Source organism: Hyperolius riggenbachi, chromosome 9, assembly GCF_040937935.1.
Source record: "Hyperolius riggenbachi isolate aHypRig1 chromosome 9, aHypRig1.pri, whole genome shotgun sequence".
In the NCBI taxonomy this organism is placed as follows: domain Eukaryota; kingdom Metazoa; phylum Chordata; class Amphibia; order Anura; family Hyperoliidae; genus Hyperolius; species Hyperolius riggenbachi.
The window spans coordinates 30837192-30959087 of record NC_090654.1 but is presented as its reverse complement, the minus strand read 5'-3'; the positions used below and the strand labels follow the sequence as shown (position 1 = coordinate 30959087).

At 47.4% G+C, this 121896-nt stretch overlaps 1 protein-coding gene across 14 annotated transcripts; it reads left to right on the top strand.

Annotated features, from left to right (window-relative positions):
- Positions 1-22706: 22706 nt before the first annotated feature.
- On the top strand, positions 22707-96694 carry TPM3 (tropomyosin 3). Of its 14 annotated transcripts, none has more exons than XM_068252330.1 (11): positions 22708-22907; positions 24164-24289; positions 46438-46571; positions 60096-60213; positions 62160-62230; positions 64094-64169; positions 67299-67361; positions 69314-69383; positions 69709-69787; positions 90452-90486; positions 95318-95408. In XM_068252330.1, exons 1-10 carry the CDS (start codon positions 22794-22796, stop codon positions 90468-90470), a joined length of 870 nt encoding a protein of 289 aa, XP_068108431.1. In that variant the 5' UTR covers positions 22708-22793; the 3' UTR covers positions 90471-90486; positions 95318-95408. The 14 variants fall into 14 exon arrangements, with proteins under 14 accessions (XP_068108437.1, XP_068108431.1, XP_068108436.1 ...); XM_068252329.1 differs by lacking the exon at positions 64094-64169 and adding an exon at positions 63697-63772 and having other exon boundaries at positions 22710-22907; XM_068252334.1 differs by lacking the exons at positions 64094-64169; positions 90452-90486 and adding an exon at positions 63697-63772 and having other exon boundaries at positions 22710-22907.
- Positions 96695-121896: the final 25202 nt, after the last annotated feature.

Here is a 121896-nt window from a genome sequence, read left to right as displayed (position 1 = left end):
ATATTCTGCAGATTATCCCATTACTGACCTCTCTAAAGATCTGCAGAACATTGCTCTGCCCCTCCCCTCCTGACAGATGCATATTGTATATATTCTGCAGATTATCCCATTACTGGCCTCTCTAGAGATCTGCAGAACATTGCTCTGCCCCTCCCCTCCTGACAGATACATATTGTAAATATTCTGCAGATTATCCCATTACTGGCCTCTCTAGAGATCTGCAGAACATTGCTCTGCCCCTCCCCTCCTGACAGATACATATTGTATATATTCTGCAGATTATCCCATTACTGGCCTCTCTAGAGATCTGCAGAACATTGCTCTGCCCCAGCTACCACCTGACAGATACATATTGTATATATTCTGCAGATTATCCCATTACTGACCTCTCTAGAGATCTGCAGAACATTGCTCTGCCCCTCCCCTCCTGACAGATACATATTGTATATATTCTGCAGATTATCCCATTACTGGCCTCTCTAGAGATCTGCAGAACATTGCTCTGCCCCAGCTACCCCGATAGTGTTTGCAATGTATCTGCTGTCTCTTCCCATAATTCCTGTCTCCTAGACTGGCCTGCCCTGTGTTCTCTTTCCTTCTGCAGACTGTCTCATCACTGTCTCTTCCTACAAAGTTTAGCTTCCTCTGTCTTGCTGTGTCTGTAGCAGTTCCTCTTTATCCCAGATACTCCCCTGCCTCTCCCTGACCGCTCTCATCCCTTTTCTTGTCACGCCAAGTTCTCCATTCCTCTCTCTGTCTCTCTTGCTGAGTGTCTCTGAGCTTTTGTCTGTGTCTCTAGCTCTGCTCTGACCCCCATCCTGTCTCCCCTACGCTCTCCTGGCTGTCTCTCTGCCTAGGCCTCAGGCAGACTGTCTCTCCTCTCTCTGTGGTCTCTGCTTTGTTGCCTGCTCTTAGCTCCTGTCTCTGGCATATTCCCTGCTCTCTCACTGCCTGTCTCTGCTACTTCAAACCCTCAGGACACACCAGGGGCCTGTCCCGTCTGTCTCTGACATGTTTTGTCTGTCACTTCCCCCGGCTATACCTGTAGTCTTCTGCTATCTATCTTCTAGCTGTCTTAGTTCTATCTAACATTTATTTATCTATCTATAATCTATCACTATTATTTACTATCTATCTATCTATCTATCTATCTATCTATCTATCTATCTATCTATCTATCTATCTATCTATGTTCTGTCTAACTACCTATGATCAATCTATCTTTTTATCTATCTATCTATCTATCTATCTATCTATCTATCTATCTATCTATCTATCTATCTATCTATCTGTCTGTCTGTCTGTCTGTCTGTCTGTCTGTCTGTCTGTCTGTCTGTCTATCTATCTATCTATCTATCTATCTATCTATCTATCTATCTATCCTGTTTACTGATTCCTGTTATCCATGGATTGATGTGATTGGAGGGAACTGCATAATGTGTCCTATTAGCTGATGGGACATCTCAGCTCAGCAGAGCTGATAGTTACACTCTACCAGACTGACTGCAGAGACCTGGCGGTGGCGGAACTACCAGACTGACTGCAGAGACCTGGCGGTGGCGGAAGGTGTTTTCGCCAGGCTAGTGGATGTCAGCCAATCAGAACGCTGTGTCCCCGGTTCTGTCTGATATGTTTGATATTAGGTTGTTTTATTGAAAATCGACTAAATATCAGACATATTGCTACAGCGCCGGGGCCTTTCTGCGCCCAGCGACGGCCGAGCTTGGATGCTGGAATGGAACTCCTGAAGTACAGACTGCAATGTAATAGTAAGCTATTCTTATCAGAGAGAGGGATTAGAGATAGAGATCCAGCAGAGTCCCCAGTATTTGGCACCGACGGGGATCGCCGGATGCCGGCTACAGGTGCTTGGTGGTTGCTTGAGCAACCGGGCCTAAAATGCACAAATCTGTCCCCCGCCCCAAATACTGACCGAGCCTCCAGCAACATCTTGCATTCTTACTATTGCTCCTAGCGGCTTTTCGGCTTCCCCTGTGCACAGAAGCCAGTGTGTCACCTGACCCGCATCAGGTCACATGACATGCCAGGAGCAGTGCTGCAGGGAGGCTGAAAGACATCACTGGAGGCTTGGTGAGTGTTTAAAAGGCTGCAAACACCCCAAAAACAACAGAGTAACCAAGCAGCTTGAGGTGACTCAAAACTACCCCAAAAACACAGTCCCCGATATCCCTCAGACATTCCGGTTAGTTAAGACTTCCAGTTGCCCGAGTTCCAGGTAACAGGGACATTGTTGTATAGAAATTTAATTGATTGGTAGATTTGATGTAAATTACGTAGCTTGAAAATGAACCAATACAATGCAACAGCTGCGGCATTGATTGATTGGTCCCCTCTCAAATCTGCCTACATTTACATAAAATTAGCATCAACTCAGAATTATTTGTATCTCATTGACCCCCCCCCCCCCCAATAAATAGATAGACAACTTCAAATACTGAAGCTCCTGACTATGGACGCTTAGGCTGTGGTACCCCACCCCTCCACAAATATGACTGGACATGGAAGATACAGTTACATACAGAAAGACATGTGCCAGGGGTAGATATGTTGGATGTTCTGAATACACTGGTAAAAATTGCAGTGCTTTGCCTGCAGGGTTTAGCTTACGGTCAATTGGGCTCTTGTCTTGAGTTTCCTTCCTCCCCCCAGGGCCGGCCTTAGGTTTCACAGCGCCCTGAGCAGAACCAGATTTTGGTGCCCCCCCCCCAAATTCATCCTCTTCGCGTGTGAGCGCACCACACACATACACTAATGGGGGGGGGGGGGATCTGCTGCCTAAATACACTAAAAGGGGATCTGCGACTGTAAGACTAGTAGCCTAAGCCTATATACACTAAAGGGGGGATCTGCCTACAGTAAAGGTTAGATAGGTAGCTGCCCCCAGTATAGATTAGATAGGTAGCTGCCCCCCCCAGTATAGGTTAGATAGGTAGCTGCCCCCAGTATAGCTTAGATAGGTAGCTGCTGCCCCCAGTATAGATTAGATAGGTAGCTGCTGCCCCCAGTATAGATTAGATAGGTAGCTGCTGCCCCCAGTATAGATTAGATAGGTAGCTGCCCCCCCCCCAGTATAGATTAGATAGGTAGCTGCCCCCCCCCCCCCCCAGTATAGGTTAGATAGGTAGCTGCCCCCCCCCCCCCCCAGTATAGGTTAGATAGGTAGGTTCCCTCAGTATAGTATAGATAGGTAGCTGCCCCCAGTATAGGTTAGATAGGTAGCTGCCCCCAGTATAGGTTAGATAGGTAGCTGCCCCCAGTATAGGTTAGATAGGTAGCTGCCCCCAGTATAGATTAGATAAGTAGCTGCCCCCAGCATAGGTTAGATAGGTAGCTGCCCCCAGCATAGGTTAGATAGGTAGCTGCCCCCAGCATAGGTTAGATAGGTAGCTGCCCCCAGTATAGATTAGATAGGTAGGTGCCCCCAGTATAGGTTAGATAGGTAGCTGCCCCCAGTATAAGTTAGATAGGTAGCTGCCCCTCCAGTATAGGTTAGATAGGTAGGTGCCCCCAGTATAGGTTAGATAGGTAGGTGCCCCCAGTATAGATTAGATAGGTAGCTGCCCCCCCCCCCAGTATAGGTTAGATAGGTAGGTGCCCCCAGTATAGATAGGTAGCTGCCCCCTCCCCCCCCGTATAGGTTAGATAGGTAGGTGCCCCCAGTATAGATTAGATAGGTAGCTGCCCCCCCCCGTATAGGTTAGATAGGTAGGTGCCCCCAGTATAGATTAGATAGGTAGCTGCCCCCCCCCCCAGTATAGGTTAGATAGGTAGGTGCCCCCAGTATAGATTAGATAGGTAGCTGCCTGCCCCCCAGTATAGATTAGATAGGTAGCTGCCCCCCCAGTACAGGCTAGATAGGTAGGTGCCCCCAGTATAGATTAGGTAGGTAGGTAGGTGCTCCCCTCCCCTCATACTGGAGGGGGAGCCGCGGGGAGGGCAGCCCGACCTCTCCCTCCCTTCCTCTCCGGGCCACCCTCTGTGCTCCCCCCTCCGATGCTGCTGCAGACTGCAGAGAGAACAACTCACCTCCCTGGTTCCGATCGCCGGCGCCTCTCACGGTGTATCACTTGCCGCTGGTCTCCTCTTGTACATTGACACTGATACACAGTAAACTTCCTGTTAAGCAGGAAGTTTATTGTGCATCAGTGACAATGTACAAGAGGAGACCAGCGGCAAGTGAGAGGCGCCGGCGATCGGAACCAGGGAGGTGAGTTGTTCTCACTGCTGGCTGCAGTCTGCACTCTGCAGGGGGGAGCACGGAGAGCGCCCGGAGAGGAGGGAGGGAGAGGACGGGCTGCTCTCCCCGCGGCTCCCCCCTCCATCACGGTGGCCGCACGGGGGGGGGGGGGGGAGCGAGACGGACACAGCCAGCTACATGCGGCCAGGCGGCAGGAGCGCCCCCTGGAAGCCGGCGCCCTGAGCGATCGCACAGGTCGCTCAGGTCAAAGGCCGGCCCTGCCTCCCCCAGTCCTAAATTTTTACCGTACTTCTCTTTATACATTGGGCTTTAAACGACTACTTATAGCGGCCGTTGGGCCCACTGTGTAGGAGGGGGACCCAAGAGGCAGAAGCGGTTCTACCATGCTGCCAACTGAAGCAATATTTCAAAAGAATAAGCAATATTCTCCAAAAATTAAGGCTCAATGGGGGACATTTATCAAGAGCGTCTGAGACAAAATATTGGTAGGTTTTTAAAAATTTGTGCAGAACAGTCTCAGACATCTTAAGAACCCACTACATAGTGAAATTTCCTTCTCAAGCTGTTCTAAAGAAGGAGGAGTTAGGAAGGTCTCTCAGACAGTGCAGTGTGTGAGGGGAATTGCTGTTGCTGAGATAACCAATACATCTGCTGTATTGAATCAATGCCCAGCACTGGAAGGGTTCAGCACAAAACAGCTTTACAGGACACTTGACAGCAGGGGGAGGAGCACTTCACAAATCATGTCTAGCCTGCACTGCTGCACTATCTGGAGAACTGCTATTATGCACTTCTTAATCTGCAGCATTTTAGGAATGGATTTGCACTTTTTTTAACAGTAGTGCAGTTCTAGAAATTCACACTAAACTGCCGCTATTAAGTAGGATTTAAGAATTTTCTTTTTATCATGCAGAACAATTCCCCTGCTGGTTAGAACAGTTAAAGATGAAAAAAACGCCGGTAATGCTTTGATAAATCTGTCTCTCTGTACCATTGTTCTAATGACTGCATGTGCCCACCACACAAATAAGGAATTATACAACATTTGCAATTTGTACTCTGTCCCTGCTCCACAGGGTTCGTAAAAAACATCTGTCTCAGGCTGTGTTTCCACTAGAGCGGAGAACAGACACTTTTTATCCGTTCTTCACTAATCTCTATATAGACAGTGCATGGCTCCAAGTTTATGTCACTCTGCAATGGAGCCATGGGATCTGTTGAAGTAAGCTGACCGCACTTCTGAGTAGTCCACTATGAACATCCAATGGTCCGCCATGATCCAGCTGGAGCCTGGGGCAGATGCACTCCCTCATAGGCTATATGGGGTTACACATACGGGCAGGCGTATGTGTAACCCCATATAGCCTATGAGGGAGTGCATCTGCCCCAGGCTCCAGCTGGATCATGGCGGACCATTGGAGCGGACACTACACCGTCTGCTTCCGCTGGCCGCACGTGATCCAGCTACAACTGGGAGTCTCAGTCTGCAGCAATGTTCTAATGTTTTCATGTACAAAGTTACAGGCAAAGCAGTCACAGGTTGAAAAAAACTTGTAGACTGCCCCTATTCAGCCAGCTCTCTGGAGACATTCATTGGATTATCACACACAGGCTAGTGACCTTATGGTGTCTCATTACGGACACATTGGAGGGTAAATCTGTATTATGCTGGGTTAACACCATACAATTTTCTGTTAGATTTACCTGCCAGATAGATAAAGTTCAACATGTTGGAAATGTATCTATCTTACGATCTATCTGCCGAGCAATTAGGCATTGTTCTACTCAGCAAGAGATAAACAGAAGACAATGCACCAGAGATAATGACCAATCTAACAGAAACATCTAACAGAAGAATCTAAAGGTAGCCATACACTGGTCGATTTGCCATCAGATTCGACCAACAGATAGATCCCTCTCTGATCGAATCTGATCAGAGAGGTATCGTATGGCCACCTTTACTGCAAACAGATTGTGAACCGATTTCAGCCTGAAACCGTTCACAATCTGTGGTGGTGGTGGTGCCGCCGCTCACCCCCCCCCCCCCTGCATACATTACCTGCTCCGCCGTCGTGACTGCCCCCGGTCACCGCTGCTCCGTCTCCGCTCTGGTCTCCAGGTCCGGCATGCTTTACTTCTTCCTGCCCAGCAGGAAGTTTAAACAGTAGAGCGCCCTCTACTGTTTAAACTTCCTGCCGGGCAGGAGGAACTGAAGCATGCCGGAGACCAGAGCGGAGACGGAGCAGCGGTGACCGGGGGCAGTCGCGCCGGCGGAGCAGGTAATGTATTGCCGTTCTATTGCGTCGGTCGTCGGGCACTCGAACGCCGCTAGCGACGCGCTCCCTATCCGCGGGCGATCGACGGTAATTTTCCGCACGGAGCGATCGATGGGATCGGACGAAATGGATCGAAATTCGGCGTGTAGCACGAACGATTGGCAGCATATTCGATCCCAGTGATCGAATCTGCTGTCGAAACGGCGGCAAATCGGGCCAGTGTATGGCCAGCTTTACAGAAAATTGTATGGTGCAAACCCAGCATTATATGTCTGGAAATCAGAGTGATTGGATCTGCCTGGTATCAACTGAAAATATCGACAAATATATATGGGCACTTCATAAATATAAACACCAGGAACTATCAGAAATTGTTCATTTGAGTTATGGAAGTATCCTAAAATAAAATAAACAAGTACAGGGCAGGAGGATATAGATCAGTGCAGCTTTGTAGTCAGATACATATAGAGGTGTTGCAAGGCTTAATGGCTCCGTCAGTTCAAAGAAAAACCTCAACCTAAATTAACTTCTTGCTTTCTCATGCTTATTGATTCTGTTAGAAGCTTTGGTTACTGAACTGCTGCGCACATGTAAACATGCTGGGATATCCTTTGGTTTTATAACAGGGTTCTGCGTGGGGGGGCGTCCTCATAGGTAGGTGAACTATGTGAGGGGCCCAGAAAATGTATATGGCTTCTTTGACAGACATCAGTAGAAAGAAGAAAGCCGTCACTGCTGTCAAGTGCAAACTTTTTATTAGATACAGTTGTGCATCAATTGTGCAATAGAAACATCACCAAATAGAAGCAGGTAATATACCATGAAGATGATCAGAGGCACATGGTGATGCAGTGGGTGCAGGGTACAAAACAGAGCCTGACAGCCGTTTCGCACGCAGCTGTGCTTTTACAGAGGCTTCTTTGACAGGACTGTCACCTAATGTTCTCTGTTGCACTGTGACCGTACATCAAACGACTTGGCAGCGACCGACTACCAGATTCAAATAATTTGGAGCCGAAATTGGTCGCATGTATCGATCGATATGCTGCAAGATGTAGGGCTGACATGCTTGATCGGGTGCGTAGCAGTAAAGGCGAGCGGTATAGGGACGAGCGATGAATGCAATGGAACCAGGGCCGGCCCTAGACTTTTTGCCGCCTGAGGCAAATTTTTTAAAAATTGCCGCCTCCGCCCCAAGCCCCCCCCCCCCACCCCCATGGGGGGGCCGCCGAGCTGGAGGGGAATAGGGGCAGGACGGGAGTATTGGGCCTAGCGGCGGGTAGGGGGCCCTCCCTTGCTTGGGTCCCCCGATCTGCGCTCCTCTCCAGCCTTAAATAGTTAAGAAGCAGCCGCTACTTGTAAGAGGCAAGGGCGGGGAGGACTCACCTCTTACTCGCTCCAGCGGGCGCTCCACTGACGTCACTTCCTGCAGGGGTCCGACCCCCCTCCCCGCCGCTAGGCCCAATATCCCCGTCCTGCCCGCTACCCCTCCAGCTCGGCGGCCGGCTCTCCGCACCCACGGACGGGCGGGTGCCGCCCCTAGAAATGTGCCGCCTGAGGCAAAAGTTTCACCCCGCCTCATGAGCGGGCCGGCCCTGAATGGAACCCCCGGCGCTGTCCCCCTTATCATTAGGGTCTAATGTAAAATGTGCCCCCTGCAGCATACTTTACCTGCGGTGTCCGCCACTGGCTCTGTGCTCTGTCCTGTGTCCAAATACATGCCAGAGGCAAACCCAGGATTTTCAAGGGGCGGATTCCTGAAAGGTCTACCTCAGCTATGCACAATACAGTATAATAATATGGTAGGACATAATGCAATTTCCTGTCCAACTTACTGACAATTATTTTCTAAATGTCCAATCTACTCCCAATCGACAACGGAATCGATCAGGAGCAATTTGCATACAGATAATAATGAGGACAGCCGTCATTGCTAATGAAGGGGGAAAGTGAAGCAGGGCAGAGGGCTGTGCTCACACCTGACTCAGTTAAGTTCCCCAGAGCTGCTACATGCTCTGTACACATGCTGCTGCTCCATGCTCTGTACACACGCTGCTGCTCCATGCTCTGTACACACACTGCTGCTCCATGCTCTGTACACACACTGCTGCTCCATGCTCTGTACACACACTGCTGCTCCATGCTCTGTACACACACTGCTGCTCCATGCTCTGTACACACGCTGCTGCTCCATGCTCTGCACACACGCTGCTGCTCCATGCTCTGCACACACGCTGCTGCTCCTTGCTCGGTACACACGCTGCTGCTCCATGCTCTGTACACACGCTGCTGCTCCATGCTCTGTACACACGCTGCTGCTCCATGCTCTGTACACACGCTGCTGCTCCATGCTCTGTACACACGCTGCTGCTCCATGCTCTGTACACACGCTGCTGCTTCATGCTCTGTACACACGCTGCTGCTCCATGCTCTGTACACACGCTGCTGCTCCATGCTCTGTACAGTCGCTGCTGCTCCATGCTCTGTACACACGCTGCTGCTCCATGTTCTGTACACACGCTGCTGCTCCATGCTGTATACACACACGGCTGCTCCATGCTCTGTACACACGCTGCTGCTCCATGCTCTTTACACACGCTGCTGCTCCATGCTCTGTACACACGCTGCTGCTACATCCAAAGTCAACTGTAGCAGAGAAAGACAGCGGGTAGTGCTGTGAGTTGCAGGATACCTGCAAGATACCGACCCGGTCCCCGGCGATGACGTCAGAGCGACCTGGAGGTCGCTCTGTACTGCGCCTGCGCGATCGGCGCTGTCAATCACCGTCCTGTGGGCCGGAGCGTACCGCACAGGCCCAGAACTACTGTGCCTGCGCGGTCTGCTCCAGCCCACGTGGCAGTGATTGACAGCATTGATCGCGCAGGCGCAGTACAGAGCGACCTCCAGGTCGCTCTGCCATCATCGCCGGGGACCGGGTCGGAGCTCCGGCGAACGGCTAAAGGCAGAGCTGCGGCGAGGGAGGTCCTGGGAGCTTGGGGCTGGAGGAAACCCCCGGTAAGTACCACTCAGTTTACTATTTATGCCCTGATGACTCCTTTAAAGAGAATCTGTATTGTTAAAATCGCACAAAAGTGAACATACCAGTGAGTTAGGGGACATCTCCTATTACCCTCTGTCACAATTTCGCCGCTCCCCGCCGCATTAAAAGTGGTTAAAAACAGTTTTAAAAAGTTTGTTTATAAACAAACAAAATGGCCACCAAAACAGGAAGTAGGTTGATGTACAGTATGTCCACACATAGAAAATACATCCATACACAATCAGGCTGTATACACCCTTCCTTTTGAATCTCAAGAGATCATTTGTGTGTTTCTTTCCCCCTGCAGCTATCTTCCACTGAAGTGGCTGTTTCTTCCTGCAGAGTGCAGACAGCTCTGCCTGTATGTAATTCCTCAGTATGTGAAAGCCCAGCCAGCTCAGAGGAGGATTTATCCAGCTTGTGAAAGATAAGAGAGAAGAGAGAAGCTGTCCTAATCTAAACAATACACAGGCAGTGTGCAGAGAGGGGGCTGGAGGGGGGAGATGCATCACAGAACCACAACACTGAAGAACTTGGCAGCCTTCCAGACACAGGCTGACAAGTCTGACAAGAGAGAGATAAGTTGATTTATTACAGAGATGGTGATAGTAGAACGTGCTGCAGTAAGCCAGAACACATTAGAATAGCTTTTGGAACTTGTAGGATGATAAAAAACAGGATGCATTTTTTGTTACGGAGTCTCTTTAAGGACCAGGGCATTTTGTGGTAGAGGCGGGTGCACGCGTTTGGGGGGGGCCAGGCGGCCGGATCCTGTCTGTGGCTGGCTGGGCAGTGTCCCCCCCATGGTGGCAAGTGTCCCCCTTACGCCAGCAGCAGTCACTCACCTTCCAGGCTCCAACGATGAGCCGGAGTAGCCCCCTTCTTCTCCAGCCGGCATCTCCGCTCCAAATGACGCTCAGGTCGGGTCGCGGCTTGATGACGTCATCAAGCCGGGACCCGACGCTGACGTCAGACGGAGCAGAGATGCCGGCCAGAGCAGAGGGGGCGCCGATCGTCGCTGGAACAGCAACGAGGTTAGTGGATCCTCTTCTTTTCCACCCTGCCGCCGCCGCCGCTGCTATTAAAGTGATCACTACGATCCGACGGCCATACGCAATGGCTGCTGATCACTGAGGGGAGATGCCAGCTGTCATGTGACAGTTTAATCTCCCCTCTCGGGTGCGCACGATCGCGTCGGGACGGTTCTTTAGCACGGACGTTGAATCAACGTCCGGTCAGAACTGTACCACCACCTGCTGGACGTTGATTCAACCTACGACGGTCCCCAGAAGGTTAAGAGAGTGTTTGTTTACATTCCAGTGTTGATACATTTGTATTTAACAAGTAAAAAAGATACTGTTATCTCCAGTTTGGATGCGGATTTGAAGCTGAATAAGGAGAAAGTGCTTTGTTTAACCATTTCAGTTATGTTCTGCTAGAATTTTTTTCTGGGATAGTAACTTTCAAGCTGTGATGAATCTTTTAGAGCAGAGTAGAAATGCTGACTTTCAGACAACTTTAATGCCTGGTATACACAATGAGATTTTCTGTCAGATTTACTGCCAGATCAATTATTTCCAACAAATCCGATCTCATTTGCGATCAATTTTTCCATAGACATGAACGAAAAATCGATCGGAAATCAGATCGAACATGTTGGAGATAATCGATCTGGCAGTAAATCTGCTAAAAAATCTCATTGTGAATACCAGGCATTATGTAACTGAATAAATATATAAATTCGCTCAGCGGATCGTTCAGAAACAGCCTTATCAGTCCGCCGACAGCGCGTACACACATGCTACTGTCGGCTGAACGTCCGTCCAGCGGGAGGGTCCGGTGGACCCGTCGTTACCGACGGTAGTGCGTGTACGCACCTTTAGATAGGCCACATAGATATGAAAGACAAAGGTAAATAAGTAATTAGACTGACACACAGAGGGATAGATAGACGGATAATCCCCTCCGTTATCCTGTAACAATAGAAGGGACAATGAGGGGACGGTTTAGGACTCGATAATCTCTTTCTCGGGATCCTCAGCCAGATGGAGCCTGGTGACACTAGAACCATCCCAAACATCCCTGGCACAGTGTCCCAGAATCCACAGCAATACGTCACCTGTGCCCAACCAGCATCCATCACTGTCACCCAGCACAGCAGCCAGCACACCGACCCTGCACAAAGATCACTGATCCATTCCCAGCATCCTCTGCACCAGCTTTATTGATTGCTTAAAACATGTTCAAAGATTATGATCACAAAATGTTAGAGGTTTCCATTATTTCGTCCAACTCATATTCCACAGCGCTTTACAGAGATCACTGATCCTTTCCCATCAGCCTCTGCACCAGAGGAGCTTACACTCTAATGTCCTCACCACAGTCACACACTATTATTATTACACATTTATATAGCTCTGACATATACCACAGTGCTGTACAGAGATCACTGATCCATTCCCATCAGTCTCTGCACCAGAGGAGCTTACACCCTAATGTCCTCACCACAGTCACACACTATTATTATTATTATTATACATTTATATAGCTCTGACATATACCACAGCGCTGTACAGAGATCACTGATCCATTCTCATCAGCCTCTGCACCAGAGGAGCTTACACTTTAATGCCCTCACCACAGTCACACACTATTATTATTATTATTATACATGATTTATATAGCTCTGACATATACCACAGCGCTGTACAGAGATCACTGATCCATTCTCATCAGCCTCTGCACCAGAGGAGCTTACACTCTAATGCCCTCACCACAGTCACACACTATTATTATTATTATACATATAGCTCTGACATATACCACAGCGCTGTACAGAGGTCACTGATCCACTCCCATCAGTCTCTGCACCAGAGGAGCTTACACTCTAATGTCCTCACCACAGTCACACACTTATTATTATTATTATACATATAGCTCTGACATATACCACAGCGCTGTACAGAGATCACTGATCCATTCCCATCAGTCTCTGCACCAGAGGAGCTTACACTCAGACGCATGTAATTCAGTGACACACTTCTCACTTGGCAGAATAGCCCTTCTCCCTGGCATTATGTTACTGGGAATTCAGGCGAATTTCCCCCCAGAAGAGAACAGATGTCTCACAGTAGCTGAGCAGTGATCATTGCTAAGCTGTCATCCAAAACTGTCCTAAGCAATCGTTTTAGGTGACACGCATTGAGTGTTAGTATGGGGAACTTTGCTGCTTCTGTAAGCTTTACCCTATGCATACGATACCATAGCAGTTGTTTCTCCTGTGAGCCTGATTTGGTCTTTCAGCTGATGTGCAGCCATTTAGAATAGAGTCATTGGCAGGACAATAAAGGTGTTTTTGTAGAACATAAACAAGTTTTCATGTGTGACTATAAATAAAATTCAACAAATCTTAAAGCTGTTGTGCTGCCTCTTCTTTCTACAGTGATGTAAAACTCTGTTTGTTTCTTTTTCCCGTTATTATATATTCTTTACACTGAATATTTTATAATCTTTAAAGCAAAACTGAAGTGAAAATAAACCTAAGGGGCCCATACACCTAACGATTTTACCGCCGATATACAGCCGTTTCGATCACAGTGCTCGAAACGGCTGTGAAATCGCCGTGCACACCGCTGACAATTTCCGTCAACCCATCCGTGCGGAAGATTTTCCTTGGTCGCCGGCGGGTCGGGAGTGCGTCGTTAGTGGCGTTTGAATGCCCGACGACCGACGCAATACAGCGGGTATACATTACCTGTTCCGGCCGGCGCAAGTCCCCTGGTCTTCTTCTCCGCTCAGGGTTCCAGACCGTTTCTTCTCCGCTTCGGGCTCCAGAGCTACACAGAACTTCCTGTCCCGGCAGGAAGTTTAAACAGTAGAGCGCCCTCTACTGTTTAAACTTCCCCTGGACAGGAAGTTCAGTAGCCGGAGCAGAGAAGAAGAGCGGGGACCAGGGGACTCGCGCCGGCCGGAACAGGTAATGTACTGTAGTGCATTGCAAAATCGCGGCAAATATCGCTCCGCAGCGCGATCGCGTTTAAGGCAAAAACGAATCGCGGTAGTGGAAATAACCTACCGCGATTCCTGTGTTATTTAGCAAACCCTAGCGATTTTAAAATCGCTAGCGGTTTGCGATTTTGCGATTCAGCTAGCGCAAACGCGCTAGTGGAAAAGGGCCCTTAAGGCCCATGCCTCCTGCAAAATAAACGCAGGGGTTATTCAGGATAAAAAAAAAATACTTGCAGGGTTCCTCCAGGCAGTGGCGTAACTAAGGAGCTATGGGCCCCAGTGCAAGTTTTACATGGGGCCCCCCAAGCACTCTATACATAACAATTGATATGGCGCACCAAAACCTGCCAATGGCAACCACAGTGTCAGAGGTGCAAGTAGAGGATGGGGAACAGTTTGTTAATGATTACTACTATTTAAAGGGGAACTGAAGTAAGAGGTATACGGAGGCTGCCATATTTATTTCCTTTTAATTAATACCTGTTGCCTGGCAGCCCTGCTGGTCTATTTCTCTGCAGTAGTATCTGAATAACACCAGAAATAGGAGGCGCCCTTAGGTATATCACAGTAGTAAACAGTATTTTAAATTTATATGATAAAACTGAGTGATGGTTCGAACCATATCGAGACCAGGTTTTAATGTAAATAGGCCCTCTTATCCAGTTTGCTGGGAATGGGTCCCTATCGATGCCGCTACGACCCATTCTAGAGTTAAGCCCTCCCTCAGGGCCCCCCCCCCCCGCCGCTCCCCATATGTACCCTTACCTAGATCTTCCTCTAGACTAGTTTACTTAGCCCCCCCAGGGTTGTCTACCCTGATACTTACACCTTTACCCTGCCCCCCCCCCCCTCCCTCCCTACCTGGGAATTGGTTAATATAGCTCCTTCCCACCCAATATCTAGAGTAGGGTTCTCAAATCTAAATGTCCCCTATGGGGTTCACTATCTCGTGGTACTTATACCTTTTATCTGGGGATGGGTTAGTGTAGTTCCCTCCCTCCCCATTTGCCAAACAGGGTCACTGACCTCTTTATCCCCCAAGGGGTCACCATATCTTGGTACATACACTTATTTTCTCTCCCTATATAATTAGCAGGGCACACACCCCACATATACCCGCCCTAACCAATAGTGGGACATGTTATTTAGTATTATATTATCTATCCACTATTCGCTTGCCCTCTAATTAGCTCCAATGGGCTATTTAATATTTTGAGGCCGTTCCCTACATCCTTACTTGGTTATCTACCAGACATTCTTCGGAGTTTTTATCTCAAATTGGTCTTCATTCTTTATAGCCTCTATTTAGAACTTATTCTCCTCCTCTTACAATTGGTGCCACACCTAATATGGCTACCATATTTTACTCCTTACATTTCCCCCTAAGGTCTGCTGGTAGTTGCCATACACAATATGGCCACTGTCATGTCCATTCCCTCAGTTTTCATCTATGGTTTATAACCGGTGCCACACTCTACAAGGCCACTATACACTTCTCTCACCGTTCCCCATATTTGTGATAACATTGCCATACGCAATATGGCCTCTGACACAGGCCCATTTCCTATCTTAATTCCACCATATAGTTTTGTTGCCACACTAAATATGGCCACAATATCTAAATCCTATATTTCCCTGTATAGCTTACAATTTTGCCATACGCAATATGGCCTCTGACACAGGCCCATTTCCTATCTTAATTCCACCATATAGTTTTGTTGCCACACTGAATTTGGCCACAATATCTAAATCCTATATTTCCCTGTATAGCTTATAATTTTGCCATACGCAATATGGCCACCGCTCCTGCCTTTTCCCTATGTCCTTTTGACCACACACAAGATGGCCGCTTGTTTACTTCCTCCTTTAGCGCCGCCCCGTGCCGCCCCGGGGCCCTGACGTCAGGCTACGCCTCACGTCGGCTGTCCATCCACTGCAACCGCGCTTACTATAATTATGGGACGCGGAGGGTGCGCCTGCTCATGGCGCCCAGCTCTACATTATATCTCTGACAGGTAAGAACCTCCGCACCGCCTGTTATCCAGTGCACGCTGATGCACTTCTGCTACTCCCTGACGAATACCGTTAGCCTCTGCCCAACTCCGCAGCCTCCCGTATGTCTTCCGACTTTGCACGGAACATATGCGGGATCTTCCATTAGTTCCCATTCACCTCGCCTCCACACGGATCTTAGTTCTTTCCTTAACACTACAGATCCGGTTCACACATAGTCATTCTCTATAATGCATCTGTAGCTTCCCACTCTTCTTAATTTTGGCATTTACTTCATATAAGACCATCTTTCGCCGTTACAGAGGACATCATTCCTCACTCCTCTTCCTGGGTTCCTTATGATTTATCTTCCTGGGATGTTCATATAAGTAGACATGATTTATATAATTAAAGGGGCCCACAGTAACATATCCCCATTATCACTCACACAAGCGTCAGCATAACTTCCTTCTTAAAGGACCAAGCACACCTTTCACCCTTAAATTCTAAGCATACAGCCCCTGTTTTATGAAGTGGGTTAAGCGTCCTATATTATGTATATGACTAACGTCATGTATATTCTAGATAGTGCATTTACATACTATCCCTCCTAAAGGACCAAGCACACTTATACTCTGTTATTTTGAAATTATACATTTCTTTTTTATCATGAAAATTATGTTCTCATATTATGTATATGATTAGAGTCATTCATTATTCAGATAGCTCATTGACATCTTCCCAATTGTCACTAATGTATACTTTATATACGACCTTATAAATTGATGGATTCTTTAGCATGTCGAACAATTATGCAATGTCAAATTGCCTTGTGTTGTTTTTATTATTTGTTTTTATAGCTCTATTTATGTTTTATTGCTGTTTTTTATGCGTATTTGCTTGTTTTTATGTAAATCCTATGTGATTCTGAGCGCCATCCAATTTTTTTTCTTTGAAGCACGATTATTTGACCTGAAGAAGCGACTTGTGGTCGCGAAACGCGTTGTCCAAGTGCTTATTCCTAATTTCTAATAAATTGCTCTTACTAAACGTATCGATTTGAGACTCTTCATCTGAGGTAGGAACCATCACTCAGTTTTATCATATAAATTTAAAATACTGTTTACTACTGTGATATACCTAAGGGCGCCTCCTACTTCTTCGACTTCTCATGATTGCATACCCCACTTGGTTGGGGCGGTTGTTCCGATCGTTTGATAGGACTTCCTTTTTTCTTGGGAGCTGCGACTTTAAAGGCCGAGTGGAGACGGTACTTCTCCACATGCTTTGATAGTGGTTGCCGTCACAAGCAACCTATCCTTGTGAGTATATTACTTACCTTTGTATTTATCCAAATATCAAGACGTTATTACGCTATTTGGGCTCCCGGTGTCCTTGTGTTTTTTTTTTTTTTTTTTTTTTTTTTCACTCTATATCTAGTTCAAACACCAGAAATAAGCATGCAGCTAGTCTTGTCAGATCTGACTTTAAAGTCTGAAACACCTGATCTGCTGCATGCTTGTTCAGGGGCTATGGCTAATAGTATTAGAGGCAGAGGATCAGCAGGGCTGCCAGGCAACTGGTATTGCTTAAAAGGAAATAAACATGGCAGCCTCCATATACCTCCCTCTTCAGTTCCCCTTTAAAGCATCTATAGAAGTGATTATTACCAGCACAGGACCAATACAGAGCTAATATTGTGCTTGTGTCCAAGGGCCCCGATGCGGTCGCAACCTCTGCACCCCCTATGGCTACGCCGCTGTCTCCAGGATAAAAAGGTTGAGAAAGGCTGATCTATGCAGACCCTGTGTTGAATTCTGGCCAGAAAATCAGATCAAAACTCGGTCAGTGGAAAAGCATCCTAACAGTGTGAAAAGTAAAGTCACATAATCGGCCAGAATCCCCTTCTCTATGGAGGATTTGGGTTACTGGTTAGCCGGGGGGATCTCATGAAAAGTTATATTATAAGCCATGTAAGCCTCAGGGTGTTTTTCAGTAATCCTGTAACAGGAATCTGCTCACTCCCCGGCTCCCGCAAGGGTGATGACGACTGAATGTCACAGAAAATCATTACCGCCTACATCAGAAACCAATGATTCTTCATAGCTGTTGATTAAAGTATGCACGAGATGACAAGATGAGATTGTAATGTAAGGCTTGATAGGTTATGTCCACAATCCAGAGGCGGGACAAGGTCCTCCAGCACCCAAGGCTGAGACACCAAAGTGCGCCCCTCCATCCCTCCCACCCCAGCCGTCACACACTGATTGCTATTAGACTAAGAGGTGCCCCAGGGAGCGCCCCCCCCCCCCCCAAGACCTTAATCTCTAGTTATCTGGCTTGCAATTGCTGCCATATATCCCCTTTTCTTGTTTCTTTGCTTCAAACACAATAGGGGAATGGTAGCTGAGTGAGTTGTGCGCCCCTCCTACACTGCGCCCTGAGGCTCTCGCCTCTCTCGCCTCTGCCTCGGCCCAGCCCTGCCACAATCATTCCCTATGCCCCAATCTATTGCCGTGACTCTGACTCCGGCCCATGGTGTTCACCTATAGACAAGCCCCCACGTGAACAGGACACGTTATATGTCTCCTGACTACGGTTACCCCCAGGTCTTAAAGGGAACCTTAACTGAGAGGGATATGGATGTTACCTTTTAAACAATACCAGTTGCCTGGCACTCCTGCTGATCTCTTTGGCTGCAATAATGGCTGATTCACAGACCTGAAACAAGCATGCAGCTAATCCAGTCTGACTTCAGTCAGAGCACCTGATCTGCATGCTTGTTGAGGGGCTGTGGCTAAAAGTATTAGAGACACAGGATCAGCAGGAGAGTCAGGCAACTAGTTTTATTTTAAAAGGAAAAATCCATATTCTTCTCAGTTTAGGTTCCCTTTAACGTGCAAGGCATACAGACTGAAGTAGACTGGATAATAACCTGCCAGAACCCCATTGAGGCAAGTATAGCAAAGTTCAACAGTTCACAAGTATCACACAGGACTAGTACCTTTGATTATAGAGGATGAGGCCCTCAGTGACGATTGCCAGCAAAGTGACAGATAGTTCAGGAAACAGGCAGAGGTTGATCCAGGCAACATGCAAGAGTATCCTGGTAACAAGCAAGGGTCGGTCCAGGTAGCATGCAAGAGTATCCAGGTAACAAGCAAGGGTCGGTGTCACCAACCTTATGGTGGCGAAGACCGTTGTGCTGAGAGTTGCAACTCTTCCAGCTTGACACCTGACACTCCTGGAGTGGGAACAGGAGTACCAAGTTGTACAGGAGGCAGGAGTGCTGGCAGGAACCGAAGATCAGACTCCTCTGGGCTGAGTCTGGTAGTGCAGGGACTCAGAGACCAGTGTGGATAATAGCAAGGCGGATCCAAGAACAAGCAGAAGTCGGCAACATAGCGGGTAGTCGTACAGGCAGGGGTCGGCAGCAGAGCGGGTAGTCAGGCAGGCAGAGGTCATTCATGGAGCGGGTATTCAGACAAGCCGAGGGCAGGATTCAGGATCAGGCAAACAGGCAGAACTAGGTCACATCACAGGAGTGGAACAAGCTGCAGTACTACAGCAAAGCAGTAATGCACTTTCCAGGTTTAAATAAGCCTTTCTTGGCGTTCACGCGCAGACGCCCGTGCACGCAAACGCCAGATCAGACATGCATAGCAGCCGTCCCTGCGTACGTAACGCACACGAAGCTAACGCCAGCGCCTCCCGACGCCAACGCTTATGCCGTGCAATGCAACGCACGCTGGTGAGCATCGACAGGCCACCCCGCCGAGACCCACCAGGACGACCGCCAGCATCTGTGCATACTGGCTGCCTTGCCTGAACAGGTAACTGACCGTGACAGTCGGTCCAGGCAGCAAGCAAGAATGTCCATGTAACAAGCAACGGTCGGTCCAGGCAGCAGGCAAGAGTATCCAGGTAACAAGCAAAGGTTAGTTAAACAGCAGACGAGAATGATCAAATACAAGCCAAAGTCAATTCCAGATAATTCAGATAGTATGAGTGTTCACCCAGCAACTAGCCACAGCTATGTTTATAACTGGGAGCACTCTGGGCGTTTAAATACAACTTCCATCCAATCAGTGGCTGACCACACTCTGCACATCCAATCACAGCAGACACACCTGCCTGAGTGTCAGCTGAAGGATCAGCTGATGATTGTGCTGCCAGCTGACCGCAGTCAGCTGACTATTGTGTACCTTTGCGGAGGATGTACTGAGAATGGCGCGTTCTCAGTACATCCTTCACAAAGGTAAACAATAGTCAGCTGACCTCTACCTATCAGGAAGTGCAGCCTGTGCCCCAGCCTGCACGTCATCAGCGGGGAACAAGCGCCGAGAACCGGAAGCAGCGGATTCCGCCCGGTTCTCGGCACAACCATCAGTGTTCACAGATAAGTTCCTTATAGCGATAGACATGTGTATGTACAGTACCAAGCACAAATAACTAGGCTGTGTTCCTTTTTTTTTCTTTCTTTGCCTGAAAGAGTTAAAAATCAGGTATTCAAGTGACGGTTTCTATCCGGATCCGGACTGGGTCAGACCATAGCGTAACCCTCACTGATAAAGAATTACGGCCCTAAAACACTTTCCTGGCAATAAATGGCTCCTGAGAGCAGGAAAGAGATAAAAAGGGTCAATAGTTCATAGCTTTGAGCACTGGCATACTTTAACCAGTTCGCATTCAGTCGTTTTTCGCTTCATGCATCCGAACAATGTTCACCTCCCATTCATTAGCCTATAACTTTATTACTACTTATCACAATGAACTGATCTATATCTTGTTTTTTCCGCCACCAATTAGGCTTTCTTTGGGGGGTACATTTTACTAAGAGCCACTTTACTGTAAATGCATTTTAAAAGGAAGAATAAGAAAAAAACGGAAACAAATCATTATTTCTCACTTTTCGGCAATTATAGTTTTAAAATAATACATGCCTCCATAATTAAAACCCACGTATTGTATATGCCCATTTGTCCCGGTTATTACACCATTTAAATTATGTCCCTATCACAATGTATGGCGACAATATTTTATTTGGAAATAAAAGTGCATTTTTCCGTTTTGCATTCATCAATATTTACAAGCTTATAATAAAAAAAAAAAAGAAATATTTCATCTTTACATAGATATTTAAAAAGTTTAGACCCTTAGGTAAATATTTGTGGTTTTTTTTTTTTTTTTTATTGTAATGTTTTTTTGTTTTTTTTAATTAAACATTTTATGTGGGTATTTTTGGGAGGGTGGGACTGAAATTGTATTTTTTTTTTGTAAATATGTGTATTTTTATTTTTATTTAACATTTAGATGTAGTTTACTTTTTGGCCACAAGATGGCAGCCATGAGTTGTTTACAGTGACGTCACTCTAAGCGTACCACGTACGCTTAGAGCGACATAGGAAGCAGAAAAAGCGTAGCTTCCGAGAGAAGCTGTCGCTTTTTCTGCGGGGGAGAGGAATCAGTGATCGGGCACCGTTGCCCGATTCACTGATTCACTGGCTAACAAACCGCCGGCCGGGAGCGCGCGTGCACGCGCGCGATCGGCCGCGTGGACGCGCAGGAGCGCACATGGCTTCCTGGACGTGAGTTTCACGTCCAGGAATGTCAAATAGTTAATGAATGTTTCATTAAAATGACACTGAAGCGAAAAAAAAAATTATGATATTATGATTTGTATGTGTAGTACAGCTAAGAAATAAAACATTACGATCAGATACATCAGTCTAATTGTTTCCAGTACAGGAAGAGTTGAGAAACTCCAGTTGTTATCTCTATGCAAACAAGCCATTAAAGAGAACCCGAGGTGTGTTTAAAGAATGTTATCTGCATACAGAGGCTGGATCTGCCTATACAGCCCAGCCTCTGTTGCTATCCCAAACCCCAATAAGATCCCCCTGCACTCTGCAATCCCTCATAAATCACAGCCATGCTGTGAGGCTGTGTTTACATCTGTAGTGTCAGTCTCAGCTGCTCCCCCGCCTCCTGCATAGCTCTGGTCCCTGCCCCCGTCCCTTCCCTCCAATCAGCAGGGAGGGAAGGAATGCAGGCGGGGACTGGAGTTCTGCAGGAGGCGGGGAGAGCAGCAGACTGACAGTATAGAGATAAACACAGCCAGCTCTGACAAGTTGTTTGTCAGCAGCGTGGCTGTGATTTATGAGGGATTGCAGAGTGCAGGGGGACCTTAGGGGGGTTTGGGATAGCAACAGAGGCTGGGCTGTATAGACAGATCCAGCCTCTGAATGCAGATAATATTCTTCAAACCCACCTCGGGTTCTCTTTAAGCTCTCCGACTAAGTTAGTCATGGAGAGGGCTGTTATCTGACTTTTATTATCTCAACTGTAAGTTAACTGTTTACTTTTTCTCTGCTAGTGGAGAGGTCATTACTTCACAGACTGCTCTGAAAGACTCATTTTGAATTCTGAGTGTTGTGTAATCTGCACATATTATAGAATAATGCAATGTTAGAAAAAACACTATATACCTGAAAATAAAAGTATGAGAATATCTTCTTTGCTGCTAATCTTCTAAAAATTATTCATAGTACACAACCAATTCATTATATCATATTTTTTTCGCTTCAGTGTCTCTTTAAGCAGAGACAATCAAACAGTAAAAACGTAAAAAGTAGATTTAAACATAAAATAAAACTGTGAGATATCTATAAAAAAAATCATTTTTAGGCGAAAGAGGATAGATACAATACTTTATCTCATCAGTTTATTTTCACCTCGTGTGTCCTTTAACCAACTCGCACTCCTCTTTTGCTCCCTCAAAACTAAACCAGAGCCGACCTTGTTTCCTTTCATGACTGACTTCTTGTGGTGGGTATTTTGTATTTTTATAACGGTGACACAATGACACCTTGAAGTATCATTGTCTAGTCAGATATTTGAGGAGTGTAATAGCTGGGGGGGGGGGGGGGGGGATATAATAACTCCTTGATGACAATGCCTCCACTCTGAACTGATGCTGTAACACAATAATCATCTCCTCATTCTCTGCCACCAGTTGTCCTTCACAGGCCAAATATGGACGTGTGAGGAGCCCCCCCTAGCCTGAGGGAACAATGCCACGGGCACAGAGTTCTGAGAGAGGAAGGGGAGGGGTGCTGACACCACCAAGAGACAGGTGTGCCCCCTGAGCCTTATAATGGATCAGGGGGGACAGAGGTCTCTGATAGAGGAACAAGTCACTGGCTGAAGCAGGGCAGCCCACTGGCAGTGGAATAGCCCATCCGACACCAGCACTAACATGGAGGCCATCAAGAAGAAGATGCTAATGCTGAAGCTGGATAAGGAGAACGCCCTGGACCGGGCTGAGCAGGCGGAGGAGCAGAGGAAGCAGGTGGAGGAGAAATGCAAACAGGTACGGTGCTGCAAGCTGCTCCTATGTGGACAGATCACAGACAAATCATTCCAGCCCCAGTCTGTGTCTGACCACTCTAGAAAAAAAGGAGAGGGGGTCAGGGGGAAAAGGTAGGAGGGAGAGGAACACTGTGTGTGTAATTCCTTATCTTAGTAGCTAAGCATTGCTGCAGACTGGAGCTTGTATACAGACAGGAAGTTCTGAATCAGAATAATACCATGTATTGGCTTATTTAAACGAAAAATAGTTAGCTTCCAGCTAGTAAGCCTTCTTCAGACTCTATTCCTGTTGACTGACAATGTTAGTACCTACACTCAGAAGGAGGTAGAGAGATGTTTATTAATTTATTTTATTTTATTTTGCAAATATAAGTGTCATCCAGATACATGAATTACAAAGGATCTTGCAAGGATTGTAAGGTATTTATGGCAAATAGATAAGACCCTTGCTTTACTTAATGCCTACATAGACACAAGCTGAAGCACAAGCTGAGCTGAGAGGAATATGGATGTTTCCCTTTTAAACAATACCAGTTGCCTGGCAGTCCTGCTGATCTCTTTGGCTGCAATAGTGGCTGAATCACACACCTGAAAAGAGCAGGCAGCTAATCCAGTCTGAATTCAGTCAGAACACCTGATCTGCATGCTTGTTCAGGGGCTGTGGCTGAAAGTATTAGAGACACAGGATCAGCAGGAGAGTCAGGCAACTGGTATTATTTAAAAAGGGAAAATCCATATCCTTCTGAGTTTAGGTTACCTTTAACTGTTGATCGTATTATTATAAAATGATAAAGTGTGTAAATCTAATCATTTTAACAATTCTAACAATGTGAAGTACTCCCCTGAGCCCAGCATAAGTAGTACTTGGGGTCCGTGTACCACATGTGGAGAATTTTAGGATGTAAAATATATAGAGAGTAATGCTGGGAATACACGGCTCGATTCAGAGCCATTTCGATGGCTCGATTGATCATTTCCAACACGTCCGATCTCCCGCCCGATTGTTTCCGTGCTCGATTCTGAATGGGAGACAATGGAAAAAGAAAAGAAAAACGAGCGAAAGATAAGAGAATTGCCCACAGAATCGAGCGCAAAAAACGATCGGGCGCGGAATTGAGCGCGAAAATCGAGCCGTGTATTTCCAGCATGAGACACTGCCATGCTGTGGGTGGGTGTGGCTGGTGGGTGGAGCTAGGAACTCAGAGGCCTCAGTTCTGGGTAGACTGACCTTCCTTTACTGCCCTCTTGTGTCCACAGTTGGAAGATGAGCTGGTGTCCATGCAGAAGAGGCTGAAGGGGACAGAGGACGAGCTGGACAAATACTCAGAGGCCCTGAAAGATGCCCAGGAGAAGCTGGAGGTGGCTGAGAAGAAGGCAGCTGATGTACGTACCTGTCCAGGGAAAGGGTTGCGGCCTTGCGGGAGATCGAGAGGAGAAGGTGGGAGTGAAACTTGGGGAATTATGAGTGACGGGAGGAGGCCTGAGCTCAGGGCCGTTTCTTGGGCAGTGCAGGCCTATTTTTTTCTGCTGCTTCTCTTCCCTGCCCCCTCTGCAGTGGTGTCCGCTGTGATTGGGCTGCAGAGGAGGTGGAGCAAAGAAGGAGCCTCAAACAGAACAATCAGTAACCGCAGATACCAGGTGAGTATAGCTGGCAGCATAGGATCGATGGACAGGTGGGAAAGCAAGGCACAGGCACCAACCCTCACCAGGCAATCACCCTGAGAAGTTACAGAGGTCAATATGGCAGTGATGTAGTGTTGTCCGGATCATGAACGATTCGGATCTTTGATCCGAATCTATTTTGTGAGTCGAATAATCCGAATCATCAAAGTGAGTGATTCGGATCGCAAAGGGGGCGGGGCCAGGAGCGACACGCGGCCCTCTCAGCGGGCAGCGGGGTCCTGGAAGCAGAGCAGAGATGGATCGCTCTGTTGAAGGGGAGCCAGCCTTGCAAGAAGAGAGGTAGATGAGAGAGAGGGGACATGGGTGCCACTGCCAGATATGTGCAGAGCACACATACTGGCTGAAATGTGCTGCTCATTATAGGCTGTCTGTTCCGTAGTTGTGCACAGTGAACAAATTGGAAACTTTTGGCACAGCTCAGTAACGTTACAGGCAGCATGCTGGGCTAGGACAGGGCAGGCACTGTGATTGCTGTGCAATATGTTCCTCCTGCACTGCTCTAAACAGCTGCACTTCACTTCTGGGAATGCTTTGGGGAATGGGAGTTGGGAGTATACAGAACATATAGGTGAAATATATGTAATTATATGATTGCAGCATGTGGGTATTGTGTTCAAACAAACATTTCTGCTCTCTGCTCGTCCCTCCTCCCTTCTCTGTCCACTCCCTGCCCTCTGTCCATCTTCTCCCCTTCTCTGTGTGTCCACCCCCCTCTCCTTCTCCTGCCCTGCTAGTCAATTTACCCCCGAATGCTTCCCTTGTAAAATGATCCGAGATTCGGATCAAAGATCCTGATCTTTTCAATGATCCGATTCGAATCATCCGGATCATTGAAAAGATCCGAACTTCGCATCTCTACAGTGATGGGAGCTCCATCACAGTAACTGGGGACCCCAGGAAATACTAGAGTCCCTCAGAAGTTACAGGAGTCCACATAGCAGTCACATGACACTTCCAGCAGTAATTAGGGACTCCAACAATCACAGGAGCCCCACCGCAGTAACTGGGGACCACAGGAGACCCAAAGTACACAGCGAAGCAGCATTACCCACTATTTGGGTCACACCAGGACATAGTGATGGCTGGAGAGCAGTGAATGAATTTCCCATGTGAAATGCATTTTTTCTTCTTTCTTGATTGAAGCTCATTTGCTAGTGCCAACTAAATCATTGCCCTAACATGCCAATATCCACTGACCCAGCAAGAGAAGGCAACACAGTGCCAATCAAAGCCAGCAGCTGTTGGCCAATCAGCTGGGTAATTAACCAGAAGCTAAAGGCTTAATTTAATTCCCTCTCTGGCTCAGTGGATCTCATTACTACTCACTGGCAAGGAAAGAGGCTTTTGTAAATCAGGCCTCGTGTCAGGGGCGAGGCTGCAGTACCGGCAATGATCGCCAGATGTCAGTAGCGCACCCTTTCCATTATGAAGTGTGAGAACAGGATTGCGATATGCAGCGGTGGCCAACAGATGGCCAACAGATAGTTGCAGTATCCTTTGGCAGCCGCTAGGTGGCAGAGAGGAGAGATTTATCTCTGGTTGCCAGTATATTGGAAGCGGGGATGCAGTAATGGATATTGGCCGTCAGATGGCAGCAGCGGACAAGTTTATAGCGCACGATGTTGCAGTACCGGGCAGCGGCCAGCAGAGCGCAGCAGAAACCCCCCTTCTCCCTCCTCCGCAGGCTGAGCCGTGTATAAGGGCGTGGCGGGCGGAAGTGGGGGCTCGCGCGCGGAGCGGAAGTTTCGGCCAGTCGGAGAGGGACGGAGGTGGAGGAGGAGGAAGATGGCCGCAGGGGGGATAAGCAGCATCGAGGCCGTGAAGAGGAAGATCCAAGTCCTGCAGCAGCAGGCGGACGAGGCAGAGGAGAGGGCGGAGAAGCTGGCCCGGGAGACTGAGAGCGAGAAGAGAGCCCGGGAGCAGGTGACGCCCCACTCCCCCCCCCCCCCCGTGCTACAGCCGCTATCCGGGGGCAGCCAGATCTCCCACCCCTGTACTGCAGACATCTCCTTACTGACCCGGGGACACCCGAATCCCACCGCACCCCTCACCACAGCCGCTACCCGGGGGCAGCCCAATGTCCTGCACCCCCACACTGCAGACACCACCCTACTGACCCGGGGACACCTGATTCCCCCATACCACAGCCCCTGTCCTACACAGACAGGGACACCCCAATGTCCTGCACCCCCACACTGCAGACACCACCTCACAGAGCCAGGGATACAGGAATCCTCCACACCCCATACCACAGTCCATATTGGGGGACAGCTGAATACTCACCCCATTATCAAGACTCAGCCAGGGATACCCTAATCTCCCCCACACCACAAATCACAGCCCCCTAGCCAGGGACCAACTGAGTATCACACCCCACTATTCTGAGTGGCTGGATTGTGTAATGGTTAAGGGCTCTGCCTCAGATGTAGGAGACCTGGGTTTAAATCTTGGCTCTGCCTGTTCAGTAAGCTGCACCTATTCAGTAAAGAGTTCTTTGGACAGGTCTCCCTAACTGCTGCTGCCTACTGAGTGCTCTAGTGACTGCCTCGCAAGTGCTTTGAGTCTGACAGGAGAAAAGCGCTATACAAAAAAATGAATTATTATTTTATCACAGCCCCTTTCCTACAGCCCCTGCCCTACAGGGAATCCTCCTGCACCCCTTATGTCCTGCATACCAAAACTGATATCCAGGGACACCTGAATCCCACACATGCCCCATCATTCCACTGCTCATCACTTAGCCACACCCTGCACCCCATCCTACAGGGTGAGAGGTACCCAAGAGTGGGTGGCACTGAGATGCTTCACTGCCCCTTCATTCCACTGCCCATCACTTAGCCACACCCTGCACCCCCATCCTACAGGGTGAGAGGTACCCAAGAGTGGGCGGCACTGAGATACTGCTCATCACTTAGCCACACCCGGCACCCCATCCTACAAGGGGAGAAGGCAAGCGGCACTGAGATGCTGCTCCGCCACTTCACACTCGCACACACTTCATCCCACTGCCACTCCCTCAGCCACCCCCTGCACCCCCATCTTACAGGGTGAGAGGTGAGCCCCAAGTAGCAGGCCCCTACTCCACACACACCTCCCTGCCTTGCGCTGTACCCTGTTAACACATTGGGCAAGGTCATGGGACTGGGTGACAGCTTAATACCCGTGCTAACTTACCCCATCACACTATACATTCCAATACTTCATAGCTGGTGTATGTACAACATGTAATTGACAGTCATTATTCCTCTGTGTAGCAGTATACAGTATTGTACTGTGCATTCAGGGTGAGGTGAACAAATGAATGAGCTGTACTGTGTGCCAGTCATCATACTGTACAGTACTTTGCTGTTTACTGCCATTTACTGTACCATATGCCAATCCTTGTATCTTACCACTGCTCTGTACAATAGTGTTGATCACTGCCCTGTGTGCCTTTTATGCCACCCATACTGTACCATACACCAGCCACTGCCAGTATTGTTTGAGTATATATAGAAAGGACCATAGAAAAAGTTCATGCAAAACATTTTTGGTACAAAAAATATAAAAAACTTTGACACAAAACTGCAAAGGGATTTGTTAAAAAAATATCTCTAAGAGGATCCTTGTGGATTCTTCCAATACAGGATAATGACAATAAGAACTTTGTTGTAGACTTGATGCAATTGTAATGAGGTAACGACACGCTCGTTTCGGGCACACAAGGCCCTTCGTCAGGCCAATTTACCATCTGTTAATCCTGTGGGCAATACACTTCTATCTCAGCAGCTGGTTTCATTGGACGTATATCCTGTCCGCCTTTAGGATTGTGCAATATAATACATCTGGTCGGTGCAGATGTTTCGTTGCCTCCTTGATGTTTCTACCATGTATTGCCCATAGGATTAAGACAGTACTTTGTGCAAATTGGCCTGGCGAAGAGCCTTGTGTGCCTGAAACGAGCGTGTTGTTGCCTCTTTACAATTGCATCAAGTCTACAACAAAGTTCTTATTGTCATTATCCTGTATTGGAAGAATCCACAAGGAGCCTCTTAACCTCTTGACGACCAGCTAACGCCGATTGGCGTAAACTGGTCGTCTGCGGGTTACCATGGAAACGGCCGCTCGATCGAGCGGCCTTTCCATGTCAGTTCACGGAGGGTGTCTCCGTGAACAGCCGGAGAGCCGCCGATAGCGGCTCGCCGGCAAAATGTAAACAGGCGGGGAAGAAATCCCCGCTGTTTACATCATACGGCGCTGCTGCGCAGCAGCGCCGTAAGTCAGATCGGCGATCCCCGGCCTCTGATTGGCCGGGGATCGCCGCCATATGATAGGCTGAAGCCTATCCCACAATGCGCAGGACGGTTATCCGTCCTGCGCAGCCCAGCAAGGGAGAGGGAGGTAAGGGGAGGGAGGGAGCGCACAAAACGCTGCGGAGGGGGGCTTTGAGGAGCCCCCTCCGCTACCCACTAATGGCCGGCGGCGATCAGACCCCCCCCCCCCCCCCAGCAGGACATCCCCCTAGTGGGGAAAAAAGGGGGTAGTCTGATCGCCCTGCTGCACTGCTGATCGGTGCTGCGGGCTGTAGAGCCCACGCAGCACCGATCAGTGAAAAATCCCCTGGTCGGCAAGTGGTTAAAGCTATATTTTTAACGAATCCCTTTGCAATTTTGTCAGTTTTTGATATTTTTTGTACCAAAAATTTTGCATGAACTTCTTCTATGGTCCTTTCTATTTATATTTAACTTGTGAATGTGTGCAGTGGATGACCCGAAAAAGGATTAGCAGTTTTCTTTTTTCCATCTATATAAAAAGACGCTACTCCCAATTATACCACTACCAGTAGTGTTTGACACACTCTCTCTCTACATTGGTCGACTGCACAATGTTTTCACTGAACTGGATTTTGACAAGTACTGTTGTTTAGAGTGACTTCCAGTACCACTGTGCTGCCATTACCCTGTATACTCTTCCTACACTTACAGCGCGCTCCCCAGACATGTTTAACCTCCTTGGTGGGTCTGATTAGTTCTAAATTTAATGCTGGGTACACACGGTACGATTTTCCGTGCAATCCATGCATCCGATTAATAAAATCCCTTATATCCGATATTACTCCCGATCGATTCTGCGCTCCATTTCTCATAGAAGCGAATGGAGAAAGATAAGAAAAATGAGAGAAGATAGGAGAATCAAGCGGGAAAAAACGATCGTGTCAGAAAATTGTACTGTGTACCCAGCATAAATCCCAATCTACACGTTGCGATTCTTTGTGCGATTCGATTACGATTCTATTTATGATCCGATTAATTCCGACATGTCCGATCGGGATTCGACTTGCCATTGTTTTGCAATGGCAAATTGAATTGAATCGAATCCTGATCGGACATGTCTGATTTAATCGAATCGCACAAAGAATCGTATCGTGTAGATTGGGCTGAAGTCTAAAAAGCGGTGCAATTTTTTTCAACTTTTGAGCCTCATCTACACTGTACAATTTCCCATCAGATGGATCTAATAAGAAATTGCGTCGTGTCTAGACGTCCACGTTTTTTCAGATCAATTTTGTGATAGATTTTGCTTTTGATAAGTACCCAAAATCTATAGCAAAATCTAACGCAATCCGATAAGTTACTCGTGTTGTGGACTCTGCAGTAACCTCCTCAGTGGTAGCATTTTTTCCCCCTGGCTGGGGATTACTGAAGTGGTTTTTGTTTTTTTTCCACCCTGAGCCTTGGTCGGGAATACCACTGGGGGGGGGGGGGGGGGTTAAGCCTAGAGAAGTTGTAACTGGGTGGTCAAGAAGTGCAGGCAGTACTGATCAGACTACTTTTGTGGCTCCTTCTCCTGCTTCTTTGCTCTCCATAGAACAGAATTGCAAGTGACCTGTAGTTGCAGTTTATCCTAAAAAAAACTCTCTACATCAGAGGAACACAGGCTGCTCTCCAAACTCCACTTCTAGTTGCCTGCAACCAGATGTGCGATATTGATCAACTGGACAGTAGAGCATCCGGTGATCGCAGACAATGTGCACTGCTGCTTTGTACTGCAGCAGACACATTCACTAGGAGCTTAAAGGGAAGGTTCAGGGAGGGGAGTGAAAAAATAAAAATCAATTTCCACTTACCTGGGGCTTCCTCCAGCCCGTGGCAGGCAGGAGGTGCCCTCGCCGCCGCTCCGCAGGCTCCCGGTGGCCGACCCGACCTGGCCAGGCCAGCTGCCAGGTCGGGCTCTTCTGCGCTCCAAGGCCCAGCACTTCTGTGTCCCACGCTGACGCAGTAGTTCTGCGCCTGCGCAGTACAGCCCGGCGGACGTCCAATGACGTCAGCGCGGCTGCGTAGGACGCAGAAGTGCCGGGCCTTGGAGCGCAGAAGAGCCCGACCTGGCAGCCGGCCTGGCCGGGTCGGCCACCGGGAGCCTGCGGAGCGGCGCCGAGGGCACCTCCTGCCTGCCACGGGCTGGAGGAAGCCCCAAGTAAGTGGAAATTGATTTTTATTTTTTCACTCCCCTCCCTGAACCTTCCCTTTAAAGAAAACCTGAACTGAAAATGTAAAAATCAAAATAAACATACACAAGTCATACTTGCCTCCTGTGTAGTCTACTCCTCAATCTTTCTCCTGTCCCGTGTCCTGTTTGTCCACTGTGATCACTGGAATTCCCCATCCTCCATTTTGTAAATGGCTATCACTGTTAAACCGGATCTGAGATGACAAACTATGACAAGTAACTTGTCTATATATCTTATCTAAAGTTTAGATAGTTTACACAGCAAATCTAGCTGCAAACAGCTTCAACAGTTTGATTATTTCTTCCTGTGATGCAATGAGGGCAGCCGTGTTCTGTTTGTCATATTACACAGGCAAGTTGATAGCATCTGGAGCTTCTCAGCCTGTGACAAATTCACTCCTCCCCTCTGCCTCTGAAATCTCTGGCTAATAACCTCCTTTTCTTCCTGTCCAGACTGAGCTCCCATAAGCCCTTGGTACAAGAGTTTGAGACTGCCAAGGCACTCCGAAGCTGTGGGCGGAGCTTGTTTAGTTTATAGGGAATTAGAGTATTAAAACAAAACAAAAAAGTATTTGGCTTGAGGAATGCCCTATAAACTATATGAAAGGAACACAATTATGCAATGAGTAAAAGTTTATCTCGGATCCACTTTAAACTGTAACAACGCCCACTTGAGCCATAGGGAAACATGGGCATTACCTGGCACATCAATTGTCCTCTCAGCTATAACTGACGGCAACTTGTATATAACTAACTGATATATTTCAGTTTTGACAAAATGTTGTCAGAACTGGAAAGGATTATTGTCAGAAGAAAATGGTGAGCTTCTCTTCTGAGAGGAACTGATGACAAGGTAACTATGGAATGTTCATTTGAAGTTACCTCATGTGTTTATTTTAAATATTTTTACTCAGTACAGGTTCTCTTTAAGTAGTATGTCTGTTCACTGATCATTCTAAAACGGTCATCTGATGGGATCTTTACTAATGGCTTCAAGTGACAATGGTTTCTGTGTATCGGGCTTTATACTGGGAATCGAAGAGTATATTGATCCATTTGACAATGATGGGGAGATGGTCCTGTGCTTCTCTTCAGCTGTCACTCATAGATCTGCTTGTTAAAGTGAATACTAGGTGAGAGGTATAGGGAGGCTGCCATATTTATTTTCTTCTAAACCATACCAGTTGCCTGGCTGTTCTGCTGATCCTTTGCCTCAAATACTTTTAGCCCGGGCCTCTCAACAAGCATGCTGCAGATCAGGTGTTAATGACTTTGTCAGATCTGACAAGATTAGCTGCATGCTTGTTTCTGGTGTTATTCAGACACAACTGCAGCCAAATAGATCAACAGGGCTGCCAGGAATCTGGTATTGTATAAAAGGCAGCCTCCCACCTCGGTTCTGTTTAAAGTGTATTTGAGATGGTACACTGGCCCTTATGTATACTTAACTGGGGCTTCCGCGTCCTCTTTGGGCCCCTCAGTTCTGACGCAACGACTCCCAGTAATCCGGTCAGTCAGTGCCAGTCGTGGGCTTCTGCGCATGCTTGGTCGCTTCTGTCTCAAGGTCGCCGGAGGGGTTGCCAAGCTGTGCATGCGCAGAAGCCCGCCACTGGCCGGATTACCAGGAGTACAGGCAGAGGAGGTGGGTTGGTATTTGTGCGGCAACGTACCAAATAAGAGTCAGGTAAACAGGGGAATTATCATTTATCAACAAGAAAAGTAATAGAGATTTTATCTTTTGGATTGCCTGGTTAGCATCCTTATTACTGGTTTACCAGATAGCGGGTCACTTTGCCATTATTCATCTAACTAGACGAACGTCGCTGCACCTGCGTGGCTGCACATGTCCTTTCTCTCTGAGTGTAAGCTCCTGTGGTGCAGAGACTTATGGGAATGGATCAGTGATCTCTGTACGTTCCCCCTGCACTGTATAGCCAGTCTCGCTGAGTTGCAGAACTGGCAGCCTCCAGCCAGAGTTTATCCAGAAGGTGTATTGGGCTTAGCTGTGTTGTCACAGGGCGGCTGCCTCTCCCGGCTCTCAGGGTTGGGTTGTTGTGTCATCCTCCTCTCATTCCCGGCTCACGCTGACATCTTCACACGCTTCCAGAGCTGCCACACAATGGTGTCACCCAGCAGCCTAACGATAAGATTTAAAGGAGCGGTACACCTGATATTCAGAAAGCACTCCTCATCTGAGCTGTGCAGGGATGGAAGTCTGGTGCCTTTATTGTGTGTTTTGGAAAGATGGGGGGAACACTCATTTCCTTTATCGCAGATGTGCTCCTCCTGCCTACTGACTGGTAGAGACTAGTCATCCCAGGACTACAGGAAACTGTTACTGAGAAATATGGAAGCTGCCATCATTCATTTAAAGGCCAAGTGTAGTGAGAGGCATATGGAGGCTGCCATATTTATTTCCTGTTAAAAGGGATACTGTAGGGGGGGGGGGGGGGGGGTCAGGGGAAAATGAGTTGAAGTTACCCGGGGCTTCTAATGGTCCCCCGCAGACATCCTGTGCCCGCGCAGCCACTCCCCAATGCTCCGGCCCCGCCTCTGGTTCACTTCAGGAATTTCAGACTTTAAAGTCTGAAAACCACTGCGCCTGCGTTGCCGTGTCCTCGATCCCGCTGATGTCACCAGGAGTGTACTGCGCAGGCCCAGTATGGTCTGCGCAGGTCTCTGATTACGCTGCTGCTGGAGCCGCTCGGGGGACAACCCGCAGATACACATAGGCATTGCAGATGATTGCTGCGGCTGCTGCTATGCCACCCAGGGAGATGTACAGCAGATCCCACTGCCGCCGCTCGGGGGACAAGACAATGGACACCGGCATACAGATTGCAGCAGCTGCTGCTATGCTGGAACACCTCCGGATAACTCTGCTGCTGCTGACACAGTGCCCGCCCAGACAGGTAAATTGTTACATTTGGACTATAAGATGCAGTAACTTTTTCCCCCCACTTTTGGGGGAGAAAAAGTGCGTCTTATAGTCCGAAAAATACGGTACTTGTGCTAGCATCTTCTTGTAGTCCTGACAGTAGACTACACTTTTGCACACACAGCCTATATAGTGCTGCAGAAGATGTTGGTTCTATATAAATTAATAATAATATGGTAGGGCATCCAGAGCTGTGGATTTGGTACAAAAATCATCAGACTCCTCAGTTATGAAACCACAGACTCCGACTCCAGGTATCCAAAATTACTCCGACTCCTCCTGCTCCACAGCCCTGAGGACATGAGGGCATCAGACTATGACTATTGTAGGGACAAGACAAATAACATTTATATCGCGCTTTTCTCCTGGCGGACTCAAAGCGCCAGAGCTGCAGCCACTAGGGCGCGCTCTATAGGCAGTAGCATTGTTAGGGAGACTTGCCAAAGGTCCCTACTGAATAGGTGCTGGCTTAAGGTGCGTACACACATGCGACTATAGTCGTTTGTAACGATCGTTCCCCGATCTTTACCAACGACGATCGTTACAAAAAACGAACCAACGACTATTAAGGCAAACGACGAACGAGGCAAATCGCTACAAAACAAAGTTCTGTCTTGGCGGATTTTTACCACCGACGATCGTTAGCAAAAGTGGCACATCGTTGGAAACGATCGTTCGTACCAGGCTGGACATGCGCATTTCACTTTTTCTCCAAGGAACTTTACAATTTTATGCGCAGGCGCATTAAGTGCTTTTACGTGGTGTAACGTTCGTTCTAACGATGTGATCGTTACATACTTTTTACAACTAACTTTACTTCGGTCGTTCTTTCGTCAATTAAAAGATCGTTCGTCGTTGACAACGAACGATCGTTGTCGCATGTGTGTACGTAGCATCACTGAACAGGCAGAGCCGAGATTCAAACCCTGGTCTCCTGTGTCAGAGGCAGAGCCCTTAACCATTACACCATCCACAGTGTTCTCCCCAGAATTTTTTCCCAGCCGGGTGGCATGAAATAGTAGCCGGGTGGCATGAAAAAGTAGCCGGGTGGGGCAAGTTGAAAATGCAGGGCAACTGTGCTTACAGCATAGGAGGAGGTGAGCCAATGACAGCCGGGTGGTCACCAAATCTAGCCGGGTGGAGCACCCGGCTAAAAGAGCCGGCGGAGAACACTGCATCCAGGGACATCAGATTTTGAGCTTCTCTGAGGACAGTCAGGGACATGACTATGTACTCTGTAAAGTGCTGCAGAAGATGTCGGCGCTATATTAATACTTATTATGATTATTATGATTATGATGGTAGGACATTAGACTTTGACTATAGTAGGGATTAGATTGTGAGCTCCTCTGAGCGCAGTGAGTGGCAGGACTGTGTACTTGGGTAAAGCGCTGCAGAAAATGTCAGTGCTATATAAATACAGGTAATAGGGTAAGGCATAAGACTATGACTATGGTAGGATTAGATGGTGAGCTCCTCTGAGGACAGTCAGTGACATGACTATGTACTCAGTACAGCGCTGCAGGAGATGTCAGTGCTATATAAATACATAATTATATGGTAGGATATTTGATTATGGCAAGATTGGATTGTGTGCTCCTTAGGAAAGGCTGTCACATTGGCCATTTTTACCGTTTTGTTTTTTTTTTTAATCTTCCTGTGGGTATGAGCCTTAATCCTTCCATAGTCATAATCTAAGATGCGTACACATCTTTTGATGTCTGCGATTGGGACCCAATCTCCTTGGGCGACATCGTTGAGCTGGCCTGTATAGACGATTGTCTGCGCTAGTGTGATGTCTACGCAGGGGAAGTGGCTTGCACAAAAGTCAATTTAATCGGCCAGGCAGATCTTTTGCGGGTTGGGGTCGGGGCTGTTGTACGCGGGCCTATCAGATGAGGTGGTTATCTGCCTCCATAACAGACTTTAGTCATGTGTGGCTTAAAGCGGATCCGAGATGAAAAACTAACTAGAACACGTAACTTGTCTATATATATCTAAAGTTTAGATAGTTTACACAGCAAATCTAGCTGCAAACAGCTTTAATTATTCCTGTGATACAGTGACAGCAGCCATGTTGTTTGTAAACATTACACAGAGGCACGCTTATCTGCATCTTGAGCAAAAAAACTAATTCCCCCTCCTCCTCCCCTCTGCCTTTGAAATCTCTGGCTAGTAATACCTCCCCCTCCTCCTGCCCAGACTGAGCTCCCATGAGCCCTTGCTACTGTCTGAAAGTGCCTTGGTCTCTGAAGACCTGTGGGCGTGGCTTCTTTAGTCTATAGGGAATTAGAGTATTAAAACAGAAACAAAAAAGTATTTAGCTTGAGGAATGCCCTATAAACAATAGGAAAGGAACACAATTATGCAAAAGTTCATCTCGGATCCACTTTAAAGAATCCTAAAGTAACAGAAAAAATCCAGTTTAACTTACCTGGGGCTTCTACTGCCCCCTGCAGCGATTTTTGCGTACTGCGCATACGTGGGATACTTTCGGCTTCGGGAGCATGATCAAAGATGCTGTGGAGTTGCCCGAACAGAAAGTGGCGGACTGGAGAAATGCTCAGTGACAGCGTGGGCACAGGGTGGCTGCAGGGGTGTGGGGGGATCCAGTAGAAGCCCCAGGTAACTTTAACATTTTTTTTTATTTTTTTTTTTCCGATTGCTTTAGGTTTCCTTTAAGGCCAGTTTGGAGGGGTGAGGGGCACTTTGTAATTATCAGTAGAGTTTCCTCTGACTGATAAATGCTGGAAGTGTCAATAAGCACTTTGTTCAGCTTGAGTCAGACTTCACCCTCTTCACAGTCATACACAGACTATAAGAACATAATACCAGTTGTTTTGTGTGTCCCCAGTGAGAGGTGAGCTTGGGCCTCTAGGTGAGGGTGCCATCCTCCTGCTGAACCACCCCCTATACACAGGTGAATGAGTCAGCTGTAGCATTGTACATAAAGGCGGAGGATATGCACACATTACTCACTAGTATTGGGGCATGCTAGGAGAGAAGGTTTAGCTTTTACAAACTAAAAGTGGACCTGTGAACTCTTGCACAGGACAGAAGGAATACCTAGAGGAATGCACCCTGTATGTATTTAGAGAGTTTAGACTGTCTAATGCCCGCTCATCTGTGTCTAATCACACCTTTACGCTTAAGACCCCACTACCGCCCCCTTCACCTATTTATATGGGGGTGCCTGCTTTCATCCATCTGTGTGCTCCAGGACAATGCTGCGTGTGTGGGGACAGCTCAAGGTCTCCAAAGTGTTGGGCAATTCTACGCAGCCCTCCATGACATTAGTAAGGGCAGGAGTATTAGCCAGAAATCTGATTCTATGGAATGCCAAACTATGGTGTTGCTATGGTTAATACGGAACCACATAGTGTTATGGTTTCCAGCAAGGTTCCTCAATGTTACAGCAGCTGCAGAAGTAGTAAGATTTTACGACCTTCAGTTACAAATTAACTTGTCCAGTAGTCGTGATATTCTATAGATTTTTGTACTTGTAATCCTTTAAGGGGAAGGTCCGTGATGATTAAAAAACAAAAATCTACTTACCTGGGGCATCCTCCAGCCCCTGGCAGCTGTCCTGTGCCCCTGCACAGGATTTGACCTGTCGATCTGATGGAAATTGCATGGTGTGAACCAGGCATTAGGGAGACCTTGCTGCTGCCTTGTATTGCAGATCAGTCGCAGCTCCTCATGTCTGAGCAGTGCACTATGAGTCGGTTGTTTGGGTACTCTCCATCTTGGTAGTGCTTTAGAGGGGAGATCTGTGTGATCCCAATGGCTGTCCTCCACACCCAGTCTCCATTCTGCAGAGCTCTTGCCTTAGAAAGCCTGTGTGTGCAGCAGATCGTTCTCCCCACTGCCTGGCCTTCCTTATACAGTAATACAGCGACAGTCGTGTCCTGGCCGGAGACTCTGACAACCAGCCAGCAAAATGTAGCCTTAATTAATTAGTCTTGGCGGGAAAGTCCTCATGCTGTGCCAGGAGATTGGGGGGGGGGGATTTCTTGTATGACAGCCCATTATAATTCTGAAATTGCATCAAAACTAAAATAGGAAATGGTATATGATTAAAGAGGCCCTGTAGTGACCTATCGTAGAATGTCATAAATTATTCAGAATACCCACTCTTATGGTTATCTTCCCGGTTTCAGCATCAGAAATACTTTCTATATATTGCTGTATATTGATATGTAGCCTAGCCCTCACAGTGATGTTTAGCTATGGGGAATTCTCCTCCCATAGCATTCTGGGAGACCAGACATTTGCACTGGTTTGGGAAATTCTCAGAAACAAATATTCCCCAGAGCTGCACCTGACAGGCCACCTGTGATAAATTTCAGAATGTAAATGGAGTAGAGGAAAGGTTTTTACAATGGCCACACTGACTAATATTATAAATGAAAATAAAATAAGCGGTTTTATTCACTTTTTTTTTTACTACAGTTACCCTTTAAACTAGGGACTAATGCTGCAAGGCCCGTAGGCTAACCATTTAAAGTGTACCAGAGATGTCGCTACCTAAAGATTTGATACTTACCTGGTACTTCCTCCAGCCCCATAAGCTCATCTGAGTCCCTCGCTGTCCTCCCGTGGTCTGGTGATCAGCCTCGGTAACTGGCTCAGCCGGGTAGAGTCTGGGTTTTCTGCACATGCACGGAGGGGCCACGAATGCGCTGAAGAGCCTGACTGAGCCAGTTACGGGGGCTGAACGGCAGACCGCGGGAGGACGGCAAGGGACACGTTCTTATGGGGCTGGAGGAAGCCGCGGGTAAGTATCAAATCTTTAGACAACAATATCTCTGGTTTCCTTTAAATATCAATCGGGACACTGTTGTTCTTGTACTTTTTCATGGTTTTCTCCTGAGTACTTTGGTCTCTCCTAAATTGGCTTTATGCTTTAGTATGGCAGGAGTGAGTTAGCCTATGGCAGTGATGGCTAACCTTGGCACTCCAGCTGTGGTGGAACTACAAGTCCCATGAGGCTTTGCAATACTCTGACAGCTCTAAGCATAACTCTGGGAGGAAGAGGCATGGTGAGATTCGTAGTTTTGTCACAGCTGGTTAGCCATCACTGGCCTGTGGAATCCAGGAACTGCTTCTATTGAGCTTTGAGGCTGATTTCACACTTGTGCTGTGGGCAAGGCCACTGCAGGAGAATCTCACCACACCAAAGCCCCTTTCGTAATGCCCTGCGGCAGAGTGCGCTGACAGGGTCATATGCATAGTCCCGCCCCAGTCAGTGCCGTACTCCCTGCTGGGCAGGAAGTACGTCATCTTCTGCAGCACTGTACAGAGTACATAGTCATGTCACTGACTGTCCTCAGAGGAGCTCACACTCTAATCCTACCATAGTCTGTCCTACCATATTATGCATTTCTAGAACACTGACATCTTCTGCAGCACTTTACAGTACAGATTCATGTCACTGACTGTCCTCAGAGGAGCTCACAATCTGTCTCTGCTGAACTCATAAGGTGCACACATTATTATTTAGTATTTATACAGCGCCGACATATTACGCAGCGCTGTACAGTGTATATATATCTATATATCTCTCTATCTTGTCTCACACAGCATCATGCTGGGTACACACGTTGTGATTTCCCGCTCGATCGATCCTGACCGATCGATTATTTCCGACATATCCGATCGATACAGCCGTCAATGTTGCATACTTATCATGAGGAGATCGACGGCTGTATCGATCGAGACCCAATCGAACATGTCGGAAATAATCGATCAAGCTCTGGATCGAGCGGGAAATCGCAATGTGTGTACCCAGCATTGGTGACTGTGCACAGATGTTGCTCTGCTGTAGGTATGGGGTTGTAAGGAGGGTTGGCAATGCAGGGGATGATGGGGGTCGTCATACAGGAGTATGAGAGAACATCTAGAGCCTTTACATAATGTGAGGTGCCCGGAGTAGTGTTATCCCCACTCGGTTCTGGGTCTTAGCAGGGCAGCATTTTGGATTTTAGCCTGTAGCCGTATTTGCATTGACATAAATATGCTCGTTCCTCCCTTCCGGTTTCTATAGAAGTCAGCGTTGTGTGAATCAGTCAGTGGATTCCATGGCAACTGTGGTACAGAGACAGCAACACTCACGCCTGTGTCTAAAAACAGCTCCGGACAGGCATTACTCAGAGCTAGGAGCTGGCTGTGCAGAGCGCGCCAGATATCCCTCATCAAGCTGTGCATTGTCTCCCATTCATTGGCTCAGCGACACTTTCCACAGACACTCTATATTCATGTAGTGATGATCTATTCCTCATCTCTGCCAGGATTATTGCAGGTGGTGCCAACCTCTCCTGCAGCCCTGCACAATACAGTAATATATAATGGCATGAAGCACAATACATATAATACAAGGTTGTGATACAAATCCCCCTTTCCAAATTTCCTGTTAACCCCCTTGCTGCAGCTTATTACTTACCATTCTCTAGTGTTAACCCCTTACTGATGCCTTTGATAAGAGTGATTAAAGCAAGTCATACACCCATTGAAATTTACAGATTCAAAGGGGAACTTCAGCCTAAACAAACATACTGTCGTTAAGTTACATTAGTTATGTTAAAATAGGTAATCTTTTACCCACCCTGTTTTTAAAAGAACGGGCAAATGTTTGTGAATTCATGACATTTTGGGGCAAAGCTAGACTGAATGCTCAGTCAGGGATTCTTATCAGAGCTGATAACAGGCAGATTTAGCAGAGAATAATGAAACAAAGAGCAGAGTAGGTGTTTACTGTCATGTTCCCATTGATATATATGGTAAAATACCGGAGGGTGCTTTGTCTCTGGTTCTCTTTAAACCTCCCTGAGGCTTCTTCTAGCCCCCTGCAGTCCTTCTGTGCCTTTGCTGCTGTTCCATGCTCCTCTGATTAGTTGCAGCGCCTTCTGACATCTGATTGCATGAGCTGCGTACCTCCTGATCACGCTCAAGTGGATGGGAGTGCTCTATGCTCGCACAGTATGTAAAAAATAAAGAATTGCTACTGCGCATGGGTAGAATGTTCCCAGCAATGGGAGCGCAATCAAAGACACGCCGCCCTGGTTAAATTTCAGAGGGTTGCCGCAGCTGACCAGAGGATTGTGGAATAACGGCAAGAGCACAGGACGACTGCAGGGGACTGGAAGAAGCCTGTGAAGTTAAACTGCCAACTTTTTATTTATTTATTTTTTTTTTTACTTTAGGTTCCCTTTAAAGGGACTCCGAGCACCTCTCATGGGCATGGCTTTAAGCCAGACAACTTCCAACAAAGTCGTGCTATGACCCCTCTGGAGGAGCCTCTTGCAATGGCCATGCGTGTCACTTCCTCTTCCTGCTCCATTCAGTGATGCACTTCTCTAACAGAGAAGACAGGGGTGACCCGGAAGTTATAACATAGCCAAGATGGCAGCCGCGATTTTTACATTGAAATTCAACAAAAACTATTTTATGTAGAATGGCGATTCAGGCATCAAATGAGAGAGCGCACAAGCTACAGAAAGGTGTGCATCTTTAAAGGATACCTAAAGTACCATGTGACATGAGATAGACCTGTGCATGTACAGTGCCTAGCACACAAACTATGCTGTTCCTTTTTTTTTTTTTTTTTTTTTTTTTTCCTTTCTCTGTCTGAAAGAGTTAAATCTCAGGTATGTAAGTGGCTGACTCGGTCCTGACTCAGACAGGAAGTGACTACAGTGTGACCCTCACTGATAAGAAATTCCAACTGTAAAACAGCAGAAAATGGCTTCCGAGAGCAGGTAAGCGATAAAAGGGGAGTTTATCAGTGAAGGTCACACTGTAGTCACTTCCTGTCTGAGTCAGGACTGAGTCAGCCACTTGCATACCTGATATTTAACTCTTTCAGGCAGAGAGAGAAAAAAAGATCACTGAATAGGTATTTGTGTGCTAGGCACTGTACATACCCATGTCTATCTCATCATGTCACATGTCATCTCGGGTATCCTTTAAGTACTTTGCAGTACTGGTCGAAGTCATAAAGAGAATCTGTACTCTAATATTCTTACACTAAAAAGCATACCATTCTATTCCTTATTTTCTCCTGTGCCCCTCTGTGCTGTTTCTGCAACTCTCTGCTGCAATCCTGGCTTGTAATTAACAGTTTTAGGCAATGTTTACAAACAAACTAACCAGCTTCTAATAGGCTCAGCTAAGCATAGTGTGTGAGTCATTCACAGTGTGCAGGGGGCCTGCAGAGGGTGTGTATCGCTTCTACCAATCACAAGCAGCCCTGCACATTCCACACAATCAAAGCCTTAGCCCGACAAATAGGACAGAGGAAAGATACATTGATTTATTACAGAGACAGTGTAATTAGGAAGAGCTGCAGTAAGCCCCAGCACATTAGAACAGGCATAGGAACTCATAGGATAGAAGAACTAAGGCTGAAAAAATTGTTACAGAGTCTCTTTAAAGGTATGCCCATAAAAGGTGCACTGAGTCCCTTTAAATGTTTCATTTAGCCGTGGCAAATTGACCTGTTGTACTTATTTGTAAGATCTGCTCACCTGCCAAAGCTATTCTCGTTCTGAGACGCTTAGGATATCTTATTCAGAGATACCAGCACTCGGCTAACTATCTCATGGGCAGAGTGTGGTTTATCGCAGTGCATGCTGGGAATGCTTCCCGCACTTATGCAGATGTTATCGAGAGTCATGAAATAATGGCTCTTTGTGATGCTGGAAGTGTGCAGGTGACGACTTGTATTTTCTGCTGATATGAAGGTGGAGAAGGCTTCCCTATGGGCTCTCCCACAGTCTTCTAGCAACAAAGGATCCAGCAAACTCTTGTGTGTATCCCCTGCTTTGTACCCCTTCCACTCCTATCTGTGGTTTCTAGGGGTTACTATGGAGATGGTTGGAGATATTCAGAGAAGACAAAGAAATTTAACACTGGCCTGTCCCAGGGCAGATGTAGCCAGGCGTGTATAGCTGTTGCCATGAATTACAATCAGGGGTTAATGACTTTCTGGCCTCTGCAGCGCAGATTAGCTTGGCGGTTGTTGAGCTCCATTGATTTATATGCTGTACAGCAGGTGCACAGACTAACTTAGTGTCTCAGATTTCCCAGCAAGCTCTTGGTGAACCACAACTCCTAGTGTGTAAGGAGGTGAAGGACACCAGAAACCCTCCTTGCTAAAGTGTTCTACAAAACCAGACCTGGACTCAGAACTTACTCTTTGATCGAAAACATAAGCAACAGCATAATAACTTTGAAAGTGGACCTGAACTCTTGCACAGGACAGAAGGAAAACCTAGAGAATGCACCCTGTATGTGTTTAGTTTAGCCTGTCTAATCCTGTCTAATCCCCCCCCCCCCCTCATCTGTGACTAATCACAAGTTGTAATGTGATCTCTACTCTGCCACGGAGCAGCTAATTTGAAAACACAGGATATTAACAATATGTCTGCTTCCATGAAAGCAGGAAATAGAAACATTGCAGATTTATTGCAGGATTTGTATCAGCTGTAACAAAGAAATAATTATCTTAAAGTTATGCTGTTGCATAACTTCTAATGCAGAGAGGAAGTTCTGAGTTCAGGTCTGCTTTAAAGAAAAGCATTTCTTTGTTACAGCTGCTCCTAATCCTGCAATAAATCTGCAGGGTGTCTACTTCCTGCTTTCGTGGAAGCGGGCATAAGGGCTGGTTCACACTTGGGCGATTCTTCAGCACTTTGCTGAATGCCGGTGAACAGCAAAGCGCTGCTACAATGTATCCCTATGGATACATTCATGCTGCAGCGGTTGTGATTTCGATTAATCGCAAATGCTCGGGGGCGATTGCCCTGTTCTCATTCTATTGAACGAGAATCACAAACGCAAATCGCGCAGAATCGCAAGATTTTAGTTAAGATTGGCTAGCGGCGCTCCAAGCGCCGAGTGTCCACTGGCCTTTAGGTTAACATCCTGTGTTTACAAATTATCGGCTTTGTCAAGGACTTCCGGGATTCCTGTGACACAGCTAAGAGATCAAATTACCAGGTCTGTGGAGTCGGTACAAAAATCTTTTGACTCTGACTCCTCAGTTTATGAAACCACCGACTCCAACTCCGAGTACCCAAAATTGCTTTGACTCTGACTCCACAGCCCTGCGAATTACAGTTGTGATTTAGTCACAGATGAGGGGGAATTAGATAGGCTTAAAGGACTACTGTAGGGGGTCGGGGGGAAAATGAATTAAACCCGGGGCTTCTAATGGTCCCCCGCAGACATCCTGTGCCCCTGCAGCCACTCACCGATGCTCCGCCTCCGGTTCATTTCTGGAATTTCAGACTTTAAAGTCTAAAAACCACTGCGCCTGCATGGCCATGTCCCCACTCCCGCTGATGTCACCAGGAGCGTACTGTGCAGGCCCAGTATGGTCTGTGCCTGCGCAGTACGCCCCCAGTGACATCAGCGGGAGTGAGGACACGCCAACGTGGTGCATTTCTGTTTTCTTTCCGTCCTGTGCAAGAGTTCAGGTTCACTTTAAATGGAATCCGAGCACCTCTCATGGGCATGCCTTTAAGCCAGATGACTTCCAACAAAGTAGTGCTATGACCCCTCTGGAGGAGACTCTTGCAATGGCCATGCGTGTCACTTCCTCTTCCTGCTTTATTCAGTGATGCACCTCTCTAACAGAGAAGACGGGTGACCCGGAAGTTATAACATAGCCAAGATGGCAGCCGCGATTTTTGAAATTGAACGAAAACTATTTAGTGTAGAACGGCGATTCAGGTATCAAATGAGGAGAGCACAAGCTACAGCAAGGTATGCATTTGTAAGTACTTTGCAGTACTGGTCAGTCTTTTTAAAGGCATACCTATGAGAGGCGCTCGGAGTCCTTTTAAGAAGTGAACTTCTTTCTCGTTTTGTGTCTCGGGTCACTTCTTTGGCCCTCGCCTAGCAGCCTGACATGCATTACCTAGTTCTGAGCCCCTGTGAGAGGAATGGGAGGTTTTTGTACGGCGGGCCCTTGTAAAGCACTATTATCGCAGTACTCCAGCGTGATTGGGAAGCATCATAAAATGGCTTCAGTTACAGCTGGCTTCTGGCAGGATGAGTCATTCTCACTAGCTTATCTCATCTCTGTGTGACTCCAGCTGTGAGATTCCTCTTCATGGCTTCAGGCTATGCTTCCGCCCACCTTGCTGTGTTCACATTGCATCTGCTTCTCTGTAATATAATATAAAACACTTGGAGGATGTGGGGCCCCTCGGACTGTGTGCGGCATTCACAAAAGAGCAGAGACTTCAACAATTTATTTTGCCTTTCAGGAATTTAGGTGGAGGACTTTAAAGTGTAACTGAAGTGAACTTATGAGTTAGTGTTTTACCTAAGTAGTTAAAGGGTCACTTAAGCCAACCTAAAAAAATGAGTTTTGCTCACCTGGGGCTTCTACAGCCCCCTGCTGCAGTCCGGTTCCCACGCAGACGAGCTCCGATGCTCCTGGCCCCGCCAGCAGCCGGTTTCGGCGACAGGAGCAGACAGGCCTGGGACCGCGAGTGATTCTTTACGTTCCTGGCTGCAATAGCAGTATAGAGGGCGCTATTGCGGCCAGGAACGCAAAGAATCGCTCGTGGCGCTGCCATGTGAGCTGGGCACCGAGTGGTGCCCCTAGTAAGAGAAGAAAAAAGTTTAATGTACTTTACTGATTTTATTTACTAATCTACTCACCAGCACCCATTCTTACTTGAACCTTTCCCACTTAGGCCTCAATTCATAAAGTGCTGTTCGATCTAAAAAAAAAAAAACACAAATCGGCTCCGTAAAATACTGCATTCTGTATTTTAGACTTTTGTTTAATTCATAAAGATTTTCACAGATGTGGTAAAAGTTTGGTAATTTATAAAAAGGCCTTCAATTAACAAAAGCCTATTCGTTAACAGCAGAGACGTCTGGCGTCTGTGATGTTACTTACTTTTCCGTGCAGTGAAGGCATTACAATAGTAAGAGGCATCCTGACATCCCTTTTAGATGTACATGTTTGTTATACTGCCTCTACTCCCCATGAATCTATCCATTAGTGTTTAACATTTTTATTTTATTGCCACAGCTTATGAGTTACAAGAAACATTAAACTTGCCATGCTTAGGTGACTTCCCCACTAGCTCCACTGCATCTTCAAACAGGAATGTAAAGGGTTAAAGGTCTGAAGGGCTAGAGGGGAAACCTCTTTTGTTCAATTCTCTTTCCCCTACTGCCTGGGGGTTGGCAAAGCTTCACCTTCCTGAGAAGGGATCCTATATGTATCCGATCAGCGTAATTTCATCTTTTCATGCGGTAACAGCCCCCATGAATTGACCATTTCCTAAGTGCTCGGTAAAGTCAGCTGACCCTTCCTAATGCTTCCTTTTTACCATCTAGTATCGTGTAGGTGTGCTGGGCCATCGTTCCCCTCTGTAACCGCACTTTTCTTGTCTCCTAGGCTGAAGCTGAGGTGGCCTCCCTCAACCGCCGCATCCAGCTGGTAGAGGAGGAGCTGGACCGCGCCCAGGAGCGACTTTCCACCGCTTTGCAGAAACTAGAAGAGGCTGAGAAATCCGCAGATGAGAGTGAAAGGTAGGAATGGGGATGTCTCTGCCGGCTCCTCTCCTGTAAGTCTCTGTTAAAGGGCAGCTCCACCTGAAGCGATAAAGGACAACTGAAGAGGTATATGGAGGCTGCCATGTTTATTTCCTTTTAAAGAGAACCCGAGGTGGGGATCTTAGGAGTTAAATCTATACACAGAGGCTGGGTCTGGCTTTAGTGCCCAGCCTCTGTTGCTAGTTGAATCTTCCCTAAATTCCCCCCCCCCCCCCCCCCTGCGCTCTGCACTAGCCCATAAATTACAGCCGCGCTGTCGGGCTCTGTTTACCTTTCTAGTGCCACTCACATCGCTCCCCCCGCCTCCTGCAGAGCGCCGGTCCCCGCCCGCGTCCCTTCTCTCTAATCAGCGGCGAGGGAAGAGACATGGGCAGGGATCGGCGCTCTGTAGGAGGCGGGGGAGCGGCATGAGTGGCACTAGAATGGTAAACGGACCCCGCTGCGACACGCTTAGTGTCGCCAGTGCGGCTGTAATTTATGGTCTAGTGCAGAGCGCAGGGGGGATTTAGGGAAGATTTAACTAGCACCAGAGGCTGGGCACTATAGCCAGACCCAGCCTCTGTATAGATTTAACTCCTAAGATCCCCACCTCGGGTTCTCTTTAAGCAATACCAGTTGCCTGGCTGTCCTGCTGATCCTCTGCCTCTAATACTATTAGCCATAGACCCTGAACAAGCATGCAGCAGATCAGCTGCATGCTTGTTTCTGGTGTGATTCAGACACTACTGCAGCCAAACAGGCCAACAGGGCTGCCAGGCAACTGGTATTGTTTAAAAGGAAATAAACCTATTCTCACTTTGGTTGTCTTTTTTTAATACGGCTGTCATATCAGGAACATATAACAAGGTAACTCCACAAGGCACAACTGTTGCTTATTGCCTTGGTGGCACAGAGGCCATAGATGGGTCCAAGCACCTGACCAATCCCGCAGTGGCAGTTTTTTCTGTCAACTTGCATTCAGGGGCGGAACTACAAATCATGGGGCCCGCTAGCAAAACTTTGATGGTGTAAGAAACTATACGTTGGTTGCTAATGGCAAGAACACTACACCTTTGTTCCGGCACCAGCAACTCAGAGTTGCAACTCACAGGAAGTGTGAGAACTCTACTTTCATCACAGCAACAGCATAGGAGATAGAACTTCTTAGGCATCCTCAAAGTTTAGGAGTTTATTCAGTCAACAGATATACCCTCCCAATAGTCACCTCACCTTGGTGAACCTTGGGGCCCATGTTGCAAGGGTCATAAAACAAGTGTGGTCATCATTTTCACAACACTTACAAGTGTAGCTACAAAAACACCTGATCTGAAGGATAAATCCCTTCACTGGAGGAAGGGACAGTTATGGCCCATACTCACGGAATACTTTTTGTCCTGTCGCTAGCACATGGGAGCGTGTGCGCGACAGGTTCGGCGACAGCTCCTCGCCAGGTCCCTCCGCGTACACACGCGGAAGAGGGATTACTGAAGCGACGGAAGCTGTCGCCGACGTTCCTCCCCCTCGCCGGAAGCACCATAGATGATCTATTATGTTGCAGTCGCTAGTCCGCATACACACGCGGACTAGCGACAGTTGCGCCGGCAGTGACTGTTCGGGGTGCTCGCCTCATACTCACAGGCGACCTGTCACCGCAACGCACGCGCCACGTGGTTGCGGCGACATTTGAAGCCCGTGAGTATGGGCTGTGTGTGTGGCGCAGGGTAGCTGCAGGCGCAGGCCCAGCTCCCCTGTAGTAACACCCATGCTGGTATTGTTTCAGAGAATAAAGATAGCAACCTCTGTTCATCTCACTTCAGATTTCCTTTAAAATACACAATTGTTTGTGTTGAGGAACTTTTTGCTGTTTAAAACCCAAAATTGACTTTGGGAAGCAGTGCAGTGTTCTCCCCAGAATTTTTTTCCAGCCGGGTGGCATGAAAAAGTAGCCGGGTGGGAAATTAAGGTCACAATGGGTGACCTCTGCTACTAGGGTGATGTCTGCTACTACTAGGCAAAAATGGGCAGGGAGGATCATGCTAGGTGCTGCTCGCTAGGGAGAAGATTAGGTGGATCACGCTGGTTGTTACTTGGTGAGGTAATAATGCTAGGCACTGCCGATAGGGGAAGAGGATTACACTAAATGATGCTAATGGATTAAGAGGCATCTTGCACGGAGTGGTGCTGTTTTGATGGGCAATCCGATAAAGTGCTGCCAAAGCCGGATTAATACAAGAAAGGGGCTGTAGACAGGGTGACTAATTTAGGCCCAAAAACCACACATGCCCACAAACTGTTCTGTTATCTCATTCAAAAAGTCACAGAATAGTTTTGGCTGACATGGTGGTAGTAAACCCCTGTAGACATGTTTGTTGTGTGTCTATGCTAAACATCATGCACTACAAAAGAAAATAAGTGCTTGGGGGTTTCTGATGTGGCTTCTCCCCTTAAACAAATTCAAGCAGTGGTAAGCAGACATACATATACAGGAAATACAGTATATGGAGGATAGAGGGGGTTGAGTAGAAAAAGTGAATACAAACTGAAGGGAAGAGGAATAGGTGTGAGTGTCTGGAAGGGAGAAAGATTGTCTTTGAGGGACAGAGTGTGTGTGAAAAAGACTGGGAAAGGGGAAAGAAAAAAAGAGGGAGAAAGTGTGTAGACAGACAGAGAGAGGGAAATGTGTAAGAGGGAGAGTGAGAAACAGACTAATGCAGGAATGAAAATGTGTGAGTGCACAGCACACTGCACAGCACACTGCAGGAAGTCTGCAGACTGATGTCCAGGACAGCTAGATTCACAGCTATGTAACGTCTCCGGCAGAGCAGTGGGGGAAGGGAAGCAGTAGTAGCTGCCTGTAAAGTTTTCTATACCTGTTTTGGTCGCACAGAGATGGCAGCTGACAATCACCACAGGGATTCCATTGCTGGGGGACCATTATTACTGCTATAAGATAACCATCTGCCCTGCTGTTGCTCTCCCCGGCAGGAACGAGTTACACACTATTCTCTATGTGCTCTGAGCTCTAATCGGGGGAGGCTGGAGCACGTGCTGGGAAATTCCCTGCATGATAGGAAGACAGGAGGAGGAGAGCCCGTCCTCTGCACTACTCGGTCTCAGGCAGATCAGTGACTCCAGAGGGAACACAGCAAGTGCACGTTCTCTCAGCCCTTTCTCTGTGTGCTCCGACTCCTTCAAAGCTCCCGTGGTGGCTTATAATGTCAGTTCTGATACGCAGGAGCTGAGGAGGAGGGCGGAGATAGTGTTAGAGTGACAGCGGGCCAGCTCCAATGCCACAGCCACTGCACATAGTGCTGGATGAGTGTGGAGGACGGCATGCCGTAGACAGGGGGGACCTGAGACCAGCCGGGCGGGGACTGAGACCAGCCGGGCGCTCCGCCCAGTTAAAAGGCTCTGGGGAGAACACTGCAGTGTCCAGACAGAATAATGCACATAGTGAGAGACTGGGCCCAGAATATTTTTATGTTCAGCCGCTTCTCCTTGCCTTACTGGCCTTTTGCTCAGTAACCACCTACTGGAGCCACCTTCATATTGGGGACAAGTCCCAAAGCAAAGGACCCTGCTACCGTAGAATAAAGTTGGTTGGGGCGAGCATCTACAGTATGTACGGAAGCTGAAAGGGGGCACAGCAAGCAGAGGAATTGGGGTTGGGAGGAGGTATAGGGTTGATAAGGCAAACCATATCTTCCAGGAAATATTTTAGCTGGTCTTCCACGTTACGCCACCAGATATTACACCGGTAGTCTTATCAGGGGCTTGGTTTGTACTGCTGGATTCCCGCTTTTCTGGTGGGGTTGATAAAGTTAAAGGGACCCTAAACAGTGATTAAAAAAAAACAATCTAAGCTTACCTATTCTTTTCTATTACACCGCCTGAATAGGAACTCCACTAAAAACTGCAACATGCATACAAATTGACTTTACCTCCAGGTACAGGCAGGTCTTAAACTGATTGGTACTGATTGGTAAATTATGTGTTAACATGCCCCTAATTTCCATGAGAATAGCTATTTTTAGTAAAATTTAATGCAAATTACCTCATAATTTACCGCATGAGGTAAAACTTGACTAAAACCTACCAGAATTGCTAAATGTGAATACCTCCATGAGGTAATTTGTTTGAAAACCCTATCAGAACTGTGGCCAAAGTTTCCTTGGCCAGGGAGAAAAGAAACACCTTGGTATACTTGTTAGAACAGTCTTTCTCTAGCCGTCATACGGGACACTGGAGATGTGGCTCCGCCCATCCAATCAGTGGAAACCACCTGAAAGAGTAAAAAGAGTATTAATAGCCCCCACCCTCCCCTGGCTCCTCAGTTTAATTTGGTTTCCGTCCCGGAAACACCGAAGAGGAGTAGCTCCCTTAGTTTTTATTATTTTTTAGCTTCACTAGGTGGTGAGGCCAAGAGAAGACCGGGTGTTGGGTGATCGTTGTGAACGCTAAGTGGCGTCTCTTTATGCACCCGGTTTTTCTGCCGAACGCGGTGTTCGGATGTCAATCCCTCTGCCCTCCGTATGCATTTGTGCGGGCAAGGATCGTGGGACTCTCCCCCAGCTGCTTGGCATGGCAGCACTGCGCATGCAGGAAATCCCTGGGCCACAAGCGATGGTTGGGAAGCTGGCGCGGGTGGGGGGAGTCTAATATAGGAGAACTAGGCAGCATAAGAAATGGAACTGCTCCTGTTGTCCTCCCCCATGCTGGAAAGATGGGATCACAGACAAGAGGCTTCCCAGTCTGTTCCAGCAGCAGAGGTGACTGCATTGACCATACTGGAGAGATGGGATCACAGGCAAGAGGCTTCCCAGTCTTTTCCAGCAGCAGAGGTAAGTGCATTAACCAGGCTGGAAAGATGGGATCACAGGCAAGAGGCTTCCCAGTCTGTCCAGCAGCAGAGGTGAGTGCATTGACCATGCTGGAGAGATGGGATATCAGGCATGAGGCTTCCTAGTCTGTTCCAGCAGATGAGGTGTGTGCACTGATAGCGCTTTTTTGCAGGGATATACACTCATATTATGCAGTTTAGAGTGTGATTTCACCTGTGTTTTATCCTTTCCCGCTATCTATATCATAGCAAGCTGAAAGTAAAAGCGGGGGAGGTATAGGATAATGTTTGGAGAAGCCAAAAACGAAAATTTGCTATTGCAACATTAAGCTTCCCCAGTATTATAACGAGATGAGTAAGGAAAGCCCTGAGCAGTTTTAAGGATTCATTTGTTTCCTATGCTAGATGCAGAAACTAACATTTTACAGGGATGTGCACTCATATGTTTAGTATTAGAGAGTGATTTTCCCTGTATATATTTTTTTCTTTTCTCCTATCCTCTGTGTCCATGTGATCTAACTGTGAATGTTAAGCAGCAGGTGGGGCAGCAATTGGCTTCCCCAATATTAGAACATGATGATTTGTCAAACCTGCACTGAAGCGATGGTGATTGACAATTAAGGAGTAATGGAAACTTTCAAGAAATGAATCTCTGGTTAGTTTTCAGGGAGTCCCTTGTTTCGAATTTGACTTCGAATCTGTTGCGATTACGACTTTTAGTCGGTTTCGATTATAACTGTCAGTACGTTATGACTTTCAGTATGTTGCGATTATGACTTTTAGTATGTTGTGATTATGATTTTTAGTATGTTGCGATTATGACTTAGTCTCTTTCGATTATGTCTTTGTCTCTTTCGATTATGACTTCGAGTCTTTCGATTATGACTTTGAGTCTTTCGATTATGACTTTGAGTCTTTCGATTATGACTTTGAGTCTTTCGATTATGACTTTGAGTCTTTCGATTATGACTTTGAGTCTTTCGATTATGACTTTGAGTCTTTCGATTATGACTTTGAGTCTTTCGATTATGACTTTGAGTCTTTCGATTATGACTTTGAGTCTTTCGATTATGACTTTGAGTCTTTCGATTATGACTTTGAGTCTTTCGATTATGACTTTGAGTCTTTCGATTATGACTTTGAGTCTTTCGATTTTGACTTTCTGTCTTTCGAATTGGTCTGCAAACCTGTTTCGAATTGGTCTGATATACAGGCCGGCACTTTATCTATGCTGGCTGTGGAGATTGAAAATCTTGTAGAGAGGGAGAGCAGAGTTGACAATCCTGCTCTGAGGGCCAGTGCGGTTGTGTGGCAGAACTGTTCTGCATGGGAATTTACTGCCCATAAGGTTCTGTGGACCTATGCATAGTATGGTGGTGTTTTGGCAGAGTAGTGCTCCAGGGTTGTGGCCCTCCCTAGTTATGTCTTTTCAGACTACTTGTTTATCATCTCCAGTGTCCCGTATGACGGCTAGAGAATATTACAGTTAGACTTACCGGTAACTGTATTTCTAGACGTCATACGGGACACCAACCCACCTCTATTCCTGTCGCACTCTCTTACGGCTATTGGATTGGGGGTTTATGGGTTACACTTCTTTTGAGGTGTCTTATTTCCTCTCCTCTTCTCTGTGTTTTAGTTGGAAGTTACTTGCATTACACTGAGGAGCCAGGGGAGGGTGGGGGCTATTAATACTCTTTTTACTCTTTCAGGTGGTTTCCACTGATTGGATGGGCGGAGCCACATCTCCAGTGTCCCGTATGACGTCTAGAAATACAGTTACCGGTAAGTCTAACTGTAATATTCTCAACCTTTTTACCCTGGAGGAACCCTGCAAATAACTTTGGGATCTCGAGGAACCCCTGCATTTATTTTGCAGGAGGCACGGTCTTTAAAAGTATGTGTAGCGGTTTATTTCACTACTCCCTATTACACTGCCACTCATTATACTGTCTCCTGAGCCCCCAATTTAGTGCTTCTTGTTACACTACTACCTATTATAGTGTGCTCTATTATACTTCCCCCACAATGGGGGGGGGAAATGCCAAGGAACCCCTGCAGAGTCCTCAAGGAACCCTGGTTGAGAAAGAATGTAGTCTGGTAGCAATGGCATACTCTAGGCCAGGGGTTCTCAAACTGGGTGCCGCGGCACTCAGGTGCGCCTTGGCGTTCATCCCCATCCTTTTGGAGGTGCTGCTGAATAAGGTTCATAACAGCATTTCAGTAGTTATTTTTGCTGAGGGGTGCTTTGAAAAAAATTCAGAGCCATCAAGGGCGCCCTCACTCAAAGAAGTTTGAGAACCACTGCTCTAGGCTGAGGACGACAGGGAGCCCAACACGTTTAAGGATTTAGTATCTTGGAGCCAGTAAGTCTAATGACATCCAATCAGTAATTATTCAATATTTCAGTTGTAATCACATCTGTAAATGCTGTAGTTTTAAGTCAATAGATTTTTATTTCAAAGAGACAAAAAAAACATACAAACATGTGCATATGAAATAGTACAGAGAGCCAAAATGTTTTATACATAACCTCAATCGTTGCAAATACCTTAAACAATTACAATCAGTCATAGTTGCGGATTTTGAAAGATAGCTGGGTCCCCAGCAATAAACTTGCTTTGGCGAAGTGCATTTTTGATTCAGATTCACCATCGATCCAAAAATTCTGCCAAAAGCAATCGAGTGGGTCCCAGGCGTAAGCTATAGTTAAAGTGAAACTGATCTCTTGCATGGGACAAAAGGAAAACCCTGAGAAATGCACCCTGTATGTATTTAGCGAGTTTAGCCATCGCAAGATGTAATTTGATCCCTCCCCAAGTCAGCTGACTGCCACGGCAGATAAGCTCATTTGAAAGCACAGGATGTTAATATGTCTGCTTCCATGATAGCAGGAAGTAGACTCACTGCAGTTTTATTGCAGAAGTTCTATAAACTGTAACCTTTTTTTTTTTCTTTAAAGGTCCTTATGCTGTTGCAAATCTTTTAGAGCAGAGAGGAAGTTCTGAGTTTGGGTCTGCTTTAACCTGAGCATCATTTTATGCAAACAGCACTTCTTCCTTAGGAAGTCACCTTGGTGTGTCTGCTGTGTTGGGATCAGGAGACCCCCAGTGGGTGCGATGAGCATTGCAGGCCCCCTGAAGATGGCTGGCCATGTGCTGCCAATATGTGTGTGTGGCTGGCCTATTTATAGATAGTTAGGAATCTGGCATGGAAACAAGCTTTAGAAATCCTGAACACAATTGATTAATTCAGGGACCTTTTATACCAAAAATCATTGAGGACCAGAGTGGTGTGTTAGAATTTCTCACAGCAGCAGATATGGGTACCCTTTACCCAGCTTCCTGTTCTCAATCCCCTATTTGAGTGACAGCTCTGTTTGGTTGCTGTGGCTACCCTCCCTTTCCCCCAATGTGACGTTTCTTCCCCCCCCCCCCCACTATGCTACACCAGGAACAATGAGGGGCAGGCCCCCCCCCCCCCCTCCACTTAGCATCCAGCCTTGACTCCTCCCTCCGTTTGTAGCCAGGATGTGGCTGATCGGCCAGTGTTTCCTGTTTGTCAGGAAACTGTTAACAGGATCTGGTGACTGTGCTTTTTATCAGTGATCAGGGCAGGGCAGGTGCTGTTTGATGGGGATCTTTGTCTGGAGAGGAGGAAAAATCGTGTCCTATGCTGGGGTTTAAGTGGACCCTACCTGTGGGAAAACACTGCAGCCTTTCCTTGCTACGTGATAAGTGGCATCAGAAATCAAAGTTGTATATATTACTGTTGTTAGATTTCCTCTTCAGTACAATACCTGGCACTCCAACCCCAGAACTGAAACCACTGCCTCTCTAATAGAGCTGGCTGAGGCTCCCCCCAATGCATTATGGGAAGTTTGTTGATATATGTTAACACTAGTCATTTTTAGTATGACTGAGATTAAACACTGCAGTCTGGTTATGCCATTTACCACACTGTTTAAAAAAGACCTGAACTCTTGCACAGGACAGAAGAAAACCATAGAAACGTGCACCCGTTATGTATTTAGAGAGTTTAGCCCTGTGGTTCTCAACCTTTTCAGCACATGTACCCCTTTGCGGGTCATCCCTAAACAAATGTACCAAATACTAATGCAGGTATCCATGGTTAACAAATGAGATAGGCAGGGACCTTTTATACCAAAAATCATTGAGGACCAGAGTGGTGTGTTAGAATTTCTCACAGCAGCAGATATGGGTACCCTTTACCCAGCTTCCTGTTCTCAATCCCCTATTTGAGTGACAGCTCTGTTTGGTTGCTGTGGCTACCCTCCCTTTCCCCCAATGTGACGTTTCTTCCCCCCCCCCCCCACTATGCTACACCAGGAACAATGACTATGCTATAAGCAGAGTTGCGCACAGAAGCGCCAGCCCTGCATTCTCTCATCTCGCCCCACCTGGCTACTTTTTCATGCTACCCATCTGAAAAAAAATCTCTGGGGGAGCGCTACCTATAATCAGGTAAAACATTCCAAGGGTGTCTATACTTGGAGGATGGAGGGGAGGGCTCCAGCTACCTAAACTGAGAGGGGCTCTCTGGCTGCCTATACATATGCCTGATTATTTTAGTGCAACACATTTCGCCGCTTTTAAACTCTCTATAAAGGAGCCTATACACCAAACTATGTATGAGCAGATCGACCCAGAGACAGCTCTCTCTGATCGGAGAAAAATCTGTAGGCTGCCCATTCACAATGAAATCCTCACCTCCCCAATGTAAAATGCCCCCCCCCCCCCCCCGCCTGTGTGTCCGCTGCTGGCTCCGGGCTCAATCCATACAACCCCCCCCCAAGTGGTTGCCAGAGTACATGTGTGTGATGTCGCGTACACCCACTTTACCCCCAGCAACCACGTGGGGTGTATGGATGGATGGGGAGGGGCATTTTACATTGGGGAGGACAGCGTCGGGGGTTTCATCGATCGTCCCGATATCATGCACCTGATCGAGCATGTTGGCCCTACATCATGTTTGATCATTACACACCAATTTTGGCCTGAAATTGCTTGCATCACCAATGGGGAAAGCTCTTGGCAGCACCAATTGTCGTCTGATTACCTTTCTGTTTTTTTTTTTTTTTTTTTTTTTTTTTTGTGGTATGGCCACCTTAAAATCCAGAAATAATCAGACCGCCAAGTTGGTTAATGACCTGGCTTGTTTTGGTCAAGAAATTGTATTTCTTGTTGTTGTAAAAAAAAAGAGAGAGGAATACTCTTCATAATTAGTGGAAATGGTAAACCATGAGGAAAGCGGTGGGTGCTGGTTTCCTGAGCTGCCTGGCGGTGGCTGAACAGCGGTTTACGATTAACTCCTGCGTGTAGCAGCTTCTCCTCAGCGGTGACGGGCTTCCTGTGAGCTCAGAGGGGGCACGTGGGAAGGTGTGGAGCCTGGCCTCGTTTTATTCCTGCTTAGCAGGCTTGTCAGGACCCCATTCACCCTCCTCATCCCCCCGTCACAGCTGAGTGAGGCAGATAAGAGGGACCCTGGGATCTGCACAATGATTTTTAGCCTCCGCTTGCTGCTTTGAAGCCGGAATACCCCTTAATCCGCTGTCAGTAGCTGCAGGGAAACTGGTTTTGAAACAGGCTTATGTCATCCTCCATGTCTGCGCTCTGCATTGCTGCCAAACCAGTTGCGACACATCCGAACTTGTTGAGGTTTAAGTGGCGGGTTTAACTCTGCATCTGTGATCAGTTGTTTGTTTTTATTTTTCCACTACATACTTGCAGAAAATGCTGTTTTTGTATTTTTACAGAGCAGCAAAGGACCTAGGATCACTACGTGCCTGCGGACGCGTCTGCTATGCCAGTTTCCCCAGTGCAGCATTTCAGGGTTAAAGTAAAGTTAAAGCGGTGTAAAGAACTTTAATACTCTCCTATGGAGAGGGAAGGGTCTGGCTCCCTTGGAGCAGGGGTGTCAAACTCAAAAAGTAGGCTGAAATTGAACACTGTAACCAAGTTGTGGGCCAACCTCAATGTCTAGTGGTGACCTCCCTTTCCTTATACAGTTCCCTGGTGTCTAGTGTCCTCCCCTGCCTTATACAGTTTCCTGGCGTGTAGTGGCCCCCCTCCCTTCCCTATACAGCTCCCTGGAGTCTGACTTCCACCCCCTATACAGTGCTTTTCTCCTCCTCCCCCATATGGTTTCCCTGGAGATCTAGGGCTTCTTTCCTAATACCGCTTCTTTGCATTAGGTTTGTCCCACTGTAAACCACCAAAGTGAGGAAACCACTTGCAGGCCAGATTTGGCTACAGTTTAACATGTATGCCATAGAACTCGTGCCCCCTAAAAATCCCGGAAGACAAGCGGATCATTACGGCACACACGCGAGATGCACAGTGCAGGGAGGCCCACCCATCTTTAGAAGTACTCAAGGAGGCAAGTATTTTTGAAGATTGCCGAGGTGTCCTGAAGGTGCATGGTTTAAATGGGTGACAGTGGTGGATCGAGTGCAAAGAGCGGCCCAGCTCTTTGCACTCGATCCACCACTGTCACCCATTTAAACTATGCACCTTCAGGACACCTCGGCAATCTTCAAAAATATTTGCCTCCTTGAGTACTTCTAAAGATGGGTGGGCCTCCCTGCACTGTGCATCTCGCGTGTGTGCCGTAATGATCCGCTTGTCTTCCGGGATTTTTAGGGGGCACGAGTTCTTCCAAAGGCTGCCAGAGTAAGGCTGAAGACTTATTCTTCCAAGCTGGTCAAAAAGCCTCAGCGGGACCTGGCAATGGAATGAGACGAGGAGAAGACCTATACAGAGGGAAGGCTCTGGACTCCATAGAGTCAATAACTTCTGTGAAATAGAGGGAACGGGAATACTATAAACTCCTAAGCAAATCACTGCTCATAACTCGCACCGCACACCTTGCAGACCTTGTGCCCCAAGCTGAGTACGCTCAGAGGGGCAAATTACACTTATGGTCAGGTTTAGAGAGCCTTAGCTGGCTGCAGACTGTATTATCATTTTTTAATATTACATTTGCAGAACAGACTGGTGCAGCACCCGTGTATATTTTTGGCCGTTGTATAACTATAGTGGAATTTCCCTTTCACTCCCTGTTCCTCCGTAGAGACGGGAACAATGCTGCTAGGCGGCACAATGCCACAGTGTTTTATACAAGGCAGTTTATCATTAACCCTTCCGGGCTGAGATTACTCCCGACTGCACCCATTTAATGGCCATTAGGTAAACGATTGGGGGGGGGGGGGGGGGGGTTCTGTTTTTAAGCTTCAGGCGAGGGCTACACAAGCTATTTTAAGAGCTTTGGCTTGGGTATTCTTTAAGGACCTGAGCCTTGTTTTAATGAGGCAGTTCTGTGATCACTGCGATTGGCTCACAGTAGTCATATGGTGTGGAGCCAATAAAATTGGCTCTTTACCGATAGGAGGAAGCTCGGTTGTTACATGACAGCCTAGTCTGTGGTGTGGGCGTTGAATCTATGCCACATCAGAACTATAGATTACTACCTACTGCTGTCCTAAACTGGTTAAAGGGTACCTGTAACATCCTTTTTGGGGGACCATCCAGAGGCTTCCCCAGACTCCCTACACCCTCTGAACAATCTTCCACATATATGAGAGCATGTACACAATACAGCCTGCGCAGTAGCATGGGGTCCACTTATGAACGGCTTTCCTGTCTGTGCACGAGTGGCTCCATGCTATTGCGTAAGTGTGAATCCACTGGCGCCTGTGCAGTGTGGCCACAAAGATGAGGTCCTTGCTGGCATCGGAGGGGACTCGGGGACATTTATCAAGCGTGTCTGAGACAAAATACTGGTAGGTTTTTAGAAATCCATGCAGAATTGTCTCATGCTAGTTACACACTGAGATTTTCTGGCAGATCAATTATTATATGTCCGATCTGATTTCTGATCGATTTCGGAGTGTTTCCCATTCAAATTGATCGGAAAACAATCAGAAATCGATCTGACAGAAAATCTCAGTGTACCAAGCATAAGACAACTTAAATCACTAGTGCAGATTCCTTCTTGAACTGTTGGGAATAGTTAGGAAGATCTGACAGTGCAGTGTGTGAGGGATATTGCTGTTGCTGAGGTAACCAATACATCTGTTGTATTGCATCAATGCCCAGCACTGGAAGGGTTAAGCACAAAATGGGACACCTGGCAGCAGGGGTGGAGGAGCACTTCGCAAATCATGCCTAGCCTGTACTGCTGCACTATCTGTAGAACTGCTATTAAGCACTTCTTAATCTGTGACAGTTTAGGGATGGATTTCCACTTTTCTTAACTGTAGTGCAGCTTTAGAAATCCACGTTCCGTGTTTCTTATCATGCAGAACACTCCCCCTGCTGGTTAGAACTTTTTACGAAAAAAAAAACTGTCGGTAATGCTTTGATAAATCTGTCTGAGTATCGGGAAAGCCTCTGGAGGATCCAAGGCTTCCTCCTACTGACATAAGCATGTAACGTTTGCAGGTTTACTTATAGTACTGTAGATGAAAAGATGGCCATCTGACAAATGTGTGTCCCATACCTGTAGTCGCCTTCACCCATGCAGCTCACTGATGCTAAGAATTGCCAACATTAATTGACACATTGACTTGTATAGCAATGAGGTTTTTTATATATATTTTTTGGGGGGAAAGTGCAGTTGCATGTGTTTTTGGCTTCATTGTATGGTTTATTTTTCCTCAGAGGGATGAAGGTCATTGAGAACCGAGCACTGAAAGATGAGGAGAAGATGGAGCTGCAGGAGATCCAGCTAAAGGAGGCCAAACACATAGCGGAGGAAGCAGACAGGAAGTATGAGGAGGTGAGCCACGCCCACTGAATCTCTCTCCTCAGGTTGGCAGCACAATCCTGTGGCCCTGAGGTGGTTATTGGGACGTGTATGCTAGGTGCACATGATACAATTTTCAGGCAGATTTACCTGCCAGGTCGAGCCCCCTACCCCCCCCCCCCTTTTCCGATCTGAATTTTCTATTTTGTTCCGATCGATCTTCCATAGATGGGAATGGAAATCGATCGTAAAAATTGATCGAAATTCAGATCAGACATGTTGGGGGGGGGGGAATGATCTGGCAGGTTAATCTGCCAGAAAATTGTATCGTGTGTACCTAGCAAAAGGCTGAAAATCAATGCCTTAGGCTCAACACACAACATACAATCTTGGTTGTACAGATTTACCAAATCTATGTAGTATGAGGGCCAACAGATTGAAAATACCTTGAATGATTGATTGGATAAGCTCTTATACTACATGAAAATGGTAAGGTTGAACAACCAAGATTGTATGGTGTGTTGAGCTTTAGCGGCACAAACCAGCTCTCTTATACAAGGACAAGCAGCAGAACGCAAACTCTGCTAAAAGCCAATTCCCCCTCCAATCTAGCTGTTTAAAGGACAAAAGTATTTGGAGGCTGCCCTATTTCTTTTCTAACACCAGTTGTCTGGCGTCCTGCTGATCTGTTTGGCTGCAGTAGTGTTTAAATTATGCCAGAAACAAGCATGCAGCTAATCCAGTCACTTCAGTCAGAGCACCTGATCGGCATGCTGGTTCAGGGTCTGTGGCTAAATGTATTAGAGGCAGATCAGCAGGGCTGCCAGGCAAACTGGTATTGCTTTAAATAAGTAATTTAAGGAAAGGGAGGTGCTAAAGGGGGTGTGGCCAGAAAACTAGAGGCACTGTGCCTGGATTTATGGATTGTTTGTGTTTGTTTGTTTTCAAATGTGAATACTTTCCTGCACTGTAAAATAGACCTTTGCTTGACACATTTTGGAAAGTTGCAGGAAAAAAATTATGAAAATGAATTGGATCACTTTTTGCACAGGAATCCTAGGGAAATTGAATACCAGGGAGGTTAAGCAATACCAGTTGCCTGGCTATCCAGCTGATCCTTTGCTCATAATCCTTTTAAGCCATAGACCCTGAACAAGCATTGCGCAGATCAGAGGTTTCTGACATTGTCAGATCTGGCAAGATTAGCTGAATGCTTATTTCAGGTGTAATTCAGACACTACTGCAGCCAAATACATCAGCTGGGCTGCAGCAGTACTCGCCAAGCCTCCAGGGACCTCTTGTAGCCTTCCTGCAGCTCCTAGCGAAGAGCCTACAAAGCGCCACTGGAGGCTCGATAAGTATTTTACTGCCTTCAGACACTATTCCCGCGTCCCAAATAAAGTCCCTGTTATCCCCTCAGGCATGCCGGTTAGTTGCGACTTATGCTGGGAATACACCATGCGGTTTTCCAGCAGATAGATGGTTCGATAGATCATTTCCGACGTGTCCCATCTCATGTTCCATCGTTCTACTGCTCGATTTCTCATAGAAGTGAATGGAAAAAGAACGAGCAGAAAAGAGAATCAAGCGGAAAAACCGCATGGTATATTCCCAGCATTACAGCTGCCTGAGTTCCGGTAACAGGAACTTGGCTTCGTTAGTGTATTCTCCTATACTAGATTTATGTATTGGGAACCAACCGATGGTTCAGGTAGCTGGCATGGTTATAGTTGAATTGATTGCCAAGTGTTTCCATCTGGGCAGACCTATTGCTATAGCTTAGTGCGTGTCTCCTGTGCAGTCAGTCCATAGTATGACTGCTGATATTCCACAACAGTGTGCACGGAGCCTCTGTGTTCATAAGGGTGTGAAAGGTTAATTCTGGTGTGTCCTGGAAGGAGTGGCACAGCTTCCTCTGTAGATCACTTTTCATTGATATTGCAATAGCTGATCACCACCTCTGCATGTTTTCTTTACAGGTGGCTAGAAAACTGGTCATCATTGAGGGAGATCTGGAGCGCACAGAAGAGAGGGCAGAGCTAGCAGAGTCGTGAGTAACTCTATAACTCCTCCTCCTGCCCCCAATCCCAGTGTATGCCCCTCCCTGTGTTACACAAGGCCTGGAAATGATCAGAGCTTTAGTTGTATAGAGAATGGGAGGACTGCCTCTTGTGAGCATAGTGTCTTCTCCTAGATGTCCTCATTTACAGCCAGTATACATTAGAGGAACTGAAGTAAAAGTAACTCGATAAAATTCGTGTTTGTTTTTCCTTTTTTTTTTTTTTTTCATCATTCCTTTATAAGTTAGACTGTTTGGCCATTGTAAAATCTTTCCTTAATCGATTTACATTCTGAAATTTTCCACAGGTGGTGACATCTCTAGTCCTGTCAGATGCATCACTGCTTAATGTTTAATTACGGAGTTTTTAAGGCAGTACATAATATACCTGGTCTCCCACAATGCTCTGGGAGGGGAATTCCGCATGGCTAAACAGCCTAGGCCAAACATCACAGGGAGGGTGGGTCTACATACAAATATACAGTAATATATACATATAGAAAGGCTTTCTGAAATTAACTTTAACCTCCTTGCCGGTTATCCCGAACACAGTTCGGGGTAACCTGCGTAGGAGGATTTCTCAGGCCCCGCTGGGCCGATTTGCATAATTTTTTTTTTTCCTACACGCAGCTAGCACTTTGCTAGCTGCGTGTAGTACGCGATCGCCGCCGATTCGCCGCTACCCGCCGTAAAGTGCAGCGCTGCCTCCTTGCTGGATTTTTTTAGACCGGCAAGGAGGTTAAAGTGGCTATCCTGAATCATTTACTGCATTCTACTATACCACTACGGTGCACTTGAAGTTGATTTTTTTTTTTTTTTTTTTAACCTAGAGGGTGATGCTTCATTTGCGTTTTCACACTCCTCACAGCTCCTCAGTGAGCAGAAATGTGAGCCAGCAGCATGAGTCACTTGTTTCAGACTTTCAGATAACACTGGCAGGAAACGCAGTGAGCTGTACTCCGTAGCTCTTTAGCTGCTGTAGTATAAACGCCTAGCACATCTATACTTAGTATCCTGGAGTCCTGTATTCTGAAGGATTTTAGTTTTTGCTTTAAATACTCTGTAGGCAAGTGGATAGCCACATTATAGTCCAGTAATCCTCTAATTTCCGTTACATCCCCTGCTAAGCTTTAAACTCCTCCCCTTTGGCTTGTCATTACCGATGTTCCATTAATTGGTTGGGTAAAGTGTTGTTTTTTGATTGTCTGAATTTAGTTGAATTATGGTGAAGTCTTCAGGGGGGGGTGGCTGCAGTCCTGATTTCAGGCCTTGTTTAACCTCTCCCTCCCATTTGCATGACGTTTGAATTTGATGGTCTTGTTTTTGCCCTTCCTCTCCCCCTTGTTCTGTTCCCCCCCCCCCCCCCCCCCATGGCTTTGTGCTGTGTGTTGTGGCCGACTATCTCCTCCATCCCTGCAAAATCCTCCCCAACCTGTCTCCTGTGACCGCTAACCCAGCCGAACCCGAGAGATGGAAGAGCAGATGCGATCATTGGACCAGAACCTCAAGTGTTTGAACGCCTCAGAAGAAAAGGTACTGAACCGCTCGCTGTGTCCCTCCCCTGGGCTGCTGCTGTCTGTCCCTCCATGCCTGTCCCTTGTATCCTCTGAGGTCTGTCTTCTCATTTCCTGCTTTGTCACAACCTCCGGCCTCTTATCAGCTCTTCCTCAGAGCTTTTTGTAAACGTGGCGGTAGGGAAGTGGCGATAAAGCTGCTGAGGCTTTGAAGCACCGGCAGCGTGTCTGTTATAGGACATTGAGGAAGTGCTGCCTTCTGATGACTTCACTCTCACCTCTCTGCTCTCCTTTTATCTCTTTCTGTCTCTCCTTTTCTACACTCTCCGTCGCTCCTCAGCAAATGTGCAGAGCTGGAGGAGGAGCTGAGAAATGTCACCAACAACCTGAAGTCTCTGGAGGCTCAGGCCGAGAAGGTAAGGGAGCCACTGGGGTCTACTTGCCTCTAGTGCCAGGTGGACTTGATGCAGGCAGGACTGTGAAAAGCCAGCAAGTTTGCAGAACTTTAAAGCCCCTGGTCATGGCAGATTTATCTATGTATTTAATAAAATGTTTTAGAGCATGAATTAACCACCCCCTTAAGGACCAGAGACTGCTGGTACAATGCCGACGAATCGCCGCGCATACCGATGCACGCCGGGATCCTCCTGACATAGACTTTGCCGTCTCTGACGACAGTCACGTGAGCCGGTCAGGAGCCGCTTTCATTGGCTCCTGACCGGGTCTATCAATGTAAGCCAATGGGAGCGGCTTACATTGATAGACATGGCCAGGGGCCAATAAAATCTGCTCCTGACTGTCACATGGCTCTGCTGTCATTGAGACAGGTAGAGCCAGTGCTTTGTGGCGAGAGACGTCGAGTTTGAGCGGCGGGAAATGGCGTGTGCGCTGTGGGCAGTGATTGTCCCTGCCAGCCAGGAGCCCACCAAAACAGGGCGTAGATTTTAATCACCTCGGTCCTAAAGTGGTTAAAGTGCTGTAAAAAAATCTTGCAGTTCTAGCAATCTAAATTGGGAGGGGGAAAAGCTTGAATCTTATTTCCTCCAAAATTTACAGCTGCTTGCTCACTCTCTTCCCTCTCCAGATCAGCATAAAGCCATGCCGTCATTAGGGAGGTGTGCTTCTGCAGATAGGCAAATCACTTCCCCCTTTTATGTCCATGAGACTTGAAGAAACTATACATACATACTGTATATTCCGACGTATAAGACGACCCCTCCCCCCCCCCCCCCCCCCCCCCCAACTTTTCCAGTTGAAATATAGAGTTTGGGATATACTCGCCGTATAAGACTACCCCTCTTCGAAACATGCCTCCTCCATCCTCCTGGCTCACCCCTGTATACACCCTCTGCACCTCACATCAAAACTATAGTGTTATAAAACATAGAACTGGCATTACTAGGTGCTGCAGTCATCTGGAGGAGGGAAAAGAGATAGAGCTGTGCTTTTTAAGAACTGGCAAAGCTTGCTATAATGCCTATAGTACATTGTGCCAGGCAGAGCTCTAAATTACATACGGGTGCTGCAGTCAGGGGAAAGATCCATTTTAAAAAATCCGTGTCAAGTAAAACTTTCTGCTATCTCTGTAGCTTTTTGCGAGCAGCTGCTCGCATGAGTAGCAGAGCAGCTTCCTAGTTCTGGGTCACACTGGGTCTGTGTCAGGCGCCGGGTGTATGTTCTTGTGCCAGGCAGAAGTTTAAATGACGTACCGGGTATGCAGCCATGGTGGAAAGGTCCGTTTGCAAAATCTGTTTCAATTCAGTTTACTGCAATCCTGGATAACATCTTGCGAGCAGCCGCTCGCGTGGATAGCAGGGCAACTTCCTGGTTCGGAGGTCACCTGACTGTGACGTATGCGCTCCACTAGTCAGTATGTTCCACCTCCGGCAATCTCTTCCAGCGTGAGTGCACACGTCAGTCAGGTGACCCCCGAACCAGGAACTGCCCTGCTATCCACGCGAACGGCTGCTGGCAAGATGTTATCCGGGATTGCAGTAAACTTTGAATTGAAACAGATTTTCTTTGGTACTTTTTTTTGCTAAGAAATGTATTTTTATGCATTTTAAAGGGGATGGGAAAAAAAGCAATTTATAATTTCAGCCATTATAGTTTTAAAATAAAACCTGCTACTGTAATTCAAACTCGTGCATTATATTGTCCTGGTTATTACATTTACATTGTCCCTAGTACAATGTATTGATGACTATACTTTATTTGTAAATAAAGGGGTATTCTTTTCCATTTTGGTTTTGTCATGTACTGTATCATATATCCCCTCATGTCCAAAAATAACAGTAATACACCCTCATGTCATACATATTATGAAAAACTAAGCCCCTAGGGTTACAATGTATGTATTGTTTTGTAAATTCTGTAACTTTGATTATATATAATACAATTTTTTCTAAACCGTGTTTCTATTTTTTTTCTTTATGTTGGAAGGTGTGGTTCCCCATACAATAAAAGTCCTCCATAGTAATGCACACAGTGAAACCTGTTCTGCTAATCTTATATTTTCTTCACATAACAAATGAAAAGATGAGAAAAGCCTTTGTATTGCTATTTGCTAGTAATTCCTGGAATACACGTGGCATTTTATTTAAAGGAATACTATCGATACCGAAGTGTTCTAAAATGACAATGTACAAATAATGTCTAAGTAGCTGTGTAAACATTTTCCTACTTTTCATGTTAAATATCAGAGGAAAAAGCTGTAATTTATTGAGGGTAGGATTTAGCTATATTGGGATAAATCCATTGCAGAAGGGGTGTCTGCTTCAATGCACAGCCAGAGTTGCATATCAGACTACAGAAAGCAAATATCAAACATATCAAACTCTGAAAGCAAAAACAGTATGAAAAGCTGTGACAATTAGTTACATTTCCTCTGCTCTCTTCAGACACGTCAGAAACAGAGCTCCCAACAGCTGCAGCTCCTGTGTCCTGTCTCTCTGTCACACACAGAGCTACACATAGAGTTAACTGATCAAGTGTGAGGGGAATTTCCCCTCTCCTCATGGCTCAATCAGCCGTCAGTTTTGGCGTCAGTAAAGTTTGAGGCAGGGAACACACTTGACTGTTTTCGTGCGCGTTTTCTGCACAGAAAAACTGAGAACTCATGTTAATTAATGAGCTAGTACACACTTACTGTGTTGTTCGCGCGCAGAAAAAAAACTGACATTCTGCATCCTGATTCTGCACATTTTGGCAGTTTTCTGTATCAATTACATCAGCTGCTGTGAAAAAACTCGCGCGTTTTCCTGCATGGAAACACACTTAGTGTGCAGAAAAAGTATGCAGAAAAACGAGCGCGGAAAACTGAAAGTCAAATGTGTTCCCTGCCTCAATGTATTTTTATAACTGTAAACAAAAGTTGCTACTAAAATGTATACACCAGTACTTAGCAGCACTTCCCAAACAATTCCTGTGTCAATTGAAAAAAATATGTGAATCGATAGTATTCCTTGAACTTTGATAGTTGTCCTTAAGTATCTCTTTCGGCCTTGGATCTTCTGGTAACTGTTGTGTCTCTGGTTATTCCACAGTATTCTCAGAAGGAAGATAAATATGAGGAAGAAATTAAGATATTGACAGACAAGCTAAAAGAGGTGAGAAGGAATGTGCATTTTTGCTTTGTGTCCCACCAGCACCCATTTAGGGAGTGTCAATCTTCAAGGACCGGCACCACACTAGAAGATGTATGCTCAATTAATTTATTCCAAAAGGCCCTTTCTCAAGGCCCTGTGAGCCTGAAACAGCGTCTGTCATTGCTGTCATGATTTTGGAATAAAGTAATTCAGCATACATTTTCTAGTGTGGTTCCGGTACTTGAAGATTGATATTGTGGTGACCACGTGGGTACTGGGGTGGGACCAAGGCACACCATACCACTGGCCTACTTTGGTGCTCCTGACTACTTTTGCTACCATTTAGGGGGAGGGGGGGGGGGGGTTGTCAGAGCATGAGATGGTTAATGGCTTCATGTTGGGCCTAGACGTGTTATTAACTGCACTTAGGGAGTAGGAGGGGTTCATAGATGCAATGCGTTTTGAAGTGCAGCTATGAACCCCTCCTGGTCCTCAAGTGCAGCTAAGGAGGTTAAAAAAAATCCAGCTTAAAGAGGATTTGTATGTAATAAAAAAAAAAAAAAAAAAAATGCTCCAGGTGGGTACTTGCCTCAAGGGGCGCCTCTGGATCCTTGCCCTGTCCTTTACCCACTGGGATCCAACGGAAAATCCGTTGATAAGCTTGGCTGGTGTGGCGCAGTAGTGCCTGCAATATTTACCCTCTGTGCTTCTGCACAGGTGCAGTAGCGGCTTTCCGCTGGGCTCTAGCGAAAATAGCCGAGCCTGATCAGGTCCACTCTACTGTGCAGTAGAGCGGACTCTTATCTCTCGGCTATGTCCACCAGAGCCCATCAGAAAGCTGATACTGCGCAATAGAGCAGACCCCGATCTGGATTGGTGATTTCTGCCAGAGCCCATCAGAAAGCTGGGTAGGTAAATATTTACATGTCCTGTTCGGGGGCTGCCAGTGCTGGATCCCAGAGGGTGAAGAGGATGAGGGGAAGCTTGTTAGGAACCAGAGGCTTCCCCTTCCAGCGATAAGTATCCCCCAGGGGCACTTTTATTTTTTTATTAGACATCTTCAACTACTTGCCGACTGCTCCATGCCAACTGGCGTGAACGCGGCGGCAGCTCTAGGACCACTCCACGCTGATTGGTGTGACTGGCCTGGAATAGGGATTGCAGGGGAGCGCACGTGCTTATGCGCGCGCAACCCCGCTCTGATGACCGCTCTGCCTTCAGCCTCCCAGTGGCGATCGCCCAGCCGTGCGACAGCTCTCGCCTCTTGGGAGGCAAAAGTGTGATCCACTGTCATAGGCTGAAGCCTATAACAGCCGATCGCGCTGATTGGCTGAGGGAGGGAAAGGGTTTTAAAAAATAAAATAGTAAATTTTATTAAATATTTATATGAAAAAAATAAACATTTGGGGAGTGATCAGACCCCACCAGCAGAAAGCTCTGTTGGTGGGGGAGAAAAGGGGGGTGTGTGTGTGATCACTTGTGTGCTGAGTTGGATGGCTCTGCAGCGAGGCCTTAAAGCTGCAGTAGCCTATTTCTGTAAAAATAGCCTGGTCACTAGGGGGTATGACACCGTGGTCCTCAAGTGGTTAAACGGGTAACATATTGGGGTCGCCTCATATCAGACTATATATGATACTTGCAACTAAGTAACTAGTAAATAAGATTATGGTGGAAGTCTGGCTGAGCTTGAGTAATGCTGGGTACACATGTTACGTTTTTTTCGTGCGATTTAGCCACCTGATTGTTTTTCCGGCACAATTTTACTCTGTTTCGCGCACTATCTATCTCTTATCTTTCATTTTTCTTATCTTTTTCTATTCACCGCTATGAGAAATTGAGCGCGGAAACGATCGGGAGCAATCTCGGACATGATGGATTTTATCTAACTGATCCATCTATCGCACAAAAAAACGTAACATGTATACCCAGTATAAGATCCAGTGTTTAACAACTCTCTGTTCATCCTTTTGCAGGCGGAGACCAGGGCAGAATTTGCCGAACGCTCAGTTGCCAAACTCGAAAAAACCATTGACGATTTGGAAGGTATGTCCACCAAACAGGAAGTCTGCATGCCTAGCGTGTTTTTTTTTTTTTCTCTTGTACAGCTTGCCTGTAGAGCTTTCTGTCATGAGCTTTGATGATTCTTCTTGTGCTGTGATATTTAATGTTACAACATGGCCTTGTCTGTTTTGGGAGTCGATCCAGCCGCGGAGCCTTGAGGAAAGGCAGCCAAGTTCCTGGTAACGATAGGACTATTCATAGCGTGTTTATTGGCCCTACTAGGAGTTGAGTGCTTTCCTTTCAGGGCTGCAGATCTGTGGAGTGTCTCGGAATTCACCCTGTGTTCCCTTCCCCTCTCCCCACCCAGATGAGCTTTACGCCCAGAAGCTGAAGTACAAAGCCATCAGTGAGGAGCTGGACCACGCCCTCAATGACATGACCTCCATGTAAATACCGTGTGCGCTTGGCATAGGCAGAGGGGGCGTGGCGCCTCCATACTAACTGCACAGAGTGTTGTCACTGCCAGGCCTGCGCCTGGACTGCTTCTCACAGCTTGCCGAGTGTTGTGCTGCCTGCAGGCACCGATAGGCCAGGCCGCTTGTGTGATATCCGATTTAACGCTAACCATAGACCTAAGGTGGCAGAACCAAAGTCTGATGCATGATGCGCCGCAGCATAGAGCAAACTCATTGTAATTGTAAACACACTTTATAACACACCTGAAGTAAATAGCATGCGGAGGCTGTCCTGTTTATTTCCTTTTAAATCAAACCTGTGAGGTTCCCAGTGCATGATTTTAAATACTAGAGGCTTCTCCCATCCTCCTCTATCAGGCTTTCAGACCACTGAACCATGCCTGCACAGTATTACAAACCCATTCAGGCTTTGGCAGAAGAACCCCAATCAGGTCTGTGGTACTGTGCAGGTGCAGACAAGGTCGCGCATATGCAGTTGCATGGACTCTATTGGGCTCTGCTTTTTCCAACAAAACTCGATCTGATCCGTATTACTGTGCATGTGCGAGCGGCCGATAGTCTGGTGTGCAGAGGGGGCAGTGCTGGAATGGCCTGGTGGAGGAGAGCAGCAGGGGATGCCTCTGAATCCTCCCACCTCTCCCAAAGTGTGTACTTATTTGGAGCACTTTCCCTACAGGTACCCTTTAAAACCAGTAATGGCGCAGTAATTTAAAATCTACGCCCTGGCAGGAGTAATGGTGTGTACACACTTGAAAGATAAATGAAAGATATCGGACCAATTTTACCACCTTCCATGTAGTATGAGAGCCATAGTTTTATCTGATGGGGGAGTTCAGCTCCATAGAATAGACTGTGTAGAGTATGGCTCTCATACTACATGGAAGGGGGTAACATTGGTCTGTGATCTTTCATTTTATCTTTCAAGTGTGTACACACCATAACAGGTTTTCAGCACTGTAGATGTCAATTGCCAACTGGCTGTCCTGCTGATCCTCTGCCTCTAATACTTTAGAGGAACTCCAGCCTAAACAAAAATACTGTCATTAAGTTACATTAGTTATGTTCATTAAAATAGATAGGTAATATAATCTCTTACCCACCCTGTTTTAAAAGAACAGGCAAATGTTTGATTTCATGAAGGCAGACATCTTTTTGGTTGAAAGGAGGTGACAGGGAGCATGAGACACAGTTCCAACTGTCCTGTGTGCTGATCACCTCTCCCATCTGCTTGGCAACGTGAATAACATAGGAAATCCCATCATGCTCTGCACAGCATCAGAGAAAAAAGCCCGGGCAGTTTTCTTTGATGGGTGGAGCTTAGCTAAAAATGCAGCTAAAAAATGATGCTTGGGTAAGAAAAACAGTTTTGATGCTGTGAAACTGTTAAAGAAACACCAAGCCTTTTCAGTTCTGAGTAGATTTTTAGTCCGGAGGTTCACTTTAAGCCATAGACCCTGAACAAGCATCTGCAGATCAGGTGTTTCTGACTGAAGTGTGACTGGATTAGCCTCATGTTTGTTTTAGGTGTGTGATTCAGACACTACTGAAGCCAGAATGATCAGCGGATCAGCCAGGCAACTGGTATTGTCTTCGGGGAAAAAAAATGGCAGCCTCCATATGCCTTTGCATTAATTGCCATTCCTCAGTTGTGAGAGACTAAACTTTTTGATGGTAGCTCTGTGGCCTCTGTAACCACGTTTTAAGTTTTTACACTATTGGGGATGATCTGAGAGCTGCAGATTTATGCAGCTGGAATCCAGTGCTTCATACATCTGCAGCACTTGGGAATTCTCTTGTGGCCATCCCCAGTGTACTAATCTTGTCTGTATGCAGGGCTGCTTCAATCGGCTTTTGTTCTGCCTTCATGTGGGAATGCTAGCTCTATGCTAGGAATACACCATGAGATTTTTGGGCAGATAGCTGGTTCGATAATTTCAGACAGGTCCAATCTGATTTTTGTTTTTCTGATCAATTTTCTGATAGAAGTGAATAAAAAACGCTTGGAAAATCAACCGGACAGTAAATCTGCTGAAAAATCTCACTGTGTATTCCCAGCATAAAGGAAACCCAAAACTTTTAATAGTGTTGTATTTATACTTATCTGGGTCCATGCGGTCCATTGATTCGCCGGTCGCTCCGGTCTCCCATGGTCACCCCCGCTGATTTGGCCGTCTCTCAGCTTGTCATATTCTAAAGCCTGGTACACATCCCATTTTTATTGGCCAATCACTAGCCAATTTTACCACCTTTGTGTAGAATGAGAGCTTAGCTACACAATCTGTTCAGTGTATTCAGTCTCTGTTGGCCCTTATACTACATGAAGGTGGTAAAATTGGTCAGTGAATCAAAATTGGGTGTGTATATGCACCTTTACTCTCCCGCTCAGTGTTTTGGTCTGATGAGTTAATCCATGAGATGCTGATGCTTCCCACTTCTATGCAGATTCAGTACAAACCAGTCTCTGAGCCTGAGCAATTTTTGGGTGCCTGGAGTCGGAGGTTTCATAAACTGAGGGGTTGGCGTTGGATGCTTTTTGTACCAAATCCATGGCCCTGGTACAAACTGTCTGCTGCTTGAGATTTGGCCAATCAGAATGATCAGGCAGTGCGTGCGATTGGATCAGTTCCAAGCTGATTATGATATGCTGATATGGCAGCCTCCATATCTCTCTCACTTTAGATGTATTTTAATACAGTTTCCAAAATTAAGCTGAAGATTGTTTGTTCCTGTAGTTGAGACCTGACCAGCAACCATCAGATAATCCTCATCACTGGAATATTGTGAGCTGTGCTCTGTCACTTGAACAGTCACCCCGACAGTTATACATTTTCTCCTGCAGTCCGCACGTGTGTAGTGTGACCTCTCTGCCGTGCATGTTCTGCAGACAGGTGATTTTTGCCAGTGTGATCCGCACTGCTGGCAGGACGTTCTGGCTAATCAGCCTACTAGATGTTTGGGGACGATCAGTCTTATGTCTGTGGGTTTGTTATCGATCTGCTTGTGCGGCTGCTGCTACCACCACTTTGTGCTTAAGACATTGTGTGTGCCAAAACCACTAACCGTGTGACACGTGTTTCTGCCCCCCCCCCCGCTCACCGCATGGTCTGTCCCCCAACTGCTCTATTTTCTTTACCGATCTCCTCTTCTCTTTCACGTAGATGAATCCAGCTCATCCTCCCTGACAAGTCATCTGCTGGCCTCTTCCTCCTCCTCCTGTCTCTCTCCATCTCTCTCTCGCTCCGTCCATCTTGTTCTGAAGCCTCTCACCAGATTGTACAAATTGTTCATAAACAAAGAGAACCACCTTCTTTTTCTATTGAAGCCGTGGAGTGACTGTGTGTCTTTGTGGAGTGTCCTTTGTACCTGAGTGCTGAATTATGGTTGTCTGGTGTGAGGAGTCAGTGAGGTTTGCGTTGTCGCTTCTGCATTGGGTGTGGTGCAGCTTTGCGAAGGATTGTTTAGTTTAACTAAATTCCAGCAAAGCAAGCAGAAAGTTACCGCCATGAAGAGTAAGGGATGGTTCACACAGACTCCTGTCAGACAGGTGGCAGCGGCTCGCGTAGCTGATGCTAAATGCTGTGTTTTTTGTTTGTTTGGTTTTTTTTACGTTTGTTTTTTTACTGCCGAGCAGAAAAGCCTTCTGCATTGGTTCCTGGCGGTTTTTTCTTCTAGTTAGGATTTTTAAAACCCACCTCGGGTTCTCTTTAAAACCAAATTGCACACAAAGGCTGGGTCTGCAGGTAATGCCCAGCCTCTGTTGCTATATCATTCTCCCCCCTGTGCTCTGCTGGCCCCCTTAGATCAAACCGCCGTGCTAGCGACAAGCGGCGTATCGATAGCAGGCTGTTTACCTCTGCACTTGTCACTCTCTGCCGCTTCCTGCTGATTGGAGGGAAGGCACCGGGGGTAGTGGCAATATGGAGGAGGCGGGGGACCGGCAGAGAGTGACAGTGGCCATGTAAACAGCCGGCTATCAATGCGTGTCGCTAGCACGGCGGCTTGATTTTATGGGGGCAAGGGGGGGGGGGGGGGGTGGGTCTGGGGAAGAACAACATAGCAACAGAGGCTGGGCATTATATGCAGTCCCAGCCTCTGTGTGCAATTTAGGAATTTTAAAACCCACCTCTGGTTCTCTTTAAGCCCCTAGGGAGCTGCTCAAATGCTGCCAACACTGGACACTACATGTTGTGGACAGGACAACTGGGCTACCGCAATAGATTTACACAAGCTACGCTAAATTGCTATCGACTTAATTTGAAAGGGATTTCTGTGCTGTGCTTTTGTCACCCGCCGAAAAGGATGTGCTTACAGCCTGTGTGAACCCAGCACTAACTTGTCTAGAGAACGCAAGTGTGGTTAAAATCTGACAGAGCCAAAAGGTTTTTACTGTCGTTAGACAGGGTTACACCACCTATGATCATAGCTGCCATTCTCTGACCGTATCACTGCTGAGATTTTCCTCACTTACTGCTCTGCCTGTAGGGCTGCCATGAACGGGATATGGTGGAAAAAAATCTGAGACTGCTTCTCCCTCCCCCCCCCCCCCCTTTTCTCCAGCATTGGAAGCTTATCTCATTTATGCTGCTGTCTGAAGGTTCCAAGGTGGCTGTCAGGACTTGGTTAGGAGCTGAGTCACGCCCCTCCCATGTATGCCATGCCTCCCCAGCTCTGTGGTAATGTCATCGCCTGGTGTGTGCACCAATACAGATTCCAGTCAGATGGGAGGGGAGAGGGTATTGTTCAAGTCCTAGTTGGATTCTGATCAGACTTTAGATTATCCAGACAGCTCGGGGTGACCCACAACCACTAGGAATGTTTAAGGGGCTAAAATAGACCGAAAAGCCAAAATGCACAGTGTGAGTTGCCTTCTTAAAACAGAAGCTATTTAATATTCAGCTTTTTATGGTTTCCCATGATGCATCAGCCCTGAATATGCAAATAATCACTTTTATGCCCCGCTAGCCAGGCACACATCCGGATTTGCTGGTTTATAGTGAGCCTGTAGCTTGTACATTTTTAGCCACGTCAATCTTGCATACAGCCGGTTTTGGACTTTCTGGTCCTGATCAGTGCATGGCATAGATAACCATATAACCATACTGCCAGCTGGGGGCAGTGACAGTCACTAATTCCATAGTCCTGTGCTGCGTTCAGTGGAGAGCCCCTCGGCTCACTGATGTCACAATGCTTGGCCATAAATCCTTTCATAATGAATTTCCTCACACAGACCTTACAGCTGCAGACTGAGCTCTGACAGTTCTGTGCCCCACCCCACCTGTACCATGTGATATCACCAAACCATGTGACCGCTGCAGCCCAAACGCTGGTTCTTAACTCTTCTAGCTGGGATTTTTCATGTCAAATGACAAAACTTAGAGACCTGAGCACTACAGTAAAAAAAAAAAAAAAAAAAACTAAATAAACCTCATGAGGGAAGTTCAAAACGGAATGCCCCTCCCCCCAAACCCTTGTAAGTGTGCAAGGGTTTAGGAAGCACCATTACGTACCTATGGGGGTGCTGCTCCTGTGGTCCCCCGTCCGTTTAGGGTGCACCATTTTCTCTTCAGAAGGCCGTACCGACTGTTTACAATGCATGTTGGGAAATGTAGTCCCGTGGATGCAAGCACAGAGACATCAACAGGACTACATCTCCCGGCATGCATTGCGGCGTGCTCATAACACTTCGGGGAGATGCAAACTACAGTCAGTGCGGCCTTCTGAGAAGATGATGCATCCCAAACGCATGGGGGGGGGGGAGAGGAGCAGCACCCAACCCCCGCTCCCCAAAGGCACACTCTGTTTAGAACTTTCCTCATGGAGAGGTTTATTCAGAAATTTATTTTTACAGTGTTTATGTCTCTAAAACTGGATTTTTAGGCGTAGGGCTTTGAGAGAGAAAAAGCAGCACATTTGGGCTCCTGCAGAAGTGTTCTCTGGTATGCTGAGATGTGTGACTGGGAGTGTGCTTCAGTTCTGCAGGCAGCTCCATAAAGCTTATCTCTGCTGAGTGTAATTGAAACTAGCAGAATGCGGCAGTCATTTCAGGTCGGTGTCCCTGCAGGCAGCGCAGGAATGTCACTCCTCCCCATCAGGTAGATGTCCTCATTCCTGCCTCACTGCTCTCACCCATTTATTATGTCTTTATGCAGCGCTGGTGTCTTCTGCAGCTCTTTACAGAGTACATAGTCAGGTCACTGCCTCAGAGGAGCTCACAGACAAATCCCCATCATGGGGGTGTAGTCGAATCCCATCCAGGACACTATCTGCAAGGAGTTTGTATGTTCTCCTTGTGTCTCTGTGGGGTTCTCCAGGCACTCAAGTTTCCTCACACATCCAAAAAACCTAGAGATTTTGGCTTCTCACTAAAATTGGACGCAGACTAAAATGGACCTATAACTATGGTAGGGGTTAGATTGTGAGCTTCTCTGAGGGACATTTAGTGACAAGGTTTTATATACTCAGTCAAGCACTGCGGAAGATGTCAGCGCTATATAAATACTAAACACTGTAGTACTAGTCTAAAGTCCTACCATAGTATTATTCATATAGCACTTGCATCTTCACTGCAGGTTAGAGTACATAGTCACTGATTTGTCTTCAGAGGAGCTCTGTCTAATCCAGTGGTTCCCAACCTCTTATGAGGTATCGCCCCTTAGGGGAAGACGACTCACCCCTGTCGCCCCCCCCCCCCCCTTCTCTTAGTACGGTATACGCCAGATGGTGGTGCCAGTGGAGGGGGTAGCGCTGTGACCTTGCCAGCTAAAAATAGCCGGTGACTCAACTACTTTGTGCCAATTCCCTTACCGGTGTAATGTCAGCTATTGCAGCCCCGCATGCGCAGTAGGAGCCTGCGTCCCATTAAATTGTGCAGCCACGTAAAACGTCCTAAATATCTCCGCTTCCGCACCATGTACACTCCCGAAATTTTCAGGGGAGGGAGGGGACCCCCAGATCTAGCTCTGTGCCGAATTGCAGCCCCCGAGCCCTGCTGGTTCCCGAGACTGATTGCAGCAAACCTATCTCGGAAACTAGCGGGGCTCGGGGGGTGCAATTCGACACAGAGCTAGATCTGGGTGTCCCCTCCCTCCCCTAAAAATTTCGGGAGTGTACGTGGTGCGAAAGCGGAGATATTTCAGGTAAACAATATCTAACTTCCCACTGAGCATGCGCGATACTCTGTGAGGAAGGCTGCTTCCGGGCTGCAATATCTGACATTACACCGGCGCGTGACCAACGAGCCCTGAGGAATTACGCAACTCTATCATGCACACTTGCATATTTTATACAGATCATATTTTTTGCCCATAATTTTCTTAAAACGAGTGACACTGTGACACTTTATTTTTTCTGCCTTTTCATACTGATTGCCCCCCTGTCGCCCCCCACAAATTTACCGCCCCCCCCCCCCCCCTAGAACCCAAATCGCCCACCTCGAGGCGATCGCCCCCACCACTGGTCTTAATCCCTTCTATAGTGTAATGTGTTGTAGTGCTAATGTGTTGTGTCTATATAGCAGTGACATGGTCTGCAGCACATTACAGAGTACATAGTCATGTCACTGACTGTCCTCAGAGGAGCTCACACTCTAATCCTGCCATAGTGATAGTGTAATATCCTACCTTATTATTATGATGTATTTGTAGAGCACTGACATCTTCTGCAGTATTTTCCATGGTACATAGTCATGTCACTGACTGTCCTCACAATCTAATCCTACCATAGTCGTACCTTATGTCCTCCCATATTATGTAATTATATAGCACTGATATCAGGGCAAACTTCTAGAATCCCATCGTCCAGTGGTGGTCTCGGAGGACGTGGGAAGCCACACGGCACAGTCTATGCACTTGTGATGTAACGGATCGCATACATTGTGCGTTGTTGTAATCGTGATCAGCGGCACAGAAGTGAGGACGGTGCCTCTTCTGCCTGCCGTCACAAGCTCAGTACTAATCATTGCACTACAACACTATGGAGCCTCATCCTCCTGTTCCTGCCCATGGCTCATATTGAAGTGTGCTGTCTGCAGTGACACCAGTCATGGACACAGTAAGATCTCTGCGGTTACAGAACACATGAGAAATCTGAATTCAGGTGGTCTTGGCATTTTCTCCAGAGGAAAACCTTTATTTCTGCCAGAGCTTCTCACGTTTAGATGTAGCACAGAGAGGGGAGCTGATTAGCTGTTGCGCGTGGACTTCCTGCACACTGATATGAAATCTCTCACATTCTTGGCCAGATGACGGCGTGTTAGTGTGGCCTGGTACGTGCTGTGTAACGCAGGTGTGTTCTGGCAGGCTGGCTTATCACGGTGTACATGTCACTGTGCCGTGTATGTGACGCCCATGGCTTCCTGTACAGAGATAACGGGATAAACTGTGATTCCACCTTCCACCACAGGAGGGCATGCTTCCTTCTGCAGTCCTATGTGTGGTCACTGCCTCAAGGTGATGACTGCCACCTTGTATGTGAGCTGTTCAGTTTCACCTTCATGGGTCTCGTCTGTTGGTTGTGCTGTCATTTTCGTCAGGACAGTCCCAGGAGTCCGCTGTGAAATCTGCCACTGATTTATGTGTGTATTGTCTGGGGAAGTGCATTATTGTCTGGCACAGACTGGCATTGGGATAGGTAAATAACTATTCCCAGCACCTTGAGATCTGGTGACTTAAAGCATGGAGTGCTACTTCCTGTTAACCACTTGAGGACCACAGTGGTAACCCCCCCCCCCCCCTCCCCCCCTAAAGACCAGCCACATTTTAACTAAATGGCCACTGCAGCTTTAAAGGGATACTTAAGTGAAAATAAAAAAATGATTTTTACTCACCTGGGGCTTCCCTCAGCCCCCTGCAGCTGTCCGGTGCCCTCGCAGCCCCGTTCCAATCCTCCTGTCCCCGCCGGCGGCTACTTCCGGGTTCGGCGACAGCTGCCGACAGGCTGGGAATGCGAGTGTTTCTTCGTGTTCCCAGCCACAATATATCGCCCCCTATGCTGCTATTGCGGCAAGAAGGCAATAGCAGCATAGGGGGCGATATATTGTGGCTGGAAACACGAAGAATCACTCGCATTCCCAGCCTGTCGGCAGCTGTCGCCGCCGAACCCGGAAGTAGCTGCCGGCGGGGACAGGAGGATTGGAACGGGGCTGCGAGGGCACCGGACAGCTGCAGGGGGCTGAGGGAAGCCCCAGGTGAGTAAAAATCATTTTTTTATTTTCACTTAAGTATCCCTTTAAGGCCAACAAAGCACACTAGTGATCTTGGTCAAAGTCCAACATTTTAGTGCCCTCTGGTTACCACATTGCACCATGTAATGGTTATTACACAGGTGTGTGTGCAATGGTGCCGGAGCTATAGCAAGTGAGTTGGTGCCAGCTCCTTCCCCCTGATGCTGGGTCTCCCCCTTGCTCTAGGTCGGGTATGTAGAAGCCCTCCAGATACCCTCCCACAAGTGTTGGTAGATGTGGGTGCAGAGCTGGATTCTCCATAAGGCACTGTAGGCTTTAGCCTACAAGCGCCTGATGGAAAAGCGTCTCACTCCCCTCCCCTAGTGCCTCCCTCCTTCCCTATGTAGAATTCCAAGCAGAGTGTAAATGAGTTACTCACCCAGCACTGTGCATTCCACTGAAGAGATCTCCCTTCAGCCGGGGGCATCTCTTGCTATCTAATACTTGGGGGGGCACTTCAAGCTATTAAATATTGAGGTTATTTCTGGCTACCTAATACTAAGGTGCACCTGTGGCTACCTAGGATGGGCAGGGGAAGTAGAGGAGGTGAAAGCTGGCAGTGCGGTTTAGTGGGGGTTTGTAGGGTCATGGAGGGCGGAGTCTAGGGTGCCAGGGCATCTGTGCCTATAGGCTCCTGTGATGCAAATTTGGGCCTGTGTGGGTGACTGTGAAAACTGCTGAGTAGAAGGATTTTAACCCTTGTCAGTTTCTGGACCTTCTGGGCCCATTTCAAGGTTCTCGTGGCCTAGAGATCATTGCAACACGAGTCATCCTGCCAGCTTGGCCTGTTTTATTGTTTAGCAAGCTTCATGGTAATACCCAGCCTTAGCAGTGCTGCTGAGAAGGTCTGTGAATTTGTTGCTGCATAGTTCCAGAGTGCTCGTAGCTCTGGTGAGAATCTCTTTAACCTGCCTAGCGTTCTGGATGAGCTGAGCTTGTCCAGTAACGCCGCTGTGCACCGCTCCGGCCCTGGTGGGCTGATTTGCACTTTTTTTTTTTTTTAAAACATGCAGCTAGCACTTTGCTAGCTGCGTGTTTGTTTCGATCGCCGCTGATCCGCTGCTACCTGCCATGAAAAAGAGCCCTCCTCCCCCGCAGACCCATTGTGCAGCCTGGCTGCGCTCTGGGGTGGATCGGGACTCCCTGTGACGTCACGTCGATGATGTCACTGTTCGTCGCCATGGCGACGGGGAAGCCCTGAAGGAAATCTCGTTCAGAATGGAAATTCCTGATGGGCATGATCACCGGCAGCGATCGGAAGGGAGGGGGAAATCATGTAGCTAGCGATAGGCTAGCTACATGATGGATAAAAAGAAAAAACCCTCCCACGGCCGCAGGAATCTGAACGCCCAGCCGGTTAAGACCCAACTGAACCTAAAATAAAAAGGTAGATTCTGAAAGCAATCATGTTTATTATTGGGAACTGAAAGATCAATTCCAAAAGAAAAACCTAGAAATTTTAGAGCTAAAAATTACTTTGCAGCGTATTGCTACAGCTTTGCACCTTTCCATGCCTAACGATACAATTTGCGAACAATCGTTTACAAACTATTATTCATATGAACTGGAAATGATCGTGTGGGACGTGTAACATACAAAAATTTCCTAACCTGATCAGATTAATGAAATCGATACAATTTGCTAAATTATCAGATTGACACAAAAATCGGATCATTTGTTGCCCCCTTTTGACTTCTCCAACCTGCCTTCGGGTAGCTGAAGTCTTTCAATAGTTTATCTTCTACTTCCTGTGAACTACAAAGTCCCACCTCCTCATGTAGACTTAATAATAATAATAATAATAATATTATTCTTTAGTATTTATATAGCACATGGTTTTTATTGTGATGCTGGAAGATGTAGCCTGGAATCTATTGTTCTTCCTGTTCACACCTGACTGACCCACCCACCAGCTGACTCCTGAGAGGAAAGGAAGCGAGCTGCACTGCAGCTCCAAGCAAATTCTGCTTTCCTTTTCAATATATTGTGGATATTTACATATCACTATAGGAATCTTTCTCATTCAGTTTTGAGTTAACAGTATACACACACACCACACACACACACGGCGTCCTCCGTGCCTTAAAAGATAAGGCAGGTGATTAACTTTTTTTTCCTAATTTTGCCTCGTAAGTCCTTTAGAGACTGAAGTCTCTGAAAATTCAGCTTTTTTTTTTATTGCTAAAACCTGTTCAACATTATTGCCCTAACTAAAACGCCACATCCCCATGGCTGAGATCTAACTAAATCCCCCCAAACTCCCTGGGGCACACTGTGGGGAGGCTTCCGTGAGAGGCAGAGCTTTTAGCTGCAGCTCTGCCTCTACACGCTTCTATCAGCGCATATCTCCACCACCGCCGGCCTCTTTCAGTCTTCTTTCACTGAGAGGGGCGGGGAGAGGCGGAGATCCACGGCTGATAGACGCGCATGGAGGCAGAGCTGCAGCTGAAAGCTCTGCCTCCCGGGGCAACAAAATCCACAACCAAGAATGTCGTGGATTTTGCGAGGGGAGTTTGGGGGGATTTAGTTAGAGTTCAGCCGTGGAGATGCGGCGTTTTAGTTAGGGCAATCATGTTGAACTGGTTTTTGTAATAAAAAGCTGCATTTTTTTGGGAAACTTCAGTGTTTCTTTAAGGAGAAACTCTGAAGCGGTAGAGAGTATCTATCATTATGCGCTACTGCGCTGGCATCCACCCATACTCCACTGGCTCCACCCATACTCCACTGGCTCCACCCATACTCCACTGGCTCCACCCATCCGAATTTGAATCCTTGAATTTGTGATTCAAATTAGCCGTAATTGCTGCAGCTGAGCGGCTGGACGAGAAGGTGTCAGTTACCCCTAATTCCGCCGCCCGCCCTGCATTCCAACATGCGTCCTATTGGTTGCGTTGCAAGCCTCACACATAGCACTTCCTGCTTTCAGCTTGGAGGAGGAAGTGTGTGCGAGGCTTGCAACGCGGCCAATAGGACGCATGTTGGAATGCAGGGCGGGCGGCGGAATTAGGGGTAACTGACACCTTCTCGTCCAGCCGCTCAGCTGCAGCAATTACGGCTAATTTGAATCACGATTTCGAGGGCTTCGGCACTCGTGAGCCCATCACTAGTGTGAACTGACCCAGCAGCACAGCTCATGTGTAATGCCGGGACTCTATGCAGAACATTGAGGCAGCCTCCATAGTCCCTGGTACTCACACCTCCACAGCCTCCTGTAGGTTAGGTGGTGAGTGCTCCCCCCTCCCTCCCCCCCCCCCCCCACAGAATGGATTTGGGGTGTGGAGGAACCCCACTCAAACACCAGGAGAACAAACTCTACCATATAGAGATGTCTGATGGGTTTTAGTGCTGCAAGGCACATTACTATCCTCTACCACTTAGAAAGCAGCAGTCATTTAAAGAGAACCCGAGGTGGGTTTGAAGAATATTATCTGCATACAGAGGCTGGATCTGCCTATACAGCCCAGCCTCTGTTGCTATCCTAAACCCCACTAAGGTCCCCCTGCACTCTGCAATCCCTCGTAAATCACAGCCACGCTGCTGACAAACAGCTTGTCAGAGCTGGCTGTGTTTATCTCTATAGTGTCAGTCTGCTGCTCTCCCCGCCTCCTGCAGAACTCCAGTCCCCGCCTGCATCCCTTTCCTCCCTGCTGATTGGAGGGAAGGGACGGGGGCAGGGACCGGAGCTATGCAGGAGGCGGGGGAGCAGCTGAGACTGACACTACAGATGTAAACACAGCCTCACAGCACGGCTGTGATTTATGAGGGATTGCAGAGTGCAGGGGGACCTTAGTGGGGTTTGGGATAGCAACAGAGGCTGGGCTGTATAGGCAGATCCAGCCTCTGTATGCAGATAACATTCTTTAAACACACCTCGGGTTCTCTTTAAAGAGGCCCTGTAGTGACATATAGTAGAATGCAGCAAATTATTCAGAATAAATTACCACAAAGGCGATATCCTGGTTTCAGCATCAGAAACACTTTCTGTATCTAAATATTGCTGTTTATTGCTACGTTAACCCCCCCCCCTCCCCCGGGAGCATTCTGGGACCCCAGGTATATTCTCTACTGGCTTTAGAACCCTCGGGAAACAAACGTTCAGCAGTGGTCACCTGGCAGGACTAAAGATGTCGCCACCGGTGATAAATTTCAAAATGTAAATCAAGGAGAGGAAAGATTTTACACTGGGCAAACACTGTCTAAATCAATGAATATTGTCAAACAAATAGCAATTTGATTTGAGGGGACCCATACCTGGGACTTCCTCCAGTCCCCTCCTGGCTGATTGCTCCCTCACCATCTTCTGCAATTTACCCTATAAAGTCTGTCTGGGCCAGCCTTTTACCGGGAGCGTTCTGTGCGGTGTAGAATGCTCCCAGCTACAGGGGCACTGCGCAGAACAACGCCAATGGGACTGGAGGAAGCACCAGGTACGTTTTTTTTGTTTTGTATTTTTTTTTTTTTTTTGTCTTGTTTTGTCTTCGCCACTCCTCTTTGGTTCCATTTAATGCTGAGAATAGGGGTCACCTGCTCCAGTTTCTAGAGGCAGCTCTTTGATCAGCTTTTTTTTTTTAATTCATTTTTCCATAGAAATGTAAGGCTGGGTGACCCCCCCCCCCCCTTTTTTTTTTTTTTTAAAAGGTTCAGTCCACCCCCACAGTAGTATTTCATTTATTAGGTAGAACCTGATGGGTGGGACTCTGGCGGTGAGATCTCTCTACCACGCTTAGTGCATTACCTGCTCTCCAGATTCTAACATAAATGACAAATTCAGCAGGGGGAGGGGTAACGGAAGCTGTATTCAGAGCTCTCACCACTGGAGTCCCTGATGTATGTCAGGTGACTACACTCTCCAGTATCCACCAAAATATCAGTTGTGGGTGGAGTGCCCCTTTAACACAAACTGTCTCTCTTCCACTAACACAGTCTATCTCTTTCTTTCTGTTTGTCTTTCCTGTCTTTTTGCTCCGCCCCCTCCACCCTCACCCCACAGAGCGCCTCTACAGCCAGATGGAGAAAAACAGGCTCTTGTCTAGTGAACTGAAACTCACCCTCCACGACCTCTGTGACTGAGGTCAGCCGGCCCAGCCCCCCACACTCCCATAGCATGGCGGAATGGATGGGGACACCCAGCGCGTCTGGTGATCTGTGGTGCCACGGTGGAAGGCCTCCATCTCATCGCTCCTATTCTGTTTCCTGGTTAACACCCTCCCCAGCACAGTGCTCCGCCCTTCTGGAACTCCTGCTCTCATTGTCATCTCCAAGTGGACATTGCCATAAATAGCCAGCATGACGGTTAATAAAGCTTTCAGTAATCGCTGGCCTCCATCCCTAGTTATCTGGAACCTGCAGCTGTGACAGTGAGGCGTCAGACTTTACTGTGCTGCGGTCTCCTCCACGGCCCTTACTTACAAGTGAACCTGTAGTGCTCTGTAGTTGCTTTTAAACAGACTCTTGAGACTTCCAGGACAACAACCACAAGTTGTCTGCCAATACAATTACCGTACTCCCAAATCCTTTCCTGTATGCCCAGTGGTTCCCCAGGTCTCAGAACATGGGCCATCGTCTTTCTGCTCCAGGTTTGGGGATGGGAGGTGCTGTTAGTGGGTGGCAGGAATGGGTGAAGTCAAGTCCTCTGTCCAATGACATGGGAATAGCTTCAGCTTCCATACATATTTTAATGCAAACTATGCAGCTTGGGCCTGGGCCAATCAAAATCAACAGGAAGTGAATTTGATTGGCTTTTTGGAAGCTGCATTTAATTTGCATGCAAACCAGAATTATCAGCATTTCATTGGCTGTCTGTACTATCCAGAAACTGAGGTTGATTCTCTTGTAGGAAAGGATTTGGAACATGTTATTTGCAGCACTTTAATGGAATGCCCATAAGAATTTTTTTCTTCAATATTTGACGCATTTGAGGTCATGATGCCGGCTTCACTGGCAATCATTTGGGGTTTATTTTAGTGCTGTGTAGTAAAATGGTGACATTCTTCCACATTAGTATTTAACGTAAACCTGAAGGGGAAAAAAAAAGAAAGGTTGTATGTGTAGTACGGATAACGAATGGAACATTTAGTAGCAAAGTGTTTTTATTTATTATGAATTATTTATTAATTTTTATATTGAACCATTCTGTAATATTTGGAGTTTACAAACCACACTGTCTTTTAAGCTTTCAAACCGAGCAGAGCTAATGACCCTTTGAACTTTGCTGCAGTAAAACCTTATCTCAAGCAGTCTCTCACTGTTACTTGGCTTTTTAAAGAGTAACTCCCGTGAAAATAATGTAATAAAAAAGTTTCATTTTTACAATAATTATGTATAAATGATTTAGTCAGTGTTTGCCCATTGTAAAATCTTTCCTCTCCCCTATTTACATTCTGACATTTATTACATGGTGACATTTTTACTGTGGGCAGGTGATGTAGCTGCTGCTAGCTGTTTTGGCAGTTGGAGACAGCTATTTCCTGTCTGTACCTTGTTACATTGTGGCAAACTGCCAAAAGTACCTCAGTCCTCAGAGCTTCTTGTGGGAGGGGTTTCACCACAATATCAATCATACAGCGCCCCCTGATGGTCTGTTTGTGAAAAGCAATAGATTTCTCATGTAAAAGGGGGTATCGGCTACTGATTGGGATAAAGTTCAATTCTTGGTTGGAGTTTCTCTTTAAGTGTTTCAGATAACAGTGTGGGTCCAATAGCTCTTTTGCATAGATAACTAAAGTTTAAAAGACAAAGACAAACACTTATATAGCGCTTTTCTCCTGGCGGACTCAAAGCGCCAGAGCAGCAGCCACTAGGGCGCGACCTATAGGCAGTAGCAGTGTTAGGGAGACTTGCCTAAGGTCTCCTGCAGAATTAGTGCTGGCTTACTGAACAGGCAGAGCGGAGATTCGAACCCAGGTCTCCTGTGTCAGAGGCAGAGCCCTTAACCGTTACACTATCCAGCCACTTTTAACTCTTCCTATACTGGAAAACATGAGATTTCTTTTTCTTTGCTAGTAATGTTTGATTTCTTAGCTGTTTGACACATACAATTATTTTTGAAGTTTATTTTCGCTTCAAGTTTTCTTTAACAAAAAAAGGCACCCATCTAGTTTAGGGGACCCAACAGAATACCTTGGAGGGAAATTCTGGTGATGTGTTTGGGTGGGCAGCACCCTCTCGAGCAGCAAGGTTTCAGATAGGTTGTAGTAAACTACACCCACAATATTCGGCCAATCACATTGCTCTGTGCTGTAGAGGGTGCTGTGATTGGAGAACTGTTCCCTTTGAGGTTACTGCTGGTCCTCTAATGCAGACTAGTGCTAAAAGATGTTACTCTATGCATTCCCTTAATGTTAGTTTACAAGCCACGACAGGCCCATTTTGAAGCAGTATATACAAGACCGTGTATAGTGAGTGTTGTCGTCCTGATTGGAGCAGGACAGACTCCTCTGTCAGCAGTGGACGCCACCTCCTGACAATGTGCAAGACTCTGCATGCTTGCATACCTTTGATTTATGTTGTAGTATCCATGCGCCACCTGGTGGGCGGTCTGAGTAATACCAAAAAGCAGTTGTGTGGTGTTCTAGCCTCTTTATCAGACGCATGCAGGGAAAATGCGCTTTTATTCTTCACGGGTGACTGGCTGCTCACGTGGTCTTTAGTGCAGCGGGAGGGAGGGTGATCTGTGCACGTTCATTATGGCTAAACTATTTTCTGGTTGTAATGTTGCATTGCTTGGCCATTTCCCCTCCAATAAAAGTCCATTGTGAATCCACGTGCAGCAGTGGTCTTTATCTGCTGTGGGATTGGGGTCCTGCATGGGGGGGTGGGGGGGGGGGGGTTAATAGAATCTCCACTGTGCTAGAAGTACAGTAGAAACACCTTATAGTAAGCTCTGTCTCCAAATCCTGACCATGCAGCTTTATGAATATTCAGTGATTCACACCTCCTGATATAGTAACTGCTTGGTCCGGTTCCTTGGAGTTTACTATAAAGGGGATTAATAAACAATTCTTACCTCAGAAGTAGGACTAATAAAACGTAACTTTAATAATTTACATTTATAAAATAGAACAGTATCTATTTAGGTAGCTGTCATGTACTGATAGAAAACCCACGATTGGTTCGCACGATGACCAGGGGCCCCGGACCTCTCTCACTGGCTGGGGCCCCAAGGCCAACATGCGATACCTGGAGGGGAGTGCAGGTGGGCCCGGACCTCTCACACCCAGGCTCTGGACCTCTCAGTCCAGAAAACCCACACTGCCTCCATACTGAATGCTAAATTCAACACACACAAGCAATAGAACACAGCAGTACATGCCTCCTGATTGGCTGACGAGCACCTGCTGACCACTTAAATGTAGCTGGATGCATGTACTGCTGTGTTCTATTGCTTGTGTGTTGAATGTACTGATAGAACTCAGTTATGAGTAAGCATCCCTGGAGAGTAATTCTCCGCCCCTTAGTTCATTACTGCATTAATAAATTACACAAATCCCCCACCAAAACAATAACCCAACATGTTTCGCTTCCTCACGAAAGCTTTCTCAAGGGAACAAAGTGAAGTGCGACAGTGCATAGGTGCTAAGGTGCAATTTACATTCAAACAAGTCATATAACGTGTCCACTCAACCTGGCTGCTATCATGAGCGGACACGCTATGACTGGTTTTGTTTTGTTTTGTTTTTTTTAATGCTCTATTTTACAGTGGAGGAAATAATTATTTGACCCCTCACTGATTTGTCCAATGACAAAGAAATGAAAAGTCTCAGAACAGTATCATTTCAATGGTAGGTTTATTTTAACAGTGGCAGATAGCACATCAAAAGGAAAATTGAAAAAATAACCTTAAATAAAAGATAGCAACTGATTTGCATTTCATTGAGTGAAATAAGTTTTTGAACCCTCTAACAATAAGACTTAACCACCCTGGCGTTCTGATTAAATCGCCAGGGTGGCTGCGGGAGGGTTTTTTTTAAATAAAAAAAAAACTATTTCATGCAGCCAACTGAAAGTTGGCTGCATGAAAGCCCACTAGAGGGCGCTCCGGAGGCGATCTTCCGATCGCCTCCGGCGCCCAGAATAAACAAGGAAGGCCGCAATGAGCGGCCTTCCTTGTTTTGCTTATATCGTCGCCATAGCGACGAGCGGAGTGACGTCATCGACGTCAGCTGACGTCAGCCGCCTCCGATCCAGCCCTTAGCGCTGGCCGGAACTTTTTGTTCCGGCTACGCTGGGCTCAGGCGGCTGGGGGGACCCTCTTTCGCCGCTGCTCGCGGCGAATCGCCGCAGAGCGGCGGCGATCAGGCAGCACACGCGGCTGGCAAAGTGCCGGCTGCGTGTGCTGCTTTTTATTTCATTAAAATCGGCCCAGCAGGGCCTGAGCGGCAGCCGCTGGCGGTGTTGGACGAGCTGAGCTCGTCCAGACCGCTCAGCTGGTTAATACTTAGTGGAAAAACCCTTATTTGCAAGCACAGAGGTCAAACGTTTCTTGTAATTGATGGCCAAGTTTGCACACATTTTAGGAGGAATGTTGGTCCACTCCTCTTTGCAGATCATCTCTAAATCCCTAAGGTTTCGAGGCTGTCTCTGTGCAACTCTGAGCTTGAGCTCCCTCCATAGGTTTTCTATTGGATTAAGGTCCGGAGACTGACCAGGCCACGCCATGACCTTAATGTGCTTCTTCTTGAGCCACTCCTTTGTTGCCTTTGCTGTATGTTTTGGGTCATTGTCGTGCTGGAACACCCATCCACGACCCATTTTCAGTTTCCTGGCAGAGGGAAGGAGGTTGTCGTTCAGGATTTCACGATACATGGCTCCGTCCATTTTCCCGTTAATGCGATTAAGTTGTCCTGTGCCCTTAGCAGAAAAACACCCCCAAAGCAAAATGTTTCCACCCCCATGCTTGACGGTGGGGACGGTGTTTTGGGGGTCATAGGCAGCATTTTTCTTCCTCCAAACACAGCGAGTTGAGTTAATGCCAAAGAGCTCTATTTTGGTCTCATCAGACCACAGCACCTTCTCCCAGTCACTCACAGAATCATTCAGGTGTTCATTGGCAAACTTCAGTCGGGCCTGCACATGTGCCTTCTTGAGCAGGGGGACCTTGCGAGCCCTGCAGGATTTTAATCCATTGCGGTGTAATGTGTTTCCAATGGTTTTCTTGGTGACTGGGGTCCCTGCTAATTTGAGGTCATTCACGAACTCCTCCCGTGTAGTTCTAGGATGCTTTTTCACCTTTCTCAGAACCATTGACACCCCACGAGGTGAGATCTTGCATGGAGCCCCAGAGCGAGGTCGATTTATGGTCATTTTGTGCTCCTTCCATTTTCGAACAATCGCACCAACAGTTGTCACCTTCTCTCCCAGCTTCTTGCTAATGGTTTTGTAGCCCATTCCAGCCTTGTGCAGGTCTACAATTTTGTCTCTGACATCCTTGGACCGCTCTTTGGTCTTTCCCATGTTGGAGAGTTTGGAGTCTGCTTGATTGATTGATTCTGTGGACAGGTGTCTTTTTATACAGGTGACTAGTTAAGACAGGTGTCCTTAATGAGGGTGACTAATTGAGTAGAAGTGTCTAACCACTCTGTGGGAGCCAGAACTCTTAATGGTTGGTAGGGGTTCAAAAACTTATTTCACTCAATGAAATGCAAATCAGTTGCTATCTTTTATTTAAGGTTATTTTTTCGATTTTCCTTTTGATGTGCTATCTGCCACTGTTAAAATAAACCTACCATTGAAATACTGTTCTGAGACTTCATTTCTTTGTCATTGGACAAACTTACAAAATCAGTGAGGGGTCAAATAATTATTTCCTCCACTGTATAAATGTAAATTAAGTTACATTTTAGTCCTACTTCTGAGGTAATAATTGTATTAGTTTACTGTAATCAGGTTTTGTGAGTAGTATAAAGGGATTTTACCAGGGCTGTGGGGTCAGAGCCATTTTGGGTACCTGGAGTCGGTGGTTTCATGAACTGAGTCTTTTTGTACCAACTCCACAGCCCTGGATTTTACTGTATTCCATTATTTATTGTGAATGTCTCTTCCACCACATCTGTAGTGGCTTTTAAACTGAGTAGAGCTTTCTTACCTCTACAGCACCGGCATGTGTATGAGGACCTTTGAGGGACACCAATATGACTTGTGTGATGTTCTCTGTAAAGCACATGATAAAGGCATTAGTGGTGTTTGTATGTATGAGGAGTGCGTGTGTCTCTGTATCCAGTCTTCTGCTTTTCCGCCTGCTGTCCCGTGTGTGGCTGTGCGCTTCCCGCTGGCCCCCCGACTGATGCTTGGCGGGTGTCACACAAGCAGCCCTAGCGATATGATTTGTCACACAATGGAATGTTGCCTGGTCACCAGCACTGCCCGCCTCCCCAGCGGAAGCACTCCGTGGAATAACTCTGCCTCTCCCTGTACAGGTGCAGACGCTATCCCTGAAAGAGATGACCGCAAAGTAAGCATCACTCCCATCATGGAAGTCCCAGCTGGTTAAACCAGAATCCTCATTACAGCGTTGCTTTAACAGCCACACAGTGTTTAAAAAATCTGCCCTGGGGGACTTGCCTTAGGAGGGGGAAGCCTCTGGATCCTAATGAGGCTCACCAGAGGTGATCCAGCGCTGGGAACCCCCAAGGATCTCCTTGTCGGCCGCTAGTGGCGCTCCGTTCGGGCTCCTGCGGAAATAGCTGTATGCGCCTGCGCAGTAGAGCAGACCTGATCAGGCTCGGCTATTTCTGCCCGAGCGGAGAGCCACTACTGCACATGTGCGCAGTGGTAAATATTAATGCACATTGCCTGGCTGTCCTGCTCTGCCTCTTCCTCATACTTTCAGCCATTGACCCTGAACTAGCATGCAGCATATCGGCTGTTTCTGATAAAAATCTGACCAGATTTGCTGCATGCTTGTTTCTGGTGGGATTCAGACACTACTGTAGCCAAAGAAATTAGCAGGACAGCCAGGCAACTGATATTGGTTAAAGGGAATAAATATGGCAGCCTCCATATGTCGCTCACCTCGGGTTCCTTTTTTTACTACATTCCAAGGATGAACATGCATCGTTTGGCATGGGTGCCCTTCATAGAGATGTAAAATCTGTAAGGATACGCTCCACCTGTTCTATGGAGAGGGGATGGGGCCGGCTGACAGGCCTACAAAATAAGATCCTGCAAGAAATGGCCAGTCCTTTGATCAAGTATGGCAAATCACTGGTGACCTCTTATTGGTGGACACCTGTACATTCTAGACTCTTCCACATACACCAGCCGCTCCATTAGCGCACAAGTGATTTTAGTATCCATAGAATATACAATATATAACAATTTATTTACATACTTCAGACAAGTGCAACGCATTTCGTGGGTTTATCTCACTTCATCAGGCTATAACAAGGAGTACAAACGGTAGGACAGAGAAACAAGATTTGTCATGGTAAAAACATTTTCAATATCGCCATGCACTGGTACTTAGCCTAAGTGTGTGTTTTTTTTTTGTTTGTTTGTTTTTTTTCCCCCTCTGTCCTACAGTTTGTACTCCTTGTTATAGCCTGATGAAGTGGGATATGCCTGCGAAACGCGTTGCACTGGTCTGGAGTTTATAAATTGTTTTTGTTGAAAAAAAATCAACATTATCTTGTCTACCTGGGGTGGTAAGTCCACCGCTACCTCCTCCCTTAAAGTTTTTAGCACTTTTTATACTACTGGTGCCTATGTACAGCTGTACAATTATCGTATCCACCCCTGGTGGAGAGGATTTGGCCCCTTTTTCTTCCGATCTGCAGAGAGCGATTTCTTATTTCTGAGAGGGGACAGGTCTAATACTCCCCACCTGCCTACCTAGTGGTTGCCTGGATGGTAACCCTGACTTGTGAGTACAATACTATACTTACCCTTTCACACCCACAATTCCAGTACAGGCTACACTATATTGGGCTCTCGGTGTCTCCTCTTTTATATTAGTATAGAAGGGACTTCTTCAACCATTATATTATGGGGTGACAGTGTTTAGGGAGGTGGGAAGACTTCTTGCTGGGACAGAGGAAGCAGATGGGGTCTTATTTAGTGGAATGACACCTGATTTCTTAATCAAATGAATGGTTGACTGGTGGAAGTTCAGTGACTACAGGTAGACTTTTGTTGCTAGGGCTGAGGAGAGCGGTTGGGGTCTGTTAGGCGTAGGAGTGCGGTTGGGGCCTGTTTCCACTACATGCAGATTGGATGCAGAAAAACTGACTCCAATAAATGCCTATAGGCCTGTTTCCACTAAACACGATTTTTCTGATGCAGATTTTCCCATACATTCATTGGAGTCAGTTTTTCTGCATCCAATCTGCGTGTAGTGGAAACAGGTCCTTGGGGTCTGCTAGGGCTGAGGAGAACTGTTAGGGCTCGTTTCCACTAGGTACGGTGCGATACGGCTACATAGCCACATCGCACCGCAGGTGTGCTGAAACACATGCACGCCAGTGGAAGAGTTTCCACTGCGTGCATGTTGTGCGGTGCGGAGTGATGCGAGAATCTGCAGCACGAGAATCTGCAGCATGCTGCAGATTTTCACACGTCCGCATCTGCCCGCAGCCGTGTCCTATCTCCCCCATGGAAGTGATGCGGCTGAAGTGATGCGGCTACGTAGCCACATTCCCATCACTTTGCAATGGTAACCCGCCCTTAGAGCTGAGGAGAGCGGTTGGGGGTCTGGTGCTGGGGCTGAGGAGAGCGGTTGGGGGTCTGGTGCTGGGGCTGAGGAGAGCGGTTGGGGTCAGGTGCTGGGGGCTGAGGAGAGCGGTTGGGGTCAGGTGCTGGGGGCTGAGGAGAGCGGTTGGGGTCAGGTGCTGGGGGCTGAGGAGAGCCCAGCACCATCAGATTTGATCTGACAGGTATCGAATATTTCTACACACTAGGCACGGATTTTCTATTGTCTGTGGAGCCACACACTGCCTCCTGGTCTCTTCCATCTATGTGTGTCCTTCTTGGATATGGCTGTGCCTGTGTCCCAAAAGAACAAATAAAAAGGGAATGTGGTTGCTAAGGGAATCCCTTTTGTGGTTGCTATGGAAATCCGTTTTGAGTTACAGTAATATTACTGATAAAATGTTCCATGAGGCCACCTTGTGGAAGGTTGGGGTACTTCAATTAAACCACCATTGGATGTCATCTGTGTTACACAGGATTTCTATAGTCTAGAATGATTTACTAAGGAGGTTATTGTAATGTTTGTATAAAAGTCATTGTTAACTTAATTTTCACATTTGTTTGGTCACCTGGCCAAGACAATATGACCAAATTGCATTTCCAATCTGAAAAGCTCATTTGTGTAAGAAATTGAGTTGAAGGTCTGAAACTTGATGACTTATAGATACCATCTCATAGAAATGTCTAACCAGATGGATCTATGAAATAATTCTATCTACAGAAGTCTTTTTGCATTACTCAGCAAATAATTGTTTTTGCATGGACTTCAAAGAAAGTGAATCATTTTTATCAGGTCCTTCAAAGGTGTTTTGTAGCCAGCCGTGTGATCAGCACCTGTAGCAGGTGGCTGCCGAAAAAGGTGGGTAACACAGCGCCCTCTAGAGGTACTAGATCATATTTAAGGAAAATGCTGACATTGGGGGACCTGCTGCCAATGTACTAGTGTCAGAAAACATGGGAAGCACTATGGCTGAGTTTACAAAGGTGCAAGCTCTAGGGAGGTCCTCCCATATCTACACTGTAGTATGCATGCAGTTCACACTCGGCACTTTAGCCAGCTACACACTAGTAGGTTGTCTCCTGATGTGGCAAAACAATCGATCTTTCTCTAATCAGAGAGGGATCGATTCCTTCCAGACACTGTTCGATTTTCAATGCTGGACTCTAAAATATCTGCAAAGTAGCAGTGCAATGCTATAGGTCATCAATTCTCCCCGATTGTTCCTGTCCAATCGTTTTCAACCAATTTCGGTAAAATGATTGATGGGACATGTTGCTCCACAGATTCAATTAATGATATAAAGTACACCTGAACTGAGTGATATGGAGGCTGCCATATTTATTTCCTTTTAAACAATGCTAGTTGCCTGGCAGTCCTGCTGATCCTCTGCCTCTAATACTTTTAACCATGGACCCTGAACAAGCATGCAGCAGATCGGGAGTTTGACTGGATTAGCTGCAAGCTTGGCTGGTGTGTGATTTAGACACTACTGCAGACAAACAGATCAGCAGGGCTGCCAGGCAACTGGTATTGTTATATAGGAAATAAGTATAGCAGCCTCCATATACTTCTCACTTCAGGTGTCCTTCAACTGCAAGATCAGTTACAACCATAAAGGTAGCCACACACTAAGGAGAGCTACAGTGTGACTTGTCTGCAGACAAATTACTGCTGCTTTTTACCACTAAGTTGAGATCTTTACGGGCCTTTTACTTACTGAGGGAGGGGCCTGTTACTTAAAGGGCAGTGGAAGTGAGGGATATGAAGGCTGCCATATTTATTTCCTTTTAAGCAATACCAGTTGCCTGGCTATCCCGCTGATCCTCTGCCTCTAATACTATTAGCCATAGCCCCTGAAGAAGTGTGCAGCAGATCAGGTGTTTTTGACTTTTTTTGAAGATTAGATGCATGTTTGTTTCTGGCATTATTCAGACACTCCAGCAGGGCTGCTACGCAACTGGTATTGTTTAAAAGGTAATAAATATGGCAGCCTTCAACCCAAAAATGAGTTTCGCTTACCTGGTGCGTTGCGTCTACCAGCCCCCTGCAGCTATCCTGTGCCCTCAACGTCACTCCCGGATCCTCTGGTCCCTTGCAAGTTTTGTTTTTGCCGACTCAGTCGGCAGGCTGCCATGCATGTAATTACACACGTTACCGCAGTTACAGGATGCTGTAGTGGGTGTCGACATGTATCTTTGTACACGTTGACACCCGCTATAGCATCCTGTAACCGTGGTAATGTGTAATGATGCGTGTGGTGGCCTGCCGACTTCAAGTCGGCAAAACCGAAACTAGCTGGCGGAGGGGGACCAGAGAATCCAGGAATGACGACGAGGGCACAGGATGGTTGCAGGGGGCTGGTAGAAGCCCCAGGTAAGTGAAACCCTTCTTTTTTTTTTTTGGGGGGGGGGGGGGGGGGGTAGGCTTCTTATAAGCCAATCAGATCCATCCTTGCATCTGATTTTTCTGGAGCTGCCCCCCTCTCTTTTGCACAGTGTTATAAAGTTGGCAGCTGTGCTGCTGTGGGAGTCCATAAAGCCCCTGGCTATGCAGCCGCTTGTTCTCTAACCTATTGTCCCTCTTTCTCCCCCCACAGATAAGCTTAGAAGTACCAAGGATGAGAACTGTAAGATGCAGAAGATGTTGGACGACACTCTGCAAGAATTGCACAGCTTGTAGGCGTGATGTCACTGCCAGAGGCACCGCCCCTGCCCTTTCCTGCACCCCACCTCCACCGCCAACCGGACCAGGCACCTGCCACCCCGACAGCCGTGTCCTGTTATGTTTAAACATTCCTGTAACCATCCTCTTGTTTTATCTGATCTATTGTGCTGCTTGCATGAGCACCTGTCACAATGTTATCCTAAGTACTCTGCCTGTCCAGCCAAAACAAAACCGTAAGGTCGGCAGACTAAAAGCTGGCTTGCGTACGGACCAAAATCTGCTGCTGTGTTCTACATAGTGCCATATTTAAAGAGAACCTGTTAGGGCTTGTGGCAGTTCCAAACTTACACTGCTGTTTATGTGCAGGCAGCTGGTTTCCAGTCCAGCTCCTTTTTAGTGCTCTAGCCACAATCTCAGGCTTCCAATGGGTAGACATCTGGACTTGTGGTTTTCTTTTCCACCCCTTCCTGAGAGCAACTCCACTGCCATTAACTGTGCTCTCATTGGTTATTGGCCAACAGGAAGAGGTGGGACTCAAGTCCTCTATTCAGTGTAGACCTGAGATTGGAACATCATGATGGATACCTACACTTTAGCAGCAGTATCCTCTTCTTGCTTGTGAGCCCCAACAGGTTCAGTGTAGGATTTTTTTTTCTATTTTTGCTACTACAGAATCTGTACTTGAGGCCCAATACCCAGCCTCGGCAGATTTATCAAAATTTTTAAAAATGGAAATGTAATCAAGTGATTGAAATCTCCAGCTGCAGCTTTGACGGCTGAGTTTTTCTGGCCATTGATCTTACTGCGTCATAATCATGGACTGGTAATATGTATTACTTTTTTATACAATGTAATCAACCCCCGTGTTAGTCATGGGCAACGAGACCCCCACCCTTCTTGTCACAGGTGCTTAAATGCATTTTTATGTCTGAGATTTTGGTATTCAATAATTGATGTGGGGTGATCTGCTATATCCAACTTTATACTTACCACTGCCCATCGTCACGTGCTGCTTCTGTTTGGGGGAGGGGCTTTGCTGTCGCCCCAGCTGTTTTTTTGGGGAGGGGGAAGGTAACCTACTCGGATTTGCTTTGGTGCAATTAGTTGAAATAAATTCACGTGCCACTTTCTAAACTGCCTCGTCTCGTGTCTGCGGGTGAGCAGAGGATTCTGGGCATTTGATCCATGCGGTGGGGGTGGGGTGGTCGGGGGAGGTTGTCAGTCTTTTTTTTTTTCCCCCCCCCCTCTAACTGGTTTTAAACATTTTTAAGCTTCCATATACATCAATAAAGTAAGGCTGCTACACGAACACAGACTGCTGTGATGTTTGCAGGCATTTTCATGACCTGATTCTGGGGAACTATAAAGGGGATAGTTTGAGTTTTTAGTGTACCTGAGGTGACATGAGATGAATGTGTATGTACAATGCAAAACCTATTAATAACCAGGATGTTTTACGGGTTTTATTTTGCTGCTGGAAAGAGTTAATTTCTAGGCATGCAAGTGACAGCTTCTGTATTTTTGGGAATATAGTAAACCTCACCGATAAGCAAATTAGTCCTAAAAGTTTTCCTGGCAGAATACAACTTCTGAGAGCAGGGGAGAGATAGAAAAAGGTCAATAGTTCATGTATTTTAAAGAACTACTGTAGGGGTAAAAAAAAAGTTACACTTACCCGGGGCCTCTAGTGGTTCCCCGCAGACGTCCTGTGCCCATGCAGCCACTCACCGATGCTCCGGCCCCGCCTCCGGTTAACTTCTGGAATTTCCGACTTTAACATCGGAAAACCACTGAGCCTTGGCCATGTCCTCCCTCCCGCTGACGTCACCAGGAGGGTTCTGCACAGGCACAGACCTACTGGGCCTGCACAATACACTCCTGGTGACGTCAGCGGTAGGGAGGGGCGTGGCCGTGCAGTGGTTTTCTGACTTTAAAATTGGAAATTCCAGAAGTGAGCCGGGGACCAAAGCATCGGTGAGTGGCTGCGTGGGTACAGGACGTCTGAGGAGGGACCATTCGAAGCCCCAGGTTAGTTAAACTTTCTCCCTACCACCCTACAGTAGTGCTATAACTCTGGGACACTTAATAGCCTGCCACAGATTAGACAGTAAAACATTCAACCTATTTTTTGTAATTGTTAGAGACACTGTAAACTCAAAGTTCTCCTGGGGGGGGGGGGGTGGTACTTGCCTCGGGTGGGGGAAGTCTCAGGATCCTAATGAGGCTTCCCACACCATCCTCTGTCCCACAGGGGTCTCGCTGCAGCCCTCCGAACAGCCACCCGACAGACCCGACTTAGTTCAATATTTACCTTTGCAGGCTCCAGCGGGGGTGCTGTGGCGGCCTCCGGCTCCAAAGTAGATCTCAGTCGGGTCCGCTGTACTGCGCAGGCGCTGGAGACTTGCGCCTGCACAGTAGAGCAGACCGGCGGCGATCTGGTATTTCCGCCTATTTCGGAGCCGAAAGCTGCGCCTGCGCAGGACCCGGGAAGGTAAATATTTACATCGCCGCTGTTTGGAGGGCTGCAGCGAGACCCGTGAGGGATGGAGGACGGCGTGGGAAGCCTCATTAGGATCCTGAGACTTCCCCCCCCCCCCCCCCCCCCCCCCCCCTCCTGAGGTGAGTACCCCCCAAGGGAACTTTTGATGATACAGATTTTCTTTAAATATAAAAGAGAACCCTGGGATACTTAAACAATATGTATCCTACTCCTAAAAATGACAATTTCACCAGTTTGTCACCTCTGGTTCACTTAAAAAGCAGCCCATGATGACTCCAATTTTACTTTATTTTAATCGGGATAGTACAGCTGGATTGTATAAGTCTTGGTCAAGTTCCTGATTAGAGGCTAGAAACAGGACCACAAAGAAAAAAGGCAAAACCAGGAGCCTCTGCAAAAATTCTACTGATATAAATGTGCAAGGCTAAAAAGATTCTGGCTTTTATGCACATCCAACTTGAAAATAGTCCAATAAGATTAACTTCCTGTCGATTTTGATAGGCCAATTTTCAAGCTGCATACAATTTGATACAGTGATCAGTCTCCAGTCCAACAGCGTCATTTGAGAGGAATCTACACAGGAGACTTGGCCACAGGATACAGCCGGTATATGGCTAATCCTGCTGCTGCACAAGTTCCCGGCCGTGTTAAATACTATTCCCCCTCCAGGCTGCCATGGATGGTGGGGACTGAAATAATTTGTTTTAAAAGTAACTTCAGCTCGGTCTTCTGACAGCGCTGAAGTTACTCACTGTGCACTGCTATAGCTGTAATTCCTATTATGGCCTATGGTGGCGCTGGCTGTGCCCAAGTCTCCTGTGCTGGATTCAGTGTTCAACAGCGTACATTTTTGGAAGAAGCCATCAGTGTTCTAGAAAATGACATACCGTATTTTTCGGATCCTAAGACTCACTTTTTCTTCCCCAAAAGTGCGGGGGAAAGTGCCTGCGTCTTATGGTCTGAATGTAACAATTTACACACTGGAAAAAAAGCGTTCCTTACTGTGCGGTCTCTGTATGTGCTCTCTTGCTCCTGCCTCCATGCCCGGTGTCCCTGATGCATGCCAATCACACCTGCTCCTTGCTCTGCCACCAATCATGCCGCTGCTGCAGCCATGTGCTCAGCTCTGATACGGCCAATCACCCCTGCTCCTTCCTCTGCAGCCAATCGTCCCCCCCCCCCCCCGCTGCAGCCATGTGCTCAGCTCTGATGTGGCCAATCACCCCTGCTCCTCCCTCTGCCGCCAATCGTGCCGCCGCTGCAGCCATGTGCTCAGCTCTGATGCGGCCAATTACCCCCTAATCTTCGCTTGTTTGATGCCACTGCTGCAGCCATGCCTCTTTGTCTGGTGTGCCCAATACAACCGAAACCGGCAACTCAGTGGCCAATCACCCCTGCTCCATGCCGCTGCCAATCAGCCTTGCTCTTTGCCTCCGGACTTGCCTCCTTGCAGTAAGAATTCCACGTGCACTCAGCCCAGCTTGATGTGACTAATCCTTTGCCTCCATGCTCAGTGTTCGTGAGAACTGTATGAGACCTCCGTACAGTGTCCTTGCGCTGAAATCCGCCGGTGCCTGGGATGTCCTGCTTCATGTCTTGTAATCTCTGCCCACCACTCTGCCGTATTGCAGGACTGGAGCAGCAAGGTCCTTGAGCCGGGTATCGTGATTGTGGCTGCGGCTGAAGTCTGCCCCCCCCCCCCCCGAGGAAGTATTGCGGAAGTCGGGCAGCAAGGTCCTTGAGCCGGGCATTGGTGATTGTGGCCAGGGATGGAGTTTCTGTCCCTCCGAGGAAGTAGTGCGGCGGTCGGGCAGCAAGGTCCTTGAGCCGGGCATTGGTGATTGTGGCCAGGGATGAAGTCTCTGTCCCTCTGAGGAAGTATTGTGGAACTCTGGCAGCAAGGTCCTTGAGTCGGCACTAGTGGCTGCTGTAGTCTCTGACCCCCGCACATGAAAGAACATGGTGAGGGAGATCTGCTGCAGGCAGTGCTGAGCCAAGTCCCTTGGGAGAGGAGTACCATGCGGCTGCTGGCCCTTACACTTTTTAGTTATACTGCTAGACAGCCTAATATGATCTAGCTGCAAAGAACTACAAGTCCCAGAATGCCTTTAGCTGACAAAAGGCTGCTGCAGCATGCTGGGTGTGATGGGTTATACAGAGGAAAGCAGTACAGGTGTTAGTGTAGATGGTGGGGCAGGAAGGGGTAGTTATTGTAGCTAGTAGGGCAGCTTAGATGAGACAGTTTTGGGGGGAAAGGTCCATAAGACACCCCTGCACCATGGACGCTCCTAGGTTTAGTATGTGATTGTTTTTTTTTTTTGCTGGTTTTTGCCCTCTAAACCTGGGTGCGTCTTATGGTCCGGAGCGTCTGCTAGTCCGAAAAATACGGTACTACAGTGATAACTAAAAGGTTGGAGGGCCCAAAACAAAAATAAGGTAAAATGGTATCTACCAGAGACTAAAAATGAAGTATGTTACATGGTCTACTACACCTGAATTGCTAGGGATATGGAGGCTGCCATATGTATTTTCTTTTTAAACAATACCAGTTGCCTGGCTGTCCTGTTGATCTTTTGTGCTGAATCACACACCTGAAACTAGCAGGCAGCTAATCCAGTAAAACTTAATTCAAAAATATTTGATCTGCGTGCTTGTTTTAGGTCTAAGGCAGGTATGTCAAACTGGTCCTACGTGGGCTGAGATCCTCACACATTTTTGATACAGCTCAAATGAATTGATGGGTCTGAATCAGGAAAGGTGTGGTCCATCAGGTAGAACACATTCCTCTCTTTCTCAGTCCATCCTAAACATTGGCATGGATCTGGCCCTCCAGGCCTGGAGTTCAACACATGTGGTCTAAGGCTTAAAGTATTGGAGGCAGGGGATCAGCAGGACAGCCAGGCAATTGGCTTTGTTTAAAAGGAAACAAATATGGCAAACTCCATATTCATCTCAGAGATATGATGCATCATTCATCTATACACATTTGATATAAAGTATATCCCCACATTCCTCAATTTAAATATGTGGTCTACTCGAATAGTCTAAAGAAGGCTTATTAGCAAAAGCTTACGCCCTTTTTCTTTAGTTAGCTAATACATAGTATCCTCGTGATATATATGATGGATAGAGAGATATAGATAGATGTTTTACCAAATTTTCTTCATTGCTTGTCTATTACTACATACTATTGAGTAGGGATGGGACGACGAATCCGGCGAATCCACGAATCCCTCGAATATTGGGAAATATTCGAGATTCGTGGATTCGAATCCCGACGCCATTTTCCACTTTGCGAATCCGCCGAATCCCGACGCTGCATCGCCGCGCATCCGCCGCTCGCACTCGTCCTCCGAGCCCCCCACGTCTCCTCCGCCCGCCCCGCGCCTCCTCCGCCCGCCCGCATACATTGTATCAACTCACCTGTCCAGTGGAGCGCAGAGCGGCAGACCTCTCGCTCACTTCCTGGTTCCCTCTAGTGACGGCTTTTACAATGACGTCATCAGTAAAAGCCGGTCCGGCCACTAGAGGGAACCGAGAAGTAACGACGAGGTCTGCCGCTCTGCGCTCCACTGGACAGGTGAGTTGATACTTATGCAGGCACGGGCGACGGAGGAGGCACGGGGGGGGGGGGGGGAGGGGGAGCTACACCTACCTACCTCTATACCTACCTAAAGGCCCCCTATACGAACCTACCTAACTACCCGCCACTATACCTACCTACCTACAGGCCCCTATACCTACCTAAAGGATACGTACCTACCTACCACTATCCCTACCTACCTACAGGCCCCTATACCTACCTAAAGGTCCCCTATATGTACCTACCTACCTAAAGGCCCCTATACCTACCTACATATCTACCTATACTTAAGGCCCTATACCCTGCTACCTATACTGAAGGTCCCTTTAACTACCTACCTACAGGCCACTATACCTACCTAAAGGCCCCCTATACGTACCTACCTTCCTAAAGGCCCCTATACCTACCTACCTAAAGGCCCCTATACCTACCTAAAGGGCCCCCTATATGTGCCTACCTACCTAAAGGCCCCTATACCTACATACCTACCTATACTTAAGGCCCTATACCCTGCTACCTATACTGAAGGTCCCTTTAACTACCTACCTACCTACAGGACACTATACCTACCTACCTACAGGCCACTATACCTACCTACATACCTACCTATACTTAAGGCCCTATACCCTGCTACCTATACAGAAGGTCCCTTTAACTACCTACCTACCTACTGGCCACTATACCTACCTACCGGCCACTATACCTACCTACCTACAGGCCACTATACCTACCTAAAGGCCCCTATACCTACCTACATACCTATCTATACTTAAGGCCCTATACCCTGCTACCTATACTGAAGGTTCCTTTACCTACCTAAAGGCCCCTATACCTACCTACATACCTACCTATAATTAAGGCCTCTATATACCCTGTTACCTATACTGAAGGCCCATATACCCTGCTACCTATACTGAAGGCCCATATACCCTGCTACCTATACTGAAGGCCCATATACCCTGCTACCTATACTGAAGGCCCATATACCTTGCTACCTATACTGCAGGCCCCTATACCTTGCTACCTATACTGAAAGCTACCAATATTGAAGGCACCCATACCTAGCTAGCTATACTGAAGGCACCTTTACCTCGCTACCTATACTGCGGGCAACTATACCACGGATCGCACAATTCTTATGTGCAGGATTCGTTAGATTCGGGATTCGAAAGGTTCGCGATATTCGAGAACCTATTCGGATTCGAAAAAATTGTGGATTCGTCCCATCCCTACTATTGAGCCTTTTTGGTCCACAAGGGTACTTTGTTTTTCTTATATGATTACTAGTTCTCCAATAGTCCCAATAAGGAGATATTCATCAAAACACAGAAACTGAATACCAGTAAGTGTTGGCTTTCCTCCAAGAAACACAAGTCTTTGGTATAAAAATGTATTAGTCTGAAGCCTCAGAAAATACCAATTTTTACTGGACAGTCCTCTTCAGCAATGAGACCATAGCTGAAACGCCACATTCCCATGGCAGAACGATCAACTTCTACCCCTAAAATCCTGGGGCTAAATTTGGGGCTCCTTCCTGGTAGAGGCAGAACTAGGCGCAGTAGCTCTTCCTCCTCCTCAGTCTTCTTTCACAAAGAGGGATGGGAGGAGGCAGAGATTGATGCGACTGGAGGCAGAGCAAAGCTCTGCCTCCCCTGGGCAGCAAAATTCATGACCTGTAAAGTTGTAGAATTTTGCCCCATGATTTGGGGGTATAAAGACATTGTTCTGCCACGGGAATGTAGCATTTCAGCTATGGTCTTGTTGAAGAGGACTGCCTAGTAAAAGAGGTATTTTTCTTTAGGCTTCAGACACTTTAAGCACTGAAACAATTTTTGCCTCATCAGGTAAATTAGTATCAGGCAGTGGGGAACATCTACCTGGTATTCAGAGCTATAACAACCAGTGCTGCTCGGATACCACTTTTCACTATCTGGATCTAATTCGGATCCAGATACCCCTCTATCCGATCCGGATTGGATATCGGAGTTCAAAATTTTCCGATCCGAATAAGATATACGAAGGATTTGGATATCTGGATAGAAAACTGGACGTGGTCTTTTAAATTGCTTTAAAAACTTGGACAGCACAGACACCTCCAAAAACATTACACAGCTATTGTGTTCAGAGAATTGCTATGGCACCTAGTGTTGTTGTTACCACGGCTGTAAAAAAAAAAAAAAAAAAGTGAACCTGGCTTAATGAAGATGGAGTCAGGAAGTTAGGGTGGTGAGGCAGGCATAGTGATTCCTACTCAGCCATTTCATTTCCCCCTCTTGCCAACAACGGGCCAGGAACTCGCCAACCGCCCAAGCCTGGTTCATTTTTTAAAAAGTCAGTCTGTCCACAGACTGGGTGGACAGACGAGCGCTTCTCGGTGACCGCGCCACCGGCCGCACTGAAGCACCTTTCTGACATCACTCTGGAAGGCGGGCAGGACAGCACTTCCAGGGCGTACTGCGCCAGCTCGCTCCAGATATCCAGGTGCTTAACCCATTAATCCAAGGGGTGTCAGTGTCAAGCCCGCTGTAGGACCCCATGTAGTCGGCCACCATCCGGGTCAGGTGCTGGTTCTGGCTTTGAGAGCCAGGTGCTGCTGCAGGCACCTCCTCTGTAGGCAGCGGTACTGGCATGGCGTAGAGCGTCTTTGTCAGAGACAGCAGGTTTGTTGGGCACCTGCTGCTGTGCTGGCTGGACTGTGACCGCAGGGGGGGTGGGAGTTTGGGGGAAGGCTTCCTCCAAGCGCCGAACCAGAATCTGCTGCAAGTCCCTTATTCAGCTGCACAGGGTCTCCTACAGGCAGGATCTGAGCCAGCTTCCCTTTCAGCTGTGGGTCCAGCATCAGGGTGATCCAGATGTCCTCCCGAGCACACATCTGCTTCACCCTTGGGTCTTTGCGCAGGCACTGCAGCATGTACACTGCATGTTTAAGGAAGAAAGGAGAAAACATCCGGCACTGCAGTAAAGGTATTGTGCTTTAATTCTGTTCAGACTGTGATCATATCGGTGCATACAACATACTTGTCAGCAAATTCATGGCAAACGATACAGTCCTACCGTGGGTGTATGGCAGCGGGTGCAGGGTGCAAATCGGGCAGCCTAACGCCGTTTCGCACGGCGGTGCTACTTCTGAGGCTGTTCCACGCTGGCACTCGGTATGGATCTGGCTTTATTTCCTGATCCGTTGCGGCGGGTGGGCGGCACGTACTTCCGCCCCTTGTTGCCCCGCCTGCCGGTGCTCAGCTGGGCCTATCATCGTCGCTCGCGTCAGCAGCGGGCGGGGATGGAGGGCGAGACTGACGTCAGCATCCCTAGTCAACAATGCCGATGCATTCCCCGGCATGTCAGAGCATTATGCTCCTTGAGGAACGTCAAAGCAAGGCTTGCAAGGAAATAAAAGTGGTGATGTCAGGTGAGAAACCTGTGTATAGATGAAGTAAAGTGATGCTGCTAGTGACGGGAAGCAGAAAAAAGATTAGTTAAAATAGTAAAGATGCAAGATAAGAAGCAAGTCTTACATCTGACTATGATGGCTAAGCGAGAGGGAGCGCGCATGTGCAGCTAGTCCAATAAATCCGGACATAATGTCACTACTGTATGGCCTCCTACTGAGTCAACATCTTTATCTAGTCGACACCTGAGGACCCCCATCTGGCATATTCTAACTCTCCGAATAATTAAAATACATATATTCATTAAGGACAAAAGACAGGATGGCATTTGAGGAAAAGGGGGAACAAAGGAACACATATGTGCAAGGGTTTTCAAAAAGTTAAGGTTCCAAAAAGCAGGCCAGATCGTTATGATCATTGAACCCCATAGGTCCCATTGTTTCACTTCTAATGATAATTAGGGATTCCCTTCGCAGAAGGAGACGTGCCCGGTTCCCACCCCTTATGGGGATGTTCACCTGAGTGAGACCGCAGAATCTTAATACTGCAGGGTCACTGGCATGTTTCTCTCGTACATGCTCGATTAACCTTGGGGCGCCCTTCCCATTATCAATGGAGCGCCAATGCTCCTGAATCCTTTCCTTAAGGGGACGGGTGGTCTTGCCCACATAAAAACGGCCACAGGGGCACCACAGGGCATAGACCACAAACATGCTGCTGCAAGTTATAAGATCTCGCACAGTCCAATCCAATGCACCTAGGCGATATTGTTTGCCCGTTTGCATGTACTGGCAATGGGAACAACTGACAGGAGAGGAGTGACTGCACAGCTGTAGCCAGATATAGTGACAGGAGAGGAGTGACAGCACACATGCAGCCAGAGGTAGTGACAGGAGAGGAGTGACAGCACATCTGCAGCCAGAGGTACTGACAGGAGAGGAGTGACAGCACACCTTCAGCCCGAGGTACTGACAGGAGAGGAGTGACAGCACATCTGCAGCCAGAGATACAGACAGGAGAGGAGTGACAGCACACCTGCAGCCAGAGGTAGTGACAGGAGAGGAGTGACAGCTCATCTGCAGCCAGAGGTAGTGACAGGAGAGGAGTGATGGCACAGCTGCAGCCAGAGGTAGTGACAGGAGAGGAGTGACACCACACCTGCAGCCAGAGGTAGTGACAGGAGAGGAGTGACGGCACAGCCGCAGAAAGAGGTAGTGATAGGAGTGGAGTAAGAGCACAGCTGGAGCCAGAAGTAGTGACAGGAGAGTAGTGACGGCTCAGCTGCAGCCAGAAGTAGCGACAAGAGGAGTGACAGCACAGCTGCAGCCAGAGGTAGTGACAGGAGAGGAGTGACAGCACACCTGGAGCCAGAGATACTGACAGGAGAGGAGTGACAGCACACTTGCGGCCAGAGGTAGTGACAGGAGAGGAGTGACAGCTCACCTGCAGCCAGAGGTAGTGACAGAAGAGGAGTGACGGCACAGCTGCAGCCAGTGGTAGTGACAGGAGAGGAGTGACGGCACAGCTGCAGCCAGAGGTAGTGACAGGAGAGGAGTGACGGCACAGCTGCAGCCAGAGGTAGTGACAGGAGAGGAGTGACGGCACAGCTGCAGCCAGAGGTAGTGACAGGAGAGGAGTGACGGCACAGCTGCAGCCAGAGGTAGTGACAGGAGAGGAGTGACAGCACACCTGCAGCCAGAGGTAGTCACAGGAGAGGAGTGACAGCACAGCTGCAGCCAGAGGTAGTGACAGGAGAGGAGTGACAGCACAGCTGCAGCCAGAGGTAGTCACAGGAGAGGAGTGACTGCTCACCTGCAGCCAGAGGTAGTGACAGGAGAAGAGTGACACCACACCTGCAGCCAGAGGTAGTGACAGGAGAAGAGTGACACCCCATGCAGCTGCAAAATGGGTGTGGCAATGCAAAAGAACATGGGCTCGGTCATGAGTGGTACCCAACATACATGACCTTAGCAGCCATACAAGTGCTCCTATGGAGGAAGTTTGAGCACCGCCATAGTGTTTCCCCCCAATATATACATAATCTGACAGCATTTCACACAAAATGCACGTAATCTGGCAGATTCCCTCCAACATACACATGATCTGGCAACGGTTTCCCTCCAAAATAAACCAATGTGACAACAACAGTTTTAACAATGGATCCATGACTGTTACAAATGTTACCATATATTTATCGATAATCCATAAAGGTGGCCATACATTAGGGGACTTGGTGGCCAATCGATCATCCGATTCAATTATAATCAAATCGGACGGAAATCGGTGCTGCCAAGTGCACGCCCGATCGATGATGCGATTAATTTGGTCCTGAAATTGGTGCATGAATTGGTCAGACAAGCTGCAAGGTGTAGAGCCAACTTCCTTGATCGGGTGCGCGGCAGTAACAAAGAGCGATGAAACCCCCGGAGCGGTTTCCAGATTGTAAAAACGTGTACGTTTATACATTACCTGTCCCGTGTCACGGTGTCCTGCCCCTTTTCCCATCAGCCCCATATATGCCATCAGCATGTGTGATGGAAGAGCGGTGGATTGGGACACTGGATGGTACTGCGACACAGCAGAGGTAATGTATGAATGCACACGTGCACACTAGGGAACAGCGGCAAGGCTGCGCACTGGGTCCATTGTCAAAAGATTTTAGCATGAAATTGATTGGAAATCGGCCTGTGGTTTATGGGCAGCTGATGGATCTCTCTCTGATCAGAGAGCGATCTATCCCTTGGTCAAATCTGCCCATCACTGCTTGATGTATGGACACCTTAAAGAGGACCTGTAACTTTAAAAAATGTTTCCTGGGGGTACTTACCATGGGAGGGGGAAGCCTCTGGATCCTATTGAGGCTTCCCCATCCTCCTCCATCCCACGTTCGCAGTGCTAGCAGTCCCCGAACAGCAGCCATGTAAATATTTACCTTCCTGGCTCCAGCTCAGTAGCGGCTCTAAGCTCGGGGTCATGTGGAAATAGTCAATCCCAATCGGATCTGCTCTACTGCACAGGCGAAATTCGCTTGCACAGTAGAGTGGTCCCGATCAGGATCGGCTATTTCCACCTGATCGCGAGCAGAGAGCCGCTACTGCGCCTTCACTGGGGAAGGTTAATATTGCCACAGCCGACTTTCCTTGTGGTTTTGGGGGCCCAGCGCAGCCACTGTGGGATGGAGGACAGGGAGAGCCTCGATAGGATCCAGAGGCTTCCCCCTCCCGAGGTAAGTAACCCCCCCTCCCCCGGGGACATTTTTGAACTTACACGTTCTGTGTGTGTGATATCCCAGCTGCAGCCTCTCTATTATCAGGGCTGCCATTGAAATGTGAGTTGCAGCAAAGAGAACATTGTCTATACAAAGGCTTCCTTAGCCATCCAATCTAGCCTCTGCAATGCTGGGAAATGCTCCTGCAGTCAGCCACTCACATAACCATCCTCACGCTACCACATCCTCATGGGGCCAAATCGGAGGGAAAAATAAACTGGAGAGATCAATGGCCAAGGGGAGGGACAAAGGCTGAGGCTGGGTTGCAGTAACTGGCTAAACTGAGGGGTGGGACTGTCTCATACAGCAGGGAACTCATAATGGGCTCTATTCATAAAACTTTACCGCAAGTTTTCCGCTCAAAACAGCTGACTTTCCCGACCATTTAGCAAAGTGGGCATTCATAAAGGCTGTTTCCGCATGAAAATCTGACATTTCTGTGCACTACGGGAAATTACCGCCTTGTGCGGAGATTATCACAACACATGTCACTGAAGGTTAATTCATAAAGATTAGAGCAGGTGGAATGTGTGCAGAGAAACCCCGCTGTTTAGATAAGGCATAAGCCAGCAATGACAGGCAAGCTAATGGAGAGACAGACCTCCCAGGCAGCTGCAGTGAGAGGAGAGCAGACAAGGCATTCAGGAATACCAAGGCTGTGTTTTTTAACCCAAAAAACCTTGCGCTCCTGTCCTGATGATAACTGACTGCTACAGATGCTGATTTTCCTTTTTCGCAATGCACTGTGCTGCTCCAATCACAATTGGCAAGGGGCAACAAATCTAGAAAAGATGAAGCGCTCCATGGTGCATTATCAGGGGAAAATTTTTAATCGCAAATTAAAAGTTCTACTTACAGGAGGTAAAATGACAACTCGCTCATCAGCGGTACAGTCCACCGCTACACAGGCATGCAGGTTTGGCAACAACGCGCTGTGGCCAGTAGCGCGTTCTCCGATGTCCGGGGAAGCCGTCCCGCAATGGGTGTGGGCGTGGCTGTGGTTTAGCGTGCGTATGGCGTCATTACGCGTTTCGGCGCTCTGCGCCTTCGTCAGATGACGCCCATACGCACTACACGCTATCTTTATCCGTCCCTGCAGCCATTGTCATGGTAACAGGGTGAAACATAATAAATTCAAAAAAACTTTATTGAAAAGCGAACAATTTGTATGCGCACATAAGGAAATCGGTACGCTTTTCTCATAAATACTGCACTTAGAAAAAATGATAAGAATAATAAAAGAATCGCTTAAAAAAGTTCGAAATGAGTGGTAGTGTAATTCAAAATAAATGATAATTGCATCTATGAATAAAATAAGGGGGGGCACAAACTGGGGTAAACAGTTGAAAGATGGGTAAACAAATGGCGCTGGCTCACAGCGCGCTGTGAACGTATGGATATAAAAATAAAGACTTAAAAGAACATATTGATATAAACCTGTGTTTCAAGGTATAAATATAAATATAAAATATAAGCTGGAGAGCTCTTTACATACAAAATACACACTTAATAATCCAAAAACAGTCAGAAAGAGAACCATTAAAAACCGCTGGTATGGATATTACTGAGATACAGTCATTCTCAACAAATCTCTAGGATTTTTATATGTATATGGTACAACCCGGTACCGATTCCTCCTCTAAAGGCAGGAAAGGGTGGATGATATAAAACAATAAAAAACATATATCTTTATACATATACACCACCACCAAATAGGCAAGTAGTTATATGCATATGTAAACCTTCAAGATCCTCTCAATGGGGCTAATGATCGTGAGTGGTGTATATCAGTGATACTTAATGCTTAAGCCATTCCGTTGAGAGGATGGTTTGCCCCTGGGAGAGGGAAGGGAGGGGGGGGGGGGGGGATTGGAAGCAAGTATAGGGAAGGTTAGGTGGGTGGGAGAGGCTGGGTTTGGAACGTGGATTGGGGTCTATAAATGGCCCCCGGTGTTTATATTTGATTATACAACCACCCGAGGGAACCCTTGTTAGAAGTTACTCCACTGGACATAGTGGGGAATACATATTGTTTCCAGATGGAAACCATCATGAATGTGTTCATGGGGGGAGGGGACTGGAAGAGAGGGAAAATATCAAAGGCCATGGGCACTGGGATGTGGCATCTTATAACCTGCTATGGACAATTCTGACTTATGACATACTCACCACCCTCATCTAGTGTAGATTTCTGCTAGGGGGTATCGAGCAACTGTGGGAAGCAAAGAGAAGGAACAAGTGGTTATTATTCCCATACAAATACACAGTTCCTATAACACCTACTATGATATGTTACAGATATGTTGAGACCTCTAAACTCTCATTCATTCCATTTGGTTTTAGCGCATTCATCTTAAAAATCCAAAAGGTCTCTCTTTCGCACAGTTTTTTGTATCTTTCCCCTCGATGGAGGCTTTTGGGGATCATTTCAAGGCCCATTATTCTGAGTGATTCGACTGAGCTGTTATGGCACTCTTTAAAGTGCCGGGGAACCGTGTGTTTCTCAAGTCCTTCCAGGATGTTGCGCTTATGCTCACCTAGTCTTTGTCTCATAGGTCGAGTGGTCCGCCCAACATACGTTTTGGGGCAATCACAGGTTAGTGCATAAACAACATGGTCGCTTCCACATGTGATAAACTCCTTGATCTTGTATATACCTCGGTTGCCATCCATTATCTCCATTGCTCTATGTTGGATAAAATGACAGCAACCACACCTTTTCACATGACACCTGTAGTTACCCACAACTGTGGGGAACATAGTTCGGGGTTTCTCCTTAATCTTTCTGATGTTGCTGGGCGCAATGGTGTTCTTGACTGATCTAGCCTTTTTGAATATCACCCCTGGTTGGTCTGGGATGATATCTTTCAATAAGGAATCTTGTTTCAGAATAGGCCAGTTTTGTGTAATGATTTTCTTAATCCTCCTATGTGCCTCTGAGAAGGGTGTGATAAATGATACATCAGAGTGGGATTTAGCCTCCGAATTGACTCCCTTACGCCCAGAAGGTCTAGTCAGACGAGAGGGGGAACATATGTTCAAAAACCCATTTTAAACCCACGGCCGGTAACTCATACCTGCATGCCAAAAGCTGCCATAACTCTAAGTGGGTTCGAAATATCCCCAGAAGCCAATTCTGCAGACTGAGGCGCAATTGCACCTCAGATGCAGATTATTGCGAACAAGGGGAGGTCTTAAGAGCGAAATTCCTAGAAAAAGGTTACACGGCCGATCATATACAAGCCACCTTGGAGGAGTTCAGAACTAGACCTTCTGGGCGTAAGGGAGTCAATTCGGAGGCTAAATCCCACTCTGATGTATCATTTATCACACCCTTCTCAGAGGCACATAGGAGGATTAAGAAAATCATTACACAAAACTGGCCTATTCTGAAACAAGATTCCTTATTGAAAGATATCATCCCAGACCAACCAGGGGTGATATTCAAAAAGGCTAGATCAGTCAAGAACACCATTGCGCCCAGCAACATCAGAAAGATTAAGGAGAAACCCCGAACTATGTTCCCCACAGTTGTGGGTAACTACAGGTGTCATGTGAAAAGGTGTGGTTGCTGTCATTTTATCCAACATAGAGCAATGGAGATAATGGATGGCAACCGAGGTATATACAAGATCAAGGAGTTTATCACATGTGGAAGCGACCATGTTGTTTATGCACTAACCTGTGATTGCCCCAAAACGTATGTTGGGCGGACCACTCGACCTATGAGACAAAGACTAGGTGAGCATAAGCGCAACATCCTGGAAGGACTTGAGAAACACACGGTTCCCCGGCACTTTAAAGAGTGCCATAACAGCTCAGTCGAATCACTCAGAATAATGGGCCTTGAAATGATCCCCAAAAGCCTCCATCGAGGGGAAAGATACAAAAAACTGTGCGAAAGAGAGACCTTTTGGATTTTTAAGATGAATGCGCTAAAACCAAATGGAATGAATGAGAGTTTAGAGGTCTCAACATATCTGTAACATATCATAGTAGGTGTTATAGGAACTGTGTATTTGTATGGGAATAATAACCACTTGTTCCTTCTCTTTGCTTCCCACAGTTGCTCGATACCCCCTAGCAGAAATCTACACTAGATGAGGGTGGTGAGTATGTCATAAGTCAGAATTGTCCATAGCAGGTTATAAGATGCCACATCCCAGTGCCCATGGCCTTTGATATTTTCCCTCTCTTCCAGTCCCCTCCCCCCATGAACACATTCATGATGGTTTCCATCTGGAAACAATATGTATTCCCCACTATGTCCAGTGGAGTAACTTCTAACAAGGGTTCCCTCGGGTGGTTGTATAATCAAATATAAACACCGGGGGCCATTTATAGACCCCAATCCACGTTCCAAACCCAGCCTCTCCCACCCACCTAACCTTCCCTATACTTGCTTCCAATCCCCCCCCCCCCCCCCCTCCCTTCCCTCTCCCAGGGGCAAACCATCCTCTCAACGGAATGGCTTAAGCATTAAGTATCACTGATATACACCACTCACGATCATTAGCCCCATTGAGAGGATCTTGAAGGTTTACATATGCATATAACTACTTGCCTATTTGGTGGTGGTGTATATGTATAAAGATATATGTTTTTTATTGTTTTATATCATCCACCCTTTCCTGCCTTTAGAGGAGGAATCGGTACCGGGTTGTACCATATACATATAAAAATCCTAGAGATTTGTTGAGAATGACTGTATCTCAGTAATATCCATACCAGCGGTTTTTAATGGTTCTCTTTCTGACTGTTTTTGGATTATTAAGTGTGTATTTTGTATGTAAAGAGCTCTCCAGCTTATATTTTATATTTATATTTATACCTTGAAACACAGGTTTATATCAATATGTTCTTTTAAGTCTTTATTTTTATATCCATACGTTCACAGCGCGCTGTGAGCCAGCGCCATTTGTTTACCCATCTTTCAACTGTTTACCCCAGTTTGTGCCCCCCCTTATTTTATTCATAGATGCAATTATCATTTATTTTGAATTACACTACCACTCATTTCGAACTTTTTTAAGCGATTCTTTTATTATTCTTATCATTTTTTCTAAGTGCAGTATTTATGAGAAAAGCGTACCGATTTCCTTATGTGCGCATACAAATTGTTCGCTTTTCAATAAAGTTTTTTTGAATTTATTATGTTTCACCCTGTTACCATGACAATGGCTGCAGGGACGGATAAAGATAGCGTGTAGTGCGTATGGGCGTCATCTGACGAAGGCGCAGAGCGCCGAAACGCGTAATGACGCCATACGCACGCTAAACCACAGCCACGCCCACACCCATTGCGGGACGGCTTCCCCGGACATCGGAGAACGCGCTACTGGCCACAGCGCGTTGTTGCCAAACCTGCATGCCTGTGTAGCGGTGGACTGTACCGCTGATGAGCGAGTTGTCATTTTACCTCCTGTAAGTAGAACTTTTAATTTGCGATTAAAAATTTTCCCCTGATAATGCACCATGGAGCGCTTCATCTTTTCTAGATTTGTGTTTTTTAACCCCTTGGGTACCTGTTTTCAGATAAATTTCACATCAGAAAGCCTGCATGTGTAACATTTCTGGAACTGTTTCTAAGCTGCAGCAATTAAATAGATTGATTAGGAAGACTAATAGACAGATTCAGCGCAGATTCAGGAGGAAAGGCAGAAAAATGCACATGTAAAGGGATGCTGGGGCTGCCTCCTTTATACTAGTTGTCTCTGCAGGAGAAAATGTATCAACTCAGCCAGCAAATGTAACAACTCAGCCAGTACTGCCAGTTTAGTGGGGATTTACCCCACCTATTATCGCAAGTGTAAACATTTTTATGAATTAGCACACAAAAATCTAAAATACCAATGTGGTGTTTTCCCTCCAAGATTTTTTTTTACTGCAAATGTTTTATGAATAGAGCCCATTGTAACATGTTTTGGGCGGGGCTTGGCACTAGCATCAGCCTGCAGCTATCACTATGGGCTGAGGCTGAGCCTGTCACAATAAATTCCACTGCCCACTTGGCCAATCACTGGCAGGGGGCGTGGATTTGATGTCAAAAGGAGGGAGATAGGAAAAAGCTTGAATAGCTCTGCCTCCTGCACTTGACTTGTTTGAAATAGATTCCTTTGGAGTGGAATCCTACAGCGTGCTGCCTGTCTCCCCTGCACCAGCAGCAGAAGCTAGCCTCATGCCTCAGCAAGCATTTACCAGGCAGAAGTGAGCAGTTGAGAGAGTTTGAGAGGCATTTCACTGCCTATCAGCGGTCAGTGGAAAGGAGGCCTAACTAGCTGAGCTCACATATTCTCTGTTATGGGGAGGGAGAGGGACACTGATTGTGCATGCACAACAGCAGCAGCAGCCACCCCCAGCACACAGCCAGCAGCAGCAGCAGCAGCACACAGCCCCCAGCCAGCAGCAGTACAAGCACACAGCCAGCAGCAGCACAAAGCCAGCAGCTGCACACAGCCAGCAACAGCAGCAGCCCCCAGCACATAGCCAGCAGCCCCCAGCCAGCAGCAGCACAAGCCCCCAGCACACAGCCAGCAGCAGCACAAGCCCCCAGCACACAGCCAGCAGCAGCACAAGCCCCCAGCACACAGCCAGCAGCAGCACAAGCCCCCAGCACACAGCCAGCAGCAGCACAAGCCCCCAGCACACAGCCAGCAGCAGCACAAGCCCCCAGCACACAGCCAGCAGCAGCACAAGTCCCCAGCACACAGCCAGCAGCAGCACAAGCCCCCAGCACACAGCCAGCAGCAGCACAAGCCCCCAGCACACAGCCAGCAGCAGCACAAGCCCCCAGCACACAGCCAGCAGCAGCACAAGCCCCCAGCACACAGCCAGCAGCAGCACAAGCCCCCAGCACACAGCCAACAGCACACAGCACACAGCCAGCAGCAGCAGCACCCATCACATAGCCAGCAGCAGCAGCAGCTCCCCAGTCACACAGAAGCCATATCTGCCCCCCATCACACAGCCATAAGCAGCTGCCCCCAGTCACGCTGCAGCTGCCTCCCAAGTCACACAGAAGCTGCATCTGCCCCCTTCCCCATCACACAGCAGCCGCCTCCCATCACACAGGGAGAGGAGAGCTGAGTTTAAAAGTGTAAGTGGCCAACTGCATTAGGACTGGGCTTGTGTCAGCTTGCTTATCACAGCAAGAGTAGCCACCAGCACCGCTTAAAGGGATACCTGAGGTGAGAGGTATATGGAGGCTGTCATATTTATTTCCTTTTAAGCAATACCAGTTTCCTGGCTATCCTGCCAATCCCCTGCCTGTAATATTTTTAGCTATAGACCCTGAACAAGCTTGCAGCATGTCAGGTGGTTCTGAGTGTTCTAACAAGATTAGCTGCATGCTTGTTTCTGGTGTGATTCATGCATTACTGCAACAAAATAGACCAGCAGGACTGCCAGGCAACTGGCATTTTTTAAAAGGAACTACATGTCAGCTTCCATAGGTCTCACACCTTGGGTTCCTTTTAAATCAGGGGTTTATCTACATTTCAGTAAGTAGCTGATGCCCCCTTTCCCACAAGCAATATTTACCTTTTCTCAAATAGATCAGGAGGGTCTGTATGGTGGATATTGTGGTGAAGCCCCTCCCACAGTGTGATGTCCTGACAGTTTGCTGTATTTGACCCTCATTGCATTGTGGGAAATTGTGGCTTTTTCCAACCAACAAGCAAGCAATATCTTCCTCTGTGCATAGAAGTCAGTAATGAACATTCCGCGCAGATCACCTGGCAGAACTAAAGATGTCACTCACCACCAGGGATATATTTCAGAATGTAAATCAGGGAAAGGAAATATTTTACAATGGGAAACCACTTGCTAAATTATCAATAGATGAATATTGTAAACAATAAGTAATTCTGTTGTCATTTTCACTACAGTTCCTCCTTTAAATCAGTTTACCTTTACTTACCTGGAGCCTCCTCCAGGGCTAGAAGTCTTGTGTAGTCCTTTCTGCAGTTCTGCTGCCACCCATTTTTCCTTTGTCCCCCTCAGCAGTGTCTTCTGTGCAAGCACAGGTGTGTGCAATGCTGAGTTCTCGTGCCTGGGAGCATTCTGCACAAGGGCAGTACTACTGCGCAGAACACTCTGAGCCACAGGCGCATGAGCGGTGCATGCACCCATGCATGTGCAGAAGCCAGTGACTACTATGGAGTGGACAGCAGAAGACTGGGCAACAACAGAACTGCTGCGAGGGACACAGACTTCTAGGAGCTGCAGGAAGCCCAAGGTAAGTAAAGCTACATTGATTTCATTTGCTTCATGTTTCCTTTAAGTGCACCTGTAGAATCTTTGTACCAAATGGAACCTCTCTATAAGGGAGATTTGGAACTTGGTATGGGGCTTAGGGAGCACCATTTCTTACCTGGGGGCTGCTCGTATAGCCCCTTGTCCCTGTAATGATTGCCAGCTGCAGCTTGCCGCACCTAAAAGAATCCCACTGTAGAGTGCGCTCCTGGCTGCACTGCATACTACAGCTCCCAGTATACATTGCAGCATGCATTGTGGCTGGGAGTGTACTCTACTGCGGTATTCTTTTAAGCAGCCCCCAGTAGGTAAGTCATGGTGCTGCCCCTAACACCCCCACCCCAAAGTATACTAAGTTAGGAACCTCACTTATTGCAATTCTGTTTGCAAGAAAATAGAGGTTTACCTTTTTTATGAATTAGTGCTCAATGGGCTCTATTCGCAATAAGCAGTTCGGTAAGAAAAACAAATTGGAGATAAAATACCTCATGCGGTATTTTACACTTTTTATTCCAAATCCACAAACATTTTCTCCCATGAGCCAGAAGTTTGGTAATTTACCGAATAAACTGCCTCAATCCACTAAGCCCTGGTCAGTAAGTTTCACTTAGCAGCCTTCTAGCAGGGCAGCAGGCAGGGAGCTGTGTGTGTGACTCAGAGGTTTTCCAGACTGTGCCGCCTGTCATTCCTGTAGATGTGCTGGAGCCAGGGGCGCCTCTAGGCATAGGCAGTACAGGCCATTGCCTGGAGTGCAGTTGGTCCTGGGGGGCGCCATGTTGCTGGATTAAGCCCCACCCCTGGAATAAGCCCTGCCCCATGGGTGTTCTAATACTTGCTTCTGCTGCATTTACTTAGCGTAAGTTGCAGGCAGCTGCCACCTCTGTGCCTTATGCATTCTTCTTTCCCCTTTTGTGCCTCCTTCTGTCCCTTTTGTGCCTCCCTCTGTCTCCTTGTGCCTCCTTCAGTCCCCCTGTGCCATGTCTGCCTCCTTCTGTGCCCCTTTGTGCCTCCTTATGTACCTTTTGCCTTTATTTGTCCCCTTGTGCTACCCATGTTCCTCCTTCTGTCCCACTCTGCCTCCTTCTGTCCTCCTGTGCCTCCTTCTGTCTCAATGTGCCTCTTCAGTACACATGTGCCACCTCTGTCTCCTGCTCCTTCCTCTGTCCCCCTGTGACTCCTTCTGTGTCCCTTTGTGCCTTCTTCTAGCTCCCTGTGGCTCTTTATGGTCCCCTCTTCCTCCTTCTGTCTCACTGTGCCTCCTTACATCCCCTCTCTGCCGTCTTCTGTCCCCCTTTTGTGCCTCCTTCTGTCCCCTTTGTGTCTCCTACTGTCTTCCTGTGCTTCCTTCTGCCCCCTTTTGTGCTTTTTGCTGTCCCCCACTGTGCCTCCTTCTGTCCCCTTTGTGCCTTCTTCTGTCCCCTGTGTGCCTCCTTCAGACCCCCTGTACCTCCTACTTTCCTCCTGTGTCTCATTTTGTCCCCCTTTGTGCCTCAATCTGTCCCCATTGTGCCACCTCCTGCCCCACTTTGTGCCTCCTTCAGTCCCCATGTGCCTCCTTCTGTCCTCTTTTTTTGCCTCCTTCTGGCCCTCATGCCTTCTTCTGTCCCCCTGTACCTCCAGCTGCCCCTCTGTGTATTCCCTTCTGTCCTCCTGTACCTTCTTCTGTCCTCCTTTGTGTCTCATTCTGCCCTCCATTCTGCCTCCTTTTGTCCCCCATTGTGCCTCCTTCTGTCCCATTGTGCCTGTTTCTGTCCTCCTTTGTGACTTCTTCTGACCTCCTTTTGTCCCCCTGTGCCTCCCTATGTCCCCCTGTGTGCCTTCTTCCTTACATGTATTTTCTTTCTTACATTTCTGCCACAATAAGTGTAATTTCTGTTGAAACGCTGCTGCATTACAATTTTTTTCTGATGAAACATTGCCACATTACAGTTATTTCCTGGTGAAACACTGCCGCATTACGATTATTTTCATGGGGGAAGCCATGGGGGCGCCACAGGTTAACTCGCCTGTAGTGACAAAATGGCTAGAGGCGCCCCTGGCTGGAGCTACCAGGGGGAGCTCTTCTATGTGCTAAAATACAAATATGCACATCTAAATGCATGCCGGCAGAGTTGTAGCTTGTCTCTGCATTAATACACTGAAAGTCCCACCTGCATACCTATTGCATCCAATCAGGGCAGTTTCTAGGCTAAAATACACCCAGGGCGAGGGTTAAAATTGTGCCCCCCCCTCCCGCGAAGCCAGTGCATGTCCGCAGTGTAGGTTAGCCAGGTCTAGTTGCACTCAGTATAGGTAGCCAGCTATAGGTCCCCCCCAGTATAGGTAGCTAGGCATAGTATAGGTAGCCAGGCATAGTATAGGTAGGCAGGCATAGGTGCCCCAGTATAGGTTAGCCAGGTAGGTGCCTCCAATATAGGTAGCCGGTATAGTTGCCCCCGGTATAGGTTAGATAGGTAGGTGCCCCTAATATAGGGAGTCAGAATAGTTGCCCCCATCCTAGGTTAGATAGGTAGGTGCCCCCAGTATAGGTTAGTTAGGTAGGTGCCTCCAATATAGGTAGCCAGTATAGTTGCCACCAGTATAAGCTAGGAAGGTAGGTGCCCCCAATACAGGTTAGATAGGTAGGTGCCCCCCAGTATAGGTTAGATTAGGTAGGTGCCCCCAGTATAGGTTAGATAGGTAGCTTCCCCCCAGTATAGGTTAGATTAGGTAGGTGCCCCCCAGTGTGGTTAGATTAGGTAGGTGCCCCCCCCAGTGTGGTTAGATTAGGTAGGTGCCCCCCCCAGTGTGGTTAGATTAGGTAGGTGCCCCCCAGTATAGGTTAGATTAGGTAGGTGCCCCCCAGTATAGGTTAGATTAGGTAGGTGCCCCCCAGTAGAGGTTAGATAGGAAGCTGCCCCCCATAATGGAGGGGGGAGCCGCAGCTGCGGGGAGGACAGCCCGACCTCTCCCTCCCTTCCTCTCCGGGCGCCCTCCGTGCTCCCCCCTCCGAGTCTGACTGCACAGGAGCGCTGTGTACAGAGCGCATTAGCGCAACTCACCTCCCTCCCTGGTTCCAATCGCCGCTGGTCTCCTCTTCTGTCTTCTCCTCATAGCCGCTGACACGCTGCTTCCGGGTAAACCGGAAGCAGTGTGTGTATGAGCGGCTATGAAGAGAAGAGGAGACCGGCGGCGATTGGAACCAGGGAGGGAGGTGAGTTGCGCTAATGCGCTCTGTATACAGCGCTTCCTGTGCAGTCAGACTCGGAGGGGGGAGCACGGAGGGCGCCCGGAGAGGGAGGGAGGGAGAGGTCGGGCTTCCCTCCCCGTGGCTGCGGCTCCACCCTCCGTTACTGCGCCCACAGTCCTTCGGCGCCCAGGGCGCCCGCACGGGCCGCACGGCCCTAGAAACGGGCCTGCATCCAATTAGCATGAGAAGCAGGCTGTGTGGCTCTCCCTATTGGCTGCCAGGTTCTCCCCAAAGGCTGTCTGTCAAGTTACTGCACAGAGACAGCATGAGGAGAGCAGGTTGTTGGCTGCTGTGGGCTGGAGAAAATTACCAAACGCTTTTGTCCGGTAAATGAAGTGTGCAAAGCATTGTGAATTGACATTTCCCGGCATAAGTCAGTAATTTACCTCACTAGTCGGGAACTGTTTTTTCTGTTTTTGTTTCTGTGGTAACAAGTTTAGTGAATTGTAATTTATTAACCCTCTGGGCGATACAATTATATCGCCCAAGAGGTGGCGCAGCACTATTTTTTAATTTTTTTTATTTTTTAAATCATGTAGCGAGCCCAGGGCTCGCTACATGATAGCCGCAGCGCAGCGGCATCCCCCCACCCACTCCGATCGCCTTCGGCGATCAGAGTAAGCAGGAAATCCCGTTCAGAACGGGATTTCCTGCTGGGCTTCCCTGGTCGCCATGGCGACGGGGCGGGATGACGTCACCGACGTCATGGACGTCGTGACGTCATAGGGAGTTCCGATCCACCCCTCAGCGCTGCCTGGCACTGATTGGCCAGGCTGCGCAAGGGGTTGGGGAGGGGGGGGCTGCGCGGAACGGCGGGTAGCGGCGGATCGGCGGCGAGCGGCGGCGATCGGAAGTTACACGCAGCTAGCAAAGTGCTAGCTGCGTGTAACAAAAAAAAAATTATGCAAATCGGCCCAGCGGGGCCTGAGAAATCCTCCTGCGCGACATACCCCGAGCTCAGCTCGGGATTATCGCTCAGGAGGTTAAGGTGATCAGAAAAATCAGCTGTTTTGAGCATTAACAAATGCAATAGTGCTTTCTGAATAGAGCCCACTGTACTTTAAAGTAGGGATGATCAATGAAACACAAATGAGTTCATGCGTATTTGTCTAAATGTTTATGCAAATATATGCAGCTTGAAAATGGACCAATCAATTGAACCTGTGTGGGACTTGACTGGTCAAATTCCAAGCTGAATATATTTGCATACAAATTTACATACATCCTGAGCTGTGGAGCCGAAGTCTGTTGAAGCAATTTTGGTACCTGCAATCATTGGTTTCACTAAACTGAGGAGTCAGAGTTGGATGATTTTTGTAGCTACTCCACAGCTCTGCATAAATCTGCATGAACTCAAATATTTGCATCTCATTGATCATCCCTACTTTAGTGTGCAAGCAATTTATACTTGGCACTTCCTCCAGCCCCCTGTGGGCTCCCTCGCCATCCTCAAGGGCTGCTCCGTTCCTCCGCTGGCTGGCCTGGTTTAAGGAAACCTTAACTGAGGGGTATGGATGTTTCCTTTTAAACAATACCAGTTGCTTGGCACTCCTGATGATCTCTTTTGCTGCAGTAGTGGCTGAATCACACACCTTAAACAAGCATGCAGCTAATCCAGTCTGACTTCAGTCAGAGCACCTGATCTGCATGTCTGTTCAGGGGCTGTGGCTAAAAGTATTAGAGACATAGGATCAGCAGGGGAGTCGGGCAACTGGTATTATTTTTAAAGGAAAAATCCATATACTTCTCAGTTTAGGTTACCTTTAAAGCTGTGACTGGGCTCAGTCATGTTCCCCTGTGTATACCTGACTGTGTGCAGCCCCAATGGTGCTTCTGTGGCCGGTTGTCTGCGCAGAATACTCCTAGCCACAGGAGTGCGGCCACGGATGCTCACAGTCATGCATTTGCAGAACTTCCATACTACCGAGCTGGACAGCAGATAAATGGATGGGACTGGGAGGATGATGAGGAAGCCCACGGCTGGAGAAAGCACCCAGGTAACTATAAATGCTTGCAGTCTGGAAGTCTTGGGTTTCCTTAATTACAAACAGGAGGTTGTACTGTGTGCTTGTTGGGCAGTTCCGTGGGTACTTATCCGTTATCCGGCAGTCGCGCTAATTACTATTCCCCCTCCAGGCCGCCATGGATAGTAGGGAAAGATGTAACTCTGGTGGAGATTTGGGTACTTATCCGTTAGCCGAGCGCATCCGGCAGGTGGCGCTAATTACTATTCCCCCTCCAGGCCGCCATGGATAGTAGGGAAAGATGTAACTCTGGTGGAGATTTGGG

Bases quoted from the DNA above. Each gene is read 5' to 3' on its own strand.
- TPM3 (XM_068252330.1), top strand. From the start codon at position 22,794: ATGGAGGCCATCAAGAAGAAGATGCTAATGCTGAAGCTGGATAAGGAG. The intron at 46,572-60,095 runs GTAGGAATGGGG...ATTTTTCCTCAG, and splicing joins TCCGCAGATGAGAGTGAAAG to AGGGATGAAGGTCATTGAGA. The intron at 67,362-69,313 runs GTGAGAAGGAAT...ATCCTTTTGCAG, and splicing joins TGACAGACAAGCTAAAAGAG to GCGGAGACCAGGGCAGAATT.